Raw genomic sequence first — 119873 nt, 5'->3', positions numbered from 1 at the left:
ACTCAGAGCAGCACTATGAACATTCTGGTCATCCAGAACCAGGCTGGTATTCGACAACCTATCTTTGTGTGTCCCAGCAGATGACCTGGTGTCAGGGGCCCCGGGTTGTCCCCTCCTCCCCAGGATGAAATGTGGGTGCTGAGAGCAGCATGGTTAAGAGGATACCTTAACTTCAAATTATTTTAATTCTGCCTAAATGTCAGCACCTTCACAGTTTAACAACAGGACAAGTCCTTTCTCTACAATTTAAGATCTAGCTGTCCCCTGGCACAGTCCCTTTGAGGGGAGCCCTGCTGTCGCTTTCCATCTCTATAACAAAGTACCTGAGACAATAAACTTATAAAATAAAAGGATTAGTTTGGCCTATTTGGTTTTAGAGGTTCCTGTCCACAATCAGGAGACCCATTGCTCTGGGCTTCTGCTGAAGGTGGCAAAGCAGTGACGGGGAGCACATGGCAGAGCTAACTGCTCATATAATGAGCTAGGAAGCAAAAAGGAGGAAGAAGGGGCTTGGGACTCACAATTCCCCACAAGGGCATGATCCAGTGACCTAAGGACCTCCCATCCCATAAAGCCACACCTTATAAAAGCCCACAGCACCTCCCAAAGGCACCACCCTGGGGACCAAGTCTTTACTTGTGGGCCTTTGGGGAACACACATCCAAACCACAACAAAGACATTACAGCTGAGGCACCAGAACTCAGGGCCTCCCTGACCATAGGTGTCCTCAGCCTGTCCCAGAGCAGAACCCCCTGCCTGGGTATAAAGGTGGGGAGAATTAACAGACCCAGGGTGAGTATTCATGGTCAGCATGTGCAAGGTGGTACCACATCTCAGCTCATGCTGAAACATATCTGCACTTCACTGCCAGTGGCAAGGCAGATAGTGAGTACTTAGAGTCAAGGCCACAGGAAGTATGTGTTGGGTCTGTCATGTTGGGCTGTACAATTGTGGTCTGCGTCAAGGTGAGGCAAAGTCTCCCAGTTTAAACAACATCTCCACAATCTGCATCTCTGGAGGAGGCCTAGTGCAGGTTGCTGGTGTTAGGTAAGCTGCCTGGGAGAGAACCCTGGGCCTTGTTGCAGGGTCCAAGGATTAGGTACCTCAGTGGAAGAGGAGCAATGGCTTGCACCAGATGATTGTTAAAAGTGAAGCTTGTTGTTGTTGTTGTTGTTGTTGAGGGTTTTTATTTTAGTTTTTGCTTTTGGTACCGGAGATCAAACTCAGAACCTTGGTTTTGCCAGGCAGGTACAGTGCCACTGAGCTACATCCTCAGCCCTCCAGTGACACTTGCTACAGCATGGAAGGACAGACTTTTTCAGACCATCATGACAGGCATAGGACTTGCAGTGGGGGAAGAGACTGGCCTCAACTTTGAACATGTGCAGCCAGATGGGAGTTGGGTGCCCAGAGTTGAGCACAGAGGTGCAAGAGCCCATATGCTTCCCAGTGGAACACACCTCTTCCTCCTACTTATGAGGGTTTAGAAGCAAATGAAGAAGTAAATCGGTTTGTACTTCAATTTCATTCTAATATAACCAGGTTGAAGATTAACAAGGTTGAAAAAAAGCAGATGTCTGCAGTAATGTTGTGGTGAGCTGGGTGGCTCTTCACAAGACTACGAATGAGCGGGACTGCAGAAGGTGGAGCTGCCCATGTGTCCCCCAATATGTCTAGCAGTGGGGTCTGAGAGGTAAGGCCCCCTTGAGGGTAGGTGAGGCCCATGCCCAGTGTCTGGGGTCTCTTCAGGTGGAGGCATGCTATCAAATGTTCCTTTTTCCTGTGTTGTCACCACTGCTTCTCACCACCAGGCATCCCAGCCCCCATATCATCACATCCCTGGTGCTGCCTGCCCTTCCAGTAGCATCAACCCCAAGCCCTCTCAGTGTCCTGTTCCACCAAGAAAGATGGAGGATCACGGAGGGCTGACCTAGACTGCAAAGGGCACTAGGAGCCTGGGAGTGGATATGTCCTGTCTCAGAGAGGTGATGGCCTCAGAGTGCAACCACACATCAAACCTACCAAGCTGTACACTTTAGCAGCATGCAACATATTGCATGTCACTTATGCCTCAACAATGCTATGAAGACAACTTGACACACCAGCAAGAAGCAGGGGACAGGACGGGAGGGGTGAGCCTGGGGTGCCATGCCTGGGCCAGCCCATATAACATCAGCCTTCAAAGCCTCAGCTCCCTGCTATACTGAGAGCAGTAACAAGCATGTTGTCATTTCTTGGGTGAAAGAGTCACCTTGGGAAGCAGAATCAAGACTCGAGACTATTTTGTGACCCCTTGGGCCTCAGGCATGCTCAGGGTTCCCTGGTACTGAGGTCCCACAGTGCAACAGCAACCCTCACACTCCTGTATCTGTCCATCTCCATCACTGCACTTGCAGACAAGCTGACTACCCTAGCATGTCTTCAGAGACAGAGGCCCCTTCCCTGCCTGGTTGCAGCCTCCACATGAGCACGGAGAGAGGGGATGCAGAGACAGGGCAGGCAAACCCCACAGAAACTCCTGAGGCCAGACTAATAAAGCTGACATCTAGGTGCTGGCCACTAGAGGGAGTTGGGAGCCAGGCAGGCGCCCCTTGACTACTCCAGTTGCAGAGAGCGATGAGATGGAGGAGGGAGCTGGCAGAAGCCAGACCTAGCTTGGAGCACCTGGGAGGAGACAGCCCATGTAGTAGTCAGCCCAGGGCCTCCTGGAAGGAGCACCCAGGGAAAAAGCCCAGGACCCAAGCCTCCCTCACGAGTTCCTCCCCAACAGACTCAGGAAGGGCCCCAGGAAGGCCACAGGGCAGGTCTCAGACCCCTCACAGGCTGCTAGGGAAGTACCCTGAAGCAGAAAGAACCAAGCAAGGCCCAGGCCCAAAGGGAGGCAGCTCTTCTCTGTGCCACTGGATGAGAACACATAGTCCTATCCAGCCCTTCACAGGCCTTCCCCAGGAGCCACCAGCAGCGGCCAAGTGAGGGGATGACTTCCTGGCCAGGCTCTGAGGGAATATGCAGGGGACCCAGATGACGAGGGTTGAGCTTGAGTCCCTGTGCTGAGCAGGGATGGATCCATAACCTATGAACATCACCTGTCCAGAGGTTAGCTCCACCAGCTGCCATGCAGGTTCCATAATGCCTCACAAACATGTCGCCGTATCAGTAGCCTCTTGATCCCAGCCCTGCACTGGGTAACATCAGTAAGGACTGGGAAACCATCTACAAGAAGGTCACCCAGGTCTGGGCCTCCCACCCCGTGGGGTCTGGGATCCCTGAGGCCCAATTTACCCAGGACCAGCTCTGACAAAGAGCAGCCATGAGCCCTGCTCAGTGTCCTGGAGCCCCACTGCAGCATCCTGCCTAGGACTACACAGCCACCCTAAGTTCTTGCACCACAGAAGACAGCCATGGCCCAGGACCTGCACAAGAGGAAGACAGTCACTGAATCAGTTATAAGCAAAAAATACGGTTAGTGTAGAATTTGCAGTGCAGGTGACAAAGACCAGCAGGAAGCCCTACAACAGCCAGCCCTGATTTTCCTGGCCCAGCTCAACCCTCTGTGTCTTGAGCAGTGGGAAGACAGTAGGAACTCAATGACTATTGAGTTGAACCAGGATCTCCTTCCACGCAGGCTAGATGCTCTGTGGGGCAGAGCTCCAAAAGTGACCATCCTGACATCATCTGGCTCCTCACATTTCCCACATCAGAGTCAGAAATATTCAAATAAAGCCCAGAGGAGCTTCTTACTCAGAATATTGGGATAAATGATAGGTTTAAATTCCTAAAAAACAAAGCAAAACTATTCACAGGTGTGGCACTGAAGTTCTCTGAGGAGGCCATGTCTCTGCAGACTGACTTTGGCCAAGTAGAACATGATGACTGTAAAGAAGTAGAATTGTACAGATCAAAAGCCAAAATCATCCTGACCTGTCTTATTCCTTCCAATTGCCATTTACTTTCAAACTTTGCATCTGTTCTAACATTCTTTTGACTAAATAGGTAAACTTCTCTGAATAGATTACTAAGCTTAACAGACCTTTAGCCTCCAGCAACCCTAAGGCTGTATAACACTATAACACTATAAGATAAATATGAAAGAAATAGAAAAGAGTTCCCTCTCTGCTGTAGCCTGCCTACCCAATGTTCCTACCAAAGTATTTAGTAAATGCATTAATTTCTGACTTTCTTGTGTTCTGTGACTGCAAAGTTTCATGTAACCTCTTCCATGACTCTAACACATTATTAGGGGTAACCTGAATCTGTGTTCTCGGGCCATGTTCACTCATGTTTGGCTCAAAACAATCTTATTATTTAGGGCCAGGGATTTAGCTCAGTGGTTCCACTGCCTGCCTCGCAAGCAGAACTACCCGAGTTCGATCCCCGGTACCAAAAAAAAAAAATCTTATTTCTGGGCCAGGGATTTAGCTCAGTGGCACTGCGCCTGCCTTGCAAGCGCAAGGTCCTGAGTTCAATCCCTGGTACCAAAAAAAAATCTTATTTCCTTTGGAAAAAGAGCTGTGTTTTGTGACATTGTGCTGAGAAGCAATGACTAGCGGCAGCCAAGTAGACAACTGAAGCTGGGAGGCCCAACCTTGGCCCGTGAGTTTAGAATAAAAGTTGCCAAATCCAGGTCCTGAGACAACCTTCCAGAAGCCAGAAAGGGCCCTGAAAATTCACAGCATACCCACAAAAGGAAGAAACTTGCATAGAGTAGGAAGCAAAGAAGAGACGGGGTCCCCAAAACATCAGGGCCCTATGTGCCCTCCCAGCTCCCTCCAGCCACCTGGAGGTTCCAAGTCCCCAGGGTCGTGGTTTCCATAGGTTCCTTCATATCAGTGCCAGGAAAGAGGGGAAATAAAACTGTAGGAGTGTGTTTAACTGTCAAACCTTTCCATTTCCTGGGCGATTTTTCCTATTTAAGTGGATGCAATGAAGAACCTGCTTCTTTTAAAGATACATAAGCATTCATCCACAGAAATGTGGACCCTGGGCACTTTCCTTGTAGAGACCTGCACTATAAAACAAAATTGGCTTTTCCAAGTTGTGAAAGGAATAGCCAGCAAGCTCCTGGCAGTGTCTTGTTTACAGGCTCAGTTTAATTGAGTTTACTCAAGAATTTTGTTTTCATAGACTGGGGATTTAGCTCAGTGGTTCCAGCGCCTGCCTCACAAGTGCAAAGTCCTAAGTTTGATCCTCAGTACCAAAAAAAAAAAAAGAATTTGTTTTCAGATTCTCAGTATTTGACTGCAATAGATTCAGCTAAAGGCCAAGAAAGTATCACCTGGATGCCACTCAACCACATAGACCACTGACTGTAAGGCAAGCACTACCCACCCTGAACTGGACCCTGCTCGGCCCATCACAACATAAAATTTACCATGAAATTTGTCTCCATGGTTAGTGGAGACATGCCATTCCCTTCTATTCACATACAGAATACTTCTTTGGCGAGAAGTAGGTCTCCAGTGGATATGAGCTGGGTGTCACATCATTCAGTTTTGCTCTTACACTGTTTACCTGATGTGTTAGTTACTTTTCTCTCATTGCTGAGACAAAAATATCTAACACTCAAAGTTAGAGGGGAAGGGGTTTATTTGACTTACAGTTCATAGAAGTTGCAGTCCATAATCAGCTGGCTCCAAGACAGAGATAACAAACAGGCATGGCAGAGCAGAAACAACATGGCGCACACAAGGCAGCAAAGGTAACAAGAGAGCCTTAATGGCATCTCCTTGCCCCTTTTATCTTATTCAGACTACTTAGGGTGGATAGCACTCACACCCTTAATCCTAGTGCCCTTGAGCCTAGCATTGCACCATGAATCATTTCCAGCTTCACACACTCCAGATCCAGCCTATGACCACATGAGGCTTTGGGGTGACATCTAGACCCAAACCATAACACCTGAGACAGCATCATACCCTGCAGGTTAAAGGCTCCATCACCAAGACTCACCTCACTTCAGATACCAGTGGCAGGTCTAGGCAGGGTCTCCACTTCTCCTTGACTGCTCTCAGAACTCAGGAAACTCTTACAAAGTATACAGATGAGCAGACAGATGAAGAGCTGCACAGGGTAGGATGTGAGGCACAGAGCTCCTGCTCTCTGCCACCCTGAAACACCTTCCTCATGAGCCATAATCAGTTTTCATGAAGTGAGATCTCTAACCCCTTCCCCTGCTGGAGGTGCTGGTGGGAGAGACTGAGCAGAGTGTTCCAACCCTCTCATCTCTGTCTTTCTGGTAACTGGCCACATCCTGAGACTGTCTGGGCATCTTGGGTCACCTCAATAGTCTAAACTCCTGGGTTATCAAAGGAGCTTACTGGGAATAACAAAGACACTCATACTGTTCAGGAAATCCTAAGGTTCTGAAGCTCTGTGACCAGAACACAGGACAAAGACCAAAATGCATTTCCTGAAATACCACAAATAAAGAAGGAAAAAGCATGCTAATTCTGGTGACAAGGGCATTTGCTCTGCTCTCAAACCCAGTACAGATCAAGTGAGTCCTGGAATAGAGAAAGCTGACCCAACACACAGCCCAGTCAACCTGGAGCCCACTGAGTGACCAGTGGCTTTTCAATTATGGACTGTCTGAGGAAGGAAAAGAAACAATGGTAGGGGGTGAGGATGGGTCAGACAGGCCCCCATCTCCCCAGCCCTTCTCCAGGCAGGTCAGGTGGTTATGACTCTGCATTTGATGGACCCAAGGGAGTACAGACCACTCCCTCACTGTCCCTCTCCTTGTGTTGGAATGTCACAGTCAACTCTGGGCTGCCCTGCTGCATCTGTCCTTGACAGAAATTATCCATGAGTGGCATCCACTAAAAAGAACACAAATAAGGGCCAGGGATTTAGCTCAGTGGTTCTGCCGCCTGCCTCAAAAGTGCAAGATCCTGAGTTTGATTGCCAGTACCAAAAAAAAAAAAGAACTAAAAAGAGCACAAGAAAACACACTGCAATGGATGTCAGTCATTATATCTGTAATTAGCATAGCGGCAGCCCCAGCTTGAGCCACATGAACCCAGTGTGATGATGTTCTTATGAGAAGAAGGAAATTTGGACACAGATACCGACACAGGGGAAAAGCCATGTGATAACAGGGACAGAGATTTACAGTGATATATATAAATCCAAAGAACATAGAGGATTGCTGACAGAAACCAGAAGCTGGTAGAGAAGCCAAGAATAGATTTTTTTCTCAGGTTCTGGATAGAACCAATCCTGCTACATGGTCCTGATGACACCTTGATTCAGATAGCAGCCTTCCAGAACTATCAGATGGTCAGTTCCCGTTTTTTAAAGCCATTTGTTACAATAGCCTCAGAATATGAACACAAACACCTGTTCTATAAATCAGGTCCCCAATGCCAGCAAGCCTCCTATCACAACTTAATGACATTTCTACTCTGTCATCCATGTACTCTGCTCCAGGCACACAAGACACCTTGCACTTTCCCTGCATATCAGGCCCTTTGCCCTGGCTTCCCTTCTTCAGGAATGTTCTTCCCTGGATGTCTGCATGGTTCACTCCCTCCATCTTCCTGGAAATTGGCCAAATGTGACCTCTGGCGCCCTTTCCTGGCCACCTCTTTTACCTGACTCCAGGCATCCCTCTCCCATAAAGTACTTTATTTTTTTCTGAAAATAACCTATAGGTTTCTAACATGCTATATAATTTACTTTTTGTAGTTGATTGTGGAATCTACTTTAAAATATATTAGGATAAATAGTGCCAAAGAACAAAGTAAAGCCCTCTCTGGGGGATGATTAAACAGCCCTAGTCCCTAAATGATTTCCAAGGTACACTTGCAAACAAATTAGTCTGCATATAATTTTAAATAACCAAGCACACAAATGAAGAGAAAAGACCACACAACTAAAGACCAGCAGAAACAACAGACAAAAGGAAAACACCCACGGGGCTGCAACCAATGGGGAGTTTTCAGATGTATATGTTAAAATGACCATGCTTAACATGATGGCTGTGCTCAAAGTCATAAAAGAAAAGGCTGAGAATTGTAGCTAAGATTAGGAACCATTAAAAATGTAACATGGGGGGCTGGGGATTTAGCTCAGTGGTTTTGCCACCTGCTGTGCAAGCACAAGGACCTGAGTTAGATCCCTGGTACCAAAAATAAAAACACACCCAAAAATGTAACATAGGGCCGGGGATTTAGCTCAGTGGTGCTGCCACCAGACCCATGAGTGCAAGGTCCTGAGTTCGATCCTCAGTACCAAAAAACAGTAATATAAGTAAATTCTAGACTATCCTCTCAATAAATGGAAAGAATTCAATACATAAGTATAGTGGCAGATTAGACACTGTTAAAGAAAAAATTTGTGAACTGGAAGACAGACTTTATGAAAATATACAAAATAATGTTAAAAAGGAAATGAGGAAAAGAGGGCTAATGGGAAGGGGCCCAAGGGACTAAGAGTGAGGAGAAAGGGGAAATAAAGAGCCTCTCTGAGATTCAGAATCCAGACACTGGAATATAACAACTTCGGGAAGAAAAGAAGGAGGGAAGTGGATCCCTGAGACCCAGGAAGGATCTGAAGAGAGAATTGAAGCCCACAGGGAAAATGAAGAGACAAACCTCAATGAACAAAAAGAAGGTGGCAAACTGCACTTTCTCCCTGACTCCCAGGCTCATAGTGAGAAAGAAGGCTCAAATCTATAGACACAGTGAAGGCAGGTGACTCCAGGGGCCTCCATGATGGGTGACTCCAGAGGTCTCCGTGGAGAAATGCACCAGCAGAATAGAGCAGTAGATGCTGTGAACTACAACAGGTGGTGAGTGACTCTAGTCCAAGCCTCCCCTGGAGAGAGTGTGTGGCCATATGCCATTTTAGGGAGGGAACAACTGAACCAGGAGTCGGACTAGCCATGTGTTGGCTTCTTCTCAGGGCTCTCAGTGACTGAGTGAGGCTTAACCATGGGAGACATCCAGGGCCAGGGAGCTGAGGTCAGGCTGGTAAGAGACACCCAGAGTGTTGTAGGCTGAATAACTCAGGCCCTAACCTCACAACCAGAAGCCAGGATCAACTGTGGAGTTGAAAGCATCAGAATTGACATCCTACCCATTCCTACTGCAGGCTTGCTGCGATTATCCAGCACCCCACCCTAATCCTACTGCAGGCTTGCTGGAATCATCCAGCACAAATCTGGGCTTTGTCTGTCTCCTCTGTCTACCAGTGACAGTGGAGATATGCCCTGGATTGGACACTACCACAAAACTACAGACCCCAGAAGATAATTGTAGGCTTGAAATCACAGACAAATCTTTTTTTTTCTTTTTATCTCCTTGCTTTTGTTTCTATTGCTTTTTTCTTGATTGTTTTTGTTTTTTTCATGAGTGTGAATATTGTTTTTTAGGTTTTTGTTTTGTTTAGTTTTTGTTTTTGTTTTTTCCTTCTTTCTTTCCCACCTTTCCCAATTTCCCAAAGTTTGGATAATCTTTCTTTGTCCTTCAGCCTTGCTTCTAATCTGTTTCTTCTTTTCTTTCTTTATTTTTTCCTCTTATTCCTTGTAAATGTTCCCCCCAAAGGAAAAATTAAAAATTGCTCTATTGAGGGGAAATTTACTGTATATAATTTTCTGATTTCTTTAGATTTTGTTGTATAACTATAAATCCTGTACCTATGGTTCAAGGTGAAAAATTAACAGCTAACACAGTTTGTCATTTTCTAGACTATGCTTGATGCTATTGTTATTATTGATTATACTACTTTAGCCAAGGTGACATAGTTGTGATCAGTTGTTCTTCCTTGGTATGTTAACACCAAGGTTGTCTGGGGTTCATAAACAATGCCATAGTCCAGTATCAAAGAACTGGATGCTAGGCCAAATAAGCAGCATTTCTCATGCCTAATAAACTGAAGAGGCAGGATTTTGGGATAGACTCAAAACCCAACTACACCTGGAGGACATCTCTGAAAAGTAGTCATTTTCTAAGGAGGTCTTGATACTAGTAATAAAGCTACCTACCATCAGCAATTTACAAGCATCAAAGCAGAAAACACACTTTTTAAAAATGGAAAATGAGAAGACATAGAAGCAAATGAAACCTTGGACCTCCAGCTCAATCAAGGCAAATCCAGGGGACAGTGAGGTGGAAAAAATCAAAAGTCACCCACTTGAACCTTCTGAAATGGTAGCAATGGAAGTAACAAAGCAGATGAATGAGGCTCTAGGAAAATAAATCAGAAGTAATTTCACAGATAACTAAAGAGATGATGACCATAATGAAGGATATGATTAGTGAATCTAGATTAGATATAGATTTTAAAAATAGAGGAGCTTAAGAAAGTGATGGAAAACATGAATGCCCAACATAGGAAAAAAAATGATTCCATGAAACAGATTCAGATATCCAGGAGATTAAAAATTCTAGTGAAAGCATACACAGCAGAATCAACCAATGTGAGGAAAGAATATCAGACCTAGAAGATAGGTTTGCAGTTATTGATCATCAGATGAAAGACTTCTTAAGAATAGCACTGGACCAAGAAAAATCAACCCAATGACTGCTAGATGATGCAAAGAAGAATAGCATAAGATTGATGGGAATCAATGAAAAATCAGAAAACAGCACAAAGGACATAAAAAACCTGTAGACAGAAGTAATGGCAGAAAGCTTTCCAAGCTTGGAAAAAGAATTTGACATACAGATAAATGAGTCATACAGAACTCCAATTCCTTATGATAATAAAAGTCTACACCAAGGCATATAATAGTCAAGATTCCAAAAATTCAACATAAGAACAGAATATTAAAAACTGTTAGCAAAATGAAACAAATAAAGGAAAGTCCAGCAGAATCACAGCAGATGTCTCAACACAAACCCTTAAGTCAAGGAGAGCTTGGAGTGAAGTATTTTAAGCTCTAAAAGAAAATAATCTCCAACCTAGATTAATGTACCCCACAAAATTATCTTTCAAAACTGATGGAGACATAAAATACTTCCATGATAAAGAACACCCAAAGAATTTCAAGACCATGAAACCAGCACTCCAAAAAGTTCTGAAGGATACTCTAGAAAAAGACAATGAAGACAATTTCATGAATCCCAATAGAATTAATCCTCCAGGCAAGGTAAATAATTAAACAGAGGGGAAAGAAAGAGAATCAACAACAGGAAAATAATATGATAAGGATACATAAATACACAATGGTTATAACCATCAACATAAATGATCTCAATTCACCAATCCAAAGAAATAGATTAGCAAGCAAGAAAAGAAAGGAATAAATATGTGAAAAGGAAAAAATGGAATCAAAGTCTTTGTAAATAGGGAGGGGTAGAAGGGTTGAAGGAAGAGCAGGGGAATGGGGGAAAAAATAGGAACCAAGATATATTATGTAAAGGTACAAATTCCCAATAATTAATGTCAGCATACTCTATACCTAAAATGTACCAATAAAATTAATGAATAAAAAAAGAAATAGATTAGCAGAATGGATCAAGAAACAAGATCCAACTGGATAAAGAAGATGTGGGTTTTTTTATAAAATGGAGTGCTACTCAGCCATAAAGAATGAGAAACTAGAGTCATTTATAGCTAAATGGATGCATATTGAGGCCATACTCCTAAGTGAAATAAATAGGACACACATGTGTAAATACTGAATAGTTTCTCTAGTGTGAGAAGCAAAAGTGTAAATAAGGACTAAAAGGATTAATAACTAATAATTGATACTTTGAAATAGGAAAAGGTCCAAAGGGGTAGGGGTGGTGGGAGGAGATGGGGAAAGGAAAGAATGGAAAGGAAAAGTTATGAGAAAAGAAAAAAAATGGAATCGAAGTGTATGGGGATAGGGAAGGGTGGAGGGGTGAAGGGCACACAGGTAATGGGGAAAAAATACGAACCAAGATACATCATGTACAGGTACAAGCACCCAATGATGAATGTAAACATGTTGTATACCTAAAATGTACCAATAAAAGAATTAAAGCAAAAAAAAAAAGAAGAAGCAAGATTCAATAATATGTTGCATAAAAAAACCACATCTAACTCAAAAAGAAATGCATACACTGAAAGTCAAAGAATGGAAAACAATACTCCATGTGACAGGAACCCATAAAAAACAGAGGTAGAGATATTCTATTTGCAGACAAAGTGGATTTCAAGCCAAGACTGATCAGAAGAGACAAAGAAGGTCACTACATATTTTTTAAGGGAACGCACTAAGAAGAAGAGATAACAATCATAAATATATATGCAGGAAACATCAGCATATCCAACTATATGGACAGGAAAAATCAAATAAGCACTAATAGAATTGTAATGGCAGACCTCAATATCCCACTGTCACAAAGAGATAGATCAAGAAGGCAAAAAATCAAAAACAAAATATCAAAGCTTAAGGGGCCAGAGATTTAGTTCAGTGGTGCTGCATCTGCCTCGCAAGTGCAATGCCCTGAGTTCAATCCCCAGTACTGGAAAAGAAATATACAAAGCTGAATAAAACCTTTGAACAAATGGACTTAGTAGATATCTACAGAGTGTTCCACCCCACAACAATGGAATACATTTTTCTCTCCTGCACACTAGATTTTCTCCAAAATAGGTCATATAGTAGCTCATAGAATATGCTTAAGTAAATGCAAAAGTACTGAAATTATTCCATGCATATTATCAAATAATAGTGCAATAAAATTGGAAATCAATGGCAAAAGAAATCACAAAAACATTAAAATTAAATAACACCCTCCTGAACAATCAGTAGGTCAAAGATGAAATTAGACAGTTTCTAAATAAATGATAATGCCAATACAACATACCAGAACTTATGGGACCTGATGAAAGCAGTCCTATGAGGGAAATTTATAGTAGTAAATTCCCACATCAGAAAAGCAGATCAAGCTCAGATAAATAGCCTAATGTTGAACCTCAAGCTACTAGAAAAAGAAGAGCAAGTTAAACTCAAAGCTCATACAAGGGAGGAAATTATAAAGATCAGAGCAGAAATTAATGCAAGACTAAGAAAACAATACAAAGAATCAATGGATCAAAAAGCTGATTCTTTGAAAGATTAAATGTAATAGACAAACCCTTAGCCAACCGAAACAAAAAAGGAAAGAAAAGGTGCAGATCCATGCAATTAGGAATGTAAAAGGTGAAATCACAATGAATTCTACAGAATTCCAAAATAGCATCAATATCTACTTTGAGAACCTGCACTCAACCAAGATAGAAAACATAGAAGAAATTGACAGATTCCATGATGCATATGAATTCCCAAAGCTGAATCAAGCAGATATAAAAAATTTTTTTAGACTCCTGGCCCAGAGGAAAGGGCTTTTGGGCCACCATCCATCCCATGACTCCCGACCCAGAGGTAGGGGCTTCTGAACCACCGTCCAACTGCTACTGGTCCAGAGGAAGGAGCTTCTGGGCCACCATCCAGCCCACTGCTCCTGGCCCAGAGGAAGGGGCTTCCCGGCCACCATCCATCCTGCCACTCCCAGCTCAGAGGAAAGGGCATTTGCTCCACCATCTGTCCCGATGCTCCTGGCCCAGAGGAAGGGGCTTGTGGGCCACCATCACTCCTGTCATTCTGGGCCCTAGCCCACTTCTGCCAGCCCAGAAGAGGTGAGCCCCATGGGTGCCAATAGGAACCCCCTCCCCAGGCGAAATGAGAAGACACGTAAATAAGTCTCAAAACCAGACATCCAGATCACCTACAGCAACCCCAAAGGGAAATGAGATGGACCAGTTTGATACTCAACCACCTGGACCCACTGAACTGGCAAAAAGAGGGGATCTGGAAAAAATGAAATCAAAAATAATTTCACCGATAGCAGCAGAGATTGTACTCCTAGGAGTGCAAGACATGATTAATAAATCTCGAGAGGAGCTGAGGAACATGATGGAATCCCAACATAGGAAACAAATGGAATCCATAAAACAGATGCAAATAGATTTCCAGGAGATGAAAAACTCCATTGAAAGTCGACCCAGCAAAATGAGACAATGTTAGGGCAGAATTTCACATATAGAAGATAAGATTGAAATTAATGACCAGGAAAAGAAAAATTGCTTCAAAATTATAAGGGAACACAAGAAATCAATCCAGCAGCTGCTAGACAATGCAAAGAAGAATAACATAAGACTGATTGGAGTCAAAGAAAAAACAGGAGAGAGTGCAGACAACATAAAAAAAAACTCTTCACAGAAGAAATGGCAGAAAACTTCCCAAGCAGGGGAAAAGAACTTAACATAGAGATAATTGAAGCATATAGGACTCCAAATAGCCGTGATCAAAAAAATTCTACACATAGGCATATAATTGTTAAGATTGCAGAAACTCAACAGAAGAACAAAGTTCTACAAGCAGTTAGAGAAAAGAAACAAAACACATACAAAGGAAAGCCCATCAAAATCACAGCAGACTTCTCAGCACAAACCATCAAGGCAAGAAGAGCATGGAGTAATGTATGCCAAGCCTTAAAGGAAAAGAGTCTCCAACCCAGACTGATGTACCCTGCAAAACTATCTTTCAAAATTGATGGAGAAATAAGATATTTTCATTACAAAGAGCACCTTAGGAACTTCATGAATACAAAAACAGAACTCAAAAAAATTTTGCACAATATCCTAGGAACAGACATTGAGGATCACAACCCAAGGAAGCAAAGCAGAATGAACCAACCTGGCGCAACAAGAAATTAAATGTAAAAGGGGAGAGGCCTACAAAAAGAAAAAGACATGACAATGATAAGTCAATACATTTCAGTTATAACCATCAACGTTAATGGGCTCAATTCACCAATCAAAAGAAATAGACTGGCAGAATGTGTCAAGAAGCAAAATCCAACAATATGCTTCGTACAAGAAACACACTTAATTCAAAATGAAACTCACAGACTGAAAGTTAAAGGGTGGAAAACAATACTCCATGCAACAGGAGTCCCAAAAAAAGCAGGAGTAGCTATCCTCTTTATAGATCAAGTGGATTTCAAACCAACACTGATTAAGAGAGACAAAAAAGGACACTATATCCTTGTAAAGGGAACAATCCAAGAGGAAGAGATGACAATCATAAATATCTATGCGCCAAACACTAGTGCACTCAACTATATAAAACAAATAATAATGGACATGAAAAGTCATATATGAACTAATACAATTGTACTGGGGGACCTCAATATCCCACCATCACAAATAGATCAACTAGACAAAAAATAAATAATGAAATACTAGAACGCAATAGAAGTCTTGAAAAAAAATGAACTTAACAGATGTTAACAGAGTGTTCCACCACACGAAATCAGAATACACATTCTTCTTCTCAGCTGTACACGGGTCATTCTCCAAAATTGATCACATACTCGCTCATAGAACATATTTAAGTAAGTGCAAAGGAATTGAAGTTATCCCTTGTATATCGTCAGACCATAGTGCGATGAAATTGGAGATCCATAGCAAAAGAAACTCGAAAAATTTCGTAAACATGTGGAAATTGAACAACACACTTCTGAATAACCAATGGGTCACAGAAGAAATTAAAGAAGAAATCAAACAGTTCCTTCAATTAAATGACAATGACAATACAACATATCAGAATCCATGGGACACAATCAAAGCAGTCTTACGAGGGAAATTCATAGCAGTGAATATGCATATTAGGAAAACAGAGCGAGCCCAATTAAACAACCTGATGCTGAACCTCAAGCTTCTAGGAAAAAGAAGAGCAGGACAAACCCAAAGCTCTTACAAGGGAGGAAATTATACAGATCAGAGGAGAAATCAATGCAATGGAGACTAAGAGAACAATACAAAAAAATCAATGAAGCCAAGAGTTGGTTCTTCGAAAGAATCAACAAAATTGACAAACTCTTAGCCAATCTTATCAGAAAAAGGAAAGAAAAGGCCAAAATCCATGCAATTAGGAATGAAAAGGGTGAAATTACAACATACCCAGCAGAAATCCAGAGGATCATCAATACCTACTTCCAGAACCTATACGCCTATAAGATGGAAAACGCAGAAGAAATGGACAGATTCCTAGATTCATATGAATTACCAAAGTTGAACGAAGAAGACCTAAAATTTCTAAACAACCCAATATCAATCAATGAAATTGAAAATGTAATTAAAAACTTACCAACCTAGAAAAAAAATATAAAAAATACCTTACCAACTAAGAAAAGCCCAGGTCCTGATGGCTTCACTGCTGAATTCTACAATACATTTAGAGAGGAACTACTGTAACTACTCTTTAAAATCTTAAATGAAATTGAAAAGGAAGCAATACTCCCAAATTCATTCCTGGAAGCAAGCATCACTTTGATCCCCAAAGCAGAGAAAGACCCAATATAAAAGAGAACTATAGGCCAATCTCACTAATGAACATAGATGCAAAAATCCTTCAAAAAATACTGGCAAACAGAATGCAGAAGATCATCGAGAAGATCATACACCCTGACCAAGTGGGATTCATCCCAGGGATGCAGGGATTCTTCCATATACACAAATCAATCAATGTAATACACTATATCAATAGAGCCAAGGACAAAATCCATATGATCATCTCCATTGATGCAGAAAAAGCATTTGACCAAATCCAATATGTATTTATGTTAAAAACCCTACAAAATATTGGAATAGATGGACTCTATCTCAATCTGATAAAAGCCATCTATGAAAAACAACAGCCAGTATCGTACTAAATGGTCAAAACCTGAAATCCTTCACACTAAAATCAGGAACAAGAAAAGGATGTCCACTATCACCATTCCTGTTCAATATAATTTTGGAAACATTAGCCACAGCAGTTAGACAAGGGAAAGAAATAAAAGGAAGTAAGATAGGAAATGAAAAAGTCAAATTGTCATTATTTGTAGATGACATGGTACTTTATATAGAAGACCCCAAGAATGACACCAAAAGTCTTCTAGACTTAATAACCAAATTCAGTAGAGTAGCTGGATATAAGGTCAACACATAAAAATCAATAGTTTTCCTCTGCACAAGCAACAGACTCAATGAGACAGAAATAGGTCAAATAATTCCTTTCACAAAAGCATCCAAAAAACTGAAATATCTAGGAATCAAACTAACAAAAGAAGTCAGAGACCTCTTTTCTGAAATCTGTAGCACTCTTTGAAAAGAGAGATTGAGGATGATATCAGAAAAAGGAAAGACATCCCTGCTCCTGGGTAGGAAGGATCAACATAGTGAAAATGTCCATACTTCCAAAACTGTTATATAGATTCAATGCAATCCCAATTGAAATCCCAGCAACATACTTCACGGACCTTGAGAAAACTATCCAAAAATTCATTTGGAACAAGAAGAGACCCAGAATCTCAAAAGCAATTCTAGGTAACAGAGACATGGCAGGGAGTATCACAATCCCCAACTTGAAACTATACTACAAAGCTACTGTGATAAAACATCATGGTACTGGCAAAGAAACAGACCTGAGGACCAGTGGTACAGATTAGAAGATGCAGAAACAACTCCAGACACATTCAGCCACCTCATCTTTGACAAAGGAGCCAAACACCCTCACTGGAGGAAAGATAGCCTCTCTAATAAATGATGCAGGAAAAATTGGGTTTCAACTTGCCAAAGATTTGTTTTTGGGTTTTTGGGGGGTTTTTTTTTGTTTGTTTCGAGGATCAAACTCAGGTCCTTGCACTTGCGGGGCAAGTAGCAGCACCACTGAGCTAAATCCCCAGTCCCAACTTGCCAAAGATTAAAACTAGACCTATATCTCTCACCATGCACTAAACTAAAATCAAAATAGATTAAAGATCTAAATATTAAACTAGAAACGCTGAACTGGCTGGAACAGAGGTTAGGTAGAACTCTTGAAGACAATGGTGTAGGAAAATATTTTATAAACAAAACTTCAGTTGCCCTGGAACTAGCACAAACAATCAACAAGTAGGATCTCTTCTTATTAAAAAGCTTCTGTACAGCAAGAGAAACCACCAGTAGTGTGAAGAGACAACCCACAATGTGGGAAAAATTTTTACCCGCTATTCCTCAGACAAAGATCTACTATCTAGAATCTATAAAGAACTTTAAAAAATCAGACCTCCCAAATTTAAAGACCCAATCCGAAAGTGGGTATCTGAAACGAACAGACATTTCTCAGACAAAGAAGTAAAAGTGGCAAATAAACATTATGAAAAAATGTTCAACATCAGTGGTCATTAGAGAGATGCAAATGAAAACAACACTGAGATTCCACCTCACTCCAGAAAGAATGGCTGCTGTCATGAAATCAACCAATAACAAATGCTGGCAGGGCTGTGGTGAAAGAGGAACCCTGCTCCACTGCTGGTGGGAGTGTAGACTGGTGCAACCACTGTGGAAATCAGTATGGAGATATCTCAAAGAACCAGGACTGGAAGTGCCATTTGACCCAGCTATTCCCCTGCTGAGTATCTTCCCCAAAGAATTAAAAGAATCATACCACTGTGATATATGTGCACCCATGTTCATAGCAGCACAATTTGTAATAGCTAAAACTTGGAAGCAGCACAGATGCCCATCAACTAGAGACTGGATAAAGAAAATGTGGTTTTTTAATAAAATGGAGTACTATTCAGCCATAAAAAATGAGAAATTAGAGACATTTATAGCTAAATGGATGTACATTGAGGCAATACTCTTAAGTGAAATTAATAGGCCACATATGTATAAATACCAATAGTTTCTCTAGTGTGAGAAACTGAAAGTCTAAATAAGGACTAGAAGGTGTAATAGATAATGTGAAATAGGAAGAAAAGGGGCAAAAGGGAAGGGGAAGTGGGAGGGGTAGGGGAATGTAAAGAAGGGAATGGAATTAATATGAGAAAATGAAAAAATGGAAACAAAGTCTTTGTAAATAGGGAGGGATGGAAGAGTTGAAGGGAGGCCAGGGTAAGGGGGAAAAATAAGAACCAAGAGAGATTATGTAAAGGTGCAAATTTCTAATGATGAATGTCATTATATTGTATACATAAAATGTACCAATGAAATAAAATTTTTAAAAAAGAAATTGAAAAAGTAATTTAAAACCTACCAACAAAGAAAAGGCAGAGTCTTGATAGATTCACTGCTGAATTCCACAAGAAATTTAGAGATCTATTGCCACTACTCCTCAAACTCTTTAATGAAATTGAAAGGGAAACAATACTCCCAAACTCACTCCTGGGAGCAAGCATTGCTCTGATACCAAAACCAGAGAATGATCCAACCAAAAAAAGAACTACAGGCCAATCTTTAATAAACATAGATGCAAAAATTCTCAATAAGATACAGGCAAATAATACAGCAAATCATCAAGAAGATTATACACCGTGACCAAATAGGTTTCAACCCAGGGATGCAGAGATGGTTCAACACATGCAAATCAATAAATATAACACACCATAGTAAGAGAACAAGGACAAAAACCATATGATCATCTCAATAGACACAGAAATAACATTTGACAGCCAGGTGTAGTGGTGGACGCCTGTAATCCCAGCACTTAGGAAACAGAGACAGGAGGATTGCCATGAGTTTGAGGCTAGCCTGGATTACATAGTGAGTTCAGCCTGAACTCAAACCAAGACCCTGTCTCACAAAACCAAAACAACAAAAAAAGCATTTGACAAAGTCCAACACCCATCCATGATAAAAACCCTACAAAAATTGGAATAAAAGATCTTTATCTCAATCTGATAAAAGCCATCTGTGACAAACCAATGGCCAGCATCATACTAAATGGTCAAAATTTCAAAGCTTTCACTCTAAAATCAGGAACAAGACAAGGATGTCTGCTATCACCGCTCCTACTCAATATAGTTCTGTAAACATTAGCCAAAGCAATTAGACAAGAGAAAGAAATAAAAGGAATAAAGATAGGAAATGAAGAAGTTAATTTACCATTATTTGTGGATGACATGATACTCTACATAGAAGACCCCAAAAACTCCACCAAAAGGCTCCTCGATTTAATAACCAAATTCAGTAGCATAGCAGGATACAAAGTCAACACTCAAAAATCATTCTTTCACACAAATAACAAACTCACTGAGAGAAATTAGGGAAACAACACCTTTCACAATATCATCAAGAAAAATGAAATACCTAGGAATCAACCTAACAAAGGAAGTAAAAGACCTTCACAGTGAAAACTACAGTACTCTAAAAAAGGAGATTGAAGAAGATATCAAAAATGCAAAGATATCCCTTGTTCTTGGATAGGCAGAACCAATATAGTGAAAATGGCCATACTTCCAAATCTGTTATACATATGTAATCCAATCCCAATCAAAATACCAATAGTATACCTCAGAGAATTAGATAAAATAATCCTAAAATTCATTTGGAAACAGAAGAAACCCAAAATAGGAAAAGCAATTCTGGGCAACAAAGCCAAGGCAGGGAGCATCACAATCCCAGATTTAGAGTTACACTACAAAGCTATCATGATAAAAGCAGCATGGTACTGCCAAAAAAACAGACTTGAGGATCAATGGAACAGAAGAGATAATGCAGAAACCACTCCAAACACGCTCAGCCACCTTATCTTTGATAAAGGGGCCCAAAACTTTCACCACAAGAAAGACAGCCCCTTTAATAATGGTTCTGCGAAAATTGGCCTTCCAAATGTTAAAGATTAAACTTACACCTATATCTTTCACCATGCACTAAACTAAAATCAAAATGGATCAAAGATCTAAATATTAAAACAGAAACACTTAATCTGCTGGAAGATAAAATATGTAAAACTCTTGAAAATATAGGTGTAGGAAAAGACTTTATGAACAAAACCATAAATGCACAAGAAATATTACAAAGAATCAACAACAAAGATTTCATCATATTAAAAAGCTTTTGCACAGCAATAGAAACCAGGATAGAGTGAAGAGACAACTCACAGAATGGGAAAAATATTTACCATCTTTTCCTCAAACAAAAGACTAGTATCTATAATATATAAAGAACTCAAAGAAATCAGACCCCTTGCCCGGCCACCATCCCTCCCACTGCTCCCAGCCCAAAGGAAAGGGCTTTTGGGCTGCCGTCCATCCCACAGCTCCTGGCCCAGAGGTAGGGGCTTCTGAGCCCCAGTCCCACTGCTCCTGGTACAGAGGAAGGGGCTTCCGGGCCACCAAACGTCCCTCCACTCCCGGCCCAGAGGAAGGGGCCTTTGGGCCACCATCCCTACCGCCGCTCCCGGCCCCTGGCCCACCTCTCCAAGCTCAGAGGAGGTAAGCCACGTAAACACCAACAGTATCCCTCCTGCCCCCGCAGTCGAAATGAGAAAATAATAAGTCTCAAAACCAGACTTCCGGATCACCTACAGCAACCCCAAAGGGAAATGAGATGGAACATGCTGACACGGAACCACCTGGACCCACTGAACTGGCAACAAAAGGGGATCTGGAAACAATAAAACCAGAATTAATTTCTCAGATAACAGGAGAAATTGTGCTCCTAGTGCAAGACATCATTAATAAATCTAGAGAGGAGCTGAGGAATATGATGGACTTCCAACATAGGAAACAAATGAAATCCATAAAACAGATGCAAATAGATTTGCAAGAGATGAAAAACTCCATTGAAAGTCTACACAGCAGAATGAGCCAATGTGAGGACAGAATTTCAAATAGAAGATAAGAATTGCAATTATATCTTATATATTATTAATTATTAATCTATATCTTATAGAAGATAAGATTGCAATTAATGACCAGGAAAAGAAAAATTGCTTCAAAATTATAAGGGAACATGAGAAGTCAATCCAGCAGCTGCTAGATGATGCAAAGAAGAATAACATAAGACTGATTGGAGTCAATGAAGAAACCAGAGAGAGTGCGGACAACATAAAAAAACTTCACAAAAGTGATGGCAAAAAACTTCCCAAGCAGGGGAAAAGAACTTGACATACAGATAAGCAAGGCATATAGGACACCAAATAGCCTTGATCAGAAAAAAAATCCACACGTAGGCATATAATTGTTAAAATTCCAGAAACTCAACAGAAGAACAAAGTTCTACAAGCAGTTAGAGAAAAGAAACAAATCACATACAAAGGAAAGCCCATCAGAATCACAGCAGACTTCTCAACACAAACCATCAAGGCAAGAAGAGCTTGGAGTGACATATTCCAAGCCCTAAAAGAAAACAGCCTCCAAATCAGATTGATGTACCCTGCGAAACTATCTTTCAAAATCGATGGAGAAATAAGATACTTTCATGACAAAGAGCACCTTAGGAACTTCGTGAATACCAAACCAGCACTCCAAAGAATTTTACAAAATATCCTAGGAACAGACATTGAGGATCACAACCCCAGGAAGAAAAGCAGAATGAACCCATCTGGCACGACAAGAAATTAAATGTCAAGGGGGATAACCCAACAAAAAGAAAAAGTCATGGCAATGATAAGTCAATACGTTTCAGTTATAACCATAAACATTAATGGTCTCAATTCAAGAATCAAAAGAAATAGACTGGCAGAATGGCTCAAGAAGCAAAATTGAACAATATGCTGCATACAAGAAACACACTTAATTCAAAAGGAAACTCATAGACTGAAAGTTAAAGGGTGGAAAACAATACTCCATGCGACAGGAACCCCCCAAAAAAGCAGGAGTAGCTATCCTCTTTTCAGATCAAGTGGATTTCAAACCAACACTGATTAAGAGAGACAAAGAAGGACACTACATTCTTGTAAAGGTAACAATCCAAGAGAAAGAGATAACAATCATAAATATCTATGCACCAAACACTAGTGCACCCAACTATATAAAACAAATACTAACAGACATGAAAAGTCATATATGCACCAATACAATTGTAGTGGGGGACCTCAACTCTCCACTGTCACAGATAGATCAACTAGACAAAGAATAAGTAATGAAATACTAGAACTCAATCGAACTCTTGAACAAATGAACTTAACAGATGTTTACAGAGTCTTCCACCCCACAAAATCAGAATACACATTCTTCTCAGATGCACATGGGTCATTCTCCAAAATTGACCACATACTTGCTCATAGAACATGTTTAAGTAAGTGCAAAGGAATTGAAGTTATCCCCTATATATTATCAGACCATAGTGCGATGAAATTGGAGATCCATAGCAAAAGAAACTCGAAAAATTTCATAAACATGTGGAAATTAAACAACACACTTCTGAATAACCAATGGGTCATAGAGGAAATTAAAGAAGAAATCAAACAGTTCCTTCAATTAAATGACAATGACAATACAACATATCAGAATCCATGGGACACAATGAAAGCAGTCTTATGAGGGAAATTCATAGCAGTGAATATGCATATTAGGAAAACAGAGCGAGCCCAGTTAAACAACCTGATGCTGAACCTCAAGCTTCTAGAAAAAGAAGAGCAAGACAAACCCAAAGCTCATACAAGGGAGGAAATTATACAGATCAGAGGAGAAATCAATGCAATGGAGACTAAGAGAACAATACAAAAAAAATCAATGAAGCCAAGAGTTGGTTCTTCGAAAGAATCAACAAAATTGACAAACCCTTAGCCAATCTTATCAGAAAAAGGAAAGAAAAGGCCAAAATCCATGCAATTAGGAATGAAAAGGGTGAAATTACAACATACCCAGCAGAAATCCAGAGGATCATCAATACCTACTTCCAGAACTTATATGCCAATAAGATGGAAAACACAGAAGAAATGGACAGATTCCTAGATTCATATGAATTACCAAAGTTGAATGAAGAAGACGTAAAAATTCTAAACAACCCAATATCAACCAATGAAATTGAAAATGTAGCTAAAAACTTAACAACTAAGAAAATCCTGGGCCCTGATGGCTTCACTGCTGAATTCTACAACACATTTAGAGAGGAACTACTCCCACTACTGTTTAAACTCTTCAATGAAATTGAAAGGGAAGCAATACTCCCAAATTCATTCCTGGAAGCAAGCATCACCTTGGTCTCCAAAGCAGAGAAAGACCCAACTGAAAAGGAGAACTATAGGCCAATCTCACTAATGAACATAGATGCAAAAATTCTTAATAAGACACTGGCAAATAGAATGCAGAAGATCATCAAGAAGAACATACACCCTGATCAAGTGGGATTCATCCAAGGGATGCAGGGATGGTTCAACATAGGCAAATCAATCAATGTAATGCACTATATCAATAGAGCCAAGGACAAAAACCATATGATTATCTCCATAGATGCAGAAAAAGCATTTGGCAAAATCCAACATGCATTTATGATTTTTAAAAATGCTACAAAAAAATGGAATAGATGGTCTCTACCTCAAACTGATAGAAGCCATCTATGAAAAACCAACAGCCAATATCATACTAAATGGGCAAAAACTGCAATCCTTCACATAAAATCAGGAAGAAGACAAGGATGTCCACTATCACCACTCTTGTTCAATATAGTTTTGGAAACATTAGCCACAGCAATTAGACAAGAGAAAGAAATAAAAGGAATAAAGATAGGAAATGAAGAAGTCAAATTGTCATTATTTGCAGATGACATGATACTGTGTATAGAAGACCCCAAGAACTCCAACAAAAGTCTTCTAGACTTAATAACCAAATTCAGTCAAGTAGCTGGTTACAAGGTCAACACACAAAAATCAATAGCTTTCCTATACACGAAGGACAGACTCACTGAGAGAGAAATGGGGCAAACAATTCCTTTCACAATAGCATCCGAAAAACTGAAATACCTAGGAATCAACCTAATGAAAGAAATCAAAGGGCTTTTCTTGGAAAGCTATAACACTCTGAAAGGAGAGATTGAAGATGATATCACAAAATGGGCACACATCCCCTGCTCCTGGGTAGGAAGGATTAATATAGTGAAAATGGTCATACTTCCAAAACTGCTATATAGATTGAATGCAATTCCAATTGAGATCCCAGCAGCATACTTCACAGACCTTGAGAAAACAATCCAAAAATTCATTTGGAACAAGAAGAGACCCAGAGTAGCAAAAGCAATTCTAGGTAACAGAGACATGGCAGGGGGTATCACAATCCCCAACCTGCAACTCTACTGCAAAGCTACTGTGATAAAAACAGCATGGTATTGGCAAAGAAACAGACCTGAGGACCAGTGGAACAGATTAGAAGATGCAGAAACAATCCCAGACACACTCAGCCATCTCATCTTCGACAAAGGAGCCAAACACCCTCACTGGTGGAAAGATAGCCTCTTTAATAAATGGTGCTGGAAAAATTGGGTTTCAACTATTAAATCTAGACCTATATCTCTCACCATGCACTAAACTAAAATCAAAATGGATTAAAAATCTAAATATTAAAATAGAAACCCTGAACCAGTTGGAACAGAGGTTAGGTAGAACTCTTGAGACATTGGTGCAGGAAAAGATTTTATGAACAAAACCTCTGTTGCCAGCGAACTAGCACAAAGAATCAACAAGTGGGATCTCTTCTTATTAAAAAGCTTCTGCACAGCAAGAGAAACCACCAGCAGTGTGAAGAGACAACCCACAATGTGGGAAAAAAATCTTTACCTGCTTTTCCTCAGACAAAGGTCTACTATCTAGAATCTATAAAGAACTTAAAAAGATCAGACCTCCCAAATTTAAAGACACAATCTGAAAATGGGCATCTGAAATGAACAGACATTGCTCAGACAAGGAAGTACAAATAGCAAATAAATACATGAAAAAATGTTCAACATCACTGGTCATTTAAGAGATGCAAATTAAAACCATGCTGAGTTTCCACTTCACCCCAGAAAGAATGGCTGCTATCATGAAATCAACCAATAACAAATGCTGGCAGGGCTTTGGGGAAAGAGGAACCCTGCTCCACTGCTGGTGGGAGTGTAGACTGGTGCAACCACTGTGGAAATCAGTATGGAGATACTTCAAAGAACTAGGACTAGAAGTCCCATTTGACCCTGCTATTCCACTGCTGGGTATCTTCCCCAAAGAATTAAAAGAATCATACCACCATGATATATGTGCACCCATGTTCATAGCAGCACAGTTTGTGATAGCTAAAAGTTGGAAACAGCCTAAATGCCCATCAACTGGAGACAGGATAAAGAAAATGTGGTTTTTTCATAATACAGAGTACTACTCAGCCATAAAAAATGAGAAATTAGAGACATTTATAGCTAAATGGATGTACATTGAGGCAATACTCTTAAGTGAAATAAATAGGACATACATGTATAAATACCAAATAGTTTCTCTGGTATGAGAAACTGAAAGTGTAAATAAGGACTAAAATACATAATAAGTAATGTGAAATAGGAAGAAAAGGGGCAAAGGGGAAGGAAGTGGGAGGGCTAGGGGAAAGGAAAGAAGGGTATGGAATTAATATGAGAAAATGGAAAAATAGGAACCAAATCTTTGTAAATAGGGAGGAATGGAGGGGTTGAAAGGAGGGCTGGGCAAGGGTGAAAAATAAGAACCAAGAGAGATTATGTAAAGGTGCAAATTTCCAACGATGAATGTCATTATATTGTATACCTAAAATGTACCAATGATTAGAATGAATAATTGGTAATACAAAATAGGAAGAAAATGTCCAAAGGGGTAGGAGTAGTGGGAGGGTTAGGGGAAAGGAAAGAAGGGAAAGGAAAAATGATGAGAAATGGAAAAAATGGAAATAAGTGTTTGTAAATAGGGAAGGGTGGAGGAGGTGAAGGGAGGGCTAGGAATGGGGAAAAAATAAGAACCAAGATGCATCATGTAAAGGTACAAGTTCCCAATGAGAAATGTAATTGTGTTGTATTCCTAAAATGTACCAATAAAAGAATTAAAAAAAAAAAAAAGAAATCAGACCCCCCCACACACACACAAATTTAAAGACCCAATCCAAAACTGCGCATCTGAAATGAATAGAAATGGGCTAGAGGAATGAGCAGACACTTCTCAGATGAAGAAATACAAACAATAAATTAATATATGAAAAAATGTTCAACATGACTGGTCATTTGAGAAATGCAAGTTAAAAAAACACTGAGATTCCATCTCACTCCAGAAAGAATGGCTGTCATCAAGAAATCAACCACTAATAAATGCTGGCAAGGCTATGGGGATAAAGGAACCCTTCTCTACTGTTGGAATGAGTGTAAATTGGTACAGCCAATATGGAAATCAGGATGGAGATTCCTCAAAAATCTAAAGCTAGAGGTTCCATTTGACCCAGCTATTGCCCTTTGATATTCCAAAAAGAGTTTAAAGCATCATACCACAGTGATATATCTACAACCATGTTTATAACAGCACAATTTGTAATAGCTAAATCTTGGAAACAGTCCAGATGTCCATCAACAGATGAATGGATAAAGAAGATGTGCTTTTCTTATACAATGGAGTACTACTCTGCCATAAATAAGGATAAACTTGAGACATTTAGGTAAATAAATGGCACCTTAAGACCATACTTTTAAGTGAAATAAATAGGATATATGTGTTTAAATGTGGCATTATTTCTCTGGTGTGAGAAACTGAAAGTGTAAAGGACAAAAATGGATGATAGATATTGGTAAGTAGGAAGAAAATATTCAGATGGGAAGGGGATCAAAGGAGAGGAAAGGGAAGAAAGGGAAAATGAAATAAGGAGAGGATAGAAGGAAAAAATGAAAACAAAGCTTTTGTAAATAGGGAGGGACAGAAAGGTTGAAGGGGGGGAAGGAAATGGGAGATAAAAGAAGAATCAAGATATATTATATACAGGTACAAATTCCTTATGATGAATGTGATCATTATATATATCAAGAGTACCAATAAAATTAATTTAATAAATAAGTAAGTAAGTAAATAAATAAATAAATAGGGTTAGAGATGTAGCTCAGCCTGAAGGCCCCAAGGACTTGAGTCAATCTCCAATACTGCAACAAGGCAAGAAGGAAGGAAGGGAGCAAGGGAGGGAGGGAGGAAGAGAGGGATAAACATTTTCCCAAACTGATTAAAAACAAAGGCATGGTTTCTAGAATTTCTATGAACTTCCAAACAGAAATAGAAGAAAATGAAATAATAAACAATGCAGCAGAAGACAAAAGAGCATAGAGCAAGTAGAAAAACAGAAAGTGCTTAACAAATGGTAGAGTTTATGCAAATATATCGGTAATTAGATTCAATGTAAATGTTCTAGCTGAAACACAAAAATGGCCACACTAGGATGTATGTATATCTTTATCTATGTCTACATTTTCTGTTTATAAGAGACATAATTTAAATATAAAAATATAGAAAGTTTAAAAATAAAAGAGTGAAAACAAGCTTGCCTAAGAAACAGGTGTTTTGTTAATAATAATTTTAATATCAAACTGTAGATTTTAATTCATAATGTATTTGCCCAAATACTTTCTAGGGCAAGAAGTACTTGCCAAAATTCACAAATAAAGACATGCATTTTATAAAAACAAAGGATAATTTCAATAGAAAAATATAACAATTGAAAATTTTATATGTCTTTAATAATAAGCAATACATTATAATAGGCAGACTTAAGAGAAACTGGTCAATTCTAATCATAATGAGTAGTTTCACTAACCCTTCTCAGAACTGAAAGGACAAGCAGAGTAAAATGAAAAAGCTATAGAAATTCTAGTGATATGAGCAGCAGAGTTGAAAGAATGGCACACAGAGAACACACGGAGCATATCCCACAGTGCAGCATATTCTGGACCATAAACAAAGTCTCAAACATTCTCTTAACACAAGACATTTATGCTAGAAAGAATTAACATTGAGAGAACTAGAAAACACTCATATGTTTGAAAACTGAAAAAATGTTTTGATCTGAATGACAATGGCAGTGTGGAATATTGCTAAAACTGTATTTTGAGAAAATTTATGGGGGGAGGGGCGGGAAGAAGAAAGGAAAGAGGTTGAAAACGAATGAGTTATACATCCATCTCAAGAATGTAGAAAAGCAACCAGGTGCACATACCTGTAATTCCAGCTGTTCAGGAGGCTGAAGCAGGAGGATCACAAGTTTGAGGCCAATCTGGGTAACTTAGTGAGACTGTCTCAAAATAAAATAAAAAGGGCTGGGGTGCAGCTTAGAGGTAGAGTAATTGCTTAGCATGCCTAAGGTCCTATATTCAATTTTCAGTGCCAAAATAAAAAAAGGAATTTAGAAAAGTAACAATAAATTAACCAAAAGTAGCACAAATGAAATATCAAAGAAAAGAGCAGAAAGTAACAAAATAAAAATTATACGTATTTATTTAAAAGATTAATAAAATCATTATAGTTCTGGCAAATCTGATCCAAAAACATAAAAAGAAACACAAGCCACATGTCTGGAATTAAAGAGAGGCCATTAATATAGATCCTACAGACACGAAAGATAAAGAGAGGGTAGACAATACATGCAACCATATGCCATTTAAGTTTGAAAACTTGGATGAACAGGTAAATTTCTAGGAAAGAATATACCAAAATTAAGAAAATACAAAAGCATCTTAATAACTGTGTAACTTTTAAATAATTCAATTCATAATTTGAAGCTTTCCCATTTAAAAAAAAGTGCTTCAGTACAGATGCCCAGATGGCTTCATCAGAGAATTCTACAGAACATTTAAGGAAGAAATAATATGAATTTTACAAGAACTTTTCCAGAGAATATAAAGCTCATGAGCAAGCATAAACATGGTACTTAAACCAAACAAGGGCATTATAAGGAAGACAAATTATAGGCCAATAAAAATAAGTGCAAAAATTCTTACACAATATATTATTCAACCAAGTGCAGCAATATTGGGAAAGATAATATATCGCAACCATGTGGATTTATTCCAGGAATGCAAAATTAGCTTAACATTTAACATTTATTGATATAATCTAACACAGCAACAGAACAAAGAAAATCATAAACTTCTTAATTGATGCAGAAAACATACTTGACAAAATTGAATGTCTATTTGTGATTTTAAAAAGAACACTTGGCAAACTAGCAATTGGAGAGAACTTAATCTGCTAAAAGGAGCTATAAAAACCTACAGCAAAATTATACTTAATGGTGAAATAGAAAGCTTGCCTTCTCTCATGTTAGGAATTCAACAAAGAAAGCTATTATTACCACTTCTATTTAATTATTACATAGGAGATCCTGGTAGGAACAGTGAAGAAAGAGAAAGAAAGATGTATGACAAGAATTACTAGTGAAGAAGTCAAACTGTTATTATTCTCAGATGATATGATTGCTTACATGAAAAATCCAAAGCAATCTGTAGGTTATAATTAATAAGCAGGCTTAGCAAAGTTGCTAAATACAAGGTCATTATACAAAAATCTATTTTATTTCTATGGTCTAACACTAAACAGAAAATAATTTTTACAAAGATATAATTTACCATAACACCACAGATATCATGGTAACTACAATAAAAGATTCACAAGATTCCTTCACAGGAAGCTACAAAACATTATCAAGTGGACACAGAAGACATGAACATGTATGTTCAAGGACTAGAGAAACTCTTATTATAAAGATTTGTGCATGAGCAGATTCAGTGAAATCCCAACCAAATCCTAACCAGATTCCTAAGGCATGCAACAAGCCGATTGTAAAATTTGTACAGAAATATAAAAGACCAAGAGTACCCAAGATATTCTTGAACAAAAATGGAGGAGACAAGGATGAACTTAATATACGGAGACCACTGCAGTTGTCCAGACAAGTTGACACTGCTGTAAGACAGAGGAAAAGACCAATGGAAAAGAACAGAGTGAGGAGATAGGAATACATGATGTACACTTAATTGGACAAAAATCAAAATGACAGACCTGAGGACAAAGAAATGTCTCAAATAAATAGCATCTGATCTATTGGACATCCACGTGGGAAAAATTATAAAATTTAACATGTGCATAATGACTCAGCAATTCCACTCATAAAACAGACCCCCCAAAAGTATACGCACACATGCAATGAGAAACTTGAACCGAATATGTCCCCAGTATCTACGTCAAATCTAGAAATCACCCAACATCTGTTACAGTGGGAGGAGAACATACACTGTGGCGTGTGCAATTGAATATGGCTCCATAACAATAATGAACAAATTACTACTACCAAGACAATGTGGCTGAATCTCAAAAACATGAGAAAAGCCACATACAAAAATGTACTGTATGATTACATTGCATAGAAATAGCCAAAGAAAAGGGGAGAAAAACTCAATGGCAGTAATGACATAGACTTAGGGGGGAAACTATAAAAACCAGAATCATACAGTGTGTGCTAGTGTATGAGCATGTGTGCGTGTGCATGTGTGTGTGTGTGCATATGTACAGGCATGTGTGTGTGTTGGAACAGATGCAGCTTTTTGACCAGGCTGCTGAGAGGTGGATTGTCCCCTTCCTCACTGCACCCAGCCCCAGTTTCCTGGGCAGTTTCTCACCCTGATTCTCAAATGGGGAGACTGGTCTTCCAGAGCTCTCCAGGTGTAAGAGGTTGTCCTGGGCTCTTTGAAGTGTTCCCACTCTGGGCATGTTTCCAAGGGGTAGCAGAGTAAAAAACACCTGTCCTTTTGTGACCTCACCTCCCCCAAGCACTTGATCCCTGAGCACTTCAAGATGCATAACTTCCCACTGGGGAAGGCAAAGAGCACAAAGGCCAGGAGCTTGGGTGAGGCCAGCATGTATACATCCTCCGGAGAATGTGTGCTGGAGAGGAAAACCTCACAGACACCCTCAAACTCCAAGTCTCAGTTTGGGCTCACTTACACATTTGTGTGGTTGACAACTTCTTCCAACAGGTCAACAGGAAGGGACTACAGCAGCCTGGCTGTACTGGGAAGTGGTGTTCAGATGTCAAAGGGCTGACAGCAAGGCAACAGTGAGCTTCTCCCTGGGCTAGCAGCTGCAGGGACCTGCTTCCAGCCCCAAGGAAGAGTAGGCTTTCCAGCTGCCCCCAGTGCCCCTATAACAAAAGCTGACAAGACTAAGGCAGCCCAGTGTGCATGCGCAAGACCAAATAACCAGGACAAGTCACAGCTGCAAAGCAGCAGGAGAGGTGCCCACTCTCCTTATTTGTCTCTGCCCACTTCTCAGAAACATTGTCAGTTACCTTGCCATTTACTTCCGTCCTGTAAATCGAGCCTTATGGTCACAAAAACCAAAAAAAGTTTTAATTTTTTTAAGTTATTAAATATTCAATTTATTAAAACTTTCATGTGTATTTATTGTAGGGTGTGATGAGAGAGTCAATAGACACTTTCAGGAATAAAAAAAAATCACAGTGGGATGAAATTCTGAGCAAAACTAGATGCCTAAAATGAACCTCAAGAGAAGATTTCTGACTTAGAGAAGTATATACTTATGGATTTTTGAATGGTTGATGGTGGGTATTGGAAATACTTTGGTATTTAGCTTCACAGAGTGACTAACAGTTTTATTTCAGAATGTCAACATTTAGAGCATACCACAAATTACATTCTTTGCAATTATTTACGTTTTAATTTTTTTTATTAAATATTGAATTCAAAATGTACAACTGGTCTGACAGCTTGTCAAAATTCTTTTTGACAAAATAAGAGCCCGGGATTTGGAACCACCCATTCCACCTGCCTCCATGAACTGCCTGCTCAAACTGAGCACTGACTGCATGCTCCTAGAGCAAGCTAGCTCTCATCTGATGAAGAAATGGGGATTCCAAGAACAAGGCAAATCCTGACAGCATCAAAATATGGCAAGGGTCCAGTGACCAACACAAAACAAGCTCTCAGGAGAAAGTGTCCCTGGCTGGGGCCCAGGCACCTCTTGAGGAGAGAGGTAGGTCAGGAGAATCAGGCTCCTGGGCAGGGAGGCACCTCAAGCCAGGAAGAGCAGAGCAGGAGAAGTGTGGATGCAAAAAGGAGTCTTTCGGGAAAGGTGGTAGAGCAGACAAGGAGTAGATCACCCAAGAAGCATTAAAAGACCAGAATGCAACCAAGCATGGCCTTGACCAGGGGCCTGACTGTGCAAATTGGATGCCTCTATAGAATTCTTATATCTCAGGAGAAATGTGTGCCAGCTGGGCACGTGATGGGGACACAGGAGGCAAGAAGAGGCACAAAGAGGCCAGATCTGAGAGGCCATTCCCTGGTCTGTCATGGAGTGGACATCTTGAGACCACTTGGAATCCAATCCCCCATCTTTCTGTGTCATCAACTCTGGGAAGATGGGAAGTGGCCAGTGCAAACATGCTCTCATCTCAAGCATCATGCCCTCATTCAGCATTAAGTGAGCATCTACAACATACAAGGTACTAAGACAGAGGGCCAATACAGTTTCCTCTTGGAGCAAAGCTTGCTATAAATTCAGGCCAGTGTACTTAATAAGGCTAATAAAGCATACAGCTTGAGAAGCTTCACATCACCCCACAGAACAGGGAAGATCAAAGACCACAAACCTTTCAAAGGAAGTAGCCAGCGGGTAAAAGAAGAGATGGCACTCCTCCAGCCCAGGCCCTCTAGGAGGCCCTCATTGGCCCTTCCCCAATTCACCATGCCTCATCTCTCTGCAGGAGCAACAATGGTATTTGATTAAGAAGGCATATCCCCACTTTGTAGTTCTCAGCTGCCACACCCAAAGATGACTCAGCCCATTTGTTCAACTTTAATCAAATTACAATGCACTTTTTTTCGAGAGTGAATAGTGCATCATTAGACCTTGGAACACATGCGACATGACTGTTCCCTAAGTTATGGGATTAACTCTGTCCTTCCCAGTTAGTGTCCAAGTCCTCCCCCTAAACCCGGGGCCCAGAAGCACCTGTGAGGCCACCTGACAAAATTCAGAGCCTTCCCTTTGTGGCTGTATCAGGCCCAGGTTCCCCCAAGAAAACATAGGCTGGGGACCGATGAGAGGTGTCAGGCCACATCCACTCCTCAGCAAAGGTAGCAGCTTCTCAACCCTGCAGCATGGGGACCTGAGGCCCGGGGCTCAGCTGAGCTCTGTAGGCTCCAAGGACAGGCTGGAACAGGGTCTGCCTGCCACGTCTCCCTTCCTGAAACTGGGGCTAGGCCTGCTGCAGATCCCTTGTGGTGCCCACGGAGACAGCAGCCCTGTACAGCTGGAAAAAAAAAAAGCCACACACTGTGAGATGCCTTTTCTCCAACTCAGGTTTCCTGCATGCCCTCCCCACCCCCGAACTCTGGCTACTGTTCAGAGCTCCCAAACACTCCAAGGATGGGGGAAGGCTGCCCAATTTTTGATTCAGTCGATTTGAATGGGGCTTAAATCAGGTTTTGTCTGGGTTTGTTTGTCTGTTTGTTTGTTTGTTTGTTTTGAGACAAGATCTTCCTGTGTTACCCAGCTTCTGGGCTCAAGCAATTCTCCCAAGTACCTGGGATTACAGGTATGCTACTGCACCCAGTTTAGGATCATGATTCAAACAAGGTGAGGCTGCCTGGCTGGATGCAAGAACACTGCCAAACACCCACCTGCTCCTAGCCAAGGCCTCACTGCCTGGTTTCTCCACTTCCTGAATGCCCCTTATACCTGACAGGTAGGGCTGGGGGCCGCATCAACCTGCCCCAAGGTTGCAATGTTAGGAATTAATATCCCTGCCCCCATTGCACCCTCAGACTCTACAGACCTGCCACAGCCCTGTCTCCTTTATGCAAGGAGCATATATTGAGTGCCTACTGTGTGCCAGGCCTTGCTAGGCTCTGGGAATAGGGCCAGTCACATGGCAGAGCTGGAGATCTGACCTACAGCTCTGCTGTCTAAGGAAAGTATAGGGGGAACCAGGCAGAATGATGAGTGTACCATCCGTTCTGTGGAAAGGAATTGGAGGAGCCCTTTGAGGAGCTAGGGAACAGGCAAGGTGGCCTGACCTAGCTGTGGAGGATGCATCTTGGCTCTCTGCCCCACCACTGGCTCCAGCTAATGCTAAGATTCACCCCAGCCCTGAGGAAAGCCTAGACCACTGTCCCCTAGCCAGCCCCTGGTGCCATCAGCTGCCACCTGGGCTGCGGCAGCCTCACCCCTGGAGACGGGGAAGGGGAACCCAAGAAGGTCAGCTGCCGGTACTCTCTGGGTAGGGTCCAGCCCCTCTACCCCGTGTACTCAGGTGGGCGCAGTCCCAGGCGTCTACTTGCTCCCCAAAGTGGCTCCGCCTGGAATGGTCACGGACAGTGCAGGCGGCTCCGGGTGCACCCAAGAGGCCGACGTCACAGAGGACGCCTGAGAAGACTGCAGGGGTCCCTGTCGCTCGCGGAAGTGACCGCGGGCCCTCAGGGCGCCGCCCCCGGCCCCGCCCCAAGAGTCCCCCGCGCCGCCCTTGGCGACACTGCGGCAGGCGGCGGGCGCGTTGCCATGGCGGCCGGGCGCGCGTAGCCGACGGTGCCCAGCACGGCCAGGCAGGCGCAGAGGCGGTGGCCAGCTGGGGAGGGAACCTGCAGGGGAGAGAACACGGGGGAGGGGACCCGCGAGGGCTGCGCGAACGCGGCTGGAGACCCAGCCTACCGCGCAGGTCCCTACCGAGAGCGAACATGCAGGCCATGGACCCTGCCGCCCCGGGCTTCTACGAGGAGGATGTCAAGGACCTGGACTTCTACGACTTTGAACCGCTCCCCACCCTCCCGGAAGACGAGGTGAGCTCTTAGCCCGCGGGACCCCCTCCGGCTCCCGAAGAGGGGTCCGAGGAGGAGCAGGGAATGATGGCAGCCTCAGGCCCCTGGCAGACCTTGGCTGTCAAGTGGTAGCCACAGGGGGGCCCTGTGCTAAGCTCCCCCAGGACTGCTGAATTGGCGCATAGAACAATAGTGGGGGCTGTCATAGCAGAAGTTGGTCCCCCCTCCCATGGGGTGGGGTCCTGTTGTGCAGATGAATGGGTGTCTGCCAATGCAGGGGACAGTGGAGGGCACTATGTACCTTCCCCGGTAGTTTATGTTCAGGAGCTGGAGGACTAGAGCTGAGGAGACCCCACTCTAGAGCTGAAGGTGCTCACTGACCTGGTCAGAATCTGAGGCAGCCCTCTCCCCTCCAAGGGGCAGAGAAGCAGGGCCCTACTTGGCCCACGGGCTGAGGCTTGGGGTCAAAGGCTGGGGCTTGGGGTCCATGACTGTGAACAAGTGTGAGGATATAGGGGTGTCCTGTCCGTTACCAAGAATAGGAGCCTTTGTGGAAAGCCTTCCAAGCTGGACCCCTGGATCCCTGTTGAGGAATCTAGCATTCTGCAGCCTGTTGGGGACACTGTGGTGCTGAAGATTCTTCACCAGCCCTTCTGGGCAGGCCTGGCCAACTGGTGGGTGAAATTCAACCAGAACCTTCCTGGGGCAGATACCCCATGGCTGCAGTCCCCAGGGCCTGACCCTTCTGTCAGCCCCCACCCATTTCCCTGAAGTAGCAGGCTCTGAAGGGACAAAGAGTCTTTGGCTGCTGCCCAGCCACCAAGAGGCCTCTGGGCAGTGCAGGGGGTAGCACTGCCTCCACCCCCAAGGTGGCCTGGATTTGGTGCAATTGAAGGCTGTTAGAGAGGAGAGGCCAGGAAATAAATAAACCTTTGGATCTGTCACTGGCTTTGATGGAAAAGAAAGGGTGCCCTCAGCCCACCCGGAAGACAGGAAACATTTCAATGTATCTACTAGAAGATTGCCTTCTAGTCACTATCAGAAGCAGATCTGAAAACATGGCTCTGCACACAGCAGGTTTTTTTATCAGCTGCTGAGCTTTGAGGGTCTCCCCTGTGTCTGGCACACCAAAGCAGTGGCCGAAACCACAGATAGCAGGTAGTGCCACAGTTTGAACCTAAGTCTCACATTCAGAGAGTGGTCTGTCTTTTCACCAGGCCCTATGCCTTCTGCTATAAGAATGTCCCCAGTGTCCCTCTAGGTTGGAGCTGCTTCCACAAGCACAAGTGCATGGAGAAGGGGTCTCCTTCTGTGATTGTCCCAAGGCTTCTAGGTGAATTGCAAATCTTATTATTTTAGTGGCATCCAGTGGAAAGTTCAGGTGGGCTTCTCACTTGGGGAGAGGACTCCATCTTTGCTCCTGTTCACAGGAGGGTCCCCAGGCCAGGCTTGAGCCAAGATTGAGCTTGATCTGAGAATACATCTCAGGTTCAGACTTTATGCTTCCTGCACATATTTGGCTTGGTTTATGTTGAAAGATTTTACTCTATACCTATCACAGATTTCTGTAGTTGGGCTGCATCTGCAAGCCATCCTGTGTAGGGTAGAGAAGAACGAGGCTTTGTTATCATCCTACTGGCAATGCTGGAGGAGTCGCCAGGAAGGGTCTGTGGCCCAGGCCAACAGCAGCTCCCAAGGAGGCAAGATGGGCACCAGATACTGGTCAAATCCTATGACTAGAACATAAGAATTCACTCCAGTGAGGTCAAGAGGTGGAAACCTACTGACTCTCCAAGAACCCTGGAATAACTCTTCTCTATTGTCAGAAAAAGTCCAAAAGGCTAGTGAAAGCATGAAAAGTTGTTTGACCTTATTATAATCCAGAGAATGCAAAATATGCCCAACAGTGAATACCTTGTCATGACCACCACAGGGTAGTAACAGAGGAAGTGGACAGGCATGTGCTGGCAAGACCTGCAGGTCCCACCAATCAGTGCTCTATTGCTGCTGTGGGAATATAAGTGGGAACAGCCTGATGGAAAACAGCTTAACATTCACTGCTGAGGCAGAGAGACTAGCACCCAGCATCACAGAAGTTTCACTTGGGTGAGCCCTGAAGACACAGGGTACACAAGTGGACCATGCATGTGTGAGAACCCATCAGCTGGAAACCACCCAGAGCTCTTGGTGAGCAGACTGGCACAGCTTGACTAGGGCCTGGAAGTTGTAACCACTCTGTGTCCCTGGCCACCTGGAGGTAGTACCACTGGGTTAGTACAAGCAGAGGGTTACAGATGCACAGTGGAGATGTTCTGCCCAGGCACTGAGCAAGATGGGTTTCCTGAAACAAGTATCATTCCCTGGAATTACATGGAATTTCAGCATCTGTGGACACATGATGTGGGATTAGGGGCAGAACAGTATGATCAGATGTGGGCAGGACCATGGCTACAGGAGAGACAGATACACATCAGATGGCTGTGGTCAGCAATGTCAGCACTGGCTGCCTGGTCAGGAGGCAGGTGGTGCCATTGGCTTCAGCCTTGTAGACCTGAGCAAGCTTGGAGATGAAGATGACGCTGTTTGGGTGCCAGATGGGGCATTTCCTGTCTCCTTCCCTGAGAGGCAAGAGCATTGTCACCCCCACCCCAAGCCCAACAAGTGGCTTCCCAGAACCTTCTGGGGATTGGCACTGGACTGAGCTTGCAGATTGAAGAGGAATGGAGCCCACAGCTGGGAACATCCTATGAAGAAGGGGTTATTCTCAGTGTGCCCTTGAGGGGTCCTTATGACCTGTACCCAAATGGACAGAAGGCAGCCTGAACCCAGGAGAGCTTCACAGAGAGGGACAGCCACGAACAGGTGCACCAACAGGGGACACTGTTCAGAGCTCCCCATGGCTGGGGATTTGGCAGCTCAAGGGCCTGGGGATTTGCTTGCACATGCCCCTAGAATGACTTCAGTTTTGTGTTGGTAGGTCTTCTTAGGACATGCCACAGCTGAAAAGTTAACTGGTTATGAGAAGTTTTTGAAATGTGCACAATGACCTTCGGTCCCCTGCATCCCCAGATCAAAGTCTCTCAGAGTGGGCAGGTTCTTCATTGCACAGAAGCCCTTACGTGGGCTTCTGCAGTAGCCAGATAAGGGTCTCACCCTCTGGGGCCCAGGAATGAGCTGAAGTGCCACTGCTTTGGAAAGCAGCCCACCCCAAGGGTCTCATCCATTTATCTTCCCGTATCCCCCCAATTTCGAATTGCACCCACACAATTGCCTGCCCTTCAGGGAACATGGCTTGGATGGCCCTGGGCAGCACCCAGGCAGCACCACGCTGGGGAGGTGTAGGGGCAGGCTGGCTTGTGAAGGACCCTCTCACCCACCCAAGGAGCTGGGGCTGTACCCAGCAGATGGAGCCACCCAAAGCTGGCTGGCAATGCAAGGTCAGGCTGTGCTGGAAAGAGCTGGTAGGGGCTGCAGTGTAGGGAGTCGCGATGCTGTGGTCTGTGTGGGGCCCTTGTATCTGCTGGGTGTATGGGGGCCCCAAGCAGATGGGCCTCTGCTAAAGGCAAAGCTGCTTTACTACTCCCAGCATATCACCTCCCTCCAAAATGTCTGCTGTGGTCCATTAAGCCCATGGAGCCCACTTGGGCTGCCCACAAGCAGGCTGAAACTGGACTAGCTAAGAACCACAGGTCCCTGGGGGGCCTCTTCTGTGAACAAGAACAAACCTACAGGGTGGGTTTCAGTCCATGGGGTTGGCTGTGAGGTGTCTGCTAGAATTGGGGGAGGGGAATGGACTAAACCTGAGCAGCTGGCCAGCACTGCCCACATCCCTCCTGGTCTCTCATCCTTGTCCTTGGCAACTTAGCCAAAGCTCATCCCACACTCCCACCTGCCCTAGTTCAGCTTCCATGGATTTTGGCAAGGGAGAAACATTCCTCACACCTGGATCAGAGCAGGTAGGTAGCAGGGGTAGCTGTAGACTCCAGAGGGCAGGTGACCATGAGATGCAATGTTCAGACTTGGGGTCCTCAGTGACTGGCAAGGGGAACCAACAGGGTGCCTTGGGCTGGATGCCACCTGGGGAAAGCAGATGTCAGGGTACTGACGTGGTCCCATCATTGAGAAGGCTTTAGCCATGGCCAGAAGCAATGACTCTGGTAGCCCCCTACAATTCACCCCAGAGTAACCCAGAGAATCCCCAGGGCTTCTGCTTCTCCTCATTTAGACCTCCCACCATAGGTGCTGGGGCCTGTAGGTGTCTAGCTGTCCTGAGGACTGGCTGGGGCTCCCAACTCTCAGGGATAACTTCCTCCTGGGCCTGAGCAGGAGGTGGTGCTATGGGCCACAGGCTGGCCTGATGGCAGCACACTCTGACACTGGTGGCGAGCAGGCAGGCCTGCCGGCCAATGTGAGCAGCAGCCAGCAGAGTATTGGCAGGCCCTGGGACTGGCTCAGACTCACATTGTGGGCCTGCTTCCTTCCTTTCTGAATGTCACAGACATGTGAGGTCTGCAAGGGTTTACCTCACTTAGTGTGTGCCTGTGTTTGCTTGCATGACCTTGGTAAGCACATGTGCATGCATATGTGTATGCACTGTGCTGTGCCCTTTTGTATAGGTGCATGTATGAAGACATGTGTGCACAGCCACATGTGTGTGTGCAGGTGTGGTGCATGTGAATGTATTTGTGTGCATCTCTTTGGTCAGGTCTCATAGGCACTGCTGGCATCTCAAGCTCCCCTGAGTCCTGAGTGGCCCTGGGTGGCACATAGAGGGTACAGGACTGAGCTCACATCACAAAGACCTTTATCAGTCAGACAAGCCTAGGGGCACAGCAGGAAGCTTCCCACCACAGAAAGAGCTGGAAGGCTGTGGAAGTGACATCACTGGGCCCCTCCCTGGACTCTAAGAGGGAAGTAGACAGCTGGCTATGCTGGTCACTTGGGAAGCAGCAGACCCAGAGCCCCAGCCAAGTTCCACACTGGGGATGATGGTTCTGTTTGTTGGTTGGCTGGTTGGTTGGTTTAAGCCCTTTATCCTCTCACCCGTGCTTTTGAGCATCCTTTGCAATACCAACTAAAGGTGGACCTGGCCACTTGGCTGTCCTGGGCAAGGCTCAAGGCTGGAGGAGAAGGTAGGGCGCCCTGCCCCTTCTCCATGCCCCACTCATCCTGTTCCCACTTCTCTGAGGGATGTCCAGATCCTTTGTTGACCCGAGCCCCAGCCCACCTCCCTCAGAACCTCCCACCCCCTCCTGTAAGAGAAGCAGTGCACAAGCACAGTAAGGGAGTGCAGGAACAGTAGATCAAGGGAGGGCTTCAGGGAGTCTGATGTGTGTGTGAGTCTGAGTCCATATGTACACATGCTAGCAACTGTGTTTGTGCTTGTGAGTGTGGATGTGTGTAACAGTTACATCTGTGCACATGAGGGTGTGTGCTAGGTGTGAATGTAGGAGAGTGCATTGTAGAAGTATGTGTGTATGAGTGCATGCACATGTGTGAGAGAGTGTGGTAATATTGTGTGTGAGTGTGGTTCATGTAGTATCATATGAATGTGTGTGACAGGGTATGGGCATATGTTTACGGTTGTACATGCAGAAATAAGTGAAAGGATCTGTGTGCTTGTGATGTGTGCTTGTGTATATAAGAATGGTTGTTGCCAGATGGGGTGGTGCATGCCTGTAATCCCAGCACTTGGGAGGCTGAGGCAAGAAGATTGCTGTGAGTCTGAGGATTGCATAGTAAATCCAAGGCTAGCCTGAACTACATAGTGAGACCCTGTCTCAAAAAAACAAAACAGAAAAGAATGGTTGTTGCTCTTGTTGTGTGACTGTGTGTACATGTGTGAGGATGTGAAAATGTGCAGGCACATTGGGAATGTGTGTGTGCCTGTGGGTGAGAGTCTTAGTACATACATATGTGCACATGTGAAAGAGTATATGTTGACATGTCACTGAGAGCGTACATGTATAGAGGGTGTGTATGTTTCTCTGTGTGCACGTGTGCAAATAGGAACATGGCAAATGGGTCCATATATATCTGAATTGCATGTGTTGTATAGGCACATATGCACATGTGTGCGGGTATGCCTCTGTTACGTGGGTGCACTGTGGGTGTTGATATTGGCCTTCATGCTCACAGCTAAGCTCTCACAGAGTCACAGAGCCCATCTGGGTGTTTGTGGTGAGCAGTCAGGCTCAGAAGGAACCACCATTGACTGCACTCCATGTGAGCTGCCTGTAGTTAGTGCCTGGGCAGCTTCACAACCATGTGATTCACGTGTAATTAGGTGGCATGTGATTATGTCTTAGGCTTATGCCACATTAGCCAATTGAAGGATTCCTGTGCACAGATACATGTTCTATAGGCATTGACTCTGTCTCCACAGGTGCCTATGACTTATATGTTCACAGCCTCAGCATCCTGGCTGAGCTGTGAACCTGTGGGGTCAGGGGTATCCCTGAGCTGGTGGGTAGCTAGGCACAAGTTCTCAGGCTCCAGCCAACTTCCAGGGAGGATGGCCTCTTATCCCCAGGCTACATGAACAGACACCTGCTCTGGGCAGCACACTGTTGTTTCACCAAATGCTCCGTGGCTCTGACATCCAGGGAGCAGCAGGATGACGGGTTTTAAAAGACCTGCCTAAAAACTCTTTTCCTGACCCATAAGATTGCTCACCCAGAGATTCAGTCTCGGTGCGGGGTGCAGGGCTCTGCCGAAGGGAGGCCCCTCAGTGGGCTTACAATGAGGTGTATTTTGGCAGGAGAACGTGACCCTGGCTGACATCCTCTCCCTGCGGGACAGTGGCCTCAGCGAGCAGGAGGCCTGGGCAGTGTGCCTGGAGTGCAGCCTGTCCATGCGGAGCGTTGCCCACTCTGCCATCTTCCAGACCCTGTGCATCACACCTGATACTCTGGCCTTCAACACCAGCGGAAATGTGTGCTTCATGGAACAGCTCAGTGGTGAGGCCCAACGGGTGGTGCAGCTAGGGTGGAAGGCACCTGTCAGGCAACTGAGTGGACACAGGGCACCTGCCAGGGCCCAGGTTTCCTTGGAGCCTGATGGTACCCTCAACCCGAAGTATAATGGAGGAAAAGAGGCAGCCCAGACATTGAGCTGGGCTAGCCAGGTGTCTCACATTCTCCAAGGCTGCCACACATGCCCTCAGAGGACCAGGAAGGGGCTTGGCTGGTGCAGGCACTAACTCTAACCCTAACTCTAACCCTAAGGGAGATCTTGGCTCCTTGGCTCCCCTACTTGCCTTCAGTGAACCACAGGTGAAACTTACCTGGCCCCAGTGGGCTAGCCACTTCCCTCTCTGGAGACCCTGAACTGACAGACATGATTTTCAATACCATTTGAGAACTAAATCCTTCAGTTCTCCTTCTTTGAGATGCCAGACAATATATTTTTCTCCTTCCCTTTGAAATCAATTTCCCACATTTACAATTAAGGCACCATTTCTCTTTTTAACTGCTGACTCTTGAGATGCTTAAAACCATCCTCTGGGATGCCTGGTCCAAAGGAAGGGGTTAGAAGGAAAGGACTTGACTTTGAGGAACTGGGTCGTCCTTCCTAGCCCTTCCTATAAGATCCGAGGAGCTGAGCTGTAGTTGGTACTTTGCTGTCTTCACTGATGCTTCGTAGATGCGATCAAAACACCTTCTTTTTTCTTCCCCAAGATGACCCTGAGGGTGCCTTTGTCCCTCCAGAGTTTGACCTGACTGGGAACACCTTTGAGGTAAGAGCAGGGGAAAGCAATTCACCAATCCCCTCCCTCTTCTCCTGTACCTTTGCGGTTACCTGCTAACCTTGGTTGCTGCAGTGTGTGGCCTCTGAGGGTGCTGGACTATCCCTAGTGGGGGCTGTCCTTGAGGCTCCCACCTTTGTCCTTGGTGGCAGCTTGAGAACAGCTCTGTGTGTGGGAGAAGTGGCCCTGGACACTGAATATAATTTCATTCAGGCTGTTGCACTATCACATCATATGGCCTCTGAAACCTCACTGTCGGCTCAGGAGAGAAGGAAAGTGCAAAAAGGCAAATGACATCTCAGTATTGTTACGAAAATGGTTCTGAGCCCTTCAACCACAATTTAGGGAAAGCTGCCTCCAGATACCCTCTAATGAAAAAGAATTTCTCAGTTTTAATGTGGTCATATCAATTAATGCTTCTTTTGTTAGTGTAGATTGTTATTGTACCCTATTGAAGTATAGTCTATTAACAGACTTCCCCAGCTCAAGGTCTAACAGATACTCACTGATACTTGCCACCAAGAATTTCAAAGTTCTATTCTTTATACTTAATTCACCTGAAGCTGATTTTTCCTAGATTTATTAAAGTGTAACTGCCAAACAAAATTTATCCATTTACAGAGTACAGTGTGATATTCAGATATATGTACACATTATGAAATGACTAAATCAGTTAACATATGACACCCATTTTTTTATCTAGTGTAAAATAAGGATCACTTTCATCCTTCTCTGTGTTGATGGCCATCTTTCCTGGCTCTGCTTATTGGCTAGCCCCAGCACATGCTACCTCTCCTGTATTCACAGGCTGAACAGAAATGAGAAGCTTCTAGATCTCCATCCTGCTCTATCCCTTGGTCCCTCATCCAGCCGAGTTCTACAACAGTGTTCTTTTAATCACTCATTCCTGGCAAGGTCTGCCACTTGCACAAGTGACCTGACTATTCTCAACCCTTTATTCCATATATGTTTTAGAATCAATTCATTACATTCCATGCAAAGCTCTGTTAGCATCTTGTCTGGAACGGCACCAATTTATAGATCAATTTGGGGAGAATTCACATCTTTATAACATATGAACTTCTTCTGTATAAATACTTGATACTTCCTCACTTATTGTGTTCCTCTTAGTCCCACTTTAAATTTTTTACCATGTCTGGGATATCTTTTTTATTAATTTTATTGGTACATTTTAGGTATACAGTATAATGAAATTCATCTTTGGAAATTTGCACCTTTACATAATCTATCTTGGTTCTTATTTTTTCCCCATTCCCCTACCCTCCCTTCAACCCCTCCATCCCTCCCTATTTACAAAGACTTTGTTTCCATTTGGGGGGATATCTTTTATTAGATTTATTCTGGGGAATTTATTATTTATCTATTATTTATTCCATTCTAAAATCAATGATCTTTTTTATTAGTTTTCTGCTTGTTTGTTGCTAGTTTACAGAAATGCAATTTATGTTAATATCTTAATTTTATATCCAACCATCTTGTAAAGTCTTGTTATTTCTAATAACTTATAGATTCTTTTGATTTTTCTCTTTAACTAACTCAATCATTGACCAAAAAAACCAACAGTGGTGATCCCTCAGGCTTCTCTTGTGCCAGGAGCAGCACTGAGCCTCAGGATGGAACTGCAGTATATCCATCCTGTCCAGGGCACTGGTCCCCTCCTCATCCCCATTCTAACAGTGTGTTTTCACCTTTCACCAGCCAGGATGGCATTTTACTTGGCCACAAGTTCCCTTCTATGCTGAATTCACCAAAGTTATTCATGTATGTGTATTTCATCTTTATGAAATGTTCTTTCTGCATCTCTTCAAATGATCATATAATTTTATCTTCATTAAGATTTTAATGTTTATATATTTATTTTCTGGTATTAAATCACCCTTTTATACTTAGAAAATCCTAGGTTGACCAAGTGTCTTATCTTTCCTATTAACTGCTAAATTTGACCTAAGGTTGCTTGGTGTGGATTTTCCCATATTTTTCATGAGTGGTTAGTAATTTTCCATTCTCCTGCTGTTTCTGACTGGCATTGACATGAGGATTATCCCAATCTTGTCTGAGCACCCTCTCTCTTTTTGTTCTTTTTGTGTAAGAATGGGATGATCTATGCCTTGAAAGTCTGGCAAAACTCACTGATGATGCCATCTGTTTGCTTTGCAAAAAGATTTCTAATGACTTTCAAATTTTACTGGTTACAAGACTAACCTGTTTTCTACTTCATATTGAGTCAGCTTTTTGGCAAACTACAGCAGATAAAAACAGGTACATTAAAAGGGCTGGCTGCAAAGGCTATCCTTTCCCCTGCCATAGTTTCTGTAGGTTGCCCCCTTTCCTTGCACTGACCATTAATTTGCACTTTCTTTCCTTTCACTTATCAGTCTTACCAGGGGTTATTTTGTTCCATCTTTTTCAGAGACCCCTCTATGCATCATGTGGTGTCTCCTGGCATGTCTGTATATTCTTTCCCATTGATTCTTGTTTCTTATTATTTCTGTACTTTCTTTGAGTATAGGGTTGTTTCCTTTTCTAACTTGAGTTACAGATTCAGATCATTAATTTTTAGATTCTCTTCCTTTCTAATAACATTGTCAATACTGTAGGCTATGAATTTCCCTCAACACATGAGTTTTGCTACACCTTGTGAACTTTGCCACATAGTGTTTGGTTCTAAATATTTTTTTTTATTGCCCCTGAGATTTCTTCCTTAGCCCTGTAATGGGTTGGCATTTTCTTACTTTGTGTGTGTTGGGGGGTGGATATTGGGAAACCCATGAGCAACTACCACTGAGCCACATCCCCAATTCCCTTTTTTTGAAACAGTGTTGCTAAATTGCCCAGGTGGAACTTGAACTTGTGGTCCTCCTGCCTTGGCCTTCCTCAGTGCTGGGATTACAGGCACATGCTCCCATGTCTGGCTGGTTTTGTTACTTTTTAGTGAGATATTCACATATCACAAGCATGCCCCATAAGCAGCATCCAGCTGGAGTCAGAATGTGACCAGCACCCAGCACCCCCAAGGGCAACATCCAGACAACACAGAACAGAGATCAGGGCTTATCCTGTTTTTGTGCTTTCTGTGGTTAGACTCGAACAAAGCTGACCCTAGCTGGCTCCTTCTGCCCAGTCTTTGTGTAAAGTCTATCATGCGAGTGTGGTCACGTGAGCATTCATTCCCAATAATTGTTCTTGTTTCTGAACACGCTATGACTTTTTGTTTGTCTTTTTTTCTTTTCTTTTCTTTTCTTTTTTTGGTTCTGAGGATCGAACTCAGATCCTTGCGCTTGTGTAGCAGGCGGCGAAACCACTGAGCTAAATCCCCGGCCTGTTTGTCTTTGTTTTTGTAACTTCTGACTCTGTCAAACTGTGAGTGAAAAATGCTGTCTGTGCACCTGTTGTTTGCAGTTTGTTAAGGTTTTCTTTGTTTTGAAATTTGTGTTCTCGATAGGGATTCAGGTTTCTCTGTATGACTCCAACAACTTATTGGGTTGTTTGTATCTTCTATAGCATTTTATTTCATTTTATTGCCCATTTACCTACTAACCGACAAGGTAAGTGCATTGAAAGTTAAGGGCTCTCCTGGTGGGTGGATGCTGTTCTTCCTGTAGAGGGCACTGTGTTCCTTCATTTGCAGAGGAGCCCAGCCCAGAAGGAGCCACTGAACTCTAGGCACCTAAATTCCATGGGGAGAGACTTTCTTGGGAGGCCTGTGCAACGACAAGTGGTCCAGATACAGGATGCAGTGGTGTCAACAGCAGGGATGGATGTAGGAGGCTGATGGGTATGTGATAGGGGAAGAGATCCTATCTTCATGTCTCAGAATAATCCAACAATGTGGCTTTCTGTTCTCCGAGTTGCCTCAGTTCCCAGGGCAACAGGTGATTTTCCTGCCTAACAGCAGACCAAAAGGGTCTGTTGTACCTTACTCTTGTGGAAAGGCCTTCTGGGTGTGCCAAGGCATGTTCTCACTTCTACATGGGGCCACACATCCCCTGCCAGTCCATGGTGCCTAGGGTTTCTGATCTTAGCTTTACTCTGGGGACCTTCGCTGGGGCTGCCAGGACCCCTGAGCAATTTAACTATTGCATGTGTTGACCCCCAGAATACTGGCTCAAGTGAGCCTCCATGTCTAGGAGAGTCCTGTCACACAGCTCAGGTGCATATTCCTACCTGGACTCAGGGCACCAACACCCCGCTCACCTTCCTAGTGCTATTGTGTGCCCGGGAAAGTCTGGCAGGATCACCCTCTGTGGTGGACACATGATGCCCTGGTCTGGCCTCCTGGGTCTCTGTTAAGGTGGTTGTCAGTTGCATTCAGGCTGAGCTCAACCCTTGCTGACTCAAGAGCCCCTCCTCCTGACCATTACACCAAACCCCACTGCACTGATGGACAATGCATTTTCATGCAGTCCAGAACCTCCTTTGTGCTGGCCCAGGTATTCCAGGTACCACAGGGCCTCCCTCACCCCCCGCCCTTGGGCCATCTCTCTTCCTGCTACTGAGACTGACTCCTCCACTCCCCACATCTCCAGGACATGTTACAGCAAGTCTTCCCAGAATCATGTCTGTACACCTCACTCCTTGCTCAGGAGACTCCAGAGGCTGCCTAGATCCCAAAAGTTAAAAATGGGCCAGCCTCCAGCCCACACAGGACCCTATCTTGCCCTCATTGCCATGAGCACATGTGGGCTCATGAGGGACCAATTAGGACAGCTCAGGGCTGACACATGTTGTTCACTTGTTCACATGTCAGCAGTACACAGGTGTGCACTCGACAAGGATCAGAGCCATAGGCCAGATGGGGTCCTGCTGCACGGAGGCCACAGTCCACACAGGGGGCCATCTTTGATGGGAGACCAATGGGCTAGGCAAAAGTACTGGGCCTGAGAGTAGGGCTGCAAGGAAATGACAAGTGTCTTTATTTCCATCAAGGGGCCCGGAAGCCACTGTGAGCAAGTGAGTCTAGGCTGGAACTGAAGGCTGGGTGGGTCACCAGGTGAGGACAGAGGACCTTGCAAGACATGGAGGGGTTGTGAGTGAGAAGAGTGCCAGTATAGAGTGGGTGGCCGAGAGCAGGCTGTGGGCTCCTCCTCTCCCCATTTCCTGCTGCCCGTCAAAGATGCTGTACCCATTGCTGTCTCTGTCATTTTAAATTGACACCACCGAGGACTACCATAGGGCCCACAGACATTCTGTGGCTTGGCTGTGTCCTCACAGCATGTGAGGGGAAGTTGGGGTGGGTCAGTGTTCATCTGTGAGAAGTAGGAGTGACCCAGGGTCTGCCCATATGAGTGTGAGAAGAATGGAAAGATTCAGGAGGCTAAGGTAGGACCCTGAACAGAGTGAGGAGGAGAAGGAAGAATTACATCTGTCAATGTTCTGTGGACCTGGAACCTAAGAGTAGAGAAGACATCTGAGGCCAGTTGAACACAAGATACATCCCCAAATAAGTGCTTTCTTTTGTGTCAGTAATTACCAGTTAGAAATGAAACTTAAACAGTCCATTTATAATAGCCAAAAAACCCACAGGAATTCCAGGAGTCAATACAATAGGTAGAATTTTTAAAACAGGAAAACAAGCCAAAAGCAAATAATTCTACATAGCAAACTTGCATCAAGACATTGCATTTTGACCTGTAAATATGTAGTTATTTGTAAAAAATAAAAACAAACAAAAAAGACAGACCCTGTCTCTATAATAGAGATTTTATTTTGTAAAAAAGTTCATCCAAGGGCCAAGGATTTAGCTCAGTGGTTCCACCACCTGCCTCGCAAGCGCAAGGTCCTGAGTTTGATTCCCAGTACCCACCCCTAAAAAAAGTTGGTCCTTTAGAAATTAATATTAAAAAATCACTGCAGTTACAAAATATGAGCCTTTTTTTTTTTTGGTACCGGGGATAGAACTTGGGACCTTGCACTTGCAAGGCAGACGGCAGAACTACTGAGCTAAATCCCTGGCCCCAATATGAGCCATTTTTGTAAAAGGCAAAAAATTTATATGGTCTGAAGAAAAACCAGAGTATCAGCCATTTTTGTTTTATGAAACAAGAGAGGCACGGCGGTGCCCAGCCACTGGAGACATCAGCTGCTATCGATTTACTAGGATCTAGGCCAAGGCCTTTGATGAGGCTGGCATCCTGGCTGGACCACCCACAAAACTCACTCTTGTGCTCAGTTAGGGAAAACCCAACTTTCCAACAAAACGAAAAGCCATCCTGCTCGAACCTTGCCTAACATGTGTAAGACCCTGGATCTCACACACACACACACACACACACACACACACACACACACACACGCACACAATTCCATCTCTTTCTGAAAGGAACTGCAGCCCTGAGGAGGAGCTCAGCATCTGTACCAGGTGGGGCTGAGGTGGGGCTGAGGTGGTGGGAAGTGTGGGAGGGGCTGGTGGAGCTCTGGGGCCAGTGAAGACCCAGACCTGAGTGCCTCATGTACTGGTGCTACTGTTTCACACGGAGATGATGCCTGCAGTGGGGCCAGTGCCTAGCACAATTGCACGTGAGGCCTGAGCCAATTCACAAGCTCCAGACGGTTGCAGGCAGTGGAGGATTAATGGTTCCTTCCTGCCTCCTTGGTGCTGCAGGCTCACATCTACTCTCTGGGGGCCACGCTGAAGGCCGCCCTCGAGTATGTGGCAGAGCCTGAGCTGGAACCCAAGCTAAGTCCGGACCTGGAGACACTGCTGGGCCAGATGCAGGCAGAGGATCCCAGAGACCGGCCAGATCTGAAGGTAAACTATAAGCCCAGACCTCACCTGACCCCCCCCACAAGCTCTATGCATGTCACACATACACACACACACACACACACACACATGCCACATGGGCCCCAGCAACCTCACCAGAATTTGGTAGCACTGCATCCTTTTTACACCAGGGCTTGATTTTTATTGTACATTTTTGCAATGAAAAGTTTTGACTTATAGTTATCATCGGCAAAACTTTTCTGTAATTCCAGGACTTCTTGTCTTTTATGCCAGAAGGTACACTTGGTAGGCAGGTAGGGTGGCCCTGGGGACTGTTGGGCACCACCACTTAGCTGTGTGCAGGGAGGTGGGTCTCAGGAGGGTGGGCCTCTTCCTGGTGAGTTTGGATGCCTGAAAGGCACATGCATGTCCCTAGAGCATCATAGCACTATGTGAGGAGAAGATGCAGCCTATGTCCTCATGCCGCCTGTGCCGGAGTCTCTCAGCCATCGGGAGGAGGGTGCTGTCCATCGAGTCCTTTGGAGCATTTCAGGGTAAGCACATGTGTGACACACATGTGTACATTCTTGCACATATACACACTTCTGCATATGCACATGCACACACATGTATGTACATATAGATATACAGTGTCTATAGAATACAGTCAGTACACATATGCATGTGCAAAATACATCCACATGTACATACACCCACTAACAAGCATGCACACACATCAACACAGATATATGTACACTCACACATATTCATACTGACATACACATCCTATAAATACCCACCACATTCACAATCACACACATTCATATAAGGCACATATATACCCCATATACACGTATTCACATTGTGTTCCCACTGTCCACACACACAAACTCACAAGTGTCTGTTTATACTACACACTCCTATACAAGCATATACACTTGTCTACACATTCACACTCTCATGCATACTACCTACACTGTCATACATACCACACACGTGTACACTGTGCACATTCTGGCATTTCCACACTCACACACCCACACTCATTCAGTGACCACAAGCAAGCCTTTTGGTGCCATGCAATGAAAAGTGAGGGTCAAAATCAAGTTCAGTAGCGGTTCAGGCTAGTGTCGCTCATCTGTCTTAGCTCATCTCTGCTTTCTGGCAGAGGGACATGGCATTTCACTGTTTTGTTTTGCCTGCCCACACCACCCAGATCTGGTAGGTCACCCTCTCCTCCACCTGCAAAGCTTTGCTGTAGTCTGGGGTTTCATGACTCACATGAGTCTCAAGTCATTTCAGGAGCCTGCAGGGCCTCAGGTAAGGGATGTGTGGGGCTCCACAGCCATCCAGAACTTTGCAGGGGCCAAGGCATCTTCCTTGCCAAGGGCAAAAATCAGCATTGCTCGGACAACACTCCTAGGTAGCAGAGTTGCCAAAAGAGACTAGTGTCTAGAACTGCTCCCATCAAGGCAGGTATACAAGAGTGCACATCCCACGTTTGTGGCCAGATTCACTTTCTTCCTTTGGGGGAATCACTTGTGTAATCATAGTAGAAAATGAGCTCCTTTGGGAAGAGATAATTGGACCAGCAAGGGCTAACCCCATGGGAAGCTTTGCATGATGGGGTGAGGGAAGCACAGGAGCCTCTCTGCTTGGAACGTCTAATTGGCTGGGTGATGTGACGGGAAGCAGACAGGACATCTCTGGGCCTGCACTGAGGGAACAGTGGGGTTTGCAGTGCGGGACAGGAGTCCCCATCTGTTAGACATGTGCTCAGAGATCTTGTAGAGACGGATGGGCCAGGATCAGAGGTGGTTGTGGGAGCCACCTGGGGTGTGGGTCCCTGGTCCAGTATCTTGCATGGTAACCATGTCCTACCTTGTACCCAGACGTCAGCGAGAACACCTGGAAGGGGAGACCTGCTCCAAGAAGTGTGGGGCCCAAGAGACTCCCTGGAGACCTCAGCGCTGACCCAGAGGCCCTATCCACTCCCGAGGGCCAGCCCCAGCCTCATGCCCCCAGGGACCCAGAGCGGGAGGCCAGCTGGGGCCCCAGGCCACCACCCACCAAGCCACTGCTATTGGCCCCCATGAAAAACGGTGAGAGCCCAAGCCAGGAGGGGCTGGCCAGTCTTGTCCTGGATACCACATCCCTCCTTGGTGAGCCAGACAGAGACGTCAAGAGGAGCCGCCTGAGAAAGGTGCAGACATTCCCCAGGCTGCTGCCTGAGGGCCCTGAGGCCAATGCCCTCTGCCTGTCACTGACCAGTGCAAAAAACCAGCTAACTATATCTGACTTCTTCCCCCCGGACCCCACGAAGTTCCTTCTAGAGGGGAAAAATGGCCTTTCATGCTTCAGGGCACAGTCTAAAAGCAGGCTGTGGCCTGAGCAGGCACCCAGACTCCAGCTGGAAGAGGCACTGGGAACCAGCCATAACACAGACAGGGGGCCAGGGGCCTCAGGAAAGCCAGACACTTCACCCCCTGACCAGGAGCCTGCAGAGAACAGACACTCGCCCCACCCTGTAGACCTTCAAGATGCAGGCCATGAAGCTGGGACTCCTGGAGACACCGAGGGGATTCCGGAAAGAGGGAAACCAGGAAGCACTGCATCAGAGCAGGTGGGTGGGCAAGGCAGGGGTTGGGGAGTCAGGGTACAGCTGGGCACTGCAGCTCTGCTTCTCCAGGACCTCGGGGTTCAGTCCACACAAGGGTAGCACAACAGTCTGCACTATTGCCTAATAATTTCAAAGTTTTCATTGAGCTGCCCTGTTTTGTTTTGTTTTTGTTTTTGTTTGATACTAGGGATCAAACCCAGGGGTACTCTACGACTGAGCTACATTCCCAGTCTTTTTTTTTTTTTTGAGACAGGGTCTCACTAAGTTACCTAGACAGAACTTGAATTTTCGATCCTCCTGCCTCAACCTCAGTGCTGGGATTAGAGGTGTGTGCCACCATACCCAGCAAGCTCCCTTGTTTTTGAATACAGCTTGTGAGGCCACCTGTCACCCCAGGTGAGATCCCAAGTCCAGAGCTTCTCCCCACAGCCTTCTGAAGGGGAAGATTCATCTCTGGACAACCTAGAAAGCAACCACTCCCTTCAGCCCCACGTACCCCTGAGCCTCGCCAATCTGAGGCTTAATTTTCTTCCTGAACTGGGGCATCATCTTCTGGTGGGGTTACTCCAGGGGCCCTGTTTCCCCAATTCTAACTTCAGGATCTTCTTTGTCCTGCTGTCCTGATTCTTCTAACTTAGAAACCAAACCAGGCATGGTGTCCTATGCCTATAGTCCCAGCACTCTGAGAGGCTGAGGCAGGAGGATTATAAATTCGAGCCTAGCCTGGGCAACTTAGTGACTTAGGCAGATCCTGCCTCAAATAATAGAAATGGTGCTTAAGATTCAAAGGCTCAGGGTTCAATTCCCAGTACTACACAAAACAATAATAATAATAATAAATCACAATAATAATTACAGAACAGAAGAGATGTTAGAAACCAACACTGTGGGGTGAGATTGCTCACCTGTCATTCTTGGTGTGTGAAGGTTAGGTAGCATCTGTGCCTGATCAGAGGCCTCGTCAATCCTAGAATTTGTGCAGCTGCCAGCACAGATCCCCCTCAGCAGGATGTGGTCTCCCCAGCCCAGCACTATCCTTTATGAGGGACAAAGGGCTCGGCTGTCTTGGAGGTTTGTGTTGCTCCTAGCCTTGCTGTAGGTGATCAAGTGGCCTACAGCCAAGGATCCCTGGGCTGAGCCCTGTCAAGTGGGAATGAGCCAAGTACACAAGTGATTTTCTGTATTTGTCTATTTTTGCATTAGTCTAACAAAATATCTGAGGCAAAATACTTCATAAACAAAAAAGAAGCTTCTTTAGCCCACAATTGTGGAGGTTTAAGGGTGAGGGCTACACCTAGTGATGGCTTCTTGCTGCCAGAGTCCCAAGGTGGCAAATGGCATCACATGGCAAGAGACAAGGAGCATGTGTCTCCTCTGGTCTCTCTTCCTCTTCTTATGAAGCCACCAGTATGAAGATCCCCAGCACTGGGCATGCCTTGCAGGGGACTGAGGTCTCCTTCCCCGTGACCTTATCTAATCCTAATCACCTCCACAGGCCTCACCTCCATACACTGTGGTTAGATTTGGTTCCCCCTTCAATACCTCACAGTGGGGTGAAATTCCAACACATGTACCCTGGGGGACACTCAGACCACACCTAAACCACAGCACCAAGCGTGTTCCCCACTTGGCTCTTTAGCAAGTTGCCCCCAAATTGTTCCTCGGGGCAAGGACAGCTGGGGCTGTGGTCAAAACACAGGTCTATCCACCAGGCAGTGTCTGAGCCTAAGGACAAGAGGGATGGCCCTTGTGACCCAAAGGACTAGGGGCAGGTGACTGTGCAATTTATATTGTCTTAGTCACTTTCTCATCGCTGAGACACAATATTCAACATCCAAAACTTAAGGGAGGAAAGGCTTATTTTGGCTCACATTTGATAGAAATTTCAATCCAGTCAGCTGGCTCCAAGGCAGAATGACATGGTGGAAGGGCCTGTTGAAGAGGAGAAACTGCTCATGGAGACTAGGGAAACAGAGAGAAAGGGGATAAGCTGGGAGGAAGATAACCCCCCCCCCAGGCCACTCTCTGAGTGACCCCCCTCTTTCAACTAGACCCCACCTAACAGCAAGTGAGCTATAAGCTCCCATAATTGCTTCCAAAAGCCCCACGTGTGATTGCATGAGGCTCTTGGGGGACATCTACATATAAACTGTAACAGTCTTCCATGTCCTGAGGAGCACTTGAGAACTCATGTGGGAAATGTGGTTACTCAGAGGCCCATCTTAGGACCATGGCACTGACGGTCTGCTCTGTTTGGGGCTGGGCACACACACATGTCTCAGCTGCCACCCCAGGCTTTCCTACCACCTCCATAGATTAGCACGCCTTCCTGTGCACAGCTGCTTCACAACACCCACATTCCAGAAGGGAAACCAAGGCAGAGGTGGCTGGGGAAACTGTTGGAGGGTGGGCACTGCTTAGGGGCAGAGCTGAGATCTCTGGGTCTGCACAGGGCAACGTTGACAGTGAAGGCAGCTTTTACATTAGCTATGAGGCTTTCCTGACCCAGACACTGGGATCAGGGGCCCCTAGACCTCAGTCTCCTACAGGGCAGACCCAGTGCTGGGGATTTCCTATCCCAGACTCAAGGCCCAGGGCTCTGACCCGAGAACACAGGCCACTGGCCACTCAAGGCACAGACAAGTCAGTGAGTAGGAGGAGCCTCAGAACTGAAGCTGCTGCACGTTTCATCCCCACCAGTTCACAGAGGGCTTTGGATGGAGGTCTTGGGTGAAGGCACTGATCTCTGGAACTTTCCACTAAAGTATGGAACCTGGGTCTTCTAAGACCCTAGATGATGGCTTTATTCTCAGCTCTCCACATGGTCTTAGAGTGGAGGAACTATCTTCCAGGCTCCATGAGTTCTTTCTACTTCAGCTTCAGTGTGTGTTGTTCGTGTGCATGTATGTGTTTTAAAACACACATAGCATAAAATTCACCATCTTTACATGAACAGTTCAGTAAATTAAGGATATTAACATTGTCATGCAGCCTTCACCAGTCACCACCGTCCATCTCCAGAACTCTTTCACTTTCCCAGACTGAAACTCTGTGCCCGCCAAACACTGACTCCTCCCTTCTCCCCAGACCCACTGTCTGTCTCTATGGATGTGACAATTCCAGGGTGCTTCATATGTGAAATCACACAGTATTTGTCCTTTTGTCGCTATCTTATTTCACTCAGCATGATGCCCTCAATTTTCAACCGTATTAAGTCATGTGTCAGTATTTCCATCTTTTTTAAGGCTGAGAAATATTTCCTTGTATGGATAGACCACATTCTTTATTTATCTATCCATCCACACATGCATAGGTTGCTCCATATAAATGATGCTGCCTTTAACATGGGTGGAAAAATATTTTCCCAGTCCTTACTGTCAGGTTTTTTTAGTATGTTCTCAGAAGTGAAATTGCTAGATCATAGGATAATTCCCTGTTTTGTTTCTTGAGGAACTGCCATTTTCTATGGCAGATGCACCCTTTTATATTCCAACCAACAGTATGCAAGGGCTCCAGTTTCCCCACACCCTTATCCACACTTGCTTTGACTTGTATACTTTCATGTCTCTTCTAGCTGGAATGCTGGGGCAGTGACTAAAAGGGTTCATACCTATCACCCTCCATCGAAGTCCTTCCCGGGTGTCAGGCAGGGTAGTGGCGTTCTCACATGACACTTCTCTCTCTCCCACAGTGCCTCTCCCTGCAGGACCTCCTATCCAAGCTGGGCCGGCCCTTCAGGGAGTACGAGCTCTGGGCCCTGTGCCTCACCTGCCTCAGTGCACTGCAGAAGCATACAGAGCACCCAGGTGATGGGTATCACCTGCCCATCTGAGTTGGGCCAGGGCCAGCAGAGTAATGCTGGGTGGTGGGGGCAGTGTCCACACTGTGACCTGGAGCAGAGGTCATCATTCACACTGTGAGGCAGGAAAGAGGGGTAGTGTCCACACTATGAGAGGGGCAGTGTCCACACTATGAGCCAGGAATGGGGTAGGAGGCACTGTCTATGCTGTGAGCAAGGAGCAGAGGCCCAGCCTGCCCATTGAAAGCTCCTCTGATGTCAGTACAGGGAATGCAATGGGCATACCCGTTATCTATGGGCCTAAATCGGATGACCCCTGCTATAAAGAGGACTGGGATAGCTCCAGCCCACACATTCTCAGTGGAGGTAACATTGTTCCCAGGGATGTCAACATTGGTTTGGGAGCTGGGGGCAGGAATATTAGATGTTGCACTGGTTTGTGGTCCCCCTGAGCTTCATGTGCCAGACAGTAGGACAAATGGGTGGCTCACTTATGGTTTCACACTGCCATAGTAGTAACAAAGACAGCTCTAACAAGCCTGGCCAGAGAATCAGAGAAACATTGCCATCTGGCTCCAGTGAGGAGCTGCTTCTAAGCCACCCCTGGGGCCTGAGTCAGAATGGGATTTGAGACCTGAGGAGGGACAGTGGGGTTCCCGGGCTCCCCCAGACTCACCTTTCCCCAGGGACAGTTACAGTGTTGACCACACACCTCTCACCCACAGTGGACACTGCCCTGCCCTGTCCCTGGCTCATAGTGTGGACACTTTCTTCTCCTCCTTTTCATTCTCAGTGTGACAGGGTTAATATTGCTAGGTGATGTTGGTCTCCAGGGCAGCTATGCCTGGTGGGGTAAAGAGCCCATACCTGGCCACTCTTGGACACTCTGCCAGGCCTCTGAAGGGAGGATGCAAGGCCAGCACAGGACCCATGCTCTGGTGTCCCCTGGGTGATGCTAGAGGGAGCCCTGCCCTGTGCAAGGTGTGCAGGCCAAGCTAGTTCCTGACTCACACTCTGTTGTAGCCTGCCTGTGCCTGGACAACGTCCTGGTGGCTAAGGATGGAACTGTGTTCTTCGGGCCGCCCCCTGACAACGGTATGTACCTGGAGTCACCCTAGGGACTGAGTTCTAGCATCAGCTGGCCACAGCTGAAAGAAACTAAGACAGTTTTCTCTCCTAGGCTCCTGCAATTCATTCTTTCTGGCTCCCGAGGTGGCAGAGGAAAAGCTGGTGACAGAAAAGGTAACCAACCCTCTTTTCTTTGAGTCTCTGTGCCCCAGCCTCAGTGGTACCCATGTCCTCTTCTGTCTATTGGGCCAGGGGAGTGATGGGTCCCCAAATCAGCACCTATGTCCAGAGCCTAAGCTCTGCCTGGAAGATGGCCATGAGCAGTGCCTCCTCCAACAGTGGCAGGTGTGGTCCTGGTGAAGTTTCCCTGGGCAGGATGAGTCATGTATTCTGGAGCTTCCCTCCTGATTTAGGAGGGCTGAGGTCTAAATTTCAGAAACACTTGCAAGGCACTTATCATTCCAATTTTAATATATGTGCTGCCAAAGCGAGCACAAGGCACTTATCAAATATAGCCGTCACTAAAACATAATGGATTTTATAAACTTTAATCATAGTGAAATAAGTTACATTCAGAACTAAGAGGAACTTCTACTCTAGGAGCTGGAGGATACCTGTCCCATCTCCTCTAAGCAGCTTTGATTCACCACAGGGGAAAGGAGAGGCAGCGTGAGGTCTCCATGGAGGAGCACAGAGTAGGGCACAGGAGCCCTGCGATTTCTTCTGCCTCATGCATTGAGACCTAGGAAATTTGGGTGGGTAGAGATAAAGGAAGCCCCACAAAGGTTTGTCTGTCTAGCCAGAGGACCAAGAAAAAGCCAGTGCCTATAGACATCAGCTGCCTGCACCATCCAAACTCCACAGAATGCTGTGGCCCAGCCCGGCCAGCAGAAGACTGAGAGCGGGATTTGGACTCAGCTTCACACAGAGAGCTATGGGTAGCAAGGCCCCTCCCAGCCAGGTGGTGCCAGAGGACTGGATGGGACAAAATTTTTCAACATGTTAGTGTCCAAGCACCTGACATCTACCATACCAATAGCCAGGAAGATCTCAAACAGCATGAGGAAAGGCAGTGCCAACTCTGAGAAGACAGAAATTTAGATATAACTGGAAAAGATTTTAAAGCAACATATCAGAAAAATGCCTCAGTGAGCAATTATAAGCATGCTTGAAACAAATGAAAAAATAGAATGTCTCAGCAAAGAAATAGAAGGTAAGGGCCAGGGATTTAGCTCAGTGGTGCCGCCACCTGCCTGGCAAACACAAGGTCCTCAGTTTGATCCCTGGTACCAAGAAAACAACAAAAAAAAGAAATAGAAGGTAAAAAAGAAAAACCAGAGCGTACTGTTTAAAAAAAAAAAAGTATAAAAGAAATATGAAAATACTTTTTAAAAGAAATTTTAGAACTGGATTTTTTAAAAAATCATAGTCCCACTGGGTTGTACCTCAGTGGAAGAGAGCTTCCCTAGCATGCACAAGGCCCTGAGTCCAATCCCCAGCACTGGGGGGAAAACTTCTATGGTTGGGCTTAACATCAGATTAGAGAAGACAGAGGAAAGAACCGGTGAAGTGAAAGAACCATAAAAATTACACAATTTGGACAAGAGAGAAAAAGGAAACCAAAAACAAACGAAAATGATCAGAGCCTGAGGAGCTTACGGGACTATGACAGAGGATTTAATATTTATGTCATCAGAATCCCGGAAGGAAAGGAGAAGGAGGGCAGGGCAAGAAAAGTACTTGAAGAAATAATGGATGGCCAATTTTGGCCAAGTGAATAAACCCACAGATTAAGAAGCCAAGAAGACCCCCAAAGAGGATAAACCTAAAGAAATCCACACCATGACACATCATAGCTAAACCTCTGCATACTAAAGACAAAAAAGAAAAGAGAAAGAAATACTAGCATATATATGGGGGGGAAGCAATTCAAATGGCACATTTCTTATCAGCAATCTTAGAAGTGCAAAAATATCTTTCAGAAATGAAGAGAATGTCAAGATTCTCAGATGAAGAAAAATTAAGAATTTGTTGCCAGATTACCCTAAAAGAGTGGGTAGTAGAGTTCTTTAAAGAGAAAGAAAATGATAAAAGAAGGAATATCAAAATATTAGGAAGCAAAAATATGTATAAATTTAAAAGGCCTTCTCTTTTTAAAATTTTTATTAGTACATGATTACATTCATTGTAGGGAATTGGTACATGTACATAACACATTTCAATTCTTTTTCTCTGCTTCCCCTCTAACTCCCATTTTTGCTAATATCAGATTCATTTATTTACCTTATAAGTCCTTATAAAGTTAGTTATCACCAGGTGTGGTGGCACACACCTGTGATCTCAGCACTCAGGAGGCTGAGGCAGGAGGATGGCCATTGAGTTTGAGGCCAGCCTGGGCTACATAGTGAGTTTGAGGCCAGCCTGCACTACAAAGTGAGACCCCATTTGAAAGAGACAGACAGAGAGAGAGAGAGAGAGAAAGAGAGAGAGAGGGGAAGAGAAAGGAAGGAAGATGGGAAGCAAGGGAGGGAGGGAAGGTGCATCCATTTTCCTACAAATGACTCAAGTTTATCCTTTTTTATGGCAGAGTAGTAATCCATTGTGCATAAATACCACAATTTCTTTATCCATTCATCTGTTGATGGACATATAGGCTACTTCCAATATTTAGCTATTATGAATTGTGCAGCTGTAAAAACGGGTATACATACATCACTGTGGTATGATGTGTTTAACTTTTGGGAAGATACCTAGAAGAGTAATATCTGGAATTTCTATTTTAGTATACTGATTTCCATGTGGTTGTACTAGTTTACACTCCCGCCAACAATGAAGAAAGGTTCCTTTTTCCCCCACAACCTTGCCAGCATTGTTATTGGTTAATTTCTGGATGATAGCCATTCTTTCTGGAGTGCAATGGAATCTCAGTGTAGCTTTCATTTACATTTCTCAAATGGACAGCAATGTTGAACAGTTTTTTGTGTATTTATTGACCATTTGTACATCTTCATCTGAGAAGTATCTATTCATTTTCAGATACCCATGTTTTGACTGGGTCTTAAATTTGGGGGGAGGTAATTTTTTGAGTGATTTATATACTCTAGATATTAATCCTTTGAGGAATAGCTAGTTTTTACTTTTTGTAGGTTGTCTCTTCACTCTGTTAGTGGTTTGCTTTACTGTGCAGAAGCTTTTTAAGGCTGGGCATGGTGGCGCACACCTGTAATCCCAGCAGTCAGGAGGCTGGGACAAGAGGATCACTGTGAGTTCAAGGCCAGCCTGGGCTACATAATGAGTTCAAGACCAGCCTGAACTACACAGCGAGACCTGTTTCAAAAAAACGAAACAAAAAAAGAGTAAGCTTTTTAATTTGATGCAATCCCATTTGTTGATTCTTGGTACTATTTCTTGTACAATCAGGGTTCTGTTCAGAGTCTTTGCCTACACCTATGTCTTGAAGTATTTTACCTATTTTGTCATCTGGCAGATTAAGTGTTTCTATTCTAATGTTTAGATCTTTGATCCATTTGGCTTTAGTTTAGTGCATGGTGAAAGATATGGACCTAGTTTCAATATTCAGCATTTGGTAGCCAGTTTTCCCAATACCATTTGTTAAAGAGGCTATCTTTCTTCCAGCAATAGATAGGGTAGCATAGTTTGCCTGGAGTTATTTCGGCATTATCCTCTATTCTGTTCCATTGATCCACAAGTCTGTTTGGGGGGAGGGGGTACTCCCCAGTACCATACTATTTTTATCACTGCAGCTTTGTAGTATAATGTGAAATTTGAGATCATGATGCCCTCTTGCCCTTGTTGTCTAGAATTGCTTTTGCTCTTCTAGGTCTCTTTTAGTTCCATATGAATTTTAGGATTGCTTCTGTAGTTCTGTAAGGAATGGTATTAGTATTTTGATTGGATTGTGTTCATCTGTATAACAGTTTTGAAAGTATGGCCATTTTGACTATATTGGTTCTGTCCATTCAGGAACAGGGGATATCTTTCCATTTTCTCATATCCTTTTTGATCTTTTTCACCATACCATGGTTTTCATGAAAAGGTCATTCACTTCCTTGATTGGGTTAATTTCTAAGTATTTCATTTTTCTTGATACTATTGTTGTTTCTCTAATTTCTTTCTCGGTGAGTGTGTTATTGGTGTACAGGAACACTTGATTTTTGAGTGTTGACTTTGTATCCTGCTACATGACTAAATTTGGTTTTTAATTCTATGAGTCCTTTGGTGGAGTTTTGGGGTCTTCTATGTAGAGGATCATGTCATCTGCAAATAATGATAACTCAACTTCTTCCTTTCCTATCCAGATGATTTGAGAACTATATTGAACAGCAGTGATGGTAGTGGACATCCTTGTCTCGTTCCTGATTTTTAGAGGGAAAGCTTTCAGCTTCTTTCTGTTCAGTGTGATGTTGGCAGTTGGTTTGACATAGATGGCTTTTATTAGATTAAGATAAAGACCTTCTATTCCTATTTTTTTCAGGGTTTTTATCATGAATGGATGTTGGGTTTTATCAGATGCTTTTTCTGCCTCTAGTGAAGTGATTATGTGATTTTTGTCCTTGCTTCTGTTTATGTGGTGTGCTATATTTATTGATTTGCATGTCTTGAGCCACCCCTGCATCCCTGAAATGTGCCCTCCTTGGTCATGAGGTAAAATCTTTTTGATGATTTGCTGCATTCTGTTTGCTATATCTTATTGAGGATCTTTGCATCTGTTATGACTTGAATCTAGATGCCTCCCCAAAGCCTCCTGTGGTCATATGGGGGAGCTTGTCAAAGGTGGCTGCATCTAGGGTGTGTGAATGTGGATTAAGGGTATTATACTGGGATTAAGGGTGTGTGGTACTAGATTAGTGCACTAATTGGTTTATCGGCTAGGATTTAGCTCAGTGGTTCTGGCGCCTGCCTCACAAGAGCAAGGACCTGAGTTCAATCCCCCCCCCCAACCAAAACAATGAAAATAAAAATAAAAACTAATTGGTTTATCACGGTCCTGGGTGTGGGTAATGGGAAGACTCACCACGGGTATGGGTGCCACCACCCAAAAGGCTTGTAGCCTGAATAGTATAAAAGGGAAAGGGTGGCTCTCTGCTTTGCTGCTTGCTGCTTTTGTTGCCTCATGCCTGCTATGGCATGAACTGTTTCTCCTCTGTGATGGCCCTCTGCCATGCACCCTGCCTTGAAGCCAGTTGAGTATGGACTGAAACCTCTATAAACTGTGAGCTGCAATAAACCTTTCTTCCTTTAACTTATGGGTGTTGGGTATTGTGTCTCAGTGATAAGAAAGGTAACTAAGACAGCATCTATGTTCATTAGAGAATGGCCTATAGTTCTCTTTTTTGGTTGAGTCCTTTTCTGGTTTGGGAACTAGGGTAATGCTTGCTTCCAGGAATGATTTCGGGAGTATTGCTTTCCTAACAATTTCATTAAAGAGTTTGAGGAATATTGGTATTAGATCTTCTCTAAAATTCTTCAGCAGTGAATCAGTCAGGACCTGGGCTTTTCTTACTTGGTAGTTTTTTTTATTATTATTATTACTTCTGCAATTTCACTGAATGATACTGGGTTATTCAGGAGTTTTCTATCTTCTTGGTTCAGCTTTGGTAGCTTTTGTATCTAGGAACTTATCCATTTCTTCTAAATTTTCCATTTTATTTTATTAGACTGCAAGTTCTCAATGTAGCTACCAATAATCTTCTGTATTTTGGCAGAATCTGTTGTGATTTTGCCTTTTCATTTCTAATTGCACAGATTTGGGTCTTTTCTTTCCTTATTTTGGTAAGATTGGCTAAGAGTTTCTCTTTTATTTAATCTTTCAAAGAACTAGCTCTTCGATTCATTATTCTTTGGGGTTTTTTTAGTCTCAATTTCATTAATTTCTTCTGTGATCTTTGTAACTTCCTTCCTCATATTCGCTTTGGGCTTGGATTGTACTTTTTCCTCTAGGACCTTGAGATGCATCATTAGGTTATTTGAGCTCACTCTTTTTCTAATGTGAGAATTCACTTCTATAAACTTCCCTCTTACAACTGCTTTTATTGTGTCCCATAGGTTCCTGTATGTCGTACTTCAGGCATTATCATTTGGTTGTAGAAACTGTCTTAATTTCTTCTTTAATTTCATCTGTGACCCATTGCTTATTCAAGAGGATATTATTTAATTTCCATGTGTTTGCATAGTTTCTGTAGTATCTTTTTTTTTTTTTTTTTTTTTTGGTACCAGGGATCGAACTCGGGACCTTGCACTTGCGAGGCAGGCAGTTCCCTGGCCCTCTGTAGTATCTTTTGCCATTGAGTTCTAGTTTCATTACACTAAGATATGATAATATACATGGGATAATTTTGATATTTTTGGATTTACTTAAACATGCTTAAGAACTAATATGTGGTCTATTTTGGAGAAAGTCTCATGTACTGCTGAGAAGAATGTGTATTCTGTTGATATTGGATGGAACACTTTGTAAATATTTATTAAGTGTATTTCTTCAAAGGTTTGATTCAACTCTGATATTTCTTTGTTGATTTTTTTTATCTAGTTGATCTTTCCATTTGTGAAAGTGGAGTATTGAGGTGCCCCATTATAACTGTATTGGTATTTATTTGATTTTTCATGTCCATTAGCTCTGTAATTCAGGCTGGCCTTGAACTCACCATGTAGCCCAGGCCAGCCTCGAACTCACAGCAATCCTGCCTCAACTTTCCGAGTGCTGGGATTATAGGCATGTGCCATCATGCCCAGCCATCAGTGTTTATTTTATGAGGTTGGATGCACAGACATTTGGTGCATATATGTTTACAACTGTTAACTCTTCCTGTTGTAAAAGGCCTTCTCTTGAGTGGTCTGAATTATGTAGGGGGTTTTTTGTTTTGGTTTGGTTTGGTTTGGTTTGGGGTTTTTTTGTTTTTGTTTTTGGTACCGGGGCTCAAACTTGAGACCTTGCACTTGTGAGGTAGGCAGCAGAACCACTGAGCTAAATCCCAGCCCCTATGCAGGTTTTTTAGTTGTTTGGGTTTTAGTTTGATTTGGGGGTTTTGTGTGTTTTGTTTTTGTATCTAGGAATTTATCCATTTATCATATCGTTTTGGTTTGGTTTAGTTTGGTTTGGGGTTTTTTGCTTTGCTTTGCTTTGCTTTTGAGACAGAGTTTCACTAGTTCAGCCCAGGCCGGCCTCAAACTCTCAATCCACCTGCCTCAGCCTCCCAAGTACTGGATTACAAGTATACCCAACCACACCTCACTCTGAATTATGTTTTATAGTCAAAGTAAAATTTATAACAGTTTGATGTGATTATAAATGTACATAGAGGAAATATTTAAAACAGACATGCTGTAAGTCAGAGATGATAACAGGATACAGAGGGTGGTATGTAAACTGCTGAAGTGTTGACATCTGTCAACTGTCATAAATTATGTGTTTGTGAAATAGTTATGTTCATATCATTAGAGCAACCACTAGAAAAACTGCTCACTACACAGAGACATCCACTCAGAAATAATTATAGTATATAAACAAATCAAAATGGAATTTGGTGGGGAGAAAAGATGGAAGACACAAATGACCAGTATGACAGAGTGGACATCTCTAGATATTGCAGACATTGGAAAGAAAAATAAGGGAGCACCACAAACATGCTTATGGGTTGGATGAAATAGGCTGATTCTTCAAACATACAAAATACCACAACACACCACTGAAACAAAAAGATCGTTTGAATAGTCTATCACTGTTGAGGAAATTGAATTTAAACTCTTAAAACTCTCCAGGATAACTTTCTAGGCCCAGATGGTTTCAGTACAAAATTATACCATATGTTTAAGGAAGAATTAACACCAGTTCTACACAATCTTTTCAAGAAAGCAGAAAAAGAAAAATGCTTCCTAATTTGTTAAAGCTAGTATCACCCTGATTTTAAAATTAAAGTGTACCCAAAAATATAGTACTTCTCATGAATATGAAGCTAAAAATCCTTAAAATATATGCAACTAGAATTTAGCTATACATGAAAACAATTATACACCATGACAAAGTGGAATTTATGGGATGCAAGTATAGTTCAATATTTGAAAATCAGTATAGTCTAACATGTTAACTAGCTAAAAAAGAAAAGTCCCATGATCATATTAATTAATGTAGAAAAAGTGTTGGACAAAATTCAACATCTATTCATGACTTTTTAAAAAAACTCTTAAAATGGGGCTGAGGATTTAGCTCGGTGGTTTCACCTCGTGCTGCACAAGCGCAAGGACCCGAGTTGGATCCCCAGTACCAAAAAAAAAAAAAAACTCTAAAGAAAAATAGAATAAACTTCCTCAACCTGATAAAAAATGTACAAAACAAATAAAAAAAATAACCCTACAATTAACATCATACTTAAAGACTGAATGCTTTCTCCCTAAGATCAGAACAAGGCAAAGGTTCACTATCACCACTATACCTCCAGTTCTAGCCACTGTGCTACAAAAGCAACTAAAAAGCATAAAGACTGAGACAGAAGAAATAAGACCATAGATGACATAATTGTCTATATGGAAAATCCCAAGGACTCTACCAAAAAAAGTCTCCTAGGACTTAGAAGTAAACTTTTCAGGGTCACAAAGATACAAGCATTCAAAAATCAATTGTATTTCTATGTACTAAAATAAAAATTAAATATTTAATTCAATACAGTTACTCCAAAAAATACTAGGGTTAGTCAAATAGCTCAGGGATATAATGGTTACCTAACATGTGCAAGGCCTTGAGTTCAACCCCTAGAGCCACCAAAAATTTAAAATTTAAATTTAAAACTTAGATATAAATCTAACACAGCATATATGTACAATGCAGATGAAAAAGATCAAAGAAATTTTTCAGGATGAAGAGCTAGGCAAAGTTCCTATACATGACATCAAAAGCACTATCCATAACTATTTTCACAAAAATACAATACAAATTGATAAACTGAACTTTATCATAATTTAAAACTGACCAAGTCTGGTTTTTCCAGGTTTTCAAATCTGATTCAATCGTTAAAAATCAATTAATGTAATAAATCACATCAATATACTAAAGAAGAAAAATCATGTTCATATCCATAGATGCTAAGCTTTTGACAAAACCCAGTACCCATTCATAAGAAAAACTTTCAGCAAACTAGGAATACAGGGAAATTTCCTCAACTTGATAAAGATCAGCTACAAGAAACTAATAGGTAACACTATACTTCAAAATGAGAAACCTAAAGCTTTCTCCCTAAGATCAGGAACAAAGCTGAGATAGCCCCTTCCCACTCTTTTTCAGTGTTATACTAGAAGTACTAGGTAGGGAAACAGATAAGAAAAGAAATAAAAGGTATAATGCAGCCTGGGAAGGAAGAAATAACAAGACATTATTGTCTATGCAGAAATTTAACAAAACAAGCTGGGTGCTGTAGCACAATCCCCTAATCCCAGGCACTGAGAGAGGCTGAGTGAATATATTGCTGGCTTAGAGATACCTGAAAACTGAGAGAGAGCACTGACCTCTTGCCAAGGAAGACACTTCTATTGTGTGGCAAGAGAAATATGCTAAATTCTCTCATGGTGTGGACTTCAGCTGGCAAACCCAGGCCCTATTCTTGGTCCTTCAAGAGGCAGCAGGAGCATTTTCAGTTCACCTCTTTGAGGGCACCTATCTCCTCTCCTCTCCTCTCCTTACATGCTGGAGGAGCCACTCTCTTCCCCCAAGTGCTTGCAGCTGACCAAGAGGATCTGGGGCATCCAGGAAGGAGCTGAGCTCCCACTGCAGCATTTCTGGTAATACCTGGGACTCTCTAGAGCCACCACAAGTTCCACTAGCATCTGAGGTACTTCCTGGACATTGCTGTCTCTGAGCAGTGCGTTGCCTTTGAAATTTTCTTTATGAAGGAGAAGACTGCATGGCTTTGCTCTGTAACAGATGTATGACATGAGACAACCAATATAGTTCCAAGGGTCTGAAAAGTATTTGCAGATAAAAGACTCCCGGTCAACTTTAGTTTGTGAATTACTCATATGACTGTTTAAGGATTTTGAAGGCATCAGATCTGCTCTCTGTTGTGGAAGGATATTTGCTTCTTATTTCAGATCTTTATGTGCATTTTAAACCATATATAAACTTGTACTTTTATTTAAAATATAAGGGAAAGAAAGAGAGCATTTTAACTATTTGCATGGAATGGCTGGCTGGGCACTCCTAACATGCAAATCTCTTCCTTCCAAATTAATCACATCATTAGTGCCTGTCAACAAATGTGTAGTTTTTCATAACTTAATCGAGGCTAAAATAGAAAATCTCTTTTTTTTTGGTGCCAAGGATCAAACCCAGGACCTTGTGCATGCTAAATATATGCTTTACCATGGAGCTATACCCCTGCCTGAAATAGAAAAACCTTTAAATCTTTCTGGTTCCTCACAGTAAGTTCTTACCAAAAAATGCAAATCATTCAGAAATTCTGACTCATAAAATTTAACATTTCATGCTTAGTAGTAAATCACATTAGATGTATATTAGCCTGTTAGCCCAGGATTGTAAAGTGCTTTTATAATGCTTTTAGAGATAATTTTAGAGAGATAATAATTTTTTTTTTTTTTGTACTGGGGATCGAACTCTGGACCTTGAGCTTGCAAGGCAGGTGCAGTGCCACCGAGCTACATCCCCGGCCCAAGATAATAATTCTTTAATGAAAAAAATTAAAATGAAATTACTGTTGTAGCATTATACTATATTTTTGTATGTTTTGAGTTCTATCCTCAACACTGCCAAAAAATTTTTTTAAATGCTGAACATTAAGTTCCTCTTTTGTTCAGTTTACAAACAGCCACACATTTAAAGAAGAAAATTGAAGGATGTGGCTTTGCTTTTGATGGAGCAAAGATAAAAACTTTGCCCTTCTATTGACACTGAAAACAATTTAAGAGATTACCAGAGAAATGGGGAGTGCCACCCTAAAGACTTGAGAGATGTGTGTGGTGAAAATGAGCAGGGAGTTCAGAGTACTAACAATGATGTGTTAGTCAACTAAATTCAGAGACGACCAAAGGGAAGCAACAAGTTTTATTAATAAAGTTGAATCCTTTGGAAAAACTTCCAGATTTTGTTTTTTAATTTTTGTTTTTATTTTTTGTCCATGGAGAATAAAACAGTTTACTTTATTTTAAAAGTTATTTCTTTATATTGAAACACTAGCCAAAATTCTATACTAATACAAATATAAATTTCTTAGGAAATCAAAATATATGTCAAGTGAATTTTTTTTAATTTCTTAAAAGGCAGAATTTTTAAACTATAAAAAAAATAGAAACAATGTACATCAACATTCCACAGTTCAAATTTGGGCTAAATAATCAAACCATGTAAATTACCTCAAATAATTTTTGTTACTATTTAGAACAACATATTTCAATAACTTAAAACGCCCATCTACTCTTCCCATCTCTTAATCCTCCCAGGAAGTACAACTTTTTCATAGATTTAAATAATAAATCCAAATATTTACTTATGGTAGGAGATTCTGACATTAAACTTCCTGTATAATATTAAGCCATATTTCATGTAGATGCTCAAATAAAGCTTATCTCTGCATAAGTATTAAAAAGAGAAATCAAAGAGGCAAATAAATTTAGAGACACTCCTTGCTCTTTTATAGGAAGACTATGTGTTAAATTGCCAATTCTTCCCAGCTCGATCTATAAATTAAGTACAATCCCAGTCAAGGTCCCAGCAAATTAAGAATATTTTTTTAAATTAAGAATATTGACAGAGATAATTCTGAAGTTACATAAAAGACCAGAATAGCCAGCACAGTATTGAAGAACAAAGTTGGAGGCCTGACAATACCCAATGTTAACACTTACTGTAAAACCACAGGAACCAAGATGGCATGGCATTGGCAAAAGAATACAGAAAGAGAACAATGGACACTGTTAAGAGAATGAAAAGACAACATCAACAAAGGTTGAAAAGACAGGCCACAGACAGGGAGAAAATGCTTGTATAACACTTGTCTGATAAAGAACTTAGAAGTCAACAATACGATAGCCAACCTGACTAAAACCTGGGCATGACCTCCCCAGAAAGGAGCAGAGATGGCAAATAAGCAAAGTAAAAGATGCTGTACATCATATGGCATTGGAAATTTGCAAATTAAAGCAATGAGATATCACTACTCACTTATTAGAATGATTAAAGTCCAAAACACTGATGACACCGAATGTTGCAAAGATGTGAGTAACAGAAAGCTTCATCACTGGAGGGAATGTGAAATAGTGTAGCCACTCTGCAAAACAGGCAGTTTCTCAGAAAGCTGAACATGCAAAAACTATACAAGCCAGAAATCTGCACTTCCAGGCAAAGTAATGAACTTATGTTTGCACAAAATCCTGTGCATGAGTATAGCAGCTTTACTCATAATAGCCCTAAACAAGTGATGGCAAACCTTTTAGAGCTTTCAATAGTAAACAGCCTGCTGCTTACTTACATACCTTAGGTATGCCTTAGGTATACCGCCTTGCCTAAACTATAAACAACTATAAACTAACTATAAAAAACTATAAACAACCCAGATGTCCTCCAACGAATGAATGGTTAAACAAACCAGCATATCCAACCATAGCATCCTACTCAGTAATAAAAGGAATGATAAAATGACAGTGCAGCAACTTGGATGAATCTCCAGAAAATTACACTTAAAGAAAAAACCCCCATCCCAAAAGGTTATACACTGTATTGTGTAGCACATTTATACAACATTCCTGAAATGATGCAATTATAGGCATGGTGAACAGATTAGTAGTTACCAGGAATCAGGAAGGGTTGGAGGCAGGCTGTTGAAGGGTACAGGAGGGACCCTTGAGGGTGTCTTGAGCTGTGACCATCTGTGCCATGGTACTGGCTGTGACACTGAGCTGCAATCCTGCAAAAAGCCTCTGCTGTAGGAAGTTGGGTGAACAGTACCTGGGTTCTCTATTTCTAGTAACTGTGGGTCGGGCTGGGGATGTAGCTCAGTGGTTCCGGCGCCTTCCTCGCAAGCACAAGGTCCCAAGTTCAATCCCCAGTACCAAAAAAAAAAAAAATCTAGTAACTGTGTGTCAATCTAGAGGTACCTCAAAGTTTTAAAGTTTAATAAGGACTCAGAAAACTGATAGTTTCCTAATTATGTGGCCACAGTTGACTGTGTTTGTGCTCTCAGACTCCAGGTCCACTGGGTCTGGATTTACCAATTGCAGCCTGCTGCCTCCTCATGGCTGAAACCTGGCCATGTGGGAACATTTGTACCATGGAAATTGGGAAATACTACACATCAAGGCTTAACTACTGTTTGGTGATAGGCCAGACTTAACAAGATGAAAGAGAATATGTTCATAAATCAACTAAACTTAAAAGCAAGTCATGTCTGGAGCTGCTACATTGTGAACTGCCCAAAGTTTGAGGAAATAGTCTTTGTCCATTCAACAGTGATTTTCTGATTCAGCGAAGATCTTGCTCAGAACGAGTGATATTCTCGTGTGCATCTTGTTTTGATCTTACCGAGTTCAATGAAAATATCATCCTGCATTCCTGTTAGGTGCATCCATTCATCATAGGTTACTGTGGATGCAGTAGTTGGTTAAACTAGGAGAGCCTTCAGGGAGAACTTACAGGAAAAAGCATGTTGAACTGTACAATGTACATCCCTTCATCAGTGGGACTTGGAGCAACTGACAGGCATGTGGACCTGGGGGCACACATCTGTCCTAAGGGCCAGTTATTACCTGCTGGGCAGCACACACTCGCCAGGAGTGGGTGTCGGCCAGTTCCTGTGATGAAGAAGATGTGGGGAGGGGGACTTGTTAAATATGCAGATCTCCAAGCTATACCCCTGGGTTCCATGGTGGGTCTGACTGGGGTGGGCCCAGGGTCTGGGCAGTTTATCACTCAGTGGGGCTGCACTTTTCTGTCCTCTTGGGGGCCAAGTTGGGGACAGGTTTGCTAGGCCTCCCTGGCTCCCCTGGCCCCTCTGCCACCTTTCCCTCCTCTTTCTGCCCCAACCAGGCCTCAGTGTACTGTGTGGCCGCTGTCCTGTGGACAGCAGCCAAGTTCAGCACCCCCCGTGACCAAAAGCTGGCCCTACCACGCAGGCTCAAGACTCTCCTCCTGGACATGGCCAGGCGCTGTGCTCTGGAGCGGCCATCTGCAGCTGAGGCCATTAAGGTAACTGCATTATGACTGGAGACCTACTCACGGTCCCAGGGCTTCTGACCATTAGGCAGAGAAAGGGATGGCTTTCATTTCTTGGCCATGTGAGCAGACAGCATGGGGTCAGCTGTTAAAAATTGCTGCTAACTATAATTACCTACCAAATTCATCTCTTGGCTTGGGTAGGTTGCAAGCATAGAGTCTTTGATGCACATACAGATTGATTCTGACCCCCTCTGCCATGGAGCTGTGACCTCAGCCTCTCCTAGATCCCTCTCTTGTCTCCAGCATGTATGGCAGAACCTGTCAGCAAAACAAAAGCTGGGGAGCCGCTGTGGCTCTTCTGATCAGTTTTTATTCACAGCAGCAGATGGACTGCAAGGCCAGACACCTAGAAATGAACTCTCTTCAAGGTTGCCCAAGCTAGGGCCCCTGCAGAGAAGACCCCAGGGTCTCCCTGTGACCTATCCACCTATGTTCTTGAAAGCATCAGGGGAAATGGGGCTGGTAAGGCAGGAGCTGATGCCTGAGCTGCCCATCCTAGCCTACCCAGATAGTCTCTCTGCTTTCAGGTCTGTGGGAGCTATCTCCTCCAGCGGGGCATGGATAGCAGAAAGATCCTAGCCCACCTGTGGGTGTCCACCTGCAAGGTAAGATGGTACACCTCAAAGCTCATGGAGGGCTCCTTCTTGTTGCCAATGCTCAGACAAGGAACCTGCTTGTCTCCCTGTGTATTATAGACTAAGAGAGAATGTAGGAAGAGGGAGTGAATAGCCATCCTCCTCACAGAACTTTTCTCAGCTTTCTCTGCTGATGAGAATGAGCTTGTGGAGGACCTGAGTGTGCTACTGACCACCCCTCCAAGTGTGGGTGCCGTACACCTGGTGGGAGGTCCCATCTCCTGATGATCCTGCAGAGTGACTCCCAGATAGCCAGCCAGCAGGATTTACAAAGGTGCCTATCAGTTTTCTGGGTACTCTGATCAGGATGGATCTGGAGCAGATGCCATTCAAAGGATGGCAAGGCAGGTACCCCCAACCCCAGGGGGCTGAACTCCCCACAGCAAGCTTGGAGGTTCCATTCTGCCATCTTCTCATTCTCTAGAAACCTACCACAGCTCTACTGAAAAGGAAGAGCTCCAAATCTTGGGGCACAGCCCCTCAATGCCAGACTCCCTTGTACCACAGAAAGCCCCTCAGACTGGCCTGTCATGTTGCTGGACATTGCAAGGCAGGCCTCCACACTGTATTTCTGGGCCCCACTGTCATCTGACCAGCCATTTGTGACCTTCCACCCCAGGTTCACCAGGAGGAAGAGACCATCGGTCTCCAAAATGCCTTCTCAGTGGTTGAACTGAAACCCCGAACAGCACCTGCTCCCAAGCCCAGCCCAGGTGGGCACACCCCAACTCCTCCAGCCCTTTCTATCTGCCAGCCCTTATACCTTACACCCCACTGCCCACCCCCTGAGTCCAGCCCTGAGGACATTTACAACCTATGTCACCCCCAAGCCCAGAGCAATAGGCCCAGAGCTCACCCATGGGCCTGCCCAGGCCATCCTTGGCCTCACCTCCTCCCCACTCAGGACAACTCCAGATTCTATCTACTCCCAACCCCTCTCCATCCACATTCTTACCCCCCCAGCTCTCATCCCACCTGGCTACCTCCTCAGGGAGCCCTCTTTGGGGCCAGAGACAAGATCCCTCCCGGCAGCCCCAGCCTCCTGGCTATGGCCAGTCTTCCAGCTTGTCCTTTTACTCCAGCCCTCCCCAGGCACTGGTCACTCCCCACCTTCTAGCCCCTGGGCCAAGCCAGCAGAGGAGTTCCTTTGGGATGTGTAGGAAAGGATGAAGTGCCCAGCCTTGGTCCTGACAAGCCAGCAGGGCCTTAAGTGTGGGATCACTGTAGGGCATCTGCAGGCCGCCCAACTGCCCCTTCCCCCTCGTGCCCTCCCAACCACCTGCTGTCCCCAGGCTTCCTTCCAGTCAACAATGACACCAGATTCATGGCCATGCCAGGGCCTGTGCCTAGTCTATCTTCCTGCTATGAAGGAGCCAGGGAGCTGCCTGCAGCCTTCACCTCTGAAGCCACTCACTTTAAGCCCATCATCCTTGCTCAAGATGAAGGTGTGGCCAGGTGAGTGCCCCACCCCCACCTCAGCTAGCAGCATCCCCAGAACAGGTGGCCCCTCCTGAGCTCTCTCTTCCTCTCTGTCCACAGGGACCAGCTTCCTTTTTCCTCAGAGTCAGCTGAGAAGCTCAAGGAGAACAGTGGCCAGTTGGGTGGGAAGGATGAAGGGGGGCAGGCAGCCCAGAACCTCTCTGGGGCCACAAGCCTGAAGGCACCTGACCAGCTGGCACCCAGTCCAGAGCTGCAGGGAGTAGCCCTGGAACCTGTCAGGGAGTCAGTGCCACACAGCTTGGCCCAGGGGTGCTCCTGCCAGCCAGGCCCCGAACCAGCCAACCAGCAAGAAGGGGCCACACCAGCAATGCCCAGCTCTCCTGCCCCCACCCCACCCCAAAAGGCACCAGCACTGCCTCCTGAGCAAGGGCCAGATGGGCAGATTCCACCTGGAGCCACTCTGCCTCCAAGGCCCACCTCACCCATACATGCAAGCCACCCGTGCAAGCCACCCAGGAACAAGGCTGCCGAGACTGAAGGCCCCCGGCCAGTAGCACGGGAACCCACATTGGCTGCAGTGAGTCCAGACAGTCCCAGGAGCCCAGCTAATCACCCCGAGAGGCCTTGGCCAACAGACCGCAAACTGTGTCCACCCAGTGTGGACACCTCTTCCCCCCCGAAGAAGACAGCCTGCCCCTCCCTGCAGGAGGCCATGCGCCTCATCCAGGAGGAGTTTGCCTTCGATGGCTACCTAGACAACGGGCTGGAGGCTCTAATTATGGGTATGGGGGCTACAGGGACCAAAACAAGCCCTGGGAGGACCAGGGAGAGGCCAAGGGTATAGACACAGACCACGGGACAGCAGAGGGGACTCTGGATAAAGGGTAGCACAGGGGCTGGGGGCCAGCAGGGCAGTGAGGGCAGCTCAAACTGCTGGTGCCCAGGATCCTCAATTGGGAAGTGTCTGGGATTCACCCAAGCCCAACTCCCCCTGAGACCATCTCCTCCGTTACCGAGAGTAGGGTACCACATCCTAACTTGCTCTGTCACTTTGAAAAACTAGGGGAATATATTTACGCCTTGAAAGACCTCACCTTCGCCACTTTCTGTGGTGCCATCTCTGAAAAGTTCTGTGACCTGTACTGGAATGAACAGCTGCTACAGAATCTCTTCAAAGTGGTCAATGGACCATCTTCTCCCATTGAGAGGTAGGTGACCCCAGGACCCAGGCTTCCCTTCCCAGGCCCTGTGGCAGGCCAGGACCCCAACACCCATGTGTGCTGTCCCTTCAGAGACTTCCTCCACCTAAGCTCTTTCTCAGTGCCTCACTCCCACACCCTGCACCTACACCCTTCTACAGCACCTACACAGCATCATGGGTGTGACATTTGTTACTGTGTGTCTGCTATTGGGGCACGGGCGGGGGGAGCATGCTTTCTGACATCCTCCTGCCTACATGAGGAGTAAAAGCAGTTGCTTAACAAATGTGGCCACCTCAGCCCCCAACAAAACATGCATTTCCATGGCTGTGAGAGGGTGGCCTGAACTACACCTGGATTCCACCCAGCAAGGCTCTATGGAGCCAGTGCCCCACTATCTGTGAGGCCTCATTCCCCACCAGTGTTTGCCAGCTGGGGGCTTTTCTGCACAGGCCCAAGGCCTCGTCCAGTGGGAAAGGAGTGGAGGGGGTCTGACCAGTCATTCTGATTGTCAGCACTTCTGAGGACACAGGGTCTCAGCTCCAGAGTTCACCAGGCAGCTGTGCAACATCCAGCAAAAGACCCTCATTGCACGGACTGGGTAAGAGAAGCAGCCCACACCACAGGAGACAGAAGCTACAGCTGTCCTCATTGGGGTCCTCCAATCCCTCCTGTTGTGGCTAGTTACAGGAAGGACTTCAGCATCAAGGACAGCCTTGCTCTAGGGGACACCCTAGGAGCCTGGGCCTTGGGGCAGGGGCTGCGGTGTCCCCTTCCTTCCCCTCCTTCAGCAGCTTCCAACACAGTGCTGGCTTCCTATGAGTCATTTAAGCACTCTCACCTGGATTTCTCAGATTATTAGCCCAGGATTCCCAGATCCATTGAAAACTATAATTTCCCAAAATCTAGGCTGAAGAAATCAAGGCAGGCTAGCCAAGCAAGTGGGGTGACTGATCACCCAAATCTGTCCACTGGCCAGTAATGGGGATTTGGTGATGGCTTCATCCCTATTTAAGCAAATCAGGGAACAAGTGAGCAGACCCCTGGGCTTGAAGTCTACCTGCTCACAGATAGGGGAACCAGGAGACCACCAGCACAGGCAGAAGCTTCCAGAGGTAACAGAGGCCAGAGTATCCTGAAAGGTTTGTGAAACACTAGAGCTGGGCTTGACTTTAACGCTCTAGAAGAACTGGTGGGCCTGGACAAGACAGACACAGGAACCGGAGACAGGGGCAGGGTTCAGGTCCCATAAGGAGTTTGAAAACCATACAAGTCATCGGGAGTGATGGCACATGCCTGTAATACCCACACTCAGAAGGTTAAGGCAGGAGGGTTGCTGTGAGTTTGAGCCCAGCCTGGGCTACACAGTGAGTTCAAGGCCAGCCTGAATTACAGAGCAAGACCTTGTCTCAAAAAAAAAAAGAAAGAAAGAAAGAAAGAAAAAGAAAGAATAGAAAAGAAAAACCATACAAGTGTCTAGAGGGAATCTGGTCAAGGGAGGGCATTGCCCCTGGTTGTAACTATCTCTTCAAAAGCCACTCTGAGTTCCTAGAAACTAGCCCCCGAGCTCTGCCCAGCTTGACCACTGTGGTGGGGGGTCTTGGGGAAAGCATCTGGGCCTCCCTCTATGGGAAGAAGAGTTGACCTTCATCTTCATCTCTTTCTTTAAAGGCAAAGAAAAACCAGCTGCACCATGGGGCAGTGGAGGCCCCTGCTCACCCACCATACTGTCAGACATAGACTCTGACACACTCTCAGAGGGAAACCTGGAGGTGGGATTTCGACCTCAGAAGTCAATAAAAGCTGCACGAGACCAGAAGCCTGAAGCAAGAGAAGATGGACAAGGCCCAGGCCTGGAGCCAGTTGGCAAGACCTCAGACACAGATACTGTGGCCCAGCTGGCCAGGCCCAATGAGGGCAGCCAGGCAGTGTCTCTGGGCCCAGCTGAGTTCCAGAGCTGCAGCCCTGGCTGGTCCAGTGCCTTCTATGAGGCTGACTGCTTTGGGGCTGACGTCTACAACTATGTGAGGGATCTGGGGAGACAAAAGGCTGGTGGGCACCCAGAGCCCGAAGCCGAGAGCCTGGTGAGTCCAGGGCTTCTGCCTGCTGAGGGGTGGGGCATCACTGTACCCTCAGGATCACCACTGGCAGTGCTTCCAGGTCACCCCAGAAGGCAGGTAAGGGTACACTCAGAGCCCCTGTTGTATCCACTCCTGGAATACTCATGGCACCCCCTGTCTGTATGTCCTTTCATGGAAGTGCTATGGTGACCAGCATGTTCTCCACATTTTGGAAGCAGGAAATGGCTTTTCTTTCTTGTTAGCTGGGCACATAGCCTCCAGGTGACAGGTGGTCAGGTGGTAGGTCGCTTGATCCTTGTGACCACAGTGGGCTTCAGGTCGTGTCTCCCGCTGGGGCTGGCAGGTGAAGCCTCCTCCCTTTTAGGCCCCTGGTACTTGGGCTGTAACAACTGTGAGATGAGAACAAACACCAGAACTGTCTTGTCCAGGGCAAGTCCAGTCCAGGCTGGATGCAGGGTTAGTGTAGCCTGGTGTGGGCTTCTCTGGCAGGCAGTGCCATTCCAGGTCAGGAGCAGCCCAGGCTTCTTTCTGGCCAATGAGGCCCAAGAGGCTGAGACTTGAACAGACAGACACTTCTAGGCCAAAGGTGAATGCCTGTGCAAACAGGGTCCCCCACCAGTGAGTAAGAGGCCCCAGCAAGGTTACAGCCACACAGGTCTGGGCCCTGAGTCTCTAACGGGAGTGACCCCATCTGAGACTCAATCCTGACATCTTCCTTTGGCCCGGTTTTAATTGCCACCTTGGAACCCTGAGCCCCACACCACAGGGGCAGTATCTCTCAGCCATCACAGCTGTCTGGTAGTGCCTTCTTTTGTTTGCCTCCTCCTGCTGTCAACATGTCAGTTCATTACTTGGTCAAGGAAGCACCCAGCATCCCTAGGTGTGAGGACTGGGCTCACACTCTGAAGCTCTCATTTCCTCCGGACTTCACTGAAGACTAGGCCCCTCTGTGCACCGTGGAAGCTTGTGAGGAGAAGACAGTTCACAGCAGAGGCCCAGATAGCCAGTGTGGGAGACCTCCACCTTACAGACCAGATGGGAACTCAGTATCACCACATGAGGGTCCAAGCCTTGGACACAAAGGTAGAGAGTCTGGTCCTTGATGGGCTCCAAGAGGTCCTTGGGTCTCTTTCTTTCTGCTGAATGGGTCCTCATCCAACCTCTGCATCTTTCATTGCAATTGCACACTGTGCACCACCCAGAGTAGATGATATCCTGAGAACACTGGCTCTCCACCTGTCCCCACCTTTCCAAGGAGCAGAAAACATATCAACTCTAGCAGAAAGTACTAGCACAGCTACCTCCCTGTCATCATCCTTCCATCACAGGCAACATCAGGGGTAAGGGCCTGGTACAGCTGGTGAGGAACAGAGTGGGCTTGGCACCTTCAGGACCTGCCCAGATGGTACTGAGCAGTCCCCCAGGCAGGACTGTTCTAGCATGGAGGATCATGAGGGTCCCAGGATCTTTGATAGCCTGAAAAGGGCGTATGGACATAAGTGTTTGCCATGAGGTGTTCCAGAAGGGACTGTGAGCTCTGTCACCTGACAGAGCCTTAAAAATGCACGCTGAGACCAGCTCTGGGCCAGTGTCTGTTCGGACTTGGTTGTAATCCTATGACTAGGACCAACTCATCCTGAGTTAGCTGAAGGCACAGGTGGACACAAACCCTGGACCAGCCATCTTAGTGGTCAATGTCACACTGCAGGTGACTCCTGCTTGGGGATGACTTATCCCAGTGGTTGATCTGGAGGAGGCCATCAGCTTCAGGGCACAGGGAGTAGACAACAAGTATGACCTTGTTTTCCCTTTGTCCTGTCAATCTAGGGAAGAGGTCAGGTGAGTTTCCTGTCCCTTGTCTACTCGTAGGTTATCTTGGGAGACCAGCCAGGCTGCTGGGTCTCTTTAATTATTATAAATTTTTTTTTTTTGGTACCAGGGATCGAACTTGGGACCTTGAGCTTTAGAGGTAGGCGGTGGAACCACTGAGCTAAATCCCTAGCCCTGCTGGGTCTCTTTAAAGGTTCACCATATCTGCTTCAAACACACAAAGCATACAACTCATAGATTTCACATTTGCAACCCAAGGAGACAGCAAGTATGCCAGCAGGCTGGTGCTGAGGCAGTGAGGCAGCACTGACCACCTGCAGTGCACACACTTAGCCTGAGCACTTGCTGTGGCTGCATGTGACATGCACATGCTACAAGTGTCCCCACAATGCAGACACAGTGCCCCAGCCCCCCCACCACCACCACCACATGTCCTGCCCTGCGTGCTTTGTTTGCTTCCCCTGCTGTTGAAACAGGCTTTGCTTTCAGTGTTTAGGGGATGGTAGTGGATTCAGTTCATCCCTGTTTTCTTCCTTTCTCTAGTTTCTGATTATTCCAACTTACTTCTACCTTTTGTTTCATTTACCTACCCTGATATTCACCGGCCATTCATCCAATTAAATCCTTAGCCATTGTGCCTAAATTTGCCTCAATAGTTTACATTTATTTCTATAACAAATATAGGTAGGCATGGTGGTGCATGTCTGAGATGCTGAGGCAGGAGGATCTCAAGTTGAAGCCCAACCTGGACAATTTAGTGACTTAGAAAAACTCCCTCAGTATTTTTAGATCTGACCAACCAGGTCAGATTGTGGTCCATGCTTGTTTGTCAGCCAGAGTGTGGCTTTGACAATGATGCCAACACTTGTGTTTTCTTCTCCATTATCCCTTGTGTTATATGAATTTTAGGTAATGTAGATTTATCTAAAATAAGTCAAAACAGCCCTCAAAGAATCTGTCTGTTATTTATTATCCTGCAAAGTGTTGTTGACAAATGTCAAACCAACTCTACAGATGAAGGTTATCAACACTGACTGTTACAACTTTGTGTAAGCCACAGTCTAGCAGGCAGGGGCACATGGCAACCACTCGGGGAGCCACATCCAAGTTCCCAAACGCCTTGGTGCCCTCAAACCCTCCCCCAGGGATCTGTCACATCTGCACCTATTCAGAAGACAAGAGGTGATGGCTTGGAAGGAGCTTTATTCAGGGTGACCTCCAGAACAGAATGAGAGCTCTGTGGTACAGCCATGGGCCATGTGGCCACTGCTGCTCCCCTCAGAAGCCAGGATCAGAGAAGAAGCATGCATGGATGGCTGTGGAGACTTGCAGGCCTCATTCCAACCAGCAGACACAACACAGTTCCATCTCAACCTTTGTGGTAAACTGGGGGTGTTCCTCAAAGACAGCATCTGCAGTCACTTGAATGGTGGCTCATGTGACCAAGGAACTGACATTTTTATTTTATCTCACTTTAATGATCTACAAAGCCTTGCATAGCCAGTGGCTCCATGTAAGAAGCACAGGTGCTAGGCAGGCAGCTCGTGGGTCAGCCGAGGAACTGACTACTCCCATCCTCATGAGGAGGAGCTGGCCTCCTCTGGCTGGCTGTCTAGTAGGACCCTGATTTGAAGCTAAGCATGGTTTAAAAACTCAGTTTTCACACCCATAATCCCAGCACTCTGGGAGGCTGAAGTAGGAGAATCATAAATTTGAGCTGAGCATGAGCAACTTACTGCCTTAGTGAGACCCTGTCGCAAAATTTTTTTTAAAAAAATTTTTTAAACAGTCTGGAGAAAGGGCCAGGGATTGAGGAGACTGGATTCTATTTTGGACCCCTCTGCAGCTGCCCAGTACCTAGCAACACAAACTACCATGGGGCTGGCTGCATTCTACCATTGCTGCCAACACAGTGTGTGATAGAAGACAGCCACTAGACTGCCAGATAGAAGGCATCCAAATATGTAAATAAAAGATGGCCTGTTTTTCCTTTTTCTGAGCAGTTCATCCAGGTAACTGTAGGGCCATGAGATTAGGGGAAGTGGTGTCCGGTCTTGGGCTGCTGCCATCACCAAGGGGCACTGGCTACAGCTGGCTATTAGATTAACCTGGCTCAGGGCATAACTGTACCTGGACCCTCACCATAGGAAGCAGTTTACTAAGGAACTCGAGTGGTCGCTGGCCAGACATCTGCCTGTCCTCATCTCTGCCCCCTGCCTAGCTCCTCACTATGGACCATGCCGCATCCTCCTCCTGTGGAAACAGACTAGCAAAAGATTCCCTGGGATTCCAGCTTCCAGAAGCCCCCAGAGCTATATACACATCCCACCCTGCTCACTTCCTACCTTCACCTGGCCCACAGCCCCCTGGATGCAGTCATAGAGGCTGTGTCTGTCTTCTCTTGAAGGGAAAGGCTATATCTGAATTCTCATCAGGGCAATCCTAGCCTTTTGTGGACCCTCCAAGTTGTGCTTGAAGCCACGACTGCCTTGATCTCACCCACTGTGCTTCCTCTTAGGAGCTGGAGCAGCAGCTCATGATAGAGAAAAGAAACTACCGCAAGACCCTGAAGTTCTACCAGAAACTTTTACAGAAGGAAAAGCGCAACAAAGGTAATCCTGCACAGATGCTCACCACAGGCAGGGGCCTCTGCATGGGCTCAGGGGAGCTGCCTTGTGCCAACTCTGCTCTGCCCACAGGCTCTGAGGTAAAGACCATGTTGTCCAAGCTGAGGGGGCAGCTGGAGGAGATGAAGTCCAAAGTGCAGTTCCTCAGCCTGGTCAAGAAGTACCTGCAGGCAAGTGGCAGCCCATCTGTTCCCCTCCTGGGTGAGTAACACTCAGATGGGTTCCTACCATCAACACTGTGGATCCACCCATGTTCAGTCATTAACACAGACCCCGTGTGAGGGGCCAGCTGCACAAGAAGCCTTGCCATCTCAGGGGTCAGGGTCTGGGTGACCAAGCACTCTCGACCCATACACATTGCCCAGTGGCCATGACTTGCCCCTTCCCCCAGGTCATGTATGCGGAGCGCTGGGGCCTGGAGCCCTGTGCCCTGCCAGTGATCGTGAACATCGCAGCAGCCCCCTGTGACGCACTAGACTTCAGCCCCCTGGATGAGTCCTCCTCTCTCATCTTCTACAATGTCAACAAGCACCAGTGCGGGGGCCGGCAAAAGAAGGCTCGCGTCCTACAGGCCGGCACACCACTGGGGCTCATGGCCTACCTCTACTCCAGGTGTGTCCAGGAGCCAGAGCAGGACCCTCTAACCCATGGGCCAGGAGATTTTGAGAGCAAAAAGGACAAAAGCTTATTCAGGAAAAAGGAAAGAGGCCCCCATTTAGGATGGGTTGCATTGTCTTTTAATTTAAAAAAATGTTTAATCAGAGTTTGAAGTTGCTTGATGTTAGCTGTCACCTGCTGCATGGCTGATCTGCTGGCCAGAGTGGCCTCAGCCACAGGCCAGGTGCTATGTCTCAGGGTGTGCTAGTGGGCATTGTGGGAGAGCTGGGAAACACCCTGCACAATTATACCCATGGGCTTCCAGTGCAGACACCCCCAGGAGTCTCTGAGACATGGCCTGGGTTCCATTCCATTCACTAAGTCAGAACTCCTCATAATTAGCTATCAGGTTCTTGGGCTTAATGCATTCATTGGGAGTATTTCTGTGACATCCACCTCTCTAGCGAACACTGTTTTGCTATGTCCAATATCCCTAGTGATAAATGCTAGTGTGCTTTCTGGCTCTGTAGCAGGAAGAACCCTGGAATCTCCTTACCTTTGCCCAGGGTCACAAGGTCACTTCCAAGGCTGGGATCTTGGACCTCTCTCCCTCATCCCACCTAGCACCCTTCAACCTTCCAGCCCCTCTGCCCTGCAGCACCTCTTTTCACTTGATGGTCTAACCTACACCTGGCCTGAGACCAGAGGCCACCTTTGCCTTTCCAAACCAGTGGTGGAGGCCTCCCCCAGTCTTTACACCATGGTGGAGCCCTGGGGTTCCCTTTGATGGACAGGTTGTGGTGACTCCACTTCTGATCAGCAGATATCACCAGGACTCAGGGAGGACCACCAGGGAACAAGGTCCCCTCTACAAAGGCTCAGGCCTCCTCAGTCTGCTGCCTCCTCCCCACCAACCCCATACCCCTAAGGTGGGCTGCATCTGGCTATGCTGGGACCCCTGCCAGGAACGCCAGGCTGACACTCAGACAAGGGTTAGTTTCCTCACCTACAAGATGGTGCTGCCTTGTCCACCATGGGGTCTCTGGGGTATCATGGGAGACAAGTGCATGTGAGATTGTGTATGTGTACAGGTGTGGTGTATGATATGTGATGTGCATGTGTGGTGTGTGCACATGTGTGTAGTAGGTATGGGGTATACTGGGATATTGTGTGATGTAGTGTGTTTAATGTATGTGATGTGCCCATGTGTCTCATGTTGTGGAGCTATTATGTGATATTGCATAGTCTGTTATCCATGTGTGTATGTGTGGTATACTGGGGTATCATGTAAACTGTGTATGATTGTGGGGGCATGTGCATGGTAGTGTATATGATGTTTGTGGTATGCATATATGGCATACACACATGTGGAGCATGTTGGGGGTATTTGTGTGATGTGCATTTGTGTGGTGTGTGGGAGGGTATTATGTAGTATTGTGTAATCTGGTGTACATGTGTACATGTGTGGTATGTTGGGTGTGTGGTATAATGTATATGATTATGAGGGAGTGTACATATGTATGGTGTTTATGTATGTGCTATGTATGTGTGATGAGTACGTGCATGGGGCACGTTGGGGGTATGGTGTGGTGTGAAGTAAGTGATGTGTGGTTATGCATGTGTGGTGTCCGTGCATGTGGGAGCATATAGTTGTGTGGGGAATGAGGATGTATGTAATGTGAATGGTAGACGTATTATGTGTGTGAATTACAGCTGGTCCTCTCTGCAGAATGCAGACTACAATGCCAAGGGCTGACCATCATGGTTCTAATGGTGCACAAGCAGACCAGGAAGGGTGCTCACAGTGTGTTAGGAAGGGCCCTCCTACTCCAGTCGCTGAACTTTCTAGTGTGACCAGTACTCCCCTTTTAATTTCCCAGGGGCTCTCTTGCCCATGATTCTCCCAACACAGGGCATCCATGTACTCACTCACATAGAACACATACACACACACAAAACTTCACACACTCCAGGTTGCTCCCCACTCAATGTTCCACAGGTGAGTCCAGGGTAGGTGGGTGGGAGGCTGGTCAAAAGCCCAAGTTCTTACCAATGTTCCCCCAGTGACGCCTTCCTCGAGGGCTACATCCAGCAGTTCCTGTATACCTTCCGCTACTTCTGCACACCGCACGACTTCCTGCATTTCCTCCTAGACCGTATTAGCAGCACTCTGTCCAGGTACCACCCATGTGGGGGTCCTAACTCATGTTGGGTGGGCTCCCATGGCACCTCATTTAGCTCCTATGAAGGATGAAGCAGTCCCAGGTGAGCCAAACAGGGAGGAGGGCATAGGTGGAGCCTCACTGGAGAGGGTCAAGGTAAGGGTGTTAGAGCCAAGGTGAATGCAAAGGGAAAGGAACCCAAGAGGTACCAGGTGGCCAGGGCCTCCCAGGGCTGCTGGGCAGGGGCTGGAAAGAGGAGTGGGAGCCCTTTGGGGAGCTCTGGCCTTTTCTCTGACCAGGCTTATCAGCCCCAGACTTCCCCATGCACTCCTCACCTCCACACACTATGTGAGTCCAGGCTGGGTGGCCCCAGGCTGAGGCATCCTGTCTGCCTCCAGGGTCCACCAGGACCCCACCTCAACCTTCACCAAGATCTACAGGAGGAGCCTCTGCATCCTGCAGGCCTGGGTGGAAGACTGCTACACTGTGGACTTCACAAGGAATGTGGGGCTGCTGGAGCGCCTGGAGGACTTCATCTCTTCCAAGGTGACTGCTGCCCAGACCAACCTGGCTACACTCTAGGCTCCTGCAGAAGGAGGCGCTGCCCTCGTCCAGAGGAGACAGTAACCACTATGCTTCTGCCTAGATTCTGCCCCTGGACAGCTCTGCTGAGCACCTGTTGGGCCTCCTGGAGGTGGGCACTGACCGGCGGCCTGATGGCACCCCCCGAGGCACAGACCTGGAGGACCCCAAGGAAGCTGAGGAGGACACCAGACCCTTCAATGCCCTCTGCAAGAGGTTCTCAGAGGATGGCATCTCCCGAAAGGTGTGGGCCTTTCCCAAGGGAGGGCTTCTGTGGACAGGCAGGTGCGGTTCCCTGAGTCCCTTCTGGATGACATGGCATGCACATGAATACACATACACATTTGTGCACATGCACACCTATGCACATACACAGGCATCCACACACAGATCTAATAGACATGCACACACATGTGCACACGTAGACATGCACTTGTGCATATATATGTTCCCCGTGCTTGTCCCAGGTACTGATCTTGTTGGGGTGGCACTTCCTGGCCCGCCTGACCTGAAGGAGTACAGCTCCCACCTGGGTCACTCAGGTGGTCATGTAAGATGGGCCCTACTATAACTAACTGAATTTACCTTCCAGTTCCTCAGGTGGGAAACCTGGGTAGAAGAATACACTGTCGGGAAATGGCCCCAAAACCTCAGGGGTTATGTCCGTGGGGGATCTACCAAAATGACCAGAACATGTGTCCTTGTGCCAACAAACATGTGCAGGAAGGGCTTGCCCTCTGGCTGTAGCTGAGCCAGTCTAAAGAGTCCTGACCGGACTCAACCTGTCCTCACCTCACCACCCTGACCTGGAGGGTGACTTGGCTTACCTGCAGAGCTTCCCCTGGAGGCTGCCCCGGGGCAATGGACTGGCACTGCCACACCACAAGGAGCGCCAGTACACCATCGCATCTGCCCTGCCGAAGCCCTGCTTCTTCGAAGACTTCTATGGCCCCTATGCCAAAGCTAGCGAGAAGGGGCCCTATTTCCTGACTGAGTACAGCACACACCAGCTCTTCACTCAGCTGACACTGCTGCAGCAGGTACGTGGAGGCTGCAGGCACCAGGAGTGCACAGAGGACCCCACAGCCCCCACCTGGGCCAACTGCAGGTGTCACGGGGCAGGCTCAGGGACACTTTGGCATCACAGGACCTTAGTAGACACTTCCTGGAGGAATCAATGAACCCCCAGAGGAGCCTAGTTGCAAGGTATATCAGTCCCAGGGAGCTATTGCAAAAACTAAGGAGGCCTGAGGTGGGGGCAGACCTGGGCTCCAGATAAGCACAGTCCTCCTCTTGCTGCACAGGACCCAGGTGCCCCTCTGGGCATCCCTCTGCTGAAGCTGGGCCATCCTCTCCTTGTGCACCTGGGCCCTGCCCAACTCTCCCTCTAGTCCCTGCTATCCAGGGCCCTGATGTCATAAGGCAGGTGACAGCAGCACCAAGCAATGCTGCTGTCATCAGCCCTAGCCAGTATTGTCAGCTGTGGGGGGTTGAGTACATAGGGAACCCTGCTGGCCAAGCCCCATGATTGCAGAGATGCCCCCTAAAACACCTCAGCCCTCCTTAGGACACTGTTGTGGCCACCAGGTCCTTGGGGCCAGTTACCTGACTGTCTACTTCCATGTCTCTGGCAGGAACTGTTTCAAAAGTGCCACCCCGTACACTTTCTAAACTCACGGGCCCTGGGTGTCATGGACAAAAGCACAGCCATTCCTAAGTGAGTGTCCACTCCCAAGGTGGCCTGGGAGTTGTTGGTGTGGAGGGCTGGTGGGAAGGTCTTGGGAGGCTTCCCCAAGGGCCTGTGGATGCTCTTGGCTGGAGGGAGATGCCTGGGTCTCTCCTGGAGGGAAGAGTGCCTGATCCTGTCCCAGTCTACACAGAAACCCTACAGCCCTAAGTCTGGGCAAGGGCATCTTTACATATCCCCAGGTGATAACACACCTCATTTATCTTCCAGAGCCACCTCTTCCGAGTCTTTGTCTGCCAAAACCTGTAGCCTGTTTCTGCCCAATTATGTCCAGGACAAGTACCTGTTACAGCTTTTAAGAAATGCAGATGACGTCAGTACCTGGGTGGCTGCTGAAATAGTGACCAGCCATACCTCCAAGGTAGGTGCCTCCTTGACTCTGAGGTCAGACAGGGTTGTAGGGTCCACATGCTTCAGGGCCAGGCAGTGGCCCTTGTGAGACTGTTAGTCCATCCCTTCACCAGGTCGAGGGAACCCACACTTCATATCCCTCAGAGCCACACTTTACCCAAGGCAAAAGAGAAGGGCAAAGCCACTGTGATTACTGCGGTCAGCAGGGATATTACAACAGTGTCACCTCCAAGAGCACCATGGTCACATCTAGCCTCATACTGTCTCCTCCCTCTACTGGGAATGCTCCAAAGCTATGACCACTTAGACACCGGAACATGTGTCTCTCCCCGAAGGGACACTTACACATCAGTACTCACACAGTCCTTCGCATTCCCACACATAGTACCTGAGACACTTTCCCTCAACAGACTGAGTCCCACACAAACACACAGTCCCTCACAGATGCATTCCAGTACACACTCAATCAATCTCTCTCTCTCTCTCTCCCTCACAAATACAGCCTCACACACATACACACTTCTTCACACAAAATTCAGACAAAACGTGCCCCACCGCCAAGGCACCCTTACATCTTTGCCTGGGCTGTGGCCCTAACTGCCTTGATCTCTAAAGAAGCAATCTTAGGGCCGGAGATTTAGCTCAGTGGTTTCGCCGCCTGCTGCACAAGTGCAAGGACCCAAGTTCGATCCCCGGTACCAAAAAAAAAAAGAAAGACGGAATCTACCCACTTCACCTGCTGGTCCCTGTTCCTCCAGTAAGATCCCACACTAAGGGCCCTCAGCCAGTTTGTGGAATGAATGCAACTTGGCTCCATTTCTGGCCAAGGTCAAAGTCTAACTTCAGCTGCTGTGGGCCCAATTCCAAGTTCTCCTTTGTCCCATGGGCCTGGGCTAGACAAGGGGCTTCTTAGCCTGACCTGACCCACCTGTTCTCAAGTGGGTCATGGAAGCCCAGGAAGGGTATTCACCTGCCTCAGGCCAGCATCTCCCTCCACATTTCTCAGGACAGAACTGCCCAGGCCCGGAGGGGCTTCACCTTCACACAGTGAACACACTACTGCAAAGGCCTCCAGTTTCCTCGCCTGAGGTCAGCATGGCTTGGCTTTTGTGGAGTGAGGTCAACCAGGCTTCGCTCCACACTGTAAGATGGCCACACTGATAGAAAGAAGGGCAAGCATCAGGATACAGGGATCCTTCTGTATGAAGCAGCACTTTCCCTCGGTTGGGGAGAGTGGTGACCTTGAGTCACAGTGGGGACCCATGGCCAGCAGGGCCACGGCTTCTTTAAAGCAAGCATTGGCCCAAGAAACAAGCTCCCCAGTATGCACCTCACCGTCACTCAGGAAACCAAAGCAATCTCATCAGAGATCCATAAAACTGCAAGTGTCTATTTAACCAATGTGCTTGTCACATTCTAAAATATATACTGAAGGGCTGGGGATTTAGCTCACTGGTTCTGCCACCTGCCTCGCAAGTGCAAGGTCCCGAGTTTGATTCCCCAGTACCAAAAAAAATATATATATATATATGTGTATATATATATGTGTATATATATATGTGTATATATATGTATATATATGTATATATATGTGTATATATATATATGTATGTGTGTTTTGCATTTTATTTACTGTGATGTCAGAACAATCTAGAAGACATATGTAGAAGACATATCTAGAAAACATGTTTACATATGTAAACTTACAATACTACAGAATTGTTAAATAAAGAATTTGGAGCTGGACATGATGAAGCATGTCTGTAATCCCAGCACTATGGGAGCAGAGGGAGATGGATTACAAGTTCAACCCCAACCTAGGCAATTCAACAACTTAGTGAGACCCTGTCGCAAAATAAAAAATAAAAAAGGTGATATGGATGTAGCTTATTGCAAAGGCCCTGGGTTCAACCCTAGTACCACAGTACATACATACATATATACATACAGAATTTGGACTGGACATGGTGGTGTACACATGTAAGCCCAGTCGCTCAGGAGGCTGAGGCAGGAGGATTGCAAGTTTGAGATAACCATGGGAAATTTAGTGAGACTGTCACAAAGTAAAAATTTTGAGAACCTTGAGGATGCAGGTTAGTGGTACAGTGCTTGCCTAGCATGTACGAGGCACTGGGTTCAATCTCCAGCACTCCAAAATAATAATGATAGTAATAAACTTTAAACACACACAATGTGGCCAGAAAATACAATGGGATCAACAAAAGCTCTCAGTGAAGAGCAGTCTACACCTTTCAGTTAACATTCTGGAAGGTGAGGTGCAAAGACAAGGACAAGAATAAAGGGTCTAAAGTTTCTAACCTTAAAGAAAATTTTAGGGCCGAGAATTTTAGCTCAGTGGTTCCACTGCCTGTCCCACAAGCGCAAGGACCCAAGTTTGATCCCTGGTACCAAAAAAATAAAATTTTGGTAGGGCATGGTGGTAGATATCTATAATCCCAGCACTCTGGGAGGCTGAAGCAGGAAGGTTGCAAGTTCAAGCCCAACCAGGGCAATTTAATGACTTAGTGAAACCTTTCTCAAAATAAAAAATTAAAAAGTGCAAAAGTCCTGAGGTGAGTCCCCAGTATCGCAAAAGCAAGAGAAGAAAATTTTGGGGTTTTTTTATATGAATAATGGTGAGTTTGAAAGCAAAACAGAATTTTGATTTTACTAAAAATAGAGGCAGCTCAATGTCTATGAGCAGGTGAATGAAGAAAATATGGTCTGCACATATCTGGAAATATTATTTATTATCTGGCCTTTAAAAAGGAATTCCAGGGCCAGGGATTTAGCTCAGTGGTTCCGGCACCTGCCCTGCAAGCACAAGGTCCCGAGTTTGATCCCCAGGACCAAAAAAAAAAGGAATTCCAACATAACTATAATGCAGGTGAATCTTTAGAAACTTATTCTAAGTGAAATAGGCTGGGCACAAAAGGAAAACTACTGTATGATTCTATTTGTATGAGCTGTCTAACATAGTCAAACCCACAGAAACATGAAGTATATGAGGACTAGGGTGGTGCAGTTAGAGGAAGGAAGGAAGTTTGTTATTTAATGGCACGGAGCTTTGGTTTTGCAAGACTTAAACCCTCCAGAGACCTGTGACACAACCATGTGACTGTGCTTCATGCCACAAGATTGTACCTAAAAATGGTTAAGAGGGTAAATTTTATACAATGTATTTTTTTACAATTAAAAATGTAAGGGCCAGGGATTTAGCTCAGTGGTTCTGCCACCTGCCTCGCAAGTGCAAGGACCTGAGTTCGATCCCCAGTACCAAAAAAAAAAGAAAGAAAGAAAAGAAAAGGGCCGAGGATGTAGCTCAGTGCAAAAGTCCTGGGTTGAATCCTCAGTAATGCAAAAGAGGGGAAGAGAGGAAGAAAGGAAGAGAAAAGTGCTGGAAATTATTATTTTGCATCTATTTAAGCCTATGAAGAAAAAATTGAGATGTTAGCTTAAAAAGTGAGAGCAAGTGAGTATCCCTCAAGAGGCTCAACACGACTAACCTCCAGGAGCCCTCTAGCTGACCCTCAACTGCGACAGGACCACAGCAGACATGGTCAAGCTCAGTTGAAAGCATCCACTGGAACCTGCAGTCTGTCCCACCTGGAGGATGGGCATGGTGACAAGAGTGCAGCAGCTCAGAAGTGAGGGGTCAGCTGAATTCTCCAGAACTCTGCCGAGGTCTTCCAGGTTATAGGTGCCCACAGGACAGGACCCAGGTCTTTGAATATACCCCCCAGGGACTTTTCTGAAAAGGAATAAAAATCTCATCTGTTACCCATGGGGCATTCTGGTCAAACAGGCAAGTATTATCACTGTAGGCAGAGGGTTTTAAGGCACTGAACTATGCAGGATCCCTTCCTGCTGTGAACTCAGCAGGTGGATGCAAAGAGCTGTCCATTTATTTCCTTTGCCTGTAGATGCAGTAGCTCCATCTTCCCCAGGTTGGGTCATCTCTCTCTGGTGCAGAAGCACTGCTCCCTCCCACCTGGTGCAGCTAGGGCCCTGTGGAGGTTTGTTGTGGTGGATTTTGCTGTTTCAGGTAATGCCCATCCTGTGGCCACCACTCAGAGACCTGCATCCACCTACCTGCCTCCTTTTCACACAAATGATGTGGATGCATCATTCTATGCCTTGAAGATGGGACATCAGGTCCTCAAATATTCTGTTTGTCTGTTTTATTTTGTTTTTTTTTAGCAGTGCTGGAGGGCAAACCCAGGGCCTCATGCATCCTGGCAAGTGCTCCATCACTAAGCCGTTTGTTCATCTTTAAAGACTGAATCCATGATTTTTCTCATTTCAGTTGCAGGTGAACTTGCTCTCTAAGTTTCTGCTGATTGCAAAATCTTGCTATGAGCAGAGGAACTTTGCGACAGCCATGCAAATCCTGGGCGGACTGGAGCACTTGGCCGTGAGGCAGTCCCCTGTACGTTCACCCGGGGTCCTAGAGCTGTGGGTGCAGGCTTAGCATATGGGCCAGCAGAGATCTCACCTGTGGTTCCATTTCAGGCCTGGAGAATCCTGCCTGCAAAGATCGCAGAGGTCATGGAGGAGCTAAAAGCTGTGGAGGTACCAGCACTTTGCAGAGCTACCCCAGAAAGACTTTGTGTGCACAGCTCAGGGTGCTCACACAGCAGCACCTGCATCATAGAACTCCAAACACATTACACAGCCCAGCCACCTGGGTGAAGGTGCCCACCTTCCAGGCCACATAACCGGGCTGGTCTGACCTCCCAGCACAGGCTATAGGTGCACACATGCCAGGACCCAGGTCTGAAGCTCAGGGTGTGAGCTTGGCTAACCAGGAGGCCTGCTCCTAGCAGAGGGCGCCTCTCATGAGATAAGGAAATGCTGCTGAAGTGATCAGGCATTTCCCACAGTGAGACAGCAGGAGCCTTGCTGTTGTCGGCCTGTGGCAAATGCCTCAGCCTTTGCCTGAGCCCAGCCTCACACCAAGGCACAGCTGGTGTGGGGGTGGGGGGCTGGTCATCATCCCTCCCCCCACCTCAGCCCCAGTCCCACACACAGAGACACGGGGCCTCATTTGGGAAGGTCAGATCACTAGCTCTTTTCTGGACCCCAGCAGAAAATAAGCAATTTGCCATTTGAGCAGCACGAGCCGCAAAGCTTTCTCTGTCAGTGTCATGTTTTGTGCCAGTAAGCATAAGATGTCCAGGCTTTCAACCCACAGTCTAGGAACCCCAGGTTCATTTTGGACTGCATGTTTAGGGTGCTGGGCAGCCCCCATGTACCCAGAGTACAGGCACCCATGGGAACTAGACAGTTGAATAAATCCAAGCATCTTGGGCTGACCACTCCCCTGTCTCTCCCTGCCCACGCCCCGACCTGGGGCGGCCAGGTCTTCCTGAAAAGCGACAGCCTATGTCTGATGGAAGGACGGCGCTTCCGGGCCCAGCCCACCCTGCCCTCAGCCCGCCTCCTGGCCATGCACATCCAGCAGCTAGAGACTGGGGGCTTCACCATGACCAATGGAGCCCACAGATGGAGCAAGCTCAGGTGAGGGAGGCTCAGCTTGACCAGCAGAGCCTACAGATGCAGCAGGGTCAGGTGCAGGCCTCTTCTAGTCCTTGCTGCTCTTCAGAATCCCTGGCTTAGCCTTCACCCATCCCAGGGCTTCAGTACTCCCTCTGCCAGGGTCAGTTCTAGCCACTCCTCCAAAAATTTAACATATTTTCTTCTGGTGTCCATTGTCCCAACCTCCCACTGCTGAAGTTGCTGGAGACCTCCCTATTTGGGATCCAGGCACATCTTATTCATTGGTATACGAAACACTGAGGCTGCCCAGAGTGTGGCATCCCCCCCACCCCCGCCCTGGGGGTCCTGGGTTTTCCTGCTCTCTTTCTCCCTTAGGGCTCTTCTTCCCAAAGCCATCCACATAGGACCCATGGTTAGTCCTCGGCCCATTCCTGAGTCCCTCTGCTCACCTGCTGAGCACAACTAGGACCCTGCCACCACTGCCTGGAAGGCACAGACACAGGCTGGTTTGAAACCCCACCATGTTGAATCCCATGGGTCTGTGCACCTCACAGGCCTCAGAGAAGCCTGATTCTCATTTCTGTCTCAAGAGGTCCTAGCCAGGTCAGCTTCTCCATGGAGTCCCAGCCCTGTCCAAGGTTGTGTCCCAAGTCCCCCAGGTCAACCTCATCTTCTCGTTGCCCCCCTCACCCCCCCATGGCCACCCTCCACTCTTCTGCCCTTCCTCTCCATTGTCCATACAGCAACCTCCACTGTCCAAATACAACCTGTTCAAGCCTCAGCCTCACTGAGAATAATTAATATGAAAGCAAAATGCACATTATTTCAAGAGAAAGGAAAACCTATGCAGCAACAAAGAAATTAAAATGAGAGGTAATGTCACCATCTGGAAAGAGCGTGGGTGGAGATCTGACATCTGCTCTTCTTGACTCTGTGTGGATTTGGCTGTCCTTTAATGAACAAAAGTGACATCATTCACACTAGACATACTGATTCCTCATTCAGACTTAGGTGGGAGAGCCTGTCTGCAGGGTCAGGCAGGAGTAAGGTCTCCGAGTCCTCGATTTTCCTGGTTTACCCTAATGGTATATGGCCACTGTGTACAACCAATTCTCCAGGGGAATGAACACCAGCTCACAATGCCTGGAACTCACTGGATTGTAAATCCTGGAGGCTGCACTGCGGCATGGGGTGGTAGAGCCAGCACTGAGTTTTATCCATATTGGAACCCTCAGCTCAAGTAGAACTGACACAGAAGATTTTCAGTAAACATGTTTCAAGCATGGGCAGATGGGTGGACAGGCCCATTCACAACGTGAGGCAAATGCAGAAAACCTGCCTTTGGGTTTTTCCACTTTAAAAAAAGTTTGGTTTGACCAGTTCCTAAGAACACACTAGGATTCACTGGCCAGAGAGCACAGCTTCTGATTTGTACAAACTAATATTTCTTCTCTTTCCCCACAAAAGAAACATAGCCAAGGTGGTGAGCCAGGTCCATGCATTCCAGGAGAACCCCTACACATTCAGCCCCGACCCCAAGCTGCAGGCGCATCTCAAGCAAAGGATCGCACGTTTCAGCGGGGCTGACATTTCCATCTTAGCAGCAGACAACAGGGCCAACTTCCACCAGATCGAAAGCGAGAAGCATTCCCGGAAGATCCAGGACAAACTACGAAGGATGAAAGCTACATTCCAGTAGTGAGGATGCAACTGAGTGTGAGAGTCCAAGAGGAACCAGACCTACAGGAGGCAGCTGGGGAGCAAGGAGCCGCTCCAGGGCCACCTGCATGAGACTGCTCTGCACGTGGAGCCCTGAGCAATGTAGGTTTCCACCACTCCCCACTCCCCAGGTGAAGAGGTGGAGGGTCACAGCGACTCACCCATGGCCACTCCACAGAGAGGGCAAAGCCAGCTCCAACACAGACCCAGCACCCAGAACTGGCCCTTTCCAGGACGTGGGCAGGGTGGGCACAAGAGTTTGGAGATCCTGTTTCTGCAAGAATTTAAAAATTAAGTTTAAAAATCACAATAGAAAGCCAAGTATGGTGACACACATCTGTGATCCCAGCACTCCAGAGGCTGAGGCAGGAGAACTGCTGTGAGTTCAAGGCCTGCCTGGGCTACACAGTAAATTCAAGGCCAGCCTGAACTACATAGTGAGACCCTGTCTCACAAAAAAAAAAAAAAAAAAAGGAAGAAAATAGAATAAACTTTCCCCAGAGTTTTTGTACCTATTTCTCCAAGATGAATGACTTTCATCCCATTCTTGTTATGATCCCCTTTTAAAACAACAACACTCATTCACCCTTGACTAGACAGATTCCAAACTTAGCTACTAGCTTAAGAGTGTTTCCATGTTTGTTTAACAGAGAAGGACCAAAAACTCAGCTGAACCCATGGGCTTCAAGGCTTCTAAAACCTTCCATAGAAGAGGCCTAGGGCCGGGGATTTAGCTCAGTGGTTCTGGCGCCTGCCTCGCAAGTGCAAGGTCCCAAGTTCGATCCCCAGTACCAAAAAAAAAAAAAAGAAGTAGAAGAGGCCCAAAGCTTCTGGATGAGCTGGCCCTGCTGGGTTTACATTCCCACCTACCCTCAGTCCTCCCTGTAGGAGATCTCTGCCATCCTACACCCAGCTGCCAAGCCAGTTAGGAGAAGCAGCCTCTGTCCCAGCTAGGCTTACTCCTGTGGCAGCTGCTCCTTTCTATGCCCTCCACTCACCCTCAGCTTAGGAGAACTGCAGTGATACAGGCGCTCTGCCAAAGGCTGTACTCCCTGGAAAAGGGCACTGGACACCACCCATGGACCCTGAGAGTGTCCCACCACCTGCCCTAAGGCCTGGGGACTGCAAGACTGCCTACCTGTGTTCAGCAGCAGCCATGCATGCGCACACCCAACCACTGCGTTCCCTCAGCTGTGCACCACCACTAGCGCTTTGTCAGACCAGAATGTGAAGTTTGCAGTCTCAGTTGTACCAAGCCCTTCCCCGAGTTCATGGTCTCCATCAGCTGGTGTTAAAATTGACTCAGTGATGGGACCAGGGGCCTGGGAATAGGACAGGGTGTGGCCGGTCAGAGCCCTACACTAGGCACCAGAGCTCTCAGATCCCTGGTACCATTCCAGGAACTGCCTGCCACCAGACCCAAGGTTGTTCTATGTTTTAGAATTAATGATTCCAGGGCCAGGGATTTAGCTCAGTGGTTTCGGCACCTGCTGTGCAAGTGCAAGGACCCGAGTTCAATCCCTGGTACCAAAAAAAAAAAAAAATTAATGATTCCTTAGTGAACCAGCTAGTGGTATTTCTAGGCAGGCTGTGACTTGTAACAAAATGTTGACTTTTTAATGCCAAGATGTGTTTTCCCACATGCATTCATTGGGGGTAACAGGCCCTGCTAACTTGGACACACCATGCACATGTGACTACCGTTTTCAGGCTTTTCTATGAAGATTATGTTCTGCTGATCAATGCCTACGCTTCCAGATTTTGTATTTCACACAGATGGTATCCAGCCCCAATCAATATTTCAATGGCAACAACTTATATCATGGGAAAGTGACCAGGCTTTGGCTTCAGCACTGTTTGCATGGCACCCTGATGTCACATGGTACAAATTTCTAAATAAAATCATTTCTATCAAGCCACTGCTGTGTGGTACATTCCACGAGATGCCTGCTCTGAGATTGAGGTGGTCTTCCTGGCCTGGTAAAGACTGCTTTACAGGTGCCTTGGAAACACTTGTAGCAGGAGAGTGCCTAGCCCAGGAATGAAACCTGAACTGCCAGTCACAAAGACATCCTTGGTCACACACCCTCAGTAGCACCAGGGTCCAGGTATGGAAGACTCACTTCTAACTCAGCCCCCACCAGGAGAACCAAGACTTTTAAATTCCCAAGCATATGAAAAGCAAACTTAACCATCCTGCTTCAGGAAATAACCTGTCTCTGGTGAAGACTGTACACCTCTGAAAACAAGTCTCACTCTGACTAGAGTTTGTTCTGCCATAAACCCACCCACACCAGCCAATTCACACTTGGCACCTGTGGGAAAGACAGAGCTGGGTTCCTTGTTCACATACCAGAGCTGCTGTCCTGCCTTAGAGAAAGGGCAAAGTGGGGATATCCTTGTCTATGGAAGGTGGTGTCTTGACATAAGTGGTTAAGTGGACCCCACAAGCAAAGGGGGTGAAGGCCAAAGATTGGGTGTAAACTATGGATCCTCTTTAAGAAACATCTAACAAGCCTTTAGCAAGTTCCATAATGAATCATACAGCTACCTGCCTGGAAGTTATGCAAATGAAACTGAAGTCATATTCACTTGGGACAGTAGCCACTCCAGGTGGGTAGTTTGGGTCCTCACTTATCCTAAAACTGCAGAAACCCTTCTCTCCCCAGGACTTCCCCTCCTGAGACCCTAGAAAGATACAACAGAGGGAAGGGGTCTCCTTTAACTGCAACAGGTCTACTAATCTTAGCTCCTGGCAAAATGATAAGCCCCAGAACCCTGAACATCCAGTTAGCCCTGCCCCCAACAGGTTCCTATCTCTGTGTACCCCACTGTGAGAAAGCTGCTAATACAAAGGAGGTTTGATTACACTGAGGCCACCAAGCTGGGAGCAAATCCAACGGCTACATGTGGGCTGCATGGATAGAGTAGCCCCACTAGATGTAGCTGCCCAGCTCTGAAGCCATCAGATACCACCACTTGCACATGGCCTGAGGACCTCAAAAACAGCAAGCTGTACCCCAGAAACACTGCCGCAGACAAGTAATTCTTGGTCCTCATGCAGGCCCCTGATCACAGAATCACCAGCTAATAAAATGGCACTGGCCTTTGACACTGTCTTGGCATGGTTCATTAGCCTGAAGGAGATTACTGAATGCCAATCATAGGATGTTGAGTGATCAGCTCCCCTCTAAGACTCAGTCTCCTGTCTGTAAAAGCATGGTTATACCAGGATTAGCATAAAGCAGTTTTCCAAGGAAAGTGCTCAATCACACCACCTCCTCCCCAGTCTGCTCACCTACTCACCTGTAGGCAAAAGCTGTGGGCTACACTGGGTCTGATAAAATCATCAGAGAAAAAAAGGATTAGGGATATGGCCCAAGGGTAGGGCTTCTCCTTAACTGCATGATGCACTGAGTTTGATTCCCAGTACCACAAAAAATAAATAAATAAAACCACTATAGCAGCTCCATTGGCACAACTATACTTTTGTGGCCCACCCTTCCTCCCCACCCCTGGCAAGCACTGATTGGCTCTCTATCCCTGTAGTTATCCCTTTTTCAGAATGTCTCATAAATGGCATCATGGGGTATGTAGCCTCATGACCTGGATGCTTTCACTTGATAAAAGGCAATTAGGACATCTCCTGTTTGGGCATGGATCAAGGGCCAAGCAGTGTTCCACAGCAGGATGCACCAGTGTTCACCCATCACCTGTTGGAAGGACATCTTGGTTTTGCTCCAAGTTTTGGCAATTACAGATAAAGCTGTTATAAACAAACATCTGTGTACAGGTTTTCAGTGGTCATAAAATTTTAACAGTGTTGAGTAAATACAGTAGCACAGGACTGATAGATTGTAGGGTGAATTCTTTAGTTTTACGACCAGACCAGACTGTCTCCAAAGTGGCTGTTTAGGTTTTTTGTTCCCCCCACCACTGAGAAGAGGACTGTTCCCTCCACATCCTGGCCAGCACTTGGCGGTGTCAATGCTCTGAATATGGGCAACTCTGAGGCAGGTGTGGTGGTGCCTAAGTCTCTAATGACAGGTGATGGTGAGCATCTTCTCACCATTTGCCATTTACAGCTTGAAAATTATTTTGTACTTCCCGTGTATACAGTCCTCTCATTTGCAGAAGACTGGACAGGTCTCCTAGAATAATGTTGAACAAAAATGATGCTGGACTGATCTCAGGGAAAATGTCCAATATTTTGTTACCTATGTTAGCGTGCTCTCTCTCTCTCTCTCTCTCTCTCTCTCTCTCTCTCTCTCTCTCTCTCTCTCTCTCTCTATATATATATATATGTTATCAAGTTAAAGCAGTTTCTGTAGCGTGTGAATTACAACACTAATTACAACAGGCCACGGCGCTTTATTAGATCTAGTCCGTAAGCTTCATACTTAACATCCCACTGTGATGAACACCCCATAGTGGATTAACATAGCTATACCTCCTGTGCATTTGCCAAAAAACCATAACCAGACTGGGGTGCAGTAGGGCCGCAGAGCTAGCACATGCTCCACCTTTACCGGGAAACAATATAAAGTACTGTATCTGGGGTCCACTAAAGACAGAAAGGAAGGTACAAGCATTTTGGATTGCTGGAGGTGGTCCACTAATCCATTCGGGTAAAAGGCATGGCACATGCCTCATGAAAGGGCATGGCACATGCGTAAATACGACGTGACCCCTACGAGCCTTGTGAATGTTGCTACAGTGCAATGTACCTCAAATGCTTTTGAATATAGGGCCACTATTATTTTCCAAGTTCTTCCCTGTGTGTCCCCAGGCTGGGCAACCAAAGGAAGGGCTAGAAAACCAAGGGGCATGGACAGGCCAAATTGAACTTAGAGGGCCGGAGAGGGCGGGGCGGGCGGGGCGGGGCGAGGTGGGGCGGTGGGAGGGTCGCGTAGACCTGGCCCGGATGCGGCGGCGGCGCAGGGTCCTCAGAGCGTGTGTGGGCGGCTCACTGGTGCCCGCCTCTTCGGTCGGGCCGTTGACCAGGAACTTTAAGCCCCGGCTCGGCCCCGGGATGCTTCTCCGGCCCCGGCGGCCACCTCCGCTCGCGTCCCCCGCGCTGCCATCGCCAACTAACCCCGACGCCGACCTTCGGCCTGCCGAGGACTGCCTGGGGACCCCTCTCGGGAGTCCAGCTACCCCGAGCGCGCTGGCGGAGCCCGAGTCGCCCAGGTCGCCCGTGTCCCCGGGCTCGGCACAGCGCACGCCCTGGAGCGCGCGGGAGACGGAATTGCTGCTGGGCACGCTGCTGCAGCCGGCCGTGTGGCGCTCGCTACTGCTAGACCGCCGCCAGGCACAGCCTACCTACCGCCGCGTGTCGGCCGCGCTGGCCCGGCAGCAGGTGCGGCGTACGCCCGCGCAGTGCCGCCGCCGCTACAAATTCCTCAAGGACAAGCTTCGCGACGCGCAGGGCCAGCCGTCCGGGCCCTTCGACGCGCAGATCCGTGAACTCATGGGGCTGCTGGGTGACCACGGACGGAGGCGGGTCCGCCGCCGTGCCCCCGGGCCTGGGCGCCCGCAGCGCGGCCGACGCCGGGCCACTGCCGTGCCCACGCGCTTCCTGGAGGAGCCAGGTAGGTGGGGAGGGAGGAGGCCAGGGCCGCGTGGGGTGGAGGGCGGTGCTTGGAGAGCCCCACCGATCACGCTTTCTGCTCTGCAGGCCTCGCGCCGCAGCCAGCCACCAGGGACCCGGACGCAGACCCCGCCTGCCTGCTCAGGTTCAACCCGTCCTCGCCTAAATCTGCGGAGCCTTGTTGCGCCTCCGGCTCCCCGACGGCGCACGCCCCGACAGCCCTCCGAACCTTCATCCCGGAGCCGGGCCAGGTCCGGGGGTCCCCGCCCCCGCCGGACCCCGACCTCTCCCCGGAGGACCCCGACGCCCCGCCTTACCGCACCGACGACCGTGTACCCCCACAGCCCGCCCCGCCTTCGCTTAATGCCTCTCTGCTTCAGACCTTAACACATCTGGGTGACATCGTAACAATCTTGGGCCCACTGCGTGACCAGCTGCTAACCCTGAACCAGCACGTGGAGCAGCTTCGGGGCTCCTTCGACCAGACCGTGTCCCTAGCTGTGGGATTCATCTTGGGCAGTGCGGCCGCCGAACGGGGCGTCCTGCGGGACCCACGGGAGTGACACCCCGCCAGTGGCCAGCCACCCTGTCCAGGTCCAAGCTTCCTCTCCCTTGACCCCTTTTGCAGCAACCCCCACCCTACATTAGGTATGTTAAATAAAGAGATTGTTTTGCAGACTTAACCCTGTGAATGAGTACAGGGCCAGGAATGGCCTCCTACCGTTAGCGGCTTCAAAGGTCAGGACAAGGTTAAAATGCTCCCAGATCCGAGGGAGGAGCTCCAAGTGTCCTCCAAGAGTTTAAGCAGCACAGATCAGGGGTGAGCAAGAACTGCCCTCCCAGGAGGCTGAGAGACCAGAAAGTGGAGGGAGGGGCGAGGTAAAAGGGAGAAGATTGCCTGTGTTCTACCTCCCCAGGAAAAGAAACCGGAGGAGGCTGTCTTTAATGGGCCAGTGAAGCCACTTGGCTGAGTTCAGACTGAAGGACTGGGCTCTACAGTCCTGAACAGAGGAGGAGCCAAGAGCACAGCTTTGTGGAAGATCCCCATCTTGTCCCTAGGTGGCCAGTTTGGGGCTTGAGCCCTTTGGCTAAGCCCGAGGGCAGGGTCCCCGCCTTTCTTGGAGGATCTAAAAAACCAGCCTGAGAGGGGAGCCTTTTAAAAACTGCAATTCCAGGCCCTCCCTGGACTGGAGAGCCTGGTTGGGGGAGGGTGGGGTGGAGCCAGAGACAAGGATGTAGCCGGAGGCACTCACTAGCATGACAATTACATGCTCAAGCAGAACAATGGGCCCATTTTACAAATTCAGGGACTCATCCGGGCCACACAGCTAAACCAGGAGTGTGCTCTCTGCTAGCCCCACACGGGCTGTCCTGAAAGGTTCTCAGTGGATAGCAGGGTTACAGTTCCTACCCCGCTTGATTTTCTGGAGACCCAGAATAGGTCCTGACTTTCTGCTGTACTGATATCAGCTCCTGAGATGAGGGCCTCTCCACTGTTGATTCTGCCTCCCAGCAAGCTCCAGTCCAGACAGCCATATCCCAGCAAATACTTCCCCTAACAGAGGGTCCTTGGGGCTCTGGCCTCCTGTTCAAGAGGAAGGCTGTTTCTGGGCCTTGAAGTGATCGGCCTGAGTCTCTGGGCTGAGCTACTTGAGGCCCAAAAAGAACCTGTCTCCTTTGCTGCTTACAGTAATGAATCTAAACATGCCTGCTGACCAGTAATCTCTCAGAGGGGAGGATATTTTGGCTGTGTAAATTGCTCTAGAGAATATGAGGTGAGGTTAGCCTCCAAGTTTCACGGCTAGTTTCTTTAGTCTTTAAACTTGCCTGTGGTTCCCAAGTCCCCTTCCTGCCTGCCCTGCAGAGATTCCCTAGTATAGAGGCCTACTCCCAGCTTTGTGCTCCACAAGGCAGCCAAGATCTGTGGTGTGCGGTGGGGTGTTCCCGCCTCAGCTCACAGCTGCATTGGGCAAGGTCCCTAGGACCACTCCTAAAACTGGTACCCTTGTGGCCTGCTGGTGGCCCCTGCAGTGCTTCTGCCTGCCTATGCCTGCTCACCTGCAGCTCAGGGCCAGTGAGTGCCCTTTTCATTTTATACTGCATCCTTCTAGTCCTGTTCCTTGTTTGTTTAAAATGAGTCAGGCGGCTGCCAGGACTGGGAACTTGGCTCACCTCATTGGCCAACTCAGGCTTACGGGGTAGTTGGGGCTTGTAGCAATGGCAAGCTCCCTGGTCTCTTTTGTTCCTGCTTAGGACATGAGTGACTGGAATCCAGCTCTCTGCCTCATCCAGAGGCCTTGGCCTCAGCTTCCCACCCAACTCCATGCGCTGGGTTGGGGCTGGGAGGATACCTGAGTCCTGATGATTGGGGGGTGGGGGAGGGGGAGCTTTGTATTTTCCAACAAGGTTTGACTAACCCAGGATGGCCTTGAATTTGCTGTGTAGTCCAGGCTGTCCTCAAACCTCCCATCTTGCCCTCACCTTCCAAGTGCCAGGATTACAAGCATGTACCACCAGAGTTGAGATAATCTTACCTCAAGTTTATACATCCTTCTGTGCTGCCTGGGCTTTGTAGTCAATTCTTCCTACCATTTCAGTGTATTTATGATAAGGAATACCTAAACGTTTAATTTTATTTTCCTCCAAGTTTGGAGCTTATTACCCCTGGAGAAGCTACACTCAGTAGACTCCCCATCCTCACCCACTGCTACAGCTGAGAAGCTAACCTAGGGCCTCAGACATGCTAGGTTACTACTCGACCTTGTTCTGCGACCTAAAAATTTAACAAGGAATGCACCAGGTGTGGTGGTGTACACCTGTAATCATGAGTTTGAGGTCAGCCTGGGCTACATAGTGAATTCAAGGCCAGCCTGAAGTACATAGCCGAGACCCTGTCTCAAAAGACCAAAAAAAAAGGAGTGTAGCTCAGTGGTAAAGCACTTGCCTAGTGTGCACAGGCCCTCAGTTGGATCCCCAACACAGCCCCCAGAAAGTAAATGACCTTTAAACTTTCATGTTCACAATTGCCCATCTTCCTTATTTTCATTATCCTAAATTGGTTGGTTTATATTTGCTCCTCTAATTATATCCTCCATACAGTGTTTTACCAGTGAATGTTCCATTGCTAGGAACTCAAATCCCTGGGCAACCCAAGAGAGGTGAGGGCTGTGTGCTCTGCTGGGCTAGGTTCTGAAATCTTCATATTTACTAATCTAGAATCCAGGATCTTAATCCATGGTATCTACAAAGGACACATCCCTAAGGATTGGGAAACCTGTGTTCACCCTGTCAATTGCAAGGCCCCCCCTGTTCCCTGCAGATCTCATTCCAGTAGTCTAATGCTGAGCAGCCAGTCACTGGCCTTGCTGATCTAGATGCCCTACTGTGGAGCTATTCCCTTATCATATGCTTCCCTCTCCCGTCATCATACTCAGTCCTCATGCCTGTCTAGAGAGGTCCTAGATTGTTCTTCCTGTTTTTAACAGTTCATGGCCACCCCAGTGCAGGACATCCCTTTGCCAGAATCCCACTCCTGAGTTGACTCCAAGACCTTCTAAGGCCTTGAACAGATGTAGCCTTCCTTTCCCCGCCACTGGCAGCTGGAAACTGAGGTTTAGGCCTGTATTCAGCCATTTTCCTATATGTGGGCAGTTACTCCTTCTGGGAGGATTGTCTGTTCGTGTGATGGATCGGATGCATTTCCTGCATGTTCAGGGCACCCATTCTCTCTTTTCTGAGGCTTCTGTTATCTGTTTGTCTAAGGTCCCCTGAACAACCTGACCACCTCTACTGGGACCTGACTATCTGCCCTGTGTTTTCTGATTATATCTCCAACCAGAGACATCTCATTGAAGTTCATGGTCACCTACACAGGTCTCTCTCAGAAGACACTGCTTTGAAACATGGTCCTGGTGAGGTATCTGATGAGGCTGGAACCTTGTGTCCCTTGCTGGTCCTATGTCTTGCCTCTCCATGGTGCCAGCACCTGTGGCTGGCAGTTCTGGGCTCTTGACTGCATAGTCACCTCTGTCCTGAACGTTGTCTTCCTCAGTTCTACCTGTAAGTCACTCTTGGTACATGCTCCAGATTGCAGTGAGCCTCTCCTTTCCCTAGTCATTGTAGCTGGTTGCTGTGGCCACTGCTATTACCTCTATCACCAGTTTCCAAAATCTCTCTGACAGAGGTGTTGCCTCTCTCTTAAGCCTCTGGGTTTGCTATGGTCTCATAGCACCCAGTTCATCTTTCCTTTTGCAGAACTGAGCAGCACTCTGTGGGAGGACAGACTGTTCTAGAATCTAACTGTCTAGTACAACACTACAAGCTGCTTGTGGCCACTGAGACCTATAACCATGGCCAGTGCAACCACAGAATTGCTTTCCTTATTTAAAATAGATTTTAAACTGGGCTTAGTGGCTCACACCTGTAATTCCAGGGGGCCAAGTTAATCGCAAGTTTGAGCCCAGCCTGGGCTATTTATTTATTTGTTTTCTTTGGGGAGGGGCAATTTGGTGATACCTTGTCTCAAAATAAATTAAGAAATGGCTGGGAGTATAGCTCATTGTAAAAGCCCTGGGTTCAGTTCCCAATACCACAAAATAAATTGATTTTAAAGAACCACCTCTGCCTCAAGGCTTCATGTTGGACATTAAATGCCCCCTTTTTTTTCATTATTAGTTGTCATAGATTTAAAATTAGTTTAATTGCAAAATCCCACTCTCTTCACATATCATAGGCTTGGGATCTGAGGCCTGGCCAGGGTCCCCTCCAGGAGCCTGGCGCCAAGGAAACTAGACAAAGGCTACTTTCAGCATCACCTGCACTTGCAAGGCCTTACTGAGTGCCCCAGCTCCTCAGCCCATCCAAACCAGACTCCCCATTGGTACCCACACCTGCCTCTGTGGCTTACAGCTACAAAGCCACAGGACCCTGACAGGCCTGGCCCTGAGCTGTCACCTCACTGTAAACTGCAGTCTTGTGCCTGTCTTTCACCAGTTGTGGGAGAGGTGTGGGCGTGCCACCCTAGAGGTCACAGCATAAAGGTCATGGGGCAACCTACATCCATAATAATTAAAGTAGGGAAAAGAAAGGGTGCCATAATTGGAGGGTGATACCTCTGGGCTCTAGGCTGCACCATTAGCCTTCGGTGGTGGTGGGGGGGGGGAGCCTGAGGGTACACCAGGACAGGCGCACCCAGCCACAGCTCCCAAAGCACCCACCTCCCACCCCTAAGCCCCTGGCAGGCAGTTGGCAGGTTGGGGGCAGGTTGGGGCCTCTTCCTGGACCTCCTGGGATTGACTCTCCCCTGGGATCAGGGCCCCCAGGAGAGGGATGACCTGGAGACTCAGACTCAGGGTCTCTGTGCCCACAGGGGTGTTTTCCCAGGCGGGCCTACACTGTGCCTTCCTACTGGAAGAAAACAGCCAGAACTTTCACCAGAGAGAGGGGCCTGAGGGCTTGGGGTGTGAGGGCCAGGTGCGTCTGCAGGGCAGGGCGGAACCGATGGGGGGGTGGGGGGCACTTGGCTGTGGCCTTGGTTTCTCCAACAATCTTGAGGAAGCCACGTGAGGCTGGAGTGGGCTGGGACTCTGCATGTGGCCTCCCTTTTTCTTGGGGCCAAGAGTTTATGGAAGTGCACGGAGGCTTATACGGGTCACGGCCGTCCTAACGAGAAACTACCTATCTTGCAGGCGCACAATGTTGACTGCTACTGTTTCGGAGGAAGTTTGGCTTTGACGCCTGGGAGGTGGCGCTGGGGTTGTTAGGGCCTCGGAGTCCTGGCCAGGGTTTGGGAATGTGGGTCCCTTTTGGCGTGCAGATGTGATACCAGAGAGGTTACCAGAGAGCTCCCAGAGTTTGAGGAAGGATGGGGGGCGGTGTGTAAGAAGGCGGTTCTTGAACCAGGCAGACCATCTTGGAAAACTGGCCTGAAGCCGAGGAAGAGGCTTTGGGACCACAGTGGTGAGCTGGAGCCGCCCACAGGATAGAGGGAGGGCCCTGCTACGGGAGCCGGAGAGCCCCGCTGCAGGACTCCCGGGAGGGGACACTTGGCCTGCAGCTAGAAGCTGGGAGGGGCCCTGAGGGAAGGGCTGAGTGAATTGAGTACACCTTCTGAGTCCGGAGGATCCCGGATGCGGAGGAGTCGCCCCGCAGAGCTGGTGGGGTTGCGTACATGGCCAGGAGAACACCGAAGGATTAGAAATTTTTAAAAATACAATATTGTTTCAGTGTGGTAAATTAGTGGCTCACATTTTCTAACTAAGGCTTTGGAGCGCAAAGCGCAGTCATTCCCCCGCCCCAAGTCCAGTTCTCCTTAACGAACCCACGTGGGGGAGAAGCGGCTTCGTTCGCCCCGCTGAGCCACAGCCCCGGGGCAGCCCCACCCTTACAGCCTCTTTCCTGGGAGCAGGACCCCACAGCCCCAGCATACTTGGATTAAGTCCGGATTTTTAGTGCCCCCTCCCCCGCTCAAGACAATCTGTAGACCTCAGGAGACGCCCACAGGCACACTGCTGTGATTTACACTCCCTTTCCGGAGAACGGAGGGCGAGGTGTCGGAGTCTCAGACCCTGGGCCAGCTACTGTCCGGCCCCCGCTGGGCCGGGGGCTTGGCTGGCAGGCTGAAGGCGTTAATCCTGGGCGAGGCTGGAGGGGACTCTCGGGCAGAAGCCCGAGGGGGCCGGCGGGGCAGGTGCCGGCATCCGGGGAGTCGGTGCTGAGGGCTGGACCCTGTCTGCCAGGAGGCCCAAGCGTCCCAGAGTCTCGACTATGGCTGCCCCTGACTCCAGCCACCCGCCGAGGTTTCCCCCAGGACGCCATGCTTTCCCGTGGTCTGAACCCCCACTGGTTAGCGGGAGCGCGCCGCTTGGGGGAGAGGGGCCACTCATGGCAGAGGACCCACCCAGATGCGCGCATCTGCTCCCGGAGCTTGCACGGAGGCAGACAGTTTCTCAGTGGACCGTCCGCGGGGCTGGGGTCATGACCGCAGGACTCACTCAGGATGTCTCCCTTAGAGGTTCGGTTTTGGCCTAAAATGGGGGTAGCCGGGCAAGGCGGAGACGCCGCGAGGGCTGGGCGGACTTGCTGCCCTTATTGGGAAGCGGCACCAAGGGGCCGGGCGGAGTGAACGGACAGAGGCAACGGGAAATTGGCAGAGCTCTCTGGACAAGTAAGTACACACAAATACTAGTCTGGCTTGTCGCGGTCTCCTTCTGGGAATGCCTGTTCAGCCGGACAGCCTGGACACGCGCCCTGGCCGAGTCTGCCCCATCTGCCAACCTCAATTCCCTTGGTTTACACACCTGTCACCTCTGGGCCAGGCACTAGCTCCCTAGTCGTCATGGCAGACTCCAGAATCAGCCACAGGAGAGACTGCCCAGTCCCTCAAGACCAGCCCCGTGGCCAGGGTAGGGGTGGGAGGTAAAGAGGGAACCCCTCCCCTTCCAGCAGCCTGGGCCGGTCCTCGGGTGATAAAGATGAAAGGCTGTAACAAGTTCCCCAACCATCCCATATCAATTAGCTGGTAACTGCAAGCCCCTCCCTGCCCCTCTCAGACATCTCAAAGCCAGGGAGGTTTGAACCGCCTTCTGTATGCTGGGAATTGAAAGCAATTAGATGCTACTTATCTGTGGGACTTTCAGCCCCCATACTTCCCTCCTAGCTCATAAATCTGACCCCACCCTGTGTTTGGCCAGCCTCAAACCATCCTTCCAGGACCCCCACTCCCACCACCACCCGCATGCCTCCCTCAGCCTTGTCTGGTGGCAGAAAGCCATCCTCCAGCCTCGGTTCTGGGGGCTCTCTCAAAGCAGCTGCTCAGGGCCCACCTCCAGGCCTGACCAAGTCTCCTGGGGAAGGTTTCCTGGCCTACACTGGGCATCCAGCATCAGGGAGCTTCCTCAGACCCTAGCACCCTGGAGCAGAAGTCCTCAGACCTCTCTGTACAAGAGCCACTCCTTGTTGTATACCCACAACGTACCAATAAAAGAATTTAATTTTTTTAAAAAAGAGCCACCCCTTACCAGTAGGTCACTATGGAGGTGGGGTGTCTGCCTTCGCAGTTAGGGCTGGACTTTGGGGAGGCAGGCCCCTCTCTACTAGGGAAGGACTAGGAACATTCTTGAAAGCTTGCCTGGCCCCTCTGGGAACTGATTGTTTTCCCTCAGAAGCAGAAGCTATGCTGGGGATTTTCCTTCTTCTACCCAACCGACACATGGGCCACCCCCCACCGCCACCCCTGGTCCCTGCCTTCTTGTTTTGTCCCCACCCAGGTTGGGCGAGGTGGGGCTGGCTCAGGTTTTCACTGTTAAACTTGAGGCTGAGGTGAACATCCATTCCCAGCCCACCTGTCCTCCTTTGTTTTCATTTCTTGTGGTGCTGCAGAATCAAACCCAGATGCTAAGCAGGTGCTTTATCAATGACCTATAGCCCCAGGCTTTGTCTTTCGGCCTGTGACCTAATTGTTGCTCTTAGGTTTAAACTATATAGGTTTTGACTATAAACTCATTTAAGAAAAATTTGAGGGCCATGAATTTAGCTCAGTGGTTTTGCTGCCTGCTGTGCAAGTGCAAGGACCTGAGTTCAATCCCTGGTACCAAAAAAAAAAAGAAAAATTTTGAAGCAGGTTATGGGGGTTATGGTGGTGCATGCCTGTAATCCCAGCACTACGGAGGCTGAGCAGGAGGATCACCATGAATTGAAGGCCAGCCTAGATTCCATAGTGAGTTCAAGGCCAGCCTGAACTGCATAGTGAGACCCTGTCTCAAAAAAAAAAAAAAAAAAAAGGCTCTTCTTGTCTGCTGTATACTTTCATGTGACCATTAAAACAAATTTTATTAAATTGGCTTCCTTCCAAAAGAATCCATTGGCATTTCCATCAGACTTGGTTAAATATTGGCCATGCAAATGGTCTCCACCACACTGGCTCCCTCCCTAGGACTGACCCACAGACCACCCGTGCAAGTACCCTCCCAGCTCTTCCTTTAGAAATTAGAAAACAGCTGGCTCTCTAGCCACTACCATCCAAAGGCCATCTCTAGTGAATTCTGGAGACTCCCAGCTCCCTGCCTATAGTGCTTCCTACAGAAAGGCCTTTGCCTCAACCCCACCCCTCGGATCTGGCAGTTGTTTTTTTTTTATTTATTTATTTTGGTACTGGGGATCAAACTCGGGTCCTTGCGCTTTCAAGGCAGGCGGCAGAACCACTGAGCTAAATCCCGGGCCCTGATCTTGTTTATTTTTTGTTAGGGTTTAGCCCAAGTTACTCCATTTTGATTCTTTTAATAATAATTTAACATATATACATCTATTTATATATTTATTTACTTTTTTCCTTCTATAGCTAGGTTTGCATGGAATTCTTGTTTTCGGTTTTTAGTTTCTGTTTTTGTTTGGTTGCAACTATAAGTTTTAGTTACAGCATGGTCCTCCTTCTAAGTAGCTTCTGAGAAACTAAAGGTGTTTCCATACTAGGACTACCAAAACCAAACTCCACAGATTGGGTGGCTTAAACCACAAAAATTTATTTCACTCAATTCTGAAGGCTGAATATCTAAGCCAAGGTTTCTCCTGAGACCTCTCCTTGGCTTGGGAAGGGCACCTTTCTTTATATCCTCCTGGGGCCTTCCTATCTCCAGGTATTCCAGGTATTATCCTCTTATGGGGGGACAGTGGTCAGATTGAGCAACGGCCCCACACTTAGGATCTCCTTTGACCTTACTTATCTCTTTGAAGGCCTTGTTTTTGTTTGTTCGTTTGTTTGTTTTTTTGGTACTGGGGATCAAACTCGGGACCTTGCGCTTGCAATGGCCTTGTCTTTAAATGCAGCCATATTGGCAGTTAGGTCTTCAAGGCAGGAATTTGGGGAGCTGAACAGGAGAAGGGATTGCTGGCCTACCCTGTAGGCTACCATTTCAAAGGGGGACTTAGCGTTTGAGGTTAGGGTTCCTCATAACATTTTAAATGCAATCTCTGCCTAATGCATATGTGCACAGGCACAAACTCTCATGGAAATGTCTTACAATAGTGCACAGGTAAAGTCTACAGTAGTCCATGAGGGGTAATATTAGTAAACTTCAGACTTGGTGAGGGGTAGAAAAAATGATTTATACATTTCAAAATTAATATAAAAAGAAATAAGTGTGGTGGCTCATGTCTGTAATCCCAGCACTCTGGAAGGTTAAGGCAGGAGGACTGAAAGATCAAGCCCCAGCATGGGCAATTTTAGCGATTCAGAGAGGCCCTGTCTCAAAATTTAAAAAGGGCTGGGGATATAGCTTAGTGCACAGCCTCTGGGTTCAATCTGAGTACCTCAAAACAAAACAAAAAAAGGTACAGTTATATAAAAGTATGATTTGCAGTGTTAGTGATTCCTAGAGGCTAAGTACTGAAATGGAGAACAAAGGTGGCCTCACCTCACAGCAATAAGGAACTGTCAGCAGACACAGTGCTCCCTAGCGTCATACTTACTGTAAGCCATCACTTAGACCTGCACCAAGCACTCAGGACAGTAGGGAAGGTACATCCCAGGAAGCATTAATCTGCTCACACTGAGGCACAATTTTATTTAGTGTTTCTTTGTGTTTTCTCAGTGTTAACTACTGAATTCACAGCATAGTGTAATGGTAGTGGTTTCAGTTCCTTAACAACTTGAAAAATCCCTAAGAGTTCTTGTTTCTGGATGCTTGGAGTAATTTACTCACACAGTGAACAAGTAGATGACTATTACAATAGAGTCATCCCTCTTATGAGCAGGGACACATTCTGAGATCCCCAGTGGGTGTTCAGTACCACAGTACTGAGCCCTATGTACACTATGCTTTTCCTGTATCTACATGCCTGTGATTCGGTTAAATTAATAAATTAGACACTTATGTAAGAGATAGACAACAGGGTCGGGGATTTAGCTCAGTGGTTCTGTCACTTGCCTTGCAAGTGCAAGGACCCGAGTTCGATCCCTGCTACCAAAAAAGAAAAAAAGAGAGATGGACCACAGTAACCAACAATAAAATAGAAAGATACTACTAAAAGTTAAATGATCTTGGTCTCTCTCAAAATACCCTTCTTGTTGGCCACCAGTAACTGAGATCTCAGTCAACAAAACTGCAGATAATGGGAGACTACTTCATTGTTAATTCCATTGTCACTTGAGCCATGCCTCTCTGAAACCAGCCCCACACTTGAACTGGGAGGCCAGGAGATCTGTAGTCCTGACTGATCTTTCTCCAAGACCATGTGGAAGGCTACTGTGTTCTCTCTTGCATAGTGTAGGGTGTACTTCTTTTCCTACTCTTACTTGGCCCAAACGTGCTCTGCAGACCCTGTTTCTTTTCCTACATTTAATAAAATCTTGCTATGGTAAACAAACAAACAAACTCCATGTGGGATGCCTGAGCAGGGACCAGCTGCTGATCACATAGTTACTTGGGCCAAAAGTCCATAACTCTTCCTCCTGGAACCCCCATCATGTCTGCCATTTGGAGCCACAGAGCTTCTTGCCACCATCCCAGCAGGAAGAGCATGTCCTATCTGGGCAGTCTTTTTAGTCATACGGATCCAGTGCCCTTCCTCCCCAGGGTTGACCCAAGAGCCAGACCCTCACAGGCTCCCTGTTGTTCACATGGCCTTCACCTTGAGCAGGTCAGCTCCTTGGAGGGTGCCTTCCAGTATCACCAGTACCTTAGTCCCCTGGAGGGGAGGAAACTGGCCCAGGAGATGCAGCTGTCAGAGGTGCAGGTGAGGTAGGCGGTAGGGCAGCTGGTAGGCTTGGGGGACTTGCTTTGCGCATGCCTTGAATTTGTGCATTTTTTTTTCCACAGTCAAAAATGTGGTTCCAGAGTTGCCAGACGAAATACAAACACCACATGCAGGATCTCAACTCTTGGGCCCTCTCCATGTACCCTGACCTCCTCAACATCTCCCACCCTGGGCTATGGCCTGCAGCCGCTGTACCCTTGGACACCACTACTTAGGCCCCAGGCTTTGATGCTGCACCCTGTCTCCTTCTCTGGTCTCTGCCAAATGGAACAAGCCCCCCTGGCCTCTGCATGGGCTTCCTGCCAAAAACAGCTCCCGACATACCACCTCCCTCACCCTGGGAGCCATGCACACACACTGGAACCAGCCTTGTCGTTGGGACCTGGGGCCTGTACACTCTGCTGGAGACTGAGGACACCTTTTGAGGATACAGTCTGGCTTCATGACCTCCACAGATGCTGTGTGAAGATCATGCCTGGCACTTACCTGGGGGACATTCAGTATTTACATTCATGACATGGTGGTGGCCCCATTCTGTGGCTGGTGTTTTACACTGTCTTAAGCCATGTGTGGGACTTCAACCCTGACCCAAAATTCTGAAGAGTTTAGAGCTGAAGCAATTTTGAAGTTCCACTTCACTGCAAGTTACTGAAAGGCCAAGTTTAAGATCATTTTAATTGGTGGTTCAAAAGCCAGAAGTAGGTTCGTTATGCATAGAGCTTGAAAGGATAATTTATTCAATAAGCAGTGTTGGAAAAACTGATCTTCTGGCTGGAATAAAGGTTATAAGCTTTGCGTGTAGAAAAGAAAATCTTGGAAGGAAGCTACCATGTTTGTGACCTCAGGCCTGAATCCCTGTGAAACCCAGCAGAGCTGAACAGCAGAGGAACAAAGAGGGCACATGGGACACAGTGGTGGTAGGCCACCATAGTGTCTAAGACAGCAGGATCCAGGAATGGCACTCTGTTTGTTCCAGTTCTTACAGTGATGGGGGACAAGCTGGGAGAGCCAGGCTGTCTTGGCTGAGCCCTTTGTGCATGTGCCCCCAACTCTCATCAGTCCAGCTCATCCTTGCCTATAGGAGGCTAATGGGCCCACCTCCAGCAGCCTCTACTGCACACAAGAGAATAAGTGGAGGATATCTGGGGTCCTTAGAGTCTGGAATAGCAGAGTATGAGATCAGGAAGCCCCTCCCCCCAAGGGCCTGGTGGGTCCTCTTTCACTACTAGAAGAAATGTGGCACAAACTCATGAAAATAAGCACTGCACCTCAAATGAACACATACTTGCCCATGTTCCACTGAGGGTTTCTGCACTCAGGAACAGGGCATAGTGTACATGGAGGCAGCCAAGGACGTGAATGCCCAGAACATGTACCTGGGGGTGTCCATCCCTAGGATATGGGCTTAGCCTGCAGGAGGTGAGGCTGGCCTGTGTAAATAGCCATCCTGGTGAGGACAGAAGTGTGGTCCTTATTCAAAAGTGACCTGTGGGACGGGCTGGGGATTTAGCTCAGTGGTTCTGCTGCCTGCCTCGTAAGCACAAGGTCCGAAGTTCGATCCCCAGTACCAAAACAAAACAAAAGTGACCTGTGGGAACATTCAGCTGAAAACACTAGGCTTGGGCACCAGACTTGCACTTTCTCAGTGTTTATTTCTGTATTGTTGGAAGTGTTTATAATGAGCACAGGTCTTTTATAATGTGTGAAATAAGTATAATGAGCCACTGTGATGCTGGCACATGACCATCTTCTGAACAGAGAATATGCAGCCCAAGGTTTTACTCAACTCTTGCACAAAGCCTGGACTCGACTGATTGCAGGTTGGCATAGTGTTGCCAGTGATAGAATACTGCAGTGCTCAGCATGCCCACCAAGGACAAAGACCTCTTTACATCCCATATCACCTTTATCCCTGAACTCCTTCTGCCATGATCGAGGACTCTGGGTTGGGGCATCTCAAGTTCCAACCCACTCAGGCCAGCTGCATCAGGCCACACCCTGTAGATGAGGAATTTGGGAGACCTAGTCGTGAGGCTCTCAGAAAAGGGCTTGGCAGGTGCCCAGCCTCACCCTGTTGCCTCCCAACCCAGTGGTTTAGTGAGCTATCTGTGGCCCTGTGGGTTTGTGTCTGGACAGGACCCTGGAGATCTCCAAGAAGGAAGTGCATCACTATCAGTGCCACTCACCCGTGAAGCCCATCTGCTGGGCCACCTCCAGCTAGGCGGCCAGGTGGCTAGGTCTCTCTCACACCACAGTGACCCCTGCTGGCTTTGGCCCAGTCACAGTCTGTTTTCCCATGTTGCTCACTGCCCTTCCCACATCCCTTGCTGGTCCTCTAGCTGACCATTCAGTATTGTCATGGGTACCCTTGGCCACCTCCAGATCTGAAGTGTCCCCATGAGCAAGAAGGATCCTGCCACCTCCCCCTCCTCAATCCTATCTCTGTGGGTGCCTCAGTGTCCTCATGACCTTGTCCCAGTGGTGGTGGGGGCTGCCTCCCCACAGGGCTAGCCTCTAGGGACAGAAGTGAAGGACACTGTAGGGGCACAGGGAGCAGTGGAGGGGCCTACAGACAGCAGGTGAAGCCTGCAGCACCCAAGACAGGAGAGAGGTCAGGGAGGTCATTGAAGCAGGGCTCAGAACGCCCTGGGCCTAGGCCTTGTCAGCAAGGGTTAGAGAAGTCCTGGGAGGGGCCTCAACATTGTGGATGGAGGCTCAGCTCTGCCTGGGAATTGCTGAGTAGAAAGTAACTCTAAGCCTGTCTGGGTGAAGATTAGACATGTCAAGAACTGTAAGTGGGCTCTTCCTGTGTCCTAAAAACCAGATCTGATTGGCCTGGCACTCCGAGGTCCCTCCTGAAGCCTAGCATTTACATGTCCTGTGTTGTGCTTGTGTGTGGTATGTCATGTGTGTATGAATGTGGTGCATACTACATGTGTATGTCTGTGTAGGTATGTCATTCAGCGTTTGTCACTTGTGGTGTGTGTAGTGGGATGCATTATGCTATAGTGAGGAAACTATGTACTTTGTGTGTGTGTGTGTGGTCTTGTACATGGTATGTTGTTTGTATGTATCAGGCAAGGGGTGTTGTGTATGTGATGTGTGTATTGTGTGTATCTGTCATGTTTTACATATGTTGTGCATTATATGTGAGATGTGTACATCATTTGTTTAGCTCAGTATTCTGTGTTATGTTCTGTTTTCTTTTCCTTTAGGACCTGCCTCCCCACTGGCTCCTGGACATCATTTCTCTGAGGCCTCTGCTCATTCCTGGAAAGAGGATGTCCTTGTTTTGTCCTCTCTGCTGTCCAGTGGCCGTCCTGGCAGCCATGGCCATGCATTCAACAAGGGGTGGCACTGGGCTTGTTGCATATGGCCAGGCTTCTGAACTGAGAGCTGTGAAAATGGTTTGAATGTGGCTTCTCCCTCTTGGGGGAGGACAGGGTATGACACAAAATCACTAGCAAATAGTCTTACAAAAACCTCAGGAGCTAGCCAAAGCACCCGCCTGTAATCTGAGCTACTCAGGAAGCTGTGGTAAGAAGATGCAAGTTTGTACCCAGCCCAGGCAACTTAGTGAGACCCTGCCTCAAAATAAATAATAAAAAGAGGATGTAGCTCAGTGGTAGAGCACCTCTGAGTTCAATCCCCCACTACCAAAAAATCAAAACAAAAAAACTCATGAGTTTCCAAACTAAATTCCAGACCACAGGGAACCTTCCAATGGGCACTGGTGGAGGGAACCCTTCCAGAAGGCTTAGATTCTGGGAAACACAGGTCCTCCAGGTGAGCCTGCACTGGGAGCTGCATGGAAAGTAACTACACATCTTGGGGCAGGTGGGCACAAGTCCACGGGCTCTCTGAGCCAGTACTAGGTGTGTTGCATCCCCAAGGCGGTGTGTCCAGGATCTCAGATCTGGAGTTGGCAAAGTGTTTACAAAATAATACGATCAAGTAAACGAGATTGTGAATCTAAGAGCAGAGTCCCTGGGTGTTGGTTACAGGTTTTTTTTTGTTGTTTGTTTGTTTGCTTGTTTGGTACCTAGATGAACTCGGGACCTTGGGCTTGAGAGGCAGGCCAGGCGGTGGAACCACTGAGCTAAATCCCCGGCCCTGGTTACAGTTTTCTTTCGCACTTTTTGTCTGAAATTATTCTAAGAAGTAAGTACCTGTGAAGGGGCTGCTTGGATGTTAGGGTCCAGAGTAAAGGTGGGCAGACCAGCCCCTCAACCCCAGAGCCCGAGAGGGCGAAGAGGTGGCTCCAGCGGTGACTGGGGCAAGGGCCTTCCACTCCTGACCTTGACTGAAGCAAAAGCCACCGCTAGCTGGGCCAGGGCACCCAGCCCTCCCTCAAGGGCGTTGGAGGCCCCGCCCACTCCCTACCAGAGCAGCGGTTGAAACCTCCCTCCCAGCAACCTAGCGCCGCCCTCACCTGGCGAGCACACTGGTGTCCCTACCTCGTGCAAGTTCATGTGCCCTGGGGCAGGTCTCGCAGCCCACCTTCCTTCCTAGGCACGGTTTTTGGCAAAAGGAGAGGTGGCCAGGGCTGGGAATGTAGCTCAGGGGCGCTGCGACTGCCTCGCAAGCTCAAGGGTCTGAGTTCGATCCCCAGCACACACAAAAAAAGGCGAGATGGCCGAGAATAAATGGAAATTCCCTCCCCACAAGCCACAGTGAGCTGGCTGCTGGGAACCACTTGCAGCTGCCCCTCAACGCCTACAGGCAGAATGACTGCATTTATGGGCATCCCCAGTGCTGGCAAGCCCCCTGATGCTCCTTGGCTAGTCCTTCCTGGGCCAGAGCGGACACACTGCATGAGGTTGGCCAGCCTCGCTGCCCACACGGGGACTCTCCCCTTTTTCCCTGCTGAGTTAGCTGCCCACCCTGGTACAGGTAAGAGGCAGGACACCCCCCCCCCAAAAAAAAACCCCAAAAAACAACTTGGTTCTGCCAGGGAATTCCAGGTGACTGTGGAGGGAGTCTCTCCTTCACAGCCCAGGGTCTGTGCAAGGCAGCTGCTGGAGGACAGAGCTGGGCAGAATAAGAGTAGAAAGCAAAACAGTCTCAACTTCCTGGGTCCAGCCTTGCCTGAGACCCACCATTTTGACCCTCAGGGATCCCTGGCATGTGTGAGGAGCAGCACGCTCACGCTGAGCAATGCTGCAGTGTGCTGCGGGGTGCTCATGTGAAAAGGAACCACAGCACCCTTATATGCAGTTTCACTCTGCTCTGCTTGTTACCAGTTATCTGCTGGTGTCCAAAAATACTTTGTGTTCAATTTCAAGAGCGAGACAACATTCACATAACTTTTATTCCAGTATATTGTTATAATTGTTCTTTTGGAGGGGGTTTAGGTGTTGGGTTTAGGTGTTTGGTTTGGGTTGGGGTTTTGTTTGGATTGGTTTTATTTTGTGACAGGGTCTCATTATATAGCCCAGGCCAACCTCAAGCTTACCATCCTCCTGCCTCAGCCTCCCAAGTTTTGGGATTAGAGGTGAGTATCACCATGCCCGGCTCTGTTCTGCTTTACAATTTGTTATTGTTGTTAATCCCTTACTATGCCTGATTTATACATTAGACTTTACCATAGGTATGCGTGTGTAAGAGAAAACCTGGTATATACCAGGATTGTGGATCTGTGGTTTCAGGCATACTGGGGGCTTTGGAGAAGACTGTGCTTGCCACTAAAGTCCTTGAGGGGTCTGGGGCTCACCAGAGGGGAACTGTGGGGCCAGACTGCATGTGCAAGGAGGGCCTCTTTAGGGATGCTCTCGCAGCCCCATGATTCTCCTACTTAGGAGTCCCCTCTGCCTGTCATCTGACTTTTTCCTCTTGTGAGGGAGGAGTCAGCAGGTGACAATCAGATGGAATTAAGAAGGGAGGGTGACAGCATGACAGAACTAATTGCCCATTCACTGGGACAATTATCTGAGATAAAGGCTCAGAAATTTTTCTAAACCAAGGGCTGGGATAGGACTCAGGGGCCCTCTTAAAGATAGGCTTTAAAGAAAAACAGAAATTGCTGTTTACACTGGGAATTCATGAACCTCACTCGTACATCCCCCTCCCATTTTCTGCCTCTAATAGTTAAAACACAAGGTACAGGAGCACCCATTCCACACCCCACGCTCATGAGTCTTATGTCCCTGGCCTCTCTCCTTGCCCCACTATCTACATGCTCAGGCTCTGAGTAGGGTCCTGGGGCCCTGGCCTTCTGGGAAGTGCGTACCAGATCTGTCCTGACCTCATAGCCCAGCTGAGGCATTTGGGAATTTTTCTATACCCCAAAGCTTTGTGCATTTTTAATTAAGTTCCCCAAAGAACTATGTGACATTTCGACCAACAGAAACAAAAGGAAAACACAGCACAACAGAACAACTTTGGCTGAACATTTTATTTTTGTCAGCGTTATCACACTTAATAAGTTTAAAGGAAATTAACTTTATTGACTTTTTTTCCCTTTTTTGTGGCACTAGGGATGGAACCTAGGGCCTCATGCATGCTAGGCAAGCACACTGCCACTGAGCCACACACCCAGGCCCAGGTGTTTGGAAGCACTGTGGCTTGGACCCAGTGCCTACAGACACCTTCAGCTAGCACTCCTGCCTCCAGCATCAGATGGAAAGTCATCTGCCTGTGTAAAAAGCAAGGTTACGCACAGAGTGTTTGTCCACCTGTAAGGAAGACTTTAGGTGAACAAATCTTCATTCCCTCATTTCCCTATCCCTCATCCTTCACCTTCAAGCAGGGCTGCCCTGGGCCCAGGCAGCCCGGAACACAGGCAGGCAAGCACACGCCCAGATGGCTGTCTCAGTCCCATTCTGTACCCTCAGCCCCAGGCAGACCCATCACAACTGTCCTCTTCAGCTCCTACCTCAGTTCCCAGCACCAAGATCAGCCCTGCTAGAACATCTCCAGGGCACTCGCAAACTTACTCTCTTACCCTACAATATTCAACCCCCTCCCAAAGCCCCCAATCCCCAGACCCAGTCAGGAGCAAGGAAAGCAGGAGGCATTGTTGGTCAGGATGCAGGTGCCATGGTGCCCGTGCTGGCTGGGAGAACCTAACTGCTCCATTTTCCCATGCCATATACCTCTTTAGGCCAGATCCTCAAAGAAGTATATGCATAGGAAAAAGGAACAGCAATCAATTCTGCCGATGGTGGCTCTTCAGAACCTGGAGGCACCATCCAGTGGGTAGCAGGCGCCATCAACCTGTGGATGAGAAGTGGGACCCCGCCCAGCCTGGGCTGTCCCCAAAGGCTGGCCGAGTCTTACCTGGGCTGCTGGGTCCTTGGTGAGCTGTGTGGGTCTCTGGAGAATCGGTGGAAGACTCCTTGTCTGCTGCGAAGTGGAGTCCTGCTGCTGCAGTCCCAGTGTCCCTTTTTATACACTGTAGAGACCTTGGCCAGCTGCTGTTCCATGTGGTCAGAAGGCTGCTGGTGCCAAGAACCCCATCCCACCCCCGCACCTACAAGGCTGGGGCACAAAGACCTGCTCTGAACAGGCGATGGGTGGGCAGCCAGGGCCCCAGGGCCAGAGCTGGCTGCTCTCGTGGGAGCTGGGACAGGGCCAGCCCTGGCTGGCTGCCCCTCGGCACTTATCTCCTGATGTACTTCTGCTTGCGTCAGGGCCTGGAAAATACATCCCGAAGAGAATAGCTCCTACGGGGCAGGGGAAGCAGGCCATCTCTCTCCCTCCCAGGCCTGCCCAGATCAGCAACAGCAATCTCCGGGCTAGGCTCTACCAGACACCAGGCTGTGAGACCCTTGGACCCTAATGTCATCACTGTCCACTGTCGAGGGCACTAAACCCCAAATCCTTACTCATGGAGGCTTCCCTGCTTGGGCCTATGGTGGCCTGTGTTTGGAGGATCGGGTAGACAGTGGCAGAAGTAAGAGGCCCAGAGGGCCTTCTGTCCGCCACAGCTTTGATGTGGGTTTGCTCTCCTCCCAGAGCCCCCAGGAATGTGGAAGACAGGGCTTTGTAAGTTTAGAGGACAAGACTGCAGGACTAGCATGGGGAGGGCACCTCAGAGATAGCTTACAAACATTCAAGGTTGCCCACAGAAAGACAGACCTCACAGACGAGACACGGCTCACCAGGTTGAGGGGCCCCAAGAAGGGCAACTGAGCTGCTCATTGCACAAGAAAAAAGCCCAGAGTGGTCCTGCCTCTGGGAGTCTGGAGGTGTTGCCCCTGCCCAGTAGTGTCTCCCCACAACATGAAGCTGATGAAGGCCAGCTAGGGAGCAAGGCCGAGGACTGTGTGCCTCTCTCCCTGGCCATCTGTGCTGGCCTCTCAGCCTGATCTGCAGATGCGGGGTCTGTACAGGGCACAAACACACAAATACACAAAAACAGAGAGATAGAG

At 46.6% G+C, this 119873-nt stretch overlaps 2 protein-coding genes and 1 long non-coding RNA gene across 6 annotated transcripts; 2 read left to right on the top strand and 1 right to left on the bottom strand.

The window, feature by feature from the left end:
* The first annotated feature begins 35202 nt into the window (after nt 1-35202).
* Nucleotides 35203-96079, top strand: Kndc1 (kinase non-catalytic C-lobe domain containing 1). 4 transcript variants are annotated; one of them, XM_021253212.2, is made up of 30 exons: nt 35203-35521; nt 42261-42459; nt 43180-43238; nt 49870-50016; nt 50408-50525; nt 51864-52594; nt 56283-56397; nt 57414-57485; nt 57571-57632; nt 71503-71661; nt 72219-72296; nt 72946-73039; nt 73619-73781; nt 73866-74548; nt 74830-74974; nt 75481-75566; nt 76637-77142; nt 81395-81488; nt 81576-81673; nt 81895-82115; nt 84165-84278; nt 84661-84808; nt 84909-85088; nt 85678-85884; nt 86479-86561; nt 86802-86952; nt 91249-91371; nt 91455-91514; nt 92305-92462; nt 93909-96079. In XM_021253212.2, the coding sequence occupies exons 1-30, from the start codon at nt 35420-35422 to the stop codon at nt 94138-94140; spliced, it is 5388 nt and encodes a 1795-aa protein (XP_021108871.1). In that variant the 5' UTR covers nt 35203-35419; the 3' UTR covers nt 94141-96079. The 4 variants fall into 4 exon arrangements, with proteins under 4 accessions (XP_021108871.1, XP_004838752.1, XP_021108873.1 ...); XM_004838695.4 differs by having other exon boundaries at nt 35220-35521; nt 76637-77049; XM_021253213.2 differs by having other exon boundaries at nt 35285-35521; nt 73664-73781.
* A 2991-nt stretch (nt 96080-99070) lies between these two features.
* Nucleotides 99071-100429, top strand: Utf1 (undifferentiated embryonic cell transcription factor 1). The gene is made up of 2 exons (XM_004838694.3): nt 99071-99751; nt 99838-100429. Exons 1-2 carry the CDS (start codon nt 99085-99087, stop codon nt 100311-100313), a joined length of 1143 nt encoding a protein of 380 aa, XP_004838751.2. The 5' UTR covers nt 99071-99084; the 3' UTR covers nt 100314-100429.
* A 17448-nt stretch (nt 100430-117877) lies between these two features.
* LOC110347850 (uncharacterized) lies at nt 117878-119493 on the bottom strand. The gene is made up of 2 exons (XR_002392719.2): nt 118780-119493; nt 117878-118135 (listed from the first exon to the last, which is right to left on the bottom strand). It is a non-coding gene; the product is annotated as an uncharacterized LOC110347850 (long non-coding RNA).
* Between the last annotated feature and the right edge of the window lie 380 nt (nt 119494-119873).

This window comes from Heterocephalus glaber, unplaced genomic scaffold, assembly GCF_053883595.1.
Source record: "Heterocephalus glaber isolate CG9 unplaced genomic scaffold, H.glaber_assembly_v1.0 deba00001497, whole genome shotgun sequence".
Lineage (NCBI taxonomy): Eukaryota > Metazoa > Chordata > Mammalia > Rodentia > Bathyergidae > Heterocephalus > Heterocephalus glaber.
The sequence above is the reverse complement of the archived record's forward strand: the minus strand, read 5'-3'. Positions and strand labels throughout refer to the sequence as shown.

Bases quoted from the DNA above. Each gene is read 5' to 3' on its own strand.
- Utf1 (XM_004838694.3), top strand. From the start codon at position 99,085: ATGCGGCGGCGGCGCAGGGTCCTCAGAGCGTGTGTGGGCGGCTCACTG. The intron at 99,752-99,837 runs GTAGGTGGGGAG...TCTGCTCTGCAG, and splicing joins GCGCTTCCTGGAGGAGCCAG to GCCTCGCGCCGCAGCCAGCC.
- Kndc1 (XM_021253212.2), top strand. From the start codon at position 35,420: ATGCAGGCCATGGACCCTGCCGCCCCGGGCTTCTACGAGGAGGATGTC. The intron at 57,633-71,502 runs GTAACCAACCCT...TGCCCCAACCAG, and splicing joins AAAAGCTGGTGACAGAAAAG to GCCTCAGTGTACTGTGTGGC. The intron at 81,674-81,894 runs GCAAGTGGCAGC...CCCTTCCCCCAG, and splicing joins TGGTCAAGAAGTACCTGCAG to GTCATGTATGCGGAGCGCTG.